We start from the raw sequence: 110,308 nt of genomic DNA on the forward strand, positions 1-110,308 counted from the left end.
AGTCAGTGAGAAGCAGCCCGAGTGAGAGCGCTGGAGGTCCTGCGCCACAGCTCAGGCACTGGGCATGGCTGGTTGATACCCAGCACTGGCCGAGACCTGGGACAGCTATAAGCTTGGAGACAGGCAACAACCATCCCCAACAAGACGTTTATAAACATCTGTAAAATGCTTTTTGTTGTTCTGTCAGTAGAGACGCACAGAAGAAGGATAACACAACCAAAGCAATAGGTACCACTACCAAGCGCTACCAAAGGTATCAGAGAAATGTAACTGAACTTTTCATACCTTTGCTCAAGGGCAGCAAGTCAGGCTTTTATATCTATGAATTACTTTAGGTAAACAAGTAGTGCTGTTAACAAGAGCAGGAGCTTTGGACAACACTGTTAGTAAGGCTTTACCTTTTCAAAAGGTTGAACTTTTTTCTCCTGACAACCAGGCAATACTGGAGCATGAATTTGCCAGATTCTAATTCTTAACCATAATTTTCCCACACAACACTTATCTGCTACCAACAATTCCTGGTTCTCTCTGAGATTCTTCTTCCTGACAGATTGTAGGGGGAAGTATATGCAGTATTGCAAGGATGAGTCTTCTGTAAGAACAGCTGTCAGTAAGTCAGGATCTTGTACAAGTTTTACCAGCATCATTTCCTTTTTACCCCAAACTAAGCTGCCACCCACCTTACTCATACAAGGACAGGATTTCAAATTGCCTGTAAAAGAAAAAAAATAAAGTCTTTTCATCATTCCTTACATTATGCTTGCCATGGAAGTTTCCAACTACGCAAAAAACGTGTTTATCTATAGGTAAAGCAATAAGTTTAATTTGGACAGAATATATACATCAAATACTGTGAGCATGATAGAGAAGACTCACAACCAAAAAAGGATAACAAATCGCTTTTGTTTTTAGTAAAGCTGTCAAACTGAAAAATGATCTAAAAATGGCTTATGTTAAAACTGATATACAAGGAGAACGGTAATTATTTTGCACTTTTTTGCAGCTCTGTAGTTTTACATAAGTTTATTCTAAGGAAACGAATTTTGCCAAGTAGAAGTTAGTCTCAATGCTAAATGCATCACTTGAAGTGAAATGAAAGCCTCCTCCCTTTTCCTTGCCAACAGTTGTAATACTCTGCTTTTTATTTATTTTTGTGTACATGTGTTTTTGTTTTTACTGTGGAATTATTTTTAAATGTCATTCATGTATTTCTTATTAAGAACTGCTGGTTCAGCATCACTTTTCTTCTTCCTGGAGGTGATTAGCAAACAGAGCTCCCATAGACAGTTCTCAAGGATCAGCCTTCTGTAACGTGACAAAACCTGGGGCAAGAACACAGTTCTTCACAGCTCTTCTCCAGACCAAGCTAGGCTCTCTTCCTGGTCAGCCAGCTGAGGTCACATTAGCAGCTTTTCTTCCCCAACACCTTAATTAGGTACAATTAGTCTGTTCACAACGAAGCAGGTCCAGATAGTGGGTTTTGTTGCAATTTGGAGAATTATTATTCTCCATACAACTATGCTTTCTTTGCATACATTAGTGGTGAATTTCAATGCAGAATCATCAGTTAATGAGTATTAAGTTGTCATCACTCTGTCGCCTGCAAAAGAAAATTTACAATTTTTCATTCAGCAAGGAATAGGAAGCAATACAAAACTACAATGAATTTTTATCATTCTGCCCTGTGCTCTCCCATTTCAGGATAGAGCTTTCAACACCTGCACTGGGACAATCAAGCAGAAACTGTTTTAGTAATAAGACCTACAGATTTGCATTCCAGCTACTAAGCTTCTGTCCTCACCACACTCCACAGCATATTACAGTAAAGTATATCTATTATGCTCAAGCAGACAAGAATCTCTTAGCTTGCATGGAAAGTCAGACGTGAAACCTGCAGCTGTATCTGGCTGGCTTTCTCATGAACTAGTCAACCCTCAAGTGCCCACAGCAACTGCTGGGATACCTGCCATCATCATCTCACTTGCTCCTTTTTGGCAAAGGGGTTTCTTTCTGCCAGAGTACATCAAAAGTATAAGGTTGCATTTCACAAAAGCCTCAGTATATAACAAGGATTCATTACACCAGTTGGGACTAAAAAGGAATTCACAGTCAGCACTATTCCTTCTCCCATAGCCTTGGCTTCCCTACCATGTGCCCACAATCATTCCGTGCACAAGCACAAATTCTCCTGGACTGCCTAGTGACAGTGACAAGAAGCTGCCTATCTTCAGTGACTCACTCAGAGGTTTATTAGGTTTCCTCAGAAACAGAATTCTGTTCTTAGAATTCCAAACCAGATCAACACCAGATGAGATCTTCATACCTCACCAAGACCAGCTTAAGAAGGACCACAGCTTGGATCTCCAAAGCTTTGAATTTAGTGGCAACCACCCATTTAGAAGCATTTCTGGTATTGTGACAGATTAGATTGGACTGGTTTGCCTCACAGATACAACATGGCTGTGGAATTAAGCACAGGTCCCTTGCTGAATCACATCCTCTTGCTGTCTACTACTTCCCACAGCCTAGTGGAAAAGCTATTTAGAAACAGAAGACTTAAACCCTAAGCAGCAGAGATGTAATCTTCTCCTGACTTTTTGGCAGCTCCACATTATACTTTGCCATCCTTCTGTCAACTTCCACCAGTTTTTGCATGGTAGCTTTTACATGAGCAAAACACTTAAGGTGTGTTTAAACTTAGAAAAGTTCCCCTTCAACTCAAGCAGACTGAAGATCTAACACCAAGTAAAACATGAGAGGGATAACAGAGCCCAAGTACTCCATGGGCGGAATTCTGGGTGCTCCAACATCTGTGAAGCTCCACTTCATAGTGAGAAGCTAGCTGGTGTATTTCTGAGAATAACATTCACCAGAAACACCCTACTAACCTTCTACAGCAACAAATGGATGGCATGGAAGCCTGTTCTTTTCTGTAAGAAACATTGCCACAGTCTTTCAGAAATTCATGTAGATCTGTTACTGGAAACCCACTTTGCTGGTATTTCTGAAAAATAAAGCATGTTATTACAACACATCAGAAATTACTAGGCATTAAGTTTTTTCAAGTCTCCTCTAGAGTACAAAAGTCAAAAAAATGATTTAATGATTTCTTTCATTCATTCAATATATCTATAAGAAAAAAAAATACAATCCCATCCCAGACACACCATACACGCAGTGGGACCAGAGCAAACTAAAAGTGACATAAAATTCATATTGTCCAGATTCTTTTACATCTAGTTGACTGACTGTGAGAACAAGCAAGCAGTCTTGAATCATGCTTGCATCAATCCTCCCTTGTTCCAGTTAGCTACTGTGCTCACTGTGATTGCCCTAGGTTCATTTTCATTAGGAACAACAATTCTGGATTCCAAAGGCCCCAGCCAGGCAGAGGAAATGCTCTCCAGAACACCAGTTCAGTATACGATATTTTAATATTCTAATCAGTCATCATAATTAGTACCAGATATTATGGTGTTGAGCGATGAACATGAGTAAATATAAAACTGGTCAGAAGTGCAACGGAAGACTAATGTTTTACCTTTATAGTGTCATAGGAGTCAGTGATGAGTGCAATAAAAAGGCTGAGGATCATGTATATAAACAGACTAATGAAGGAATAGAGATATAACCGACTGAACACCCACACCAACGTGCTTTTCTGCTGGATTTGAGCAAATGTTGCGAACATATCATCACCGTTGACCAAAGAAAACAAACACTCAGCCACCGTGTTCAGATCTTCAAACTAGAAAATAATGAGTACAAATACTATTAGAATTTCAATCACTCATCCATATTAAAGGGAACATAAAAATCATAACTACAAGACAAGTATTTCCTCCCCTTACAGTTTAACTCAGCAGAAAAAAAAAAAAGCCAACTGAAGCGCTACCATCCTTCTTATTTTCTGCACATTCAAACTGAAACATACATATCAGTAGTAGCCATGCTTATATTTCTACACATTTCTGAGCATTTTACATTGGTTCTTTTGCCTGTTGAGCATCACAGGTCTATTTTGTGATCATAAATCTTCTTACATTTGTGTTGTTAATAAGTGACCACCATATAAAATTTAAGTTCTTAAATTTTAACTTATTCTAAACCTGCAGGAAAATAAAAAATAAGGAAAAAAACAGCATAGTTATGATTTCCAACTAAGGTTTTTCAAAATATCTGAGAATAAGGACTTCTCTCCTCTGTACCTGCCCAGCAGGGAAGGCTCTTCCCTTTCCCAGCGCAGGGGGCAGGCTGCCAGCCCAGCACTGGGCTCCGAGTGCTCTGCACAGCGACACACTGCCTTCCAGTGGGGCACAGGGGAAGTGTTCAGAAACAGTAACAATGACAAAAACCCCTACAGAACTACAGTTGTTTTCCCTGATATCAATCTGTAATATTAGCATGAATTAATATGGAAATAGATAAGCACGTTGTTGACTACATTTCCTTCTGCTCAGCTCATCAGTGCACTTGCTACAAGGATTTCAGGGAAGATTTCAGGGAACGCTATTCATGTTGTGATTCTTAAAAGAATTTAGCTTCTATTATGGCAGAGGATCTCACAGCATACAGCATCTCAGAGAAATTAACTACCCTCAATTTAAAACATATGTAGTAGACTGAGCACCTACATTTCAGAGAGAGTTACGAGTTTGAGTCCAAACCCTAGGGGTAACAAAAGCTAAAACAAGCACTTCAGCATGCATCTTTGTTACTGTATATAGGGTGTGTAATCAGAAATCAAGCACAAGAAGCCATGTTTGTCATAAATTCTGAATGTCCATTCATGCATAACGTCAGGAACCTGCTTGCTTCCCCCCTCCCCCCCCAAAAGTCAGATACAGCATCCATTATGAAAAGAAAGCAAAATTTAGAGTTGTTTTCGTGTGCATTTTGCAATATATAAAGCTTTACTTCTGTACACAGGTTTCTGAGAAGAGGAACACACCAGGCAAACATTTTGATATCAAGCTTCCACAAACAAAACATAATAAAAGAAGCCACAACATACCCAGACAAAGCAAAGTAAACAGAGAAGACAACCACTCATCCACCCATCTGAGTCAAGGTTTAGTGGTTGAAGTTACATGGCACGGAAAAGATTCGGAAAACAAAGTCAGTGGATGTGATACCCACAAATGCTAAGTGAACTTCATTCCAGTTTCACCGGGATTGCCAGAAGAGGGCAACAGAGAACAGAGCAAAGCAACTCTAACCTCATCCAAACAATACAGACACTCAGATTACAGGTCAGTACAGTTCAGACAGCGAAAGCAAGAATAGTTATTTTGTTAGAAGAAGCAGGCGACAAGAAGTGTATGTGGAAGGAGAAACGCTCCCATGTTATTTTGTGTTGGAGCTTTTAAATAAACAAAAAAATAAATACCAGAAACAAGCCCTAAATTTATAATTGGGAGCTACATACAGACATTACACAGTTGACCAGAAAAGGAGTAACACTGCTGACATACCTTTTCATGGTAAGGTCCCAATACAATCCAGCCACAGAAAGTATACCCAAGATAAATCATCCCAGCACAACAACAAAACCTTAGCACTTTGGGCAATGAAGCTTGCATAGTTAAAATGAGCACCTACAAAAAGCATGGAGGAAAGGAAAAGAGGTCACAAATTAAAAAAAGACCTGAAAAGGAGTGACAGATGTAAACATATAATTGTTGAATATTTGACTCCAGCCTTACATTGTAGGTTTGAAAATATCCCAGGTATCTGATGACTCCGACCCACACAAATAAAGTTGATGTTCCAAGTAAAATGCTGCAGACATCGTAACTTGTAAGATTCTGAGGGATCCAAAGAGAGCAAGTGGTCAGGTTACCAAGCAAGAAGTATGTCAGCTTGAGAGCTGATCAAGTTTCAGCAGGTCAAACAAAGCAGGACAGTCTGATATCCAAAGGATATTGCTACATCACAAAAATCAGACCATGCTGTGCTGCACTTATTTAGCAGATGACACAAATGCACTAGTGCTGCAAATGGAAGCATATCTACATGGACATTCCTGAAGTTTTTCACACAGCCTGGAAGAACTAAGGCCCCTACTTTAGTTACTATATAGTTGTAAGATCAAATTGAATATATCTTCAAGTTGTTTTTTTTTTTTTTTTTTTTTTTTTTTTTTTTTTTTTTAAATGAGAAAGTTAACATATGCTGTTGTTAGGCCAACAAGCTTTCATTCCCTATTTAGTATAATGTGAGCCATCATTTAAATGACAAGTTAGCCTCAGGACCACAGCCTTGTCTGTACTACAAGCATTAACAGCTTTGAAGAGGTTGCCAGTTGTTTGAAGTAGAACACAATTTTCACTACCAGGACATTTGTAACCAATTCTACTTGCATTCTGCTTGAGCAGATGGCTAAAACTGGTGACAGTAAGTGTGAGATACTCATTTAGTTCACAATTTCCCACCCTCATCTCCCCCCAGCCTCACCATACAACTGGACATTGGTAAGTGCTTCCTCTGAAAGCCACCCTGGGCATTTGCTCTTTGAGCATTAGTACACATGAAACAGCAGCAGCACACCACCTATTCTGCTTTTCCCAGAATACAAAGTTTTGTGAACATACAAATTGTTGACACACAGCTCTATTGAAATTTAAAAAAAAAAAAAAAAAAAAAAAAACACAAAACACCACTAAGAGCTGCCAGCTGGACAAGACACATTGATTTCAGCAAGCCCAGACGAGGAGGTCAAGGACTAGCAGCTGACACTGATTGTGCCTGCAGTTTGGGCAGGCTGGGACAGCAATAGCTATTTAATAGCTATTTTTCCAGCCCCTGGAGCCAGAGGCCCCTGTTTTATCCAAGGGGATGACTCCTGACTTTCCTGTGCAACACGCACTACCACTGCTTACAGGAATAACCCAGGGATTTTAGTTAGGAACCATCTACCCACAGGTTCTAAACCAGGGATTAGGGGATTTAGCACTGTGGAAACTAGATGTTTAAACAGCTTGCAAGGTTTTATTGAACGACACTGGAGAAAGGGAACTGAAAGCAATTAGTAAGAACAGTCCAGCACAGCCTTCATTTTAATAGATGATGCATGCATGTCCTTTTTGATGGATGCAAGAATCCCACCACCACCTTTCTGAGCACTGCTCATATGGAAGAGCAAGCCCAAGAGTTTGATGTGATATACAAAATAAGCCTCAATGATGAACAAATGCACAATTTCTCAGGCAACTGCCTGTGTTCCAGTACAGAGGACAATGACATAAGAGAAATAAGAACTAGCAAGAAGCAAACAAGATAACTTAACTATTGTAGCTCACTTTCATTTGTCTCCAAGTTAAAAACACATTACACCTGATTGTAATCAAGACACGTATTTAACCTGAAAAAAATAAACTCTCACCTTGGCTTTTATTTCCATTTTTAGGATTGACCCAATGATTGTCATCACATCACTGATAATTACTAGGACATACCATCCATTTATGAACTCCAGGCGATCAGCATGACAGACATGACGTTTATATTTCTCCAAGAAGAAGTTCACAAATCTCTATTGACAAGCATTTAGATGTTTAGTTACAGGTCACCTTAGATGAAAAATATGTATGGATGCCCCAGTACTGTAGTAACGCTCAAGATTCACATACCCACTTTTCCCATTGTATTTGCTGGAATAATAGCCTAAAAGTCATTGGCAATAGCAAGAGAAATAAATTGAAAGAAAAAAAGTTTAGACCAGTGAAAACCAACTTTCCATAGAACAGCTGACTTCCTAACTGATCCCCACTAACCTATCCCCTTGTCAACCGCCTTCACAGGAGGTTCCTATCCACCCCCAACAGGAATGAGTCAAGAATAATTGATAACTACAACTCAAACATGGCTGTAAGGCAAGAGCTCTCACTTCTGACAGAGCCAACGTGGCCTATCTGCTCTCACTTGTTCTTTTTGCTCATAAACAAATGACAGTGTCCATACTCCTGGCAGCAGTTTCATAACACCTTTGCTGAATTTTGTAAACCACACAAGAGTGAGGACAACAAACTACAAAAAGGATATACTGAATAAGATAAACAAGTATCTGTGCTTTCATATCATACATATCCTGCATTTATTTTCCAGCTCCCGTAAGCCATATGCTTACGGAGTCTGTGCCAATTAATTGTTACAGACTGTTACACCTCAGGGCCCAGCTTGTGTCTCTGTATCTGCCTTTGGCCCAGAAGAGCCAAGTCTGCTTACACAAGGCTCTACAAGCAGCTCAAGATGAAGTCAGTCTCAGAGTCTGCAAAGGAGGGTAAGCAAGAGCAATCTGACAGTGGGCTGACCAGGGATAATAGAGGGAGAAGGAGGAGCTGAAAAGATCTGTTCCAGTCTCAGAAAGACCAACAAACAGCTAGAATTAAAATATATGCTATGCTTTCTGTTCTCCAGCTACTGTTGGCTTCAAGGGATGTTCATTAAAGTATTAATTTACAATATGACCTGTATGGGACTTCTGCTCTGAAGTCAGTGAAAGAGAGTTCATACTTTTAAGGTGTAAGATGTGTTGGCTGTTAGCAGCTCAAAGACTCAGAAGTATTATTTTGTTTGTGGAGGTTTTGATGGTTTTGTTTGTTTTTATTTTGTATAAGAACCTGAACAACATTAAGTCCTGGACGCGCACCCAAAAATGTGCCCTCTTAGCACCCTCAAGAGATAAAATGAAATATTTCATGTTACAGTACAACACAACGAGAACTAGAACCCATTTCTGCCAGCAACTGTTCATCACAGACACTTACACTGTATCTCTTGCTAGAAAGGATGTAAGAGAAAAGCAACATCCTTGCAAGTGATTTGCCAGCCAATATTTCAAGACATCCCATGTCACAAAACCAGCATAAAACATGATAGAGACAAAATAAACATTGAGATTATGAGTACTGTGCTTACTTTTTGTAGCCTCAAGGCAAGAACAATGGATCGTGTGCAGAGGATGAGAGATGCTAAGCAACTTAAGATGACAAATCCATCAAAAACTAGAATATACTGACTGTTTTTCTGGAGAACTGTAAAAAGCCAAGGAAAAGAAAGAGTTAGTCTTCACATCTCTTTGAGCACATATTGTTACAAAATGGTCAGACATATTGCATTTAAACTCTTACCCCATGAAGAAAGAAGGTATGAAACTACTCATTTTTGAGTAAGTATGTCTTAAGTACAATTGACCAGAGAATTATATGGGTATCAAGAGTTCTAAGCATGCTTGAGTTTTTCAAAATTAAAACAAGAGTGGGAATATTAATACAGGTGTCCCCTTTTTCCCCACTAAGTTCATCTCTCCATCTACATCTGTGCTCCAACAGTGCTAGAACTACATAGCGTAAAAGAAGTGATGTTGATATGAGTCAACATCTCTATCAACTTTAAAACCAACCAACCAACAAAAATCACACCTCATTTCTCATTCCCTGACCTGCAATCAGAAACTTGTCTGACTTTTGCATTGTACTCTTTTCATGCACAGATTTAGAAGCATTTCTGTAAACCTAAAACAGATGTTTTATCAGTTGTCCCTATCACAACACATAGTTTCACAACATGTATTTAACTATATGAAATATAGTAAAACACTCTTTACCATTGTAAACAGCACTTCAGTTTTATTGCAAAATTACATGTGGTCCCTCAGTTGGTCATTACATGTAAATAAACTACTCAAGAACAGCTAGCTGAAAGACAGCCACCAAGAAATTATTGTAAATAGATGCAAGCCAGAACACACTGTAATACCTCCTTAATAACAGTACCACATGCTATTATCAGAGAAAAGTTGGCTTTGGCCAAAGACAGGCTATTTAACATAATCATTAATTGAGATCCTATGTAGGACACAAAACTATTATTACTCTGACACAGTCCTTTACAGTAAGTCGACATACAGAGGTAGTCACATACTGTTCAGTACAGTGACTATTCCTGCGAAGAAGTCTTTAGTACACAATCCTCAACCATTAGATTAAGCCTTAACAATAGGAAAAAAAAAAAGTAAATACCATCCCTTGTTCATGCACATCGTGAAATTTATCAGTGGGAGAAAAAAATTAAAGGAAAAAACAACTCTAAACTCTTCCAGAAATAACATGCTTCAGCTGCTCATAAACACTTTTGAAAGCTGTAAAAAGGATTGAGTCAGGAATATCCCATTGTTAGTACATGAACTGGAATTGTTTGAGAAATCTCAGATCAATAGAACAATTAAAATCTCTAAGAGAAAAATCCACTCTCCTTTCAGATAGAGCCTACTGCTAACACACACCACTGTACAGAGATGCCCGTGTTATCTCAATCTCTTCTGAGAAAGGGGATTATTTCCCAAACACCTAATTACAAAGAGGTAATGAGTTTCATCAGGCAAAGCTTTTTGTTGTCAGAGCAGGGAGTGGGTAGGATGAACAGGACAGGGAAAGTCTTGTTAGACAGACTCTTACAGAGCAGGTGAAATGACAGGAGGAGACGTGTAATACTGCCATTGTGCTATAGAAGTGTGTGCTATACTCACCAGAACCAAGTATGTGCCAGTCCTTGCATTCTTGAATATCAGTATCACTATCAAAATAGATTTTGATTTTTCCACTGTGGGCTCTGTTATTGAAAGTGATCTGGAAACACAAAAGTATATCAGAAGCAAGACCAGCAAAAATTTATTTCTAAAACAAATTTTGGTAACTGCTTTGACATAATATGAGTCAGTATTTGTTATTTAGGTAAGTTTTAAGAAAGCTGTTACCATAAACAGTGGTACAGAAATAGTTTGAGAACACATATCTTATAGCATTAAAGGCAGTATTCCAAGAAGCCAAACTTCAAGTTTAACCTTTAGTAGACTAACGATTACTTACCTCCTTCTCAGGCTATGAAGTTAACAGCTGGAAACAACATTGGCCCATGGAAAGAGTTTCAGGAACCTTTGGCAAGAAGGGGTAAGGGACAGGACTCAACGGCTTTTCCCTTCCAGTCTAGATACAAGGATGATGACTGTGGGCCCTTAAGCTCTTATTATATGTACAGTGTTGGAAGTGCCATACCCCATAGTCACTTACAGTATTTTGAAATGCATAGCAGTCGGGCAATTCACGGGCATGGATTGTTTGTAGGGCAATGCCTTTCAGCTTGAAGGAGATTTCAACCTGTATAAGCCTGAATGTTTTAAAAAGTGTATAAATATACACAAATACATGCATATAAAAAGCATAGAAACTGTACAAATCCAAATCCATCATAACCATATGAAAGTGAAAAAAAATGCAAAACCAAATCCCACACTACTTTACCTATAAAACTCAAGATTGAAGAATGAAGAGTTCAACTTCAGTTCAGCCTTTTTACTGGCCAGCTCCTGTGGCTTTAAAACGATACATTCTGCAAAGAGAAGAGGAAAAGATGTAATGCTAAAAATTTCACATAGAAAGCAGCATAAAATTCAGATAATTGGGTTCAATCATAAGTCCTAATCAAGCAAATATTCATACAGAGCCCCAGCTAGGGTATTATGTAAGCAGCTGAGGAGAAGCTGCAGCCAGCTCTCTGCTCTGAGAGGTGGTAAGGACACCCACCTACTGAAGTTCCAGCCTTATCAGCATTTAGAAATCTGCATGGAATGGAGAAAAAAAAAAAAAAAAACACACACACAAAACCACAACTCACTAATGACAACAGCTGAATAGTTTCCTATAGTCTACACAGTTGTCATTTTTAGGTAGGTAAGCAAGAGGGAAAGAGGCAAAGAACATGAGCACCACAGAAAAAAAGCCCTTAGTTTTAAACTTTACTGATTCAGCATTAGAATTTAAATACTCCACAGTTCAAGATACTTTTTAGTGCAACAGTACCATACCTGTTTCAGTAGAAATGTCTATGTTCAGTGTGTCATTGGAAGGAAGCATTGCACCTTTCTTGTATTGTTGTTTACAAATTTTTAAACCTGATCCATCATGTTCATAACCAAGTGTCCCCAAGGAGATGTTCTTTAATTGTTTGTACTAGTTTAAAAGCAAAACAGAACTAGAAGTTAACAGACACTCCTCTTTCTGCAAGAGACAGTAACTTGCTGTCTCAGAATTACTTGCGTCAATACAACTTTTGCATTAAAAAAAAAAAAAAAAAAAAAAAAACACTCTCAACTTGCAGACTATGTGAAAGTAAAGATTTTGGGGCATCTCACGGAAAGCTAAGCAGGGTAAGCAGGGTGCTGGCCACTAATGAGCAGTGCTTGACATCCTGGTTACACAGTGACTAGGTGCCCCATACCTACTGGGCTGCCAGCAAATGATTACCCATGTGCTGTTCAGCAAGCCAGCAGACAAGTTTTAATGAGATGCATGTCAGGGACGTCAATGCAGTCCTGCTACTAACCACACACACTCTGGGGACATCTTATGTATTTAGCTCATGAAGGTGTTCATTTTCAAACCACTTGAAACTTTAAGATCTTTGGTTTAAAATTCAGCACAATTTTAAAAAATCCTGGGCTGTATAAATTAAACTCTTCTGTCTTGAACCGAGATGTTGGTTGAAACGGTTAAAAGCACAATACTAGGAAAGCTTAGGACTTGCATGAGCTGTTTTGGGTTTAGTGTTAGGCCTGGAAACATTAGTAAGTGATTCGCAAAGTTCCACTAGTTTTCTACAGCAATCCCTCCCCTAAAGTAGTCATCTCACAGCAGGCAGAAGATAAGTGTACCCAGATTATTACTGCCTCCATGAAGAGGTTTAGGTTGGAAGTACAAACAGTCCAAGTCACAGGTTTTATGTTTGTCTGTAAAGCCTACCCCAAAATCAATGCTGCTCCCTGTGACTACAGAAGAGTGAAGCCACATATCTACAGCTAGCAACCAAGGAGCACACACACAGCTTGGGCAGCATCCAAAAGTAATTTAACCTGTCTGCTTTACACAAGCACAGAGGCAACTCAGAGTGTGCCTGTGAAGAAGGCACTTTAGTTTCCACTTACATTAAATACACTGCAAGTCACCTGGAAAGCATCACTGTGCTAGCCTCTTCATATGTGCTTAAAAACAAGGGCTAGAAATGCAAGCTGATAATGAAAGTCAAGTCAAGCATTCTCCACACATGGATCCACCGAAAAGCTCAGTTTCAAGGCTGATCCTATCCTGACCTGCCGCCCACACAGCCCCAGGGCTGGAAGCCAGGTACATGCTCTGACCGTGGAGTCACACCTTGCAGATGTGCACTGGTGATGCTGGCACCTGGGGCACAGCTCCTGCTATGCCTCTCGGCTGCCCAGCAGCAGAGCAGCTCAGTGACAAGCCTGTGTGCCAGCCCAGCTCAGCACCAGCACCCAGATTACACAAATTTATCCTTCTTAAACAATATGTCTACATTTATACAACACAGACATTTTATGAAGAGACCTTTTCCTGATGCCTGTATCACACATTGGCTCATTCTTGAGGATATGAGCTACTATTTCTCTACTGTCTTCTATCTGGACTTCACCTCAGCATTAGTGCCTACAAAAGAAGGAAAGAGAGAAAGCAAGCAAGGAAGAAAAAAGGACGTTTTGGAGCAGAAATAGTAGCAATATTGAGAACTCAGCAGGAAGACAGAGAAAACTATCTCAGCACTTATTTTAACAGCCAGACTCTTGACCTTGCCCTGCACAGTAGAAGTGTGTTTGATCTGCAGAGGGCTCTGCTGTAGTGTAGAGGAGATGTCTGAGAAGCAGCAAGCCCTAGAACAAACACACGTTTAAAGAGGAGGCATGGCCTCACACCACAGCATCCCCAGATGCTGCCGGGCACAGCTGGCAGTGGGCAGCACTGCTCTGACTGTGTCAGAGCTAACGTCCTGAGGTCCAGGAAGGGAGGTGGTTTAAAGCCACTTGCTGTTCATCCCACCTGAACTGTTCCCGGGCCTATTGCCATTCTTGAACACAGACAACACGTCCCACTTTACACACACACATCCTCTTTCATCTCATGACTTCTGAATGTATTAAAATTAAACATAAAAATACGTACTGAATTTTCATTCTAGATTTATTCACCCTCCTCCCTCAGTTATAAAGGGGAGGTTCCATAAAATGCCATCCTTAGCCAGGGCCAGTGCCCCTACATTCCTGGGAGTACCGTATTCCCCATTTTGAGGCCTCTGGCACTCACTACAAAGCTGCAATTCAGTATAGCTGTAAGCACAAAATTTTTTGAATACCACACATAGGTATACTCAGGCCCATGGCTCTTCAAAGCAAGACCTAAACAAAGGTTCCAGTTCATGCAAGATGACTGATTTTTCAGGTTTTCTGGATTTCAGTACTATCCATTAACAGAATAAAATTTGTCTTAGATTTATCTCCAGGAGACAAAAATGCAGAAATCTACACACAAGCTTCAGAACATCCCACCTAAGTGGATTCACTAAAACAAAGTTGAAATTCAAATAGAGACAGAAAAATAGAGGCTTAGCAGAAGTCTACTAGCTCTATATTCAGCTTCAACACTCTTCATTATGAAGAAATGCACTTACCTGATTAATAACATAAAAAATACTATCGTAAGCATCCTGCTGTGTGTATATGCTGCAGCTGTAGTCATCTTCATCCACACCAGAATAGCCTTTCAGGAAGAGGTGTTTAAAAGCGACAGTGTTTTCCTCTTTGAATGAAACCACCAATTGGTTACTCAAACCAAAGAAGATAAGCTGACAAGAGAAACAGAGTTTTGAGTACTGTTCAAGCAGCAACATTTTGGGAACAGCCCTGAAGTACAATAAATACAAAATAGAAAGGTGCCTGTTACTGTGATCCTGCTACAATAGGAGCAGAGTATCTGCCTCTTTACAATGCTAATGAACACCACAAGAGTACTAAAGTCAAGGTTACCACATGCATGGCAAAAGAAACAGCAAATCAAAGTTTGCTACTGATTCCAAAACTTACAGTGCAACAACTACACTGAGAGCTAGGTCACTGCTGCCTTTTACACACCCAAAACCAGCAGCTCTAACTGAAGTTTGCCAAAAATTTTGTAGAGGGTGCAAGGGGCAGAAGAGCTCACCTAACAGCACAGATTACTACCCCAGAAACATCCTGCTTTGCTATGGGACAAATTCCAGCAGGTCCTTGCCATGGCACAGAGCTACAGCAAAGCTATGTGGGACCCCAGGGCAACAAAAAGCATCACCTGGGGCCACAGGTGCTGCTTAAGGAGGCTATAACAAGCAGCAGCAGAAGACAGAGTTATTTCCCAGGATTTGTGCTAACCACCTGTATGGATGCCCCTAGATGCTGAAATCAAGCAGCAGGAGTTTCTTCATGAACATTGTAGCTGAAGCATATCCCAGGCCCCAAATGGCTAACCCTTCATCCCAGGCTTCCATTGTTTACTAATAGTAAATGTGAAACTGTCTCATTACTGCATCAAGTTTCCAAGCCCTGCAAGAAACTGGTAGAAGCAGGGAACTAGATGGAGGGAGAAACTGCAGGGGAACCACAGACTTAGAAGTCCCCCAAAGCAAGCAGGCAGGCTCCCCAACATTCAGGTGTCTTCACTGAAAACAATGGAAGCTGAAAAGCACACCTACTTTTTCCCCTTCACTGGGGCACTTTGTTTGTCCTAGGCAGTAATTGCTTCGATCTGGGCTAGGCTAAAAGGATGCATGCAGCAGTACTATTTAGAGAAAGACGTTTTGGTTGCACAGCAGAACTGCAGCCAGAACAAAGAAAAAGGAGATGCCAGCTGTGCCTGTTATGCACTATCTTTTGATTAAAGATATTCATGCTTCTAGCCAAGTTCTAAATCAATTACATCTTCAGTTGGCTACAAAATTGTTCACTGTGCTACAAATGAATCTGCGGCACTCTAGTTAGGAACTCCAGAAGAATAAAAACAAAAACAAACAACAAAAACAAATCCACAGGGGTCTTACAACTGCAATACAGAGAAATCAAAGAGCAGGATTTCCTCAGGGAACTGTCTAGGGGATTTCTGCACAGAGTTGGAGTAAAACTTACTCCCCACGCTGGGACAGATGCCTCTTCTGCTTTTCAGTAAGGCATAGATGTCCAGCTGCTATGCCACACCTAAGGAGCTGCAACAGGAGCCTTGGTGATAGGCTGACATGAGGCAGAAGCAGCTACAAGAAGGCTTAACAACTTCCAGAACATCATTTGGGATCTGTGAAACATACAGACACCTACGAGAATCTGTCTACCTGATATTATCTCCTATTCAAGACTGTCCTGATCCTTCACAGTTTGTTTTCCTTCCCTTGCTGACTACCTGGCAGGTGTCAGAGCAAGGCCGAAGGTCAACCTGAAAGAAGTCTTAGGAATTGATCCAGGAAATCCTGTGGCCTTAGAAAGCAAAGCAGCAGAGCACCCTTCTGCTCACAGAGGGCTGTGGAGGGACTTGCCAGTCAGCATTTGTCAGTGGATAGTAAGGTAACCAACCACACAATGCAGCAGTGTGTTTAACAGCCTCCTCTTCTCTGCCCCTACCTGTCCAGCTCTCCACAGCTGGTTTGAAATGCATCACTCAGTGACAAAAGCGAGGGGCACGCCTGATTCCCACAGCCCGATCATCCCCAGACAGACTGCCTAGTGTTTTCACACTGAACACATACATTTGAAGTTACTGACTGGATTTTGAGGACCACTTTTGACATGACCTAGTGAAGCAGTGATATTTGAATGCAGCAGGAAGCAGAACATGCAGCAACACTGTGACACAAGCACTTCTTAAGATGGTGTTGGATTTAGAGGAAGGGATGAGTAATTTGCTATCTTAGAAACAGCAAGTTATTAGGTCAAACACTGCTGCAAAACCTCTAGGAGGCTTTTGTAATTTAGTTTGTTATTCTTCCCCTTCAACATACAGCTTTCATAGTATCTTTTTTTTCTTTCTGGACTGAAGCAAGAAGTCAAAGCCAAAGAAGAATACTCAGAGATTGCAGAGAGCAAGACCACATACCTCCTTCTCCTGCATATCATTGCTTTTCTAGGAGTAAAAACAGAAGAAAGGTTACCTGTGTAGTCACCATAAGGATCTTCAAAATCTGCAAAGCCAGTTTCCATGGTATCTGATGTCTTGCTCTGTATTTTTCACATGGGTTCATGAAGTAAAATTTCAAATCCTCTTTTAGAGCCGTCTCTTTTAGGTCTAAATCTGACTGAGCCATCATATTTCTGCCATGCAAATAATGTTAATTAGAACCCAACAGAACACTTCAGCAAATGATTCCCTCATATTGCAGTTTCACCTCAGATCTTAAAAGGTCTGCAGTTCCTTTTTAAACTGTAAGATTTAAGAAATATTAACATACAATCACATAATTAAAATCATTCAACCATAACATAATTGAACAGCTATTTCTCAGGAAGCATTTGTTAAATAGGACCTGTAATAGCAATTAGGAGTCTAGTTTTATCTCTCTCTTAAAACTGAAGCTCTGAAACAAGAAGAGGCCACTGTTCACGCTTCACTGAACAACCCACATTCCACCACCAGAAAAAGGTGTTTTTAAGACTAAACTACCCAAGCAGGCTTCAGAGCGCACTGCCGTCATGAGCACACCTCTTTAAGGGCTAAAGTCATACATATTTAAATACTTGAGGAAAAAAGAAATAAAATACATTAAAAAAATAGAAGAACAAGCACAGAGGACTGCTGTTGTAGATGTCTTAAACCACTGGAAGTTTCTTCCTCTCAGCTGAACATGGTATTGAAAGCTTTCCCCTTCTCTCAGTCTTTCTAACCTCGTTCTCTGGTTCTGCAGTTGTCAGAGTTTCCCTGCCTCAGACAAAGGTCAGAACCAAGCATGTAATTTTTTCCCCCCCCTCCAGTTGTTAAGGCAGAGCAAGCACATCTGAAAGGGCTACATCAGCTGATTATCTGTCCCGTTAACCATCCACAAAACTGCTCCCACCTTCTGAATTTTATAAAGGAAATTTTCTATCAAGGTCAAACCCAAAACCACCAATTCCAAGTTCTCAGATACAGTCTTAGTTCTTCTGTCCCCACCTGTCTGAGGAGTACAGGTATTCCTGCCCAAACTGTAGACCATGAGGTGCATTTGGCTTGCTAGAGCAGGCAAACATGAGAAGCGAGAGCTAAACGCAAAGGCAGCGCGGTGCCATTCCTCCATAAGAGGAAGTGAAAATCTATTTCAGCATCAGAATCTCAAAGGTTATCTTTATTACACATTAAATCAATCATTCACAAAGTGGGGGGGCGGGGGGGATTTTGGTTTTGAGATAAGGAAAACACAGGAATGGCTTTAAAATGAAAACTTGTAAAATACATTTCTATTTGGATTTTTAAGAAAAAACAAGTGCCATTAAAATTAGCCCAGTATGAAATACAAACTTGAAAGAAAAAAAAAAAAAAAAAAGGAAGAAAAACATATAATAATTATAACTGTGAGTAGTCTCTAAGGAAGGAGATATGTGTGCATTTCAACCCAGCACTGACACCTCAGGAAAGAGCTTCTCCTGTCCCAGCTGCCCATGAACAGGCAGAAGCACCTGTGTGGTACACAATGAACAAGACCTGCCCCAGACTGAATCGAACAGGAGCAGGGAAAGAAAGAGGAAACTGAGCAGGTTTAAGCTGGATCTGATTGATATGTAAAGCATAGAAGCATGACAAAAAGAACCCCAAGATATAAGCAAAATCCTCCCTTAAATTACAAGTAAATCACACCTGAAAGGGCAGATGTTAAACCGAAGAGCAAGCTTTCTGAGAAAGACTATTTCCTCAGATATTCGAGTACATACCATGGAAATCACGGTGGTTTTTTTCGTTTTTGTTTTGTTTTTCCCCCCGAAGCTGCCTCTCAAGCCTGTACAGCTACTCTAGCAGCTCAGAGCTGACTAATAGCAGTACTTTCACTTCTACCTAGCCCTCGCTTATCTGAGCTGCGAGGGATCATCTTCAATGACGCCTTCGGCTTCCTTCGCTAACCAGCTGCAGAAACTCTCGGAAGAAAACTCGGCCACGGAAAGCAGCGCACGTTCTGACTTACAGAAGAAGAGGTGAGACTCAAGCCTGCATCACTGCTAGACTTCTGCTTCCAGCAGCCAACAGGCAGGAGTGCTCTGGTGTGATATTTCAGAAATAATGCCCTCAGCAACAGGTAATACGCAGCAACTGCTTGCTAACCCGTTAATTTCTAGAACAGATGCAAAGTACCATTCAAATAAGCGGCGTTAAACTGCAGAACTGCAACTTCCAACTAAAATATTAGGAAATAAACGTGAAAAGCGGTGGTTAGAGCACTCTGAGAGACCAGCGGGGGACCGCACGTTGTGATCATCGCGCGGCTCCGAGCCCCCAGCTCGGGGCACGGCTCCATCCCGGCACGGTCCCGGCCCCGGGGGCACCGACACGAGCGGGCTGCGCCCAGGGGAGCCGGCACCGCGGCGTTACCCGCCCCGCGGCGGGGACCGGCCTCCCACAGCCCAGCTCGGGGGAACACCGGGGGCTGCCGCCCCAGCCCCAGCCCCAGCCCCAGCCCCAGCCCCAGCCCCAGCCCCAGCCCCAGCCCCAGCCCCAGCCCCAGCCCCAGCCCCAGCCCCGCCGCCTCCCCTCCCCTCCCCTCCCCGCCCCGCTCACCCGCTGGCGGCGGCCCGGCCGCCGGGCAGGTACTTGAGGGAGATCTCCATGGGCAGCCCGCGGCGGGGAGGGAGCCGGCGCCGCCTCCCGAGCGGCCGGGGCTGCGCAGCGCCGTCCCGCCGGGCCGCGGCCCCGCTGGCTTTAAGGGGCGCGGGCGGAGGAGGGCGGGCACGTGCCCGAGGCCCGGCGGGACGGGACGGCACCGGACGGGGCCCCAGGCCCAGCGGTGCCAGCCCGGCCCCGGTACCCCCAAGCAGAGGCCGGCCCGGCGGCACCTCAGTGCTGGAGAAGCGGCGTTTTGTGCCCCTCCAAACGGGGAGGGCTGGCGGGGACTTCACCAGTGCAGCCGCGAGCCCCTCAGCCGCCTGCACGGCTTATGCACCGGTTTTTAATTGGGAAGGTGTGAGCCTAACGGGGAGTGATTTCCTCCTCTTTGCATGCACACCTACCCCTTCCCTCAGGGATGTATGGCATGGGCAGCAGTGTCCAGAAGCCCCTATTCCCCTCAGTCTAACTTCATTTTGTGAATACCCAGGAGCTCTGCTAAAAACAAGAAGTTTTTGCTGCCCAGCCATATGCAAAACCACGGTACTGAGACGAGCTTCAGGGTCAGCACTGCTGTTACCACGTTTGGCACCCTGCTGCTTGTTTTCATGAGGGAATACCAACTGCAAAAACCTCCGCTAAGCAACTCTTACCCCTCCAAACCTTCGTGGACAGTGCTTAGAGCCCCGTTTTCTTTCAGAGGGCGTTTCTGAGCACAATGATTTCGTCTGGTGCTTAATTTGCTTATTTGCTCTCACCACCTACACTTCACAGTGCTATCTGTGCCTGCCTGGTGGCTGTATCGGCATGAAGATAGCGATGTCTCCAGGATGCAGCTTTACATGTGTCACTAGTGTTGCTGATGTTGAGGTCACTGATACTGAGGTCAAGACTTTTTTTTTTTTAACTGAGATCGTTGTCTCTACAAGGCTATAGTCAGCACATCATATGTTGACAAGAAATAAGAGTAAAAAGCCTCATCACATGCAACGGCAGCAGCTGTGGGGCTCCTGGCAGAGCTGCCCTTTGTCTTGGTTGCAGCCAGCAGACCAGAAAGCATGGAACCGCCTGGCTGCTTCTCAGGTGAGCCAAGTGCTCTGGCACAGGAGGGTCCTGAACACCAGCAACTGATCAGGTCATAAATCTGGACAGCAAAGACTTGGATTGGCAGCACCACCACCACAGAGAAAAATAAACATTTGAGCATCTTTCTCTTAATAAATAAATAGATATGTAATACAAAGAGCATTTGTTTGTAGCCACAACTGGACAATTTGAGCAGGTGTCAGCCAGTAACCCTTCAAAGTACTGCTCTTTCTCTCATATGCTAGCCTGTACCCCTAGCCAGAAATATGCAAGTGTTGCTCTGCTAACCTTCTGAGCAGTTTGTCCCTCCTTTTCCTCCCACCCCAGCCTACCCACTGCTTCACATAGCTGTCTCCTAATTTCAGATAACCCTTCTTTTCTGGCTTCACACTGTGGCCCTTCCCATCATTGTCTAAATGGAAGTTGCATTGCGTCTTGCCTCCCCCAACCCACACAGCTATCAGCAGTGCTAGATTAGAAGCAGCACTAACACAGCCTGGTGTTGCAGCGGTGCTCTGTGTCTCAAATGATTGCCATTTAGCTGCAGCACAAGTACAGGGCTGTACTTAAAGGCTGTAACTGGAATCTTGCTGTGGAACAAACTTCACCATGAGGTTTTCTCTTTAGACAACAGAAACTAATTGAGTAGAAGATTTCTCCTCCTAGGAATTAAAATAATCTGTATACAGTATCTTGTCCTGCTTTTGTGTCATTCACTATAGTTTTCTATGCCTTATTCTCATGCTGCAGGGTTCTATTAACGTGATCTCTCCCTACTTCTATGAAACTTTGCAAGAATTTGATACTTCAAAGCTGTCAAATTCTGCTGAAATCTGTTGCCAACTTTGTAAATTAACAGAGATGAGGCATACACTCTGCCTTGCTTCTAAATGAAATTAGACTACTACTTCCCTTATAAATGTAATGGAAAACAAAGTATTCCATATTGGTTTACAAAATGCATCTGCATTTTGAGCAAGTTATTAATTCAGGGAGAAAAAACAAACAAACAAACAAACAACTATTGGGACAGCTTTGTTTTGGGTACAAACTTTGAATGAGTGTTGTTCTCAATGCAAGCCTCACATTTTCTATTAAAATTTAGCTTTCTCTTAACTTGGTATGAAAAAGCCTTGCTAAGAAGCCAGCCTTCCGCATTTCAGTGGTTTTAAAATGTAGAATTCCTTACATAAACTGCTTTACACAATAGTGATGTGCACATTATTATGTTGTGTGTTTTCAAAGATCCATAAGGAGTTTAATGTGTCACCAGAACACACAGTTGCTTAATATTTGCTTTTCAAGGCAAGGATGCCTTTAACTTCCTTAAACTGCTTCAAGAGTCTGCAGTCTTAGGTGGCTGTTAGAGGGCAAGTATCTCAGTACAGGAATCTTTTAGATACCTTGAATAATCTGTTCTGCCTCCGCATGGCATTTGGTTTGCCTTTGCTGAATTTGAACTTCATGTAATACACAAAAGCATTCTTAGTATAAGGTTTAACAGTTGCTTATTTGTTTTTATGACAAACAGGCAAAGCTGTTATCAGGATCAAACTGAGACCAGCTGCTCACCCTGATCCACAAGAACTAGCCTGACTGCAGGAAATACAAGTTTGCACACACTATGTATTGCTGCATGCCAGAAGTTACATATTGTTACTAAAAAAAAAAAAAAAAAAATAAGCAAAAAAGCTCCTATGCTAACCCAGCAAAACATTAAATTTTTACTCTTGAAATGAATAGTAATACAACCAATACTTACTGCAACCACAAGTGTTTATTGTAGCACATTTACAATATGTAAACATTGAGACAAAATATGTTTAGTATCCTTCATATTGGTGCACAGCATACAGAACTTCATTACATATTTGCGCACACACCTACTAAATTGTTGCTTACAAATGTAAATTATCTAAAATATGCTTCCCTTTGTTTTTCTCCTGTGCTCCCAGAGTGAATAGACTATAGAAAATAAGGCATCCATTAAGTGATATCACAATGAGCAAAGTACATCATCCAAGTTGCCAGAATTGAAATTCTATAAGATCTAATGTTTTAGACAGCCACAGACAGTACCAGGTTATTAGGTTGATAGGAAACATCAGTTTGTATAGTGTGGTGAGATGACTCTCAGAGTCTGTGTGTTCACTTTAGTTTATACTCCAGGTTTGCAGACCAGTGTACCAAGGAAAGTTCTCATCTTAAGAAAATAGATGCTTTGAAAGTGCTTCTGTCAGAATTTTCCTTTAAAAACGTAAGGTAAGCAGACTGCTAAGCTGAAGACCGCAACTGACCCTTACTGGAGCTGGATGTAGATGGTCTACATCCCTCCTCTCCCCTTGTCCTCTGACTTCAGTCGTATCCTCCCTGAGAAGAGGCTGCCACTGACATTGTGTGGCGCTTCTCTGTAGACAAGTATTTGGTTTGTGCTCACAGCCGTATTTGAATGGCTTATGCACCAATTCACTATAACGTCTCCAGAAACAAGTTCCACCAAATTTCATAGGTGGAGTTTATTTTCACTATGACTGCAGATAAACAAAAATGCTGAGGGCACTAGTCTGCCTTAGTTCATTCAGTGAGTGAGAGAGAATGCCTGCAGTACTGAGGGCCAGCTCGGTGTTCAAAGTTGCAGTTGTCCAGCACCATTTCTTGCAGTTTAAAGTTCCTGCCTTCCTAGACCCTTGTACAATCTAGCCAAGTGTCTGACCATAGACAGCTTGATAATGCCCTTTGCAGTCCAGCACTATTTACTGAGGAAACAAACAGAACAAAGCTAAAAAACAAACAAACAAACCTGAACTAGAAGTGAGAGTGCCTAATCAGAAAGACTGTTAAGTTTACCACAAGCTTCTGCCACAGGCTTATGCTGTTTATGGAGAAAAGCACTCAGACTTAAGGTGTAACATTTTCTGCTGATTCCACTATTCAGTTCTTGCAACATGTGCTGCTTCAAAGCCTCCAAGATAAGCTCCCACAAACCATCAGATACATTCCCTGGGACCTATACAGGAGAGGGGAATAAAATGTTGTCAGCTGCAGGCATCAAAATTATAATTTCACTGTACAAGGAGCCTTAAAATGGCATCTGAACTAGCTAATTAGTTATTTGACATATACTGATAAGAAACTACCATGAACCACAACAAAAACATTTTGAACACGTGAAAGAATTAAGAGGAGCTTCGTACGTTGTGTAGGACCATGTGACTATTTAAGGAACATAAGCTATATAACCTTTACCACCTGAGATACTTGTTTATTCCTACGGACTGTTTGTTTCCAATTAAAACCAGAAGGCCACAGTACTGAGCTGAAGGAGCAATGTCCATTTGGAGCAATGACATTTGTCTTCCCAAGATACCATTACACGTGATGAGCCCTGCTTTCCTGGGAGTGGCTGACACCTGCCTGCCGACGGGAAGTAGTGAAGGAATTCCTGGGTTTGCTTGGCTTGCGTGCAAAGCTTTTGTTTTGTCTAGTAAACTGTCTTTATCTCAACCCATCAGTTCTCACACTTTCACATTTACTGATTCTCTCCCATATACCAGCTGGGCAGAGTGAGCAAGTGGCTGGGCGGTGCTGAGCTGCCCGCCAGGGTTAAACCACAACACCTCCAGATAAAAAATGGTTTGGAACACTAACATGCATGGCATGAGGAGCACATGTGGATCACAACATTTGCCACCATGAAAAATAATTAAAGAATCAGTTTAGGAAACAGGGCTGCAAAACCAGGCACTTCAGTGGCCACAACTCCGTTCACATTCAGGGCTCTGTGGACTGCTCAATACTCCTGAAGAATAAGTTGCTTGAGAGCAACAAGGTTTTTATTTGCAAATGCTTTTCTAGAGTCCTCCAACTCAGTGGGAAAAGTACCATGTCCCCACCGTGTCCTGCCTCATATTGGGTTTCTTACTTGATTAAACTGAGAGGTGTGTTCAGGAAAGGAAACATTAACACCAGCACCCTTTCCCCAGGAGCAAGATGGCCTGCTCTGCTCCATCCCACACTTTCATCTCAAGTCAGGCAATCAGTTGGAACAAGGGCTCTCAGCTCTAGACAGCCTCACTGCGGGCTCTGTTCTGTCCTGGCTCCAAAATATGCTCCCATCTCCTCTCCTTCATAAATAAGTGACAATTAACAATATATTGCACCAGAAAAGCCCATATCAAGGAGCTTTAAATTTCTTTGATCTTTTTAGCGAGCTGCAAGTATTTACGGCTCCTGCACCAAGGGACCCTTCAGCAAGCAAGATGCAGAGCTGCCGCCAGCCAGGTTAAATATAAACCACATACCCTGCAGTCTGTACTCCTAAAGAAACAAAACTTTAACTGAAGCATTACGCTCTCCATAGAAGTTAGGCAATCCTTTTCCTAGTGCTATGATAGTACCTCAAAGTGCATGCTATCTTAAACCCTTTGCAAGCTCATTTTTTCAAAAAGTTTCAGAACTGCTAACATTTAAATTAAGACACCTTGCTGCATAAGGTATCATTTGTTAAATGATACCTTAAAAACATTAAAAAGTGGATAAGAAGACCAGGAATGATTTCAGTAAGTCCCAACTATTGCACCAGGTACAGGAAGAGTTAATGCTTGCACATGATACATACACACAGTGACTTGGGAACCCTGTTTTATCTAACTTTTTGTACCATTTTTTGTATGTTAAGAGATTCTTAATTTAAAATTTTCCTCACCTCTCCTAAGAAAGTTTAGTGGATGCAGACATTTCATTCAAATGTTCCATACAGCGTAACAAATAGTTTCTGATTTTTGTGTTTGTTTTTTTCCCCTTGCTCCCCAGAAATTAATTACACTTCATGAACATTATATCAGGGATCTTTTGTGGTGTGTTGCTTTTGCACATACATTAATGTATAATTTTAAGTTAGGTACTTACTGTTGCAACAACAAAATAGAGACGCAGAACTCTCCTCTTCTAACCTGTACCTGCCAGAGTTTGGTAAGTCTTTGCACTGCGATATAAAACGCTGAAGTTCTGTCTCTGGAAAGCCATCTTGTTGGTAGTGCTAAAAATTGATATTTAGTTAATACTTTAACAGGCTAAAACATACAATAGCCTAAAGCAGAACAACAAAAACATACAATAAAACATGCAATAGCTTGTAGGTAAGAAAACCAGAGTACAGAAAAATAAGTCTCTTGTAATCACCCTATGCCCTCAAAATTAGCCATTATATTAATTCCTAAAAATGTCATGCACTGCAAGTCAAAATATCAAGGGAAATGAGAGCCTACATAACACCAATCTTGCCTTTTTATTCCAAACAAAGAGTAGGAGTTCGTGCTTACCTTTATAGTTTCATACGTATCTGTAATGAGCGCAATGAAAAGACTTAAAACCATGTAGATGAACAGACTGATGAAGGAATAGAGGTAGATCCTACTGAATAACCAAACCAAGTAGCTTTTCTGCTGCATTTTTGCAAAGGTGGCAAACATGTCATCTCCATTTATCAATGAAAAAAGGCATTCAGAAACTGTGTTCAGAGAACGGAACTAGAGAGGAGGGAAAAAGACAAGGACATCCATTGCCACTTTGTTTGGGGCCAAAGCCTGTACATACCATGAAGGAGATATATAACTGTTGACTGGCTCCTCTGATCTCTTTGTATGCCCACAGTATGACAACACGCAGTGCTAACAGTAAAACATCACAGGAATGAGCAAAGTTTGTCACCTCCTATACCCATGCAGACTCGATTCATTCTCCTGTGAACACTTTCTAGAGTTGATAAGGCAATTTCACTTTTAAAAGGGATAAGGATAACATCTCCAAAGCTTTAGTCTGACATCAGAGTTCTGCAAGATGAAAACTGTTTCTCAGAACACCAGGCAGGACTCCCAGCATATGACTGGGAGTCAGAGCAGCTTCCACTCCTGACTCAGAGCTTTCACAACCAGAGGAAAGTCTGACTGTGTCATGACAGCCAGGCTCCTCAAGCAGAGCAGTATCATGTTGACTATTGACACATGCACTATTCTTATATTAGAAAAGCCTTGACATGGAAACTTAGAACAGTAGTAAACTCTCATTTATATGGAATCCATTCTATTACTCAAGTTGTCTTTTTCACATGGAGTATGTTACCTTCACATGGTATGGCCCCAGTACAATCCATCCACAGAAACAATAGCCCAGATAGATCATAGCAGCACAACAGCAGAACCTCATTACGTTGGGTAATGCTGCTCGCAGTGTTAGAATGAGAATCTGCAGAAAGCAATACAAACAGTAAGAATTCAACCAGCTATTTCTCCCAGTTGTCTTATAGCAACAAACAGAATAAATACCAACAGCATGAAGATCTCAGGAGATCCTTACATTATACTTCTGAAAGAAACCTAGGTAGCGAATGACTCCAAGCCACACAAGCATAGTGGATGTTCCTAGGAGTATGCTACACACATCGTAACTTGTCAGACTCTAAAGGAAAAAAACAACATCAACAAAAATAAAACAAAACAGAATAAAATATTATAACAACTGACAGGCTCTAAATTGTGACTCTCATTACTACAAAGATCTGATAAGGAGCATTGTTTTCCTTGGAAATCTCTCCCATTAGAAGTTTGTTTGGGGCAATATACAGCAGAGAGCAGAAGTGCCACCAAAGATCAAGGGAACTTTCAAGTGTTATTCATTTCACATGCCTTTACATATGACTGTTTACAAAACAAATTCTGACAATGAGCTAAGTTTCTTTTGCAAGGCCAACCGCACAGCTGGACTGCAGATGCAGAGACCCCCTTACCAATGCCCGGCTCTCCAATGCCAACTGCATTGGCAGATTCCCTGCACCAGCTTGGGAATCTCTCAGCCACATCCCAACATACAGTATAGACCTGATTTTAGAACTGCAGAGCAAAAACAGTTCTTCCAGCACGCTGGCAAAGCATTTAAAAAAAAAAAAAAAAAAAAAATATCATGACTTGTCAGCAGAATTTAGATAAATAATAAGGAGGATTTTGATATATAGCAAGGACCTGCAAGGTGCAGAAAGTTACAGTGAGAAGAATAATTAGCTTTACATTAATTCTAACCAGAGCTTCATTTATATTTTATTGGCACTTGGCTGTTTTTCTTTCCACCTATACATACTGGCTCATTTTCATCCAAGTGAGCTGATACTCTGTTCCCTGAACTGCAGCTCTTCTCTGGAATGCTCACATCTGGACAGTTTACTTGAATAAGAAGCTTCCACTATTTTCTGTTTTTATTCCTCTTACAGCTGACTAATCTTGCATATTTGCATAACTCACAGCTTGATAAAAAGCAAATATGGACTACTTTAATGTAAACTTGTTACTTATTCAGCCATTAACTTTCACGCAGTAACATGGAAAAAGATCTTGTTATCGTGACCCACACAGCTTGTAAAAGAAAGTGAAATGTACCTGTAGATAACAGTTTAAGTAAAATACTGCCTTAGAAAATATACATATATAAATATATGTATTTATACTTATGAGATACAAGAATGCTAAACACAGGATCTTACTTCAGTCTTGTTCCTGTCTTTGCTTTTCCCCAAGTGGGATAGACCTCTCTTTTATCGTAACTAACTCCCCTTAGCTTCTTTCTACTTCTAAAAAAGAAGTATACGTCTCCAAAGGTAAGACAAAGCAATTTGTGCAGGGTGTTTATGACAGTGAAGCTGTCACCAGATGGATTTCAGCACTGTTCTTTTATCACTACTGTCCAAAGTCTGTTGTGTTGCAATGATGTTTCAAAAGTCTGCTACCGATTCAGTGAAGAACAACATTATCTGAATATTAATGTGTTTCAGGACAGCATATTGCAATTTTTGTTCCCCGATGTTAAAAAAAATGTATTATCAAATATATATTTTTTCTACAGCAAGGTTATTTTAGAAATTGAAGGCCTAAAACCAGGCTGTGACTGTTATGTACATGCTGGAAAGCAGAAGATGGGAAAGCAGCAATGTGATGCTTAAGGAGAGTCCCTACGCCACTTAAGCACTTGTTAAATGGGGAACAGAAAGTTAAATGCTAAATCTAAAACAAAATAAAAACAAAACAAAGCAAAAAAAAAAAAAGTGTAACTGGTCCTAAATGGTAAAGAGAGGAAGACAACAGTCTTAAGCTTTCAGAGGTGAAATTAACTTTATTCCTTGCAGATATCCAAAAGGAGCAAAGAGAAATAGAATTATAATATCTAGTGATATTTGGAAACAACACACCTCAGTTATAAATGTGGAAGAGATGACAAAGTTTTAAAATTCCATACCAGTCAGAACTGATAGCCAGCCTAGAGCCCTCAGAGATTGAAACCTAGTTGGGATAGAAATAAAAAGCATTGCTTCCACCTAACAGCGCAAATATCTTACCTTGGCTTGTATTTCCATCTTGAGAGTTGATCCAACAATAGTTAGGACATCACTAACTATAATCAGGATGTACCACCCATTGACAAATTCCATCTGAGCATTGAAAGATACTTCTTTCTTATAATAATATAGGAAAAAGCTTACAAATTCCTAGTGGAACAGAAAAAGATAATTAGATGTACACAAGACGTGAATATTTTCCAAAGGAAGAGTTATACCCACCCTTTGGAGTCGAATTCCTTTAACCACTGATCGTGTGCAAAGGATCAATGAGGTGAGACAAGTCAATATGACAAAAGCATCGAAGATCATCATGTAATGAGTATTCTTTTGTACTGCAGGAACAAAAATGCATGTGTTTATAATCATATGCATTTCATCTTGAATATTGAAGTAAGGATCAAGTTTCGATGTTTACATTTACATGACAATTACAAAAAAACTCAGTATTTTCCCCACAAAAGCTTGCCTAACATTTTCAAGAGAGACACAAGTATATCTGCACTGCTGATAGCACCAATTAATTTAAGAAAGTTGATGCCATATCAAAAATATCGTATCAGAGTGTGAATGCATCTTACAATGCTGCAAAAGTGGGGGTTGTCCATTTTACAAGCACTGGAGCCACAACATTTGACTAAAAAAATATCTTATTTAAATATTTACAAAATATTTACAAAATATTTAACTTCTCTTCCAGAACAGTATTTGACTGTTAGATGGGTTTTCTGTCCTAGAGCCATGTAGATAATTTGCACTGCTGCTCACATAGCTAAGACCAACATTGAGCTGGACGTGAGATCTCCATCTCTTTTATTACTAAAAATCTCATTCTTTATCAGTTCAAATAAGGTCAAATTTTGTACCAGAACTACCATTAGGCATCTTTTTCCTTTCTATCCTTATCATACAGAAGAAAATAGATCAAGTTAGTATAAGGATTAGATTTTTAATGCTGAAACTATTACTGTTTGAGGAAGAAAAAAAAGCAGCAAATTAATGCTAATGCTTTGAGAATAGGCAGCAAGTCTCCAAAATGGAATGCTGAAGTTCTAGTTGGCTTTACAAAGATAACTGCAGAACTACCCAGAAAAAGCTTACCTACCTCTTACTTATACAAAAGCCACTAACACAGGTACTGGTGCCATTTAAGTTGGTTTTACAGTCTAGTCCAGAACAGCAGCAGCTTATTATCCATTTGCCATTGCTGCCTTTGTATTTTTCCTTGACTATCAAAAATTAATATAGGGTATTTCTGGAGATGGTTTTGAAAACTGTAACATAGGCAATCTACATAAATGTGAAATTTGGATTATTGTAGAAGCCTGGTATCAGAACCTTCTACTGCTGCACAGGCAATCTGTTTGCAGTAGTATGCCATCTGGTGTGCATTTATAACACGGCATCTAGTGAAGCCAGTTGATAAAGACTGTTTAGCAGAATGTGTGTTTGCTTAAGTGGTATGTCTTGTCCTCTGTGATGCATTTCAATAAATTTGCAAAATTAATTCCAGTCTGGATCTTAAAAAGCAAACAAAACACTCATTTCTTACTATTAGCTGTTCATAATGGAATTTCCTAATGTAGGCACAGCATAAGAGAAAATGCCAAATATAAAAATGGACTTCTTTCATCATATTGCTTACATCAGCAAAAAAAATGAAAACCAAGTGGAATTTGGAGTCCTGGAAAGCTTCTGGCATTCAAAGAGATTACTTCCTCTAATCTTAAAAGATCTCAGGCAAAATTTGGACTGGAGACAGTAGGTGACAACGAAGGGTGTTCTTGTCAGTAACTATCTAAAACAGATATTTAACCATACCATGCATCTCAGTTACACTCAAATACACACCAAAGATCATTTAAACAGCAATCAGAAGCATTTCTAGCCCTCGCACTCTAGCAGCCCTTAGCAGCAATGCTTCCTTATCTGCCTGGTGTTAAGTCCTGAAATAAGAGTGAATCAGTTTCAACTTTCCACCACTATCACATGTCCTTCTGTTGCCCAGTGCTACAGCAATACTGCAAAACCCTGCCTTAACCAGCGAGTGGCTTAAGCTCAGTAGCCAAAACAAGAAGGATGGAAAAAGTTTGCATCAGTGGTACAAGGTTTGAGAGCTGTTAAGAAAAGTAATGATGTGGCTAGGTTCCAAGACTTCACTTCAAGAGTTTAAGAAGAACAATTCTTTAGGAAAAAAATCAGAATTTCAAGTGTATCCCCTAGATAATGTATGTCCATAGTGCATCATCTTTAAATACGTTAAAAGATTAATGAACATTACGTTAGTATGATGAAAGTTTAGCATGAAAATTAGATCACATTTATGTCACTTACTTGATCCAGAAACATGCCAGTCTTTACATTCCCTGATCTCTATGTCGTTGTCTAGACTTATTTTAATTCTTCCACTATGTGCTTTATTATCGAACAGTATCTGTATTAACAAAATAAATTAATTAAAAGCACATGTCTTCTTAAAGTAAAACCATAAATATACAGCATACTGTACTGCTAAGATTGCACAATGATGCAGAATAATTCTGCTAGGGCAGAAGTTATGAAACTTGTTTAATCTTACAGTAATTTTTGTTTATTCAAATAAACATGGTCAAAATGAAAGAAGCAAATATCTGCCACAAATTGGTTGATCAACTAGATACTGAAATATAGGTGAAATTCTTTTAAACTACAGCCCCCTGTTTCCAAAATAGGAAAAAAAAAAACACATTGCTAGAAGCACCTCTCTAAAGAGGAGAGATTTGTGCTTTCCCCATACTTCAGATGGATTAGAGTACAAAAAGCAGAAAACTGAACAAGTGTGTGAGGACTGCATCAGGAGTACTCAAAGCTTAACCTTCTACAATCACACCTGATGGTGGTTTACAGGGTACCAACTCAAGGCAGAGTAATCCAGACACTGGTGGGGACCACTGAATGGTGCCCAACACAGCTCAGAAATATCTGTGCTGACTGTGTATAGTAAATCAGCAAGAATGGATTCTCATTTCAAACTGAAAGATGCATGGCAGGCTCCCACGTACCATCAGAGTGAAATCATAACAGTCAGGGAGCTCGTGGTGACGAACAGTCTGGAGGTTGATTGCCTTCAGATTGAACATGAGCTGCACTGCCACTAGCCTGGAACAGAGTCTCACATTAGCTTTTTGCAGGGGAAACACACAAATACACCAATGTGGGAAGTACTTACTCCTCCTCACCTGTGGAAATCCAGAGTGAAATTCAAATTGTGCTTTCCCACTGTTCTGTTGTCTAAAGGCATCATCGGCTCAATGTACAAGCAGTCTGCAATGGATAAGTACTCACAAAAAAATCTCATGGGTTATCATGCTCTTTAGCTGTAATCTGCCTTTCCCATTCCGAAGGCTGTAAAGAGCAGCTGGCTACAGTAGCCAAGATAGCATGCTTAAGTGATGAGTTGTTTTGGAGGCTAGGATACAAATACGTTGGCTTGCTGAACACCAGCCAAGACATTGAGCATGAATTCATTGGGAAGGCTCCTGAAATTAGCCTCAAATAATTGTATTAGATGGTCATCATAACAGCACCCCTTTTTTTGTGTCAATAGTTATAAAGGACAGTTTTTCTGGAAGTGAGATTAGTTACACAGTATTTTTCTTGTGGGTTTTGGCTGGTACTAACTTCAGTACACATCATTTGAATAGACAACATAGTACTGGATGTTCATTAAGAATTTACCATGTAAATATAGGGTCCCTCCTCCCAGAGAAACAATACAATAGATGAGATCCATTACCAGTCACAATCTCTGGGTCTATATCAAAGGTGTCATTTCCAGGACAGATGGTTCCTCGCTTGTAGAACTGCTGACATACAGCTAGGGCTGTCTCTTCTGCTCCCCTCTTCTCATAAGCGTGGTTTCCAACAGAGATATTGGGCAGCTGTAAGTACTAAAGTTCAGAACAGACAAAACAAGTCAGATTGCACCAAAACTATTGGTCTCTTAAACAAACAAAGAAAAAGAAACAACAACAAAAGAAACAAAAAAGAAACAAACAAAAAAAGAAACAAACAAAAAAACAAACAAAAAAAAACACAATGAAACAAGCAAAAATCACAAACAAATGTTTGGATCTGTGCCATAACCCATCTTCGTATTTAAAAGGTTACCTAAAGAACTTGGCAATGTACACCACACTACAGCTCAGTCCTCAAATACCTGAAGGAATCTGACAAAAGCAAGAAGTGTAGAATTTGGGTCTAAATGCCTTTTTGCTTCGTATTGTTTTCTCCTTACAGTCCTTATTAGAAAATTTAATTCACTGTTTGCAAGGCATTCTGGCTCAAACCCAAGGAGTGCATTGAGTGCAGAATTAGTATACTGATGAGCTCTTTTTACAGTCTGTTTCTCTTCTTGACAAATCAATGGATTTCTCCACCAGTTCATTCCAGAAATGGCTTACTCACAGTGTTAACTATATTCAACTAATATTGTACCAGTTGATTTCTTAAAGACGTCTAATATAGGAAGAGCAGTGAGATCAAAGTTTCTTCAGTTTTTTCCTAGTCTTCCATTAATCCGGTTTCATTTAACTCCTTGTTAGCTTAATCCCAATCTGGAGGCTTCAGTCCCCCATGCAGCAATCATGCCCACAGGGCAGGGAAAGCAGAAAAGCAATCATCCCATCCCAACTGCTTTGCAGGTTTCCAGACTGAAACCAGTCTTTTGAGTTTGCCTCACATTCAGTGATAGCTGGAAAGCAGATATTTCTCCAAACAATAAAAAAATGTGTGCCTACAATATATTTTTTTCTTCAAAAAGCAGTTATTGAATCCATTAGGAAAGAAGTGGCAGATTTAAGGCAAAGTATTTAGGGAAATCTAGCAGGGGAGTCTGCCACCCAATAAAAAACCTTTGATATTCAGCAATTAAAATTTGTTACCTCATCATAAAGCGCCTGTAAACAGAGGAAGAGCAGTGTTTGGGTCCTCATCTTTCCGTGAAAAGTAGGTTTCCAGGGCAACATTAACTCAAAACACTTTACCATGTGTATGTCACATCTTAATTTGCATTTGAGAGATGAGACACAAACCTTCCCCTCTTTCAAAAAAACCCTGAACAAGTCAATATTTGAGTGCTAAGTAACAGGTGCACACATGAAATCTCAGACAAGGGAAGGAGGAGGGAGAAAAGGCAGACAGGTAAAAAGCATGTATATTGTATACATTGCAGTAACAACCCTTACCTGGTTAATTGCAAAGAATATCTGGTCATAGACATCTGTCTGTGTGTAAACAGCATAGGTGTCATCTGTTCTGTCCATGTACCCTTTCAAGAAGAGATGTTTGAATGCAACAGTGTTCTCTTCTTTGAAGGCAACCACCATTTGATTGCTCAGTCCAAAAAGCACAAGCTGAAAAGACATTCGTATTTCCTGTTTAAAGGCAAATTTGGCTTCTGGACTAGTAGATAAATCCTGTCCTACAAACAGCTACTCTCATCATGCTGGTAAACACAGCACTTACATGCAGGCTACTCCATTTTCCAGCTGGTCAAGTCTGACTATAAGGAAATAATGGCTTTCAAGAGTGTTCTTTTAACATGGTTACCAGTGTCTTGGCTAAGGACTCACATTTTCACAAAGAACAGTACAGCAACCCAAATTCAAGCTACCCCTATACTATTACGTGTGATTTCTGAGTTCAGTCTGACATTAATATAACTTGCCTTGAGGAATATCAGTGTTCCTCAGCCAAAAGGCAGGACTGGACGTAACCAGACCCACCTTGGAAGTCCTGACTCCAGGGCAGAAAAGGCAAACTGAGGACAAGTCAAAAGAAAGCAAACATCTCTCCCTCAGGTTTGGGTAGAAGGTGCTTTGACAGTAATTGATGAAAACTGTGCTTGTAATAGGATAACCTTCAAAGCCGTCAAAAAATGATACTGCATCAGTTCATGAAGAGTTAGCATAAAACCCTGCTAGCTAACATCCAGGCTGGGAAAGGTTTCCGAAAAAACATGCTCTATTGTTTGCAGGATCTCACAATTCTCTTCAGTGACTATTGTTTCATATCTAGTGTTGGGACTATTGTGAAGAAACTCATCAGAGATAAGTCTGAATCAACAGTCTATAGATTAGCTTTATGGCCATGATGCAAACTGTATGTATACTTTTTGATAAGGATAACTCAGTTACAGAGATACTAAAATAGTCTGTGAGCAAGCTTGGTATTCAAGGCACAGACAAATACATTGGCTAATCAACAGCACTAAGATTTAATTAACTATTGGCAGATTTTCTCTGAAAAGTCTAGGGTAAATTACCATTAGTTTCTTTCTTATTTAGGTTCTTGAACCATCAAATTTTATTTCTAATTGCAAAATAGGACAAATGACCATCAGAGGATGAGGATATATTTGAAACTAAAGCACGAAGTGGGGAATACAAACATACTTCTAGATGAGTAGTAAAAAAACTACTGTTCCTATACTTTTTCCCATCTTTCAGGTAACTGTGGAAAGCATTCTTCTCCATACTTGTATTTTCATACTAACACCACCATGAGTGTAAATCACGTGGGCAACCCTGAAGGATGATCACCCAAGGCATTAGAAATGTTACATGGAAAACTTCCTAACTCTCTACCCACGTTGCTCTGAGAAAACCATTGCATCTCAGGAACAGATAACTTTGTTACAAGAAATCTGCTGTGCAAGGCTGGGTGAGAAGAAGAATGGGGCAGAATTTTTGCTTTATTGGATACAAGTGTTTGTATACCACATGCAAGGCACAAGCTATGGACACAAAACAGGTATCAATTACAGTTCCTATCACTATTGTAATGCACGCCACTGTTCCTTCTCCTAGCCACACACACACACAGAGTGAAAATAGTACTGGGGGTAATAGACACGTAAGGATGCCATCCTTCAAAAAAGGAGAGGAAGTGGAAAAGGGGAAAAAGAAAGCCCTTGAAGATGGTTCCTTTCATATCCACTCTCAGTAAAGCTTTTTCAGTCAACAGTCTGAGAAAAAACTATGCCTAATGAGATCCTGAGACGTAAACTACATGTATGTAACTAAGACAGTTTTGCAGTTTATCCTCTCCCAGTCTCCACACCAGACCAAGAAAAGCATCTGTCATCTACACCCCCCTTTTGAATTCCCCTGGACTAAGAAGAGTCCCTGCTTCCATACTTACTCACCTGAATAGTAACCATTGCTATTTTGAGTAGCTGAATCCCAAATTTCCAAGGCTTCCTGCCCCGAGCCCAGAATTTTTCACACGGGTTCATAAAGAAGAACTTCAACTTCCTTCTGAGCTGGTCTTCCACCAGCAGCTCCTGTGATGCTGATGGGTGTTGTTTGTAACTGCAGAGCCCTTCATCATCATAAGCAATGCAGCTGCTTATGGCCACTTCAGGATTTTCCATTTCTGAAATGACAAAGGTGCACAGCAGTTGGAAAAGGTGCAAGCAGGAATACAGCAGCATCAGGCTGGTCTGCACTGAGCACCTGGGTTCCGAGGTGTTTGTCTTCTGTGAAGGTACCTGCACGTCACCCTGAACGGGGGACCCAACCCGTCACGGTGCAGTGTTCTACAGAGCCCATATCGGCAGCCTCACAGCCCGGAGCTCAGAGCACCTATTTAGCAATGGAATTTCTGCCCCGGGGAATTATAAAGTCACTTGTGGAAAACCTCTTCCCCTCTCGCTGCCCAGCACCAACACCACGCACGCAGGGCGCCCTGACTCACTTCCTTCTGCCCGGCAGAGCACCGAGGCCTCCGGCAGCACTCCCTGGAGACCGATCTGCCCCGGCGGTGCCTCCTCCCCGGCCCCGAGCCCGCCGCTGTCGGGCACGGGCACCACGGCACCTTGGGGCGGCGAGCACCGGCGGGGCAGAGGCAGGGCAGGACGAGCTCTGAGGCAGCGGTGTGCAGAGCCCCTCAGGAGCACGGTTCCCTGCGTCCCAAGCGTTTGACAGATGCTGCCGGCTCTGTCAGTAGGCAGCCGGGGCCGCTTCGCGGAGAGGAAGGCTGCTGGCAGTAGGCACAGAGCAGGCAGCCCAGGTCACGAATGGACTTACAGACGTGCCAGATTAGGCTTGTTTCTTCAATTTGCTTAATAAAAGTTTCCTACGTAACTCAAACAGAAATCACCACCCGGTAAATCCCCCAAGGCACGGCTGCCCCCGCTGCCCCCGAGCACTGTCACAGCACACGCGTCCCCCCGGCACGCCCCGAGAGCCTCCCGCCGCTCGGCACCCCCGAGGGGCACGCACCGGCTCCGAGCGCAGCCACCCCCGCTCCCGCCTCCGTCCCCCCGCCCAGGGATGCGGCCCGGGGGCTGCCGTCACCTCACTGCACGCAGCCGGTCCCAGCGCTGCAGCGCCCTAATGGCGGCGGGCGGCCGGGCGCCCCGCTACGGCCGCGCCTCGGCGGCACGGGCAGCGGGGACCGGCACGGCAGCGCCCTGTCCGCGGAGCCCGCAGCGCGGAGCGGTCGCCTACTACAGCCCCCATGATGCTCTGCCCCCCCGCTCGCCCCGCCGGCAGCAAGCCGTTGCGCGCACGGCATGGTGGGACGCGTAGTTTTTCTAGCCGGCCGCGCGGAATAACCAATAGCGCCTTCCTCCCGCGGAGGCGGAGCACTGATTGGCCGCTGGGTGCGTCAATCCTGACCCGCCCCGTTGCCGTGACAACCGCGGGACGCCAGGGACGCGGCGGGGCCGGGCCGCGCAGGTAGCGGCGAGCGGGGCGGGCGAGGGGCTGAGGCGCCCTGTGAGGGGGCGCGGGGCGGTGCGGGGCCCCGCTGTGCGCGTGTACAGGACGTAACTAAACCAGAGGCCCAAACGCCGGCTCTGCTCCCCTCAACACCCACACAGAAGTCGTGTCCAAATATGTACGAGCGCTGCGTAACGCAAGCTTCAGGCGTTCAGTCAATGTAGCCTTAGCGCCGTAGGGCAGAGCAGAACGCGGTGTGCCTCCCGACAACTGGCGCAGCGCCGTGTGCTGCGCTGCGTGTACTGAACGTGAACTGCTGTAGAGACCAGGCTGCGTATGTATTCTGTACAAGAACCTACGTGGAGACTGGATCGTAAGATGGTATTTTTAACGGGTTCCCAAATGTTGACAGACAGAAGCGTGGTTTTTAGCTTGACAGTCCCACAACCTGAAGAACCCCCCATAAAGCCACAAAAATAGAGCATGTTTTTAATAATTTCCTCGCAGTGCTTTTGTCAAATGGACTCACGTTTTGTCATTTCCAAACCGTAGCAAATTACAGGCCTAAATTAGTAATGCACACAAGCTGGATCTTAAATCATCCAATTAGGCAAGCAATGAATCACTCCAACCTCAATTCTGACAGCAGCTTCTGTGTTACCGGTAGCTAATTAACTTTCCCCTTTTGCCGTACCTAGCAACTTTGTGGACCTGTTTTGTAACTGTGACTGTCTCAGCCCATTACCCACCAGAGAACATTCTGAGCCGGCTGTTTCTCTTGACCCTGCAGATCAGGATATGAAATCCAACGAAAAATAAATGAGGCTACAAAACGTCAAAGGATGTTGTCAAACATTCGCAGCTTTAATTGGGCATTACCAATTAAAGTGTGACACCGTGTTCCACTGAAAATTTACTGAAAAATTAGTTTGAACATATTTAATGAAGCATTTTAATAATATGTTACCTTAAAAAAATAAAATATAGGGTAGTGTACATGACAACTGATTTTCAAGGTTTATTTTTAGTAGTTTTTGCACTTTTAAATTTTTCAAAATTTGTTAATGTAAACGCTGTTTCTAACCTCACTTTCAATCACAGCATCATAGATTTATATAAGCATTAATCGAAAGTATAATGTTTTCTTGCCTGTTTGTGGATAAATATTTGTATTATAGAGTTCTTTCTAAAGAAGCAACACAGCAATATCCCTAACAGGATAGGAGCTAACCACAGATTTAAAAAATTCTCTTCACATTTAAGACCTTATATTGTATGAAATCAATATAGATTGTAAGATTTCCACCAGCCAAACAACTGATTTTCTCGTGTCTCACAGTCTAAACACTTAACAAGAGGTAAATCAGCACATTGTATGCAAGTGCTTTTTTTCCAAACACTTTTTTTTTTTCCCATGAAGTAAAACACAACATTGAATAGGAGCAACGGTGCCAGTGCCTGGTGTGCTGATGCAAGAAATTACCGAGGCCCAGCCCTGCCTGGCAGCATGGTCTGCTGTAGCTCCTGGACACGGGTTCCCCATGTGCTCACTCTTTTTGGAAGAGCTGGGGAGTAGAAGATTGCTGGTCAGCTCATATTTTACAGTTCTCTGCTGGTGCCAGTTTCCCACAGGGAGCACCTATTGATTAGTAGCATAATTCTTGGTTTTGTCTGTTTGCTTTTTAACTTAAAAAAAAAAAAAAAAGTTTAAAAAATGTGCATGTACAGTTTGTAAATGGATATAGCCTAGATAATCTTCCAGAGAAATTTTCAGAAGTTCTGCTTTGGCTTTCATTGGAGACTGTAAATGTTTCCTAACCATAATCATATGCCCACAAGATGACAAACAGGCAGATGCAATGTGTTATTAGGGATATTGTAAAAAGAGATAATTACTTTGTATTTTACTTACTTGTATTTTTCTAACTGTTTTGGATATATCTGCTTTCCAGTTGGTGAGGTTCTGTCACCACAGATGGAACCATAAGCAGTCCTTATTGATTGCTGTATTCGTTTGCAGCCGTTAACATATAGGATAGATACACGGTCACCCTCCCTGCCTTCACCAACGGTCCCCATATCTCCATAATACAGCTGATTCTTTCAGTTAAAGGAAGAAGAACTGCATTACTTGGAGACAACTTCCAAAAATTTTAACTGTTTTTCTAGGTATAATATTCTTGAAGTAATTCAAAGGAAAAGGGTTGTTTTTACTTGCAAGTTATTCTACTAAAAATAGCCACGTGATTTATCTCGGCCCTTTCAATGTTTCCTCCATACATGTGACTTAGGGTTTAGGTTACTCAGAAGAACTCAAATTTTCCAAAGTGGCTTTGTTTCAGAGTATAATCAGGAAACAGGAAAGTAAGACGCTGTGACTGTAATGCATATGAGATGGTTCGTAGTGCCCTTCAAATAATTTCTAAAACAACTGTCCTCTCCTTCTATCCTGGAGGCCACTGTCTCTTTTATTCAGAAGTATCAAGGTTGGTTTCAAGTTAGAATAGACACAAAATCCCTCTGTAAAACGTGTAACAGATTTTACTTAAAATATACAAAGAAATTGATAGAAAATACCCTTTTTTTCATTAAATGAGAAAATTAGCCTCTCTTAACCATCTGAAGTAGCATGCCCTCTAAGTTAGGCAGCCCCAAGTGTTTCAGAACTGTAAACTAAGCAGTGTCCAGTGTAGAGGCATCTTTAAAAGTTTATAACTAAGAAAATATATTGAATGTTGAACATAACAAATATACTGTCAATGTTTGTAATCCTGTATTTGACAAAAAGACTGTAAGAATGAGGGCAGAAAAAACCTCCTAAGTTTCTCCTTACAGTACATACTTTTTTTTTTTTAAACTTCCAAAACCATCAGCTACTGCAAGTCAAAAGTTTCAGAATTCTGAAGCAATAACTTGTTGTGTTGTTATTATCTTGCTTTTTTGGCAAAAACAGAAGATTAAATTGCTACAGGTCTTCAGATGGAGTAAGCAAGGAGATTGTATTTGTGTTAATAAATAGACAACAGAGAAATGCCTGCAGCTTATCACCTGTGATCTGCAAGATCCAGAGGAAGGAGCAGAGGGATTTAGAAAGTGTTTTTCTATTTTAATTGGAGCAGGATAAAAATGCATAACTGTAATAAGAGTTTAAATCTTGCTGCCATTAAAGTCAATAGCAAAACTCATCCTGAATTCATGTGACATTAACATAGGTCCCAAATACAGGCTATACCACCAGGCTATAATCTGTGACCTCCATCTTGCCCTCAGTGGTTATTTTCAAACTAAAAAAAAATAATTTGGAAGCTAAAATTATATTGCTAGCTTCTCAAGGATTTGAGAACTGTGTTATAAAACAGATAAACACCATGTTTCACAGTCTGGGAGTGAATGACCAACCCACAATGATAGTAGCACCCAAATACTGTATTTGCTCTGTATATATTAAGAAACAGTTCCTCTGCCTGTCAGTTTACAGTACTAAGAAAAAGTGGGGACATGGAAGTGGGGAGAGGGTTCAAATTTCTTTCCTGTCACCAGGGATAGTTAGAGCACAAAAACTGGGAGTCCCATTGTCCTTATCCCAGGTGAATACCTCCAGCTGTTCAGTAACAGTATTAATTTTCAATACTTTTCATAACAAATTCTGGAGCATTCTGGTGTAGCTTTACCAGATGCTACAAGTACATCTTCCACATGATGGTGCTGGAGCTCTATTTTTTGGTGGTGTGTTGTCCAGTCTGTAGGGTGTGGGCAGGCTATGTTTTGTTTTCTTCTTTGCAATGGAATGGAGTCTTTTCCGCACTGTTGTTCTTATGCTTATTCTAGATACTTGGAAGAAGGGGAGTAAATGAAATAAAAGTAGCTTTCTATGCAGTATAGTCTCCAGCTGTGTGATTGCTGCATGTACTCATGCATACAATTTCTTTCTAAGTTTGTCTTCCACAGACTTACACTGAAAAATGAAATGGAAATGCAGAAGCACAAAAATAGTTTGTGCAGCTGTGCAATGATTTTATACTTGAGGACACCGGGACAAATATGTGCAGCTGTAGAATTTTCACCTATATTTTTCACACTGTGGCTCAGGTTCTTTAGCTTTCTTTAAGGGCAATGCCTATTCTATTTTAACTGCCTACTGTTTTGGAAAATCAGTTTCCATCCTTAATGACCCTGGACAGAAGGAGTATTTCCAACTATCACATATCATATAAAAATAAAGATTACGATTTAAAATTCTGGAGCATACCTTTGGCTGTGGCTAAAATTTCAATTATAATAATAAACTACATAAAGGGCCAAATTCTCACTCATACACAGTGCATGCCACTGCCTGTCTACTGTTTATTGATGATACATATTTTTCTCTAGAAAATCTGAAAACATGTCAGGAAATCTCAGATCCAGCAAGACCACCTCGAAAAGTCCAAAAACTTCACCAAAGAAACAGAAAGGTGACAAAGCTAAGCGATCCTCAAAAGGAAAACGAAAACAGCTTGGTATGTAAGGTACTGCAGATATAAAGAAAGCAGTTATCTGATTTTGCGTAACAGCTACCTTAATTATTTTGGGCCCAGGCATTTAAGTAAACATGAGATAAATTAGAATATACTATTTTTATAAACAATTGAGTGATCTATGATTACAGATAATGTCTTTGTAACCAAAATATGGAACATAAAGCCACATTACAATATTTGCACTTTGTCTTTGTGTCTATTACACTTTGTACACTTTGTGTCTATTTACACTTCGTAGTTTAGACGTAATAGCTTGTTGCATCATAAAACCAGTATTGAATGGGAAATGGGGAGACTTCATACATTTAAGGGTGGAAATTTACAAGAGCTAACTTAGTCCAGGTACAGAACACATGGCGGAGAAAGGTGCCCCCACAGCTGGAGTTTAGATGCTCAGAATCACACGCTAAAGTGATCAACAACACCACTTTGAAAATAAACCAAAGACTCGCAATTTAATTGCAGTGCATTTTATTGTATTTTTCTGAGATGCGATGAGAGACTACACCACTTGTGTCATTTACAGTGCAGTTAAGGAAGCATAAGGCTAGAAAAAGGCCTTGCTAAATACAAATCTCTTGTTGGTAGTTCATTGTTTTTTTTGGCCACAACAGCCAACTTCCATAAGTTGGTTTTCCCTTCTAATCACCTTTTTGCCACCATTTGATTAATAGCTGTTGTGCTGCAGAGAATATTCTGCTCATCAGTGGTAATCTCCTCCTATCCTACCCCTCCATGGAGTTTGTAGGTTCTCTCTCAGGAGCTGATGAATGTCCAACTCCTGCAGTACCCTGCCACTCAGAGCAAGCCTGACTTCTCCACTGTTAGGAGGAGGAACATCTACTCCTACCCGCACACCTGCCAGTTCTGCTACTGTACCACATTAGTCAGCCTTGTCTGTTTATCACCTCCTCACATGACACGATTTGCATGATGATTGCCCCACAATTTTAAGATTATAAACATTGCCCAAACAAGGAAAAGACTGTTATTCATGTTTTTTTTTTTTGTTGTTTGTTTGTTTGTTTGTTTTTTTAAGGAAGAAAAATTACTGATAACATCATGTCATTGTATTTCAGATAAAAAAGATGAAGTTGATCTTTCTATGGAAGGAATAGGTAAGTGCTATGATGACTGGGCTTTAAAGTAATAGTTTTGGAATATTTTCAGCATTTTGAAGTTTCAGTGTTACTAATGCCACGGAATGAAAAGGAAAAAAATAATATATGAATGGGAAAAAATAGAAACTATGAAGAAGCATGTCTATTACAATAGTGATTACAAACAGTACCATTCTCTGAGTAGCACTAGCGCAGTGAGAAAAGAAGCAGATAAGGGTTTGTAGATGTTTTTATCTTGGATTGAGAGGAGCTGTGATCAGGGGAAATAAAGAGCATTGCAACAGAATTATGGGATACAAAATGTTTGCATTTAATAATAGGTAGTAATTGTAAGAAAAAAAGGCATTTTAATCATTTTTTAATCTTTGATTTTGTCAAATCATTATTAAGTCTGATTATTTAATATTACATGACAAGCTAGGAATATACAAACCTGGTAATTATTAAAGACTTCGTATATCACTTGCCTTCGTACACAATCCTATATGTAGGTGAAATCCAAATGTAGGTGAAAGTGAAAAGTGCATTCTGACTAACTTCACCAAAATGGGTAATCTGCAATTAAAGAAAACGGACAAGTGATTGCTCAGATCATGAAAGTGGTACTTTTAAAATTAAAATCATGGTGTTCCTGGAGATTCTTTGTTTTGTCACTGAGAGAATGTTAGCTCCACCTAGTGGCAAATAAGGTTAGATCTGTAATACCTAATCTGACAGTAGAAATGAAAAAATGATGCTCTTTAGTCACTGTCTGTGCAGGATTTAAACTGTATCCACTGTATCTCCTTAGTGCAAGACCTCCAAATGTTCTTTACTTCTTGTAGAGTTTTTGGCCCTTTGTGAAGTGCTGACACCACAAAGAGCTATGGTCTTTTCAAAGTACATGAATACAATTTACTATTGGAATAAAATATGAAGTATATATGCTACATACTTTTTACTGGAAAACAGCATTCAATAAAAATGTTCATACTGGTAAGAATTCCAATAACAGCTCCTTATGAATCTACAATATAGATCTACATATAGATCCCAAGAATCTGTAACATGTGACCTATAACATAGAATGTTGTACAGTACAATTCTATAATACAGAATATTAGTACTTTTGACTAAAAGATATTCACATTTTAAATCTGATGCCTGCTTTGTTTTTAACTTGAACCTACAGCAGTTGAACAGTGAAAAAACACCACTTAGACTATCTGTCCTACTCTGCTCTCTCTCATAATGATGTCTATTGTATTTTGCTTAACTTTAACTTTTAACTTTAATGCATGCTTGTATTGTTTCTCTTGACATTGAAACCTCCATCTCTTTGAGAAGATTTTAACTTTAGTGTTTGTGGACAAGACTGTTTGCATCTGATTCAGTATTAAAAAAAAAGTCATCATACAAGCTTCCTGAAAAAAAGTTATGTCTACTTAACTTTTTTTTATGTATCAAAAATGTAATTGTTCGATTTTACTTTAATATACTTCGAGCCATGGGAATAATCTTCTACTAGAAATTCACAAAACAATCAACAAATTATGCTTCTAAATTTTTAATTTCTACTCCTCTAAATTGCACTAGCCACATAACCAACTCTGAAGACTGTGATACATACAAATCTGCTCTTCCATAGCCTTTCCTGTCCATTCCGTCCTGTGAGCCAGTTGTGTATGGCAGAGATGGAAATTGCATTCTTTTTTGCAGGCAACTCTAGGTTTCTATCCTCCTGGCTTATGTCAAGAGCACAGCAAAGGGATAGTCATACCTTCTTAGTCATACTTTCAGATGGAAGGTTTCCCACTGTAAGCAAGAGGGGACTGTTTCACCTCCCAGTACTGTTTTTGTGTTTTGTCTTTGTATTATTTTTTTTCTGCACCCCTTTTTACTAATTTATAGATATGCTTTAAGAAACGCAGTTTGCAAAATGAGATTTAATTTATGGCTCCAATATATCAAAATGTAAAGTCTATCTGTTCTGTTGTAATTTGTACTTCGGTTTCAGTCCATTTCCTTATGAGGCCTCATGTCTTTGGTTAGGATGACCTGGGAGTCCTCTAGATCAACTTTTGCAGTTTCTTAAAAAGATGAAATTTTTTAAATCAACACAGACTATGCACTTTTTCTGAGTCCGGTCTCATTGCCAAAATTGATAAGCAAAAGTAGAATCCAGATCTTGGCCTCATTACAGAATCACAGAACTGTCTAGGTTGGAAGAGACCTCAAGATCATTGAGTCCAACCTCTGACCTAACACTAATAAGTCCTCCACTAAACCATATCGCTAAGTTCAACATCTAAACATCTTTTAAAGACCTCCAGAGATGGTGACTCCACCACTTCCCTGGGCAGCCCATTCCAATGCCTCACAACCCTCTCAGTAAAGAAGTTCTTCCTAATATCCAACCTAAAACACCCCTGGTGCAACTTCAGCCCGTTTCCCCTCGTCCTGTCACCAGGCACGTGGGAGAACAGACCAACCCCCACCTCGTTACAGCCTCCTTTAATGTACTTATACAGAGAGATAAGATCTCCCCTGAGCCTCATTCTATATATTCTGTACTATACTATATATTCTCCAGCCAAGCTTAAAAAAAAAAACCTCTTGTACCTGGTTTGAATCTTAGTGACTGCACTTCAGTCTCACCTACTAGCTCAAAAATAGACTCAATGACAGTCAGAACTGAATGAGAGGAAGGCCTAAATCCAAAATCAGAGAGGCGTCCTTATTTGGGGTGGTATTGAAGCTGTATTTAGATTGAACAGTGGCTTAACATGGCGTTGCTCTACAGGGAAGGACTAAAGTATATAATCAAACGCTCTTGTGTCCTTAATATATATTCATAAAATTCATAACCACCTGTTGATCAAAAGAAAAACACTCATACTAGGACTAACACATATTCATTAAGTAGAAAATGTTAGGTACAGTCATTTCCGAGATCAGCAAAATGTAATATAATTTGTATCCCACACCTTCAAAAATACCAAAAACTAAGCTGCAAGATTCAAAGGCATTCTGCTAGGAAACAGTAAAGACCTGGAGTTATTAAGGGATACGTTTACATTTAAAGAACACTCTAAATTTGTTTATCATGCAATTTTGCTTTCCTTCATAGGCCACCCAGAAATTTTTCCCTTAGTCTTCACTACAAAAACCCAAGAAATCTTTAATTGCCGAGTTGATGAGGATGTCACAGAAGAAAATTGTTTCAAACTTATTAAAAAAGAAGACATAATTCAGGACCTGAAAACGAGAGCTGCTATTTCCGATTTCCACCCTGTCAAAAGAGTTATTCTAGTATGTAGCTTATTTCATTCCCACTTCAAACTCTCAGAGCATATATTCTTTTAATGATAAGTTCTGTCCTTGTTTGACTCTGTAAAAACATTAACACTTATATCCAAAGGTCATGGACCACTGTCAACTCTAGAAGTTTGTCATGGCCCACCATGCACTAAATAATAACAACAACAACAACAACAATTTTAGATTGAAAATAGGCTAAAAGTAAAGTAAGTCATACTAGTTTTGATTCTGTGAATAGAGCTGAACATATTTTGGCTTTCTCTGATTCATAGCCTACTTACTGAAAACTATTGAAACAGTTTATTGTTTAATTTGACACGTGAAATTCTCTGTTAAAATCACAAGATTAACCAAAGATTCTGAGTTTACATAATCTCATTAATGGTAGTTTTAGCAGTCATAGTCTTATGTCTTTTTGCATGCTATTTGTTTTCACTTCTCCAATGTTTGTTTTAATTAAAATAGGAATATCCAGGGGAGGAACTTCTGGTAGTTTTTGATGCAAATTTCCAGTATGGACAAAACTTTTACCTTGTTGCTTCTGAGGAAGCCAAGGAAAACTTTCTGAAGGTAAGGAAATATACCACAGCATTGCTCTATCTATCAGTAATTCAGAATCTTGTCTGAAATATATACTTCAGGATTGATGTTGTATTCATAAACATCTGATATGCTTGGTAATCCATAATGTTTCTCCGAAGGTTAATCTGATCATGAAAAATAGATGTATCACTGTGAATATACCTTCTGCAGACTTTGTATTTGACTTCAGATGGCTAGCATAACTGAGTGCTGAATTTTTATCATGTGTTAATTTCCTCTGCCAAGACCCAGGTTTACAAGACATACAATTAAAAGATTATAATAATATATTTGGTACCTTCAAGTAAGTATTGTATTTATTTTTCACAACATACATATATAGTCTTCAAATAATACTTCGAATGTTCTGTAGCTCTAAATCACAGAGTAACAGATCATAGAATCACAGAATTGTCTAGGTTGGAAGAGACCTCAAGATCATCAAGTCCAACCTCTGACCTAACACTAAACCATATCGCTAAAGTTCAACATCTAAATGTCTTTTAAAGACCTCCAGGGATGGTGACTCCACCACTTCCCTGGGCAGCCCATTCCAATGCCTCACAACCCTCTCAGTAAAGAAGTTCTTCCTAATATCCAACCTAAAACACCCCTGGTGCAACTTTAGCCCATTCCCCCTCATCCTGTCACCAGGCACGTGGGAGAATAGACCAACCCCCACCTCGCTACAGCCTCCTTTAAGGTACTTATACAGAGCGATAAGGTCGCCCCTGAGCCTCCTTTTCTCCAGGCTGAACAAACCCAGCTCCCTCAGCCGCTCCTCGTAGGACTTGTTCTCCAGACCCCTCACCAGCTTCGTCGCCCTTCTCTGGACTCGCTCAAGCACCTCCATGTCCTTCTTGTAGCAAGGGGCCTAAAACTGAACACAGTACTTGAGGTACAGCCTCACCAGAGCTGAGTACAGGGGGATGATCACTTCCCTAGACCTGCTGGCCACACTGCTTCTTATGCAAGCCAGGATGCTGTTGGCCTTCTTGGCCACCTGAGCACACTGCTGGCTCATATTCAGCTGACTATCCACCAATACTCCCAGGTCCTTCTCTGCCTGGCAGCTTTCCAACCACTCATTTCCCAGCCTGTAGCTCTGCTTGGGGTTATTGCGCCCCAGGTGCAGGACCCGGCACTTGGCCTTGTTGAACTTCATACAGTTGACCTCAGCCCATCGGTGCAGCCTATCCAGATCCTCCTGCAGAGCCTTCCTACCCTCAAGCAGATCGACACACGCACCTAACTTGGTGTCATCTGTGAACTTACTGAGGGGGCACTCGATCCCCACATCCAGATCATCGATGAAGATATTAAAGAGGACCGGCCCCAGTACCGAGCCCTGGGGAACGCCACTGCTGACCGGCCTCCAACTGGATTTGACTCCATTCACCACGACTCTTTGGGCCTGGCTATCCAGCCAGTTTTTAACCCAACGAAGCGTACGCCAGTCCAGGCCACGAGCAGACAGTTTCTTGAGGAGAATGCTGTGGGAAACGGTGTCAAAAGCCTTGCTGAAGTCAAGGTAGACCACATCCATTGCCTTTCCCTCATCCACCAAGTGCATCACTTTGTCATAGAAGGAGATCAGCTTCGTCAAGCAGGACCTGCCTTTCATAAACCCATGCTGACTGAGCCTGATCATCTGGTTGCCCTTTAAGTGCTGCGTGATGACACTCAAGATAATCTGCTCCATGAGTTTCCCTGGCACTGAGGTCAAACTGACAGGCCTATAGTTTCCCGAGTCTGCCCTCCCGCCCTTCTTGTAGATGGGCGTCATGTTTGCTAGCCGCCAGTTGACTGGGACCTCCCCAGATAGCCAGGACTGTTGATAAATGATAGAAAGTGGCTTGGCCAGCTCCTCTGCCAGTTCTCTCAGTATCCTCAGGTGGATCCCATCCGGCCCCATCAACTTGCGTACATCCAAGTGCTGTAGCAGGTTGCCAACCATTTCCTCATGGATAGTGAGGGTCACATCCTGCTCCGCATCCCCTTCCACCAGTTCAAGGTACTAGGTATCCAGAGAGCAACTGGTTTTGCCGCTAAAGACTGAGGCAAAGAAGGCATTAAGCACCTCCGCCTTTTCCTCATCTCTTGTAACTAAGTTCCTGCGGCATCTAGTAAAGGCTGGAGGTTCTCCTTAGTCCTCCATTTTGCTTTAATGTATTTGTAGAAACATTTTTTGTTGTCTTTGACAGCAGTCACCAGATTGAGCTCCAGATGAGCTTCGGCCTTTCTAATTTTGTCCCTGCACTGCCTCGCAACATCCTTATAGTCCTCCTGAGTGGCCCACCCTCTTTTCCAAAGATTGTAAACCCTCTTTTTCCTGCTAAGCTCAAGCCACAACTCTCTGTTGAGCCAGGCTGGTCTTCTTCCCTGCCAGCTCGTCTTTGGGCACGTGGGGACAGACCACTCCTGCACCATTAAGATTTCTTTCTTGAAGAGCGCCCAGCCTTCCTGGACTCCTCTGCCCTTCAGAACCGCCTCCCAAGGGACTCTACCAACCAGTGTCCTGAACAGTTCAAAGTCAGCCCTCCAGAAGTCCAGTACAGCGGTTTTACTGGTCCCCTTCCTGACTTCTCCAAGAATGGACAACTCTACCATTTCATGCTCACTCTGCCCAAGACAGTTTCCAACCACCGCATCTCCCACCAGTCCTTCTCTGTTTGTGAAGAGAAGGTCTAGTGAGGCACCTCCCCTGGTAGGCTCACTAACCTGCTGCATCAGGAAGCTATCTTCCACGCTCTCCAGAAACCTCCTAGACTGCTTTCTCTGGGCTGTGTTGTGCTTCCAGGATGTCTGGGAAGTTGAAGTCCCCCACGAGAACAAGCGCTGACAATTTCGCAACTTTTGTCAGCTGCCTGTAGAACTCCTCATCCGCCTCCTCATTCTGATCCGGCGGTCTGTAACAGACTCCCACCAGGATGCTTGCCTTGTTGGCCTTCCCGCTGATCCTAACCCATAAGGACTCAACCTTATCATTCCCAGCCTCAAGTTCTGCAACATCAAAACTCTCTCTGATACAGAGAGCCACACCACCACCCCTTCCATGCTGCCTGTCCCTTCTGAAGAGCCTATAGCCAGACATTGCAGCACTCCAGTCATGAGAGTGGTCCCACCACGTTTCCGTGATGGCAACCAAGTCAAACCCTGCCTGCCCCACGATGGCTTCCAGCGCCTCCTGTTTGTTACCCATGCTGTGCCTGGTGTACACCATTGCGGCTGAGCTAGCGGTAGATCGCCGTTAGAGGAGGTTTTCGTATAGGCGGGGGGAATTGCTCTGCTCTGCCTGTGCGAACTGCCGCGCCACGCCCTAACTGCCCATCCTGTTTGCTGCACTCCTGGTCGCTCGCGCTCCCTCGTGAGGGCTGCCAGGTCCTGGCAGCTCCCTCAAGTGGGCTCGGTGCTGGAAAAAATTCGCCCTGCCTGTCCGATTCCCCGCTCCGCTGCAGAACACATCTGCCCGGAGCCGATCGCCCGGGCAAGTCAAATAATAGCAGCAGATATATAGATTTCCCCTTGTGCTTTACATCACAGGAGAAGGTTTATGGTCAGATTATATAATTTTTCAACATGGGTTTCTCACCCAGCATTAGAAGTAACAATTAACAGAAAAGCAAATTGCAATTCCAGACAGGAAGGCCTAATGTAGAAAATCACTATAAATTCTTTTTATGTAACAGTGATTTGCTTTCAAGACAACTCTTGAATATAACATAACACTCCTTAGTATTTAAATATTAAATATGTAACATTTATTGGAAAATTCTAATGCACAAATGGATAAATGGGACCTAACCCAATTGAATGCAGGGGCACAGCATAGCCAGATTTATTGCACTGAGACAAAAGAATGTGCGAATGAAAACTGAATTTCAGGTATCTAGATCATACTTATCTTTCAGAAACACACTTTCAAAAAAACGTTATTTTTCACTGCTTGATGTCACAGCCTCCAGACACTGCAGAAGAAAAAGAAGAAAAAAGTGAAGAAGAAAAAGAAAGGACTCTGGAAGTCCATGCCTATAAGCGTTCTGTCCACAAACCATGGGTTTCCCTTGGCAGCGAAAAGGAAGTTGAAGAAGAATCTGTTAAAGGCTGTGTTACAAAGGTCAGAAATAACAAATGTAACAATCAAATATCACAAAAACAAATTTATAAGTTCCTTAAAAAGAAAAAGTTGGAAATTGAAGCTTGCAATCCTAGTTTTTGCTTGGAGTCTTTCAAAAACAAAAAACACAAAACACACAAAAAAGAGAACCATCAACTGTCACCAAAAACAAAGTGCTGCAGAAACTATTTTTTATGACTCTTTTCCTTTTAAGGGTCTCATCTAACCTGGTGTTGAACACCTCCAGGTACGGAGGCACTTGTACATAGCTGATTTATATAAACACTTGGAAATTTCACAATGCAGAAATATAAGTAAATTCAACCATCAACAGAACTAGTTCTACTATTATAAGAGTACTGCCATTTTACAGAATGGACCTTCCAAGAACTCTCTCCTTTGCTAACTTCAGAAATATTTTTTGCAGATTAAGTACATGTTTTCTCAAGCACGTGGGAAGTTTGGTGCACCAATTAGATTTACTGATAGGAATGCTTCACATGTGAAAGACAGTTATGTTGAATGCACTTCCTACCAAGACAAAACTTTCAGCATTAAACTGCTTGAAAGAGATGTGGGTGTACAAATGGTTCCAAATGTAAAAGAAGCTAGTACTCAGACAAAATGGTAAGTGTGAGATATATTTTTCAGCTTGTTTACTAAGCTATGAACCGTTTCTGATCTCCCCTAATGTTATGCAGGTTAACTCAACTCTTCTGGACATGCTCTGTTACAAATTAAGAGAAGAGAATTGGATGCTCTGTCTGTATCTTCTTGCACTCCTTTCCAAAGAGATTCTAGAAAAAAAAGAAGCTTTTAGTTTTACATATTTATTTTTTAGCTTTTAGTTTTACATATTACATATTACATGGGTTTCTGCCTTTGAAGTTGTTTATATGCATACTCATTTTCAAATTTATTTCAATTGGTTAGGACCTATCCAAAAAATGCAGCCATGCAGTATTCTCCTAGACAGTTGTCAAATGAAGAGCTGGAAGAGAGTCTGTCATCTGAAAAACTGAAAGAATTTGTCACATCAGTACATTTAAGGTAAAGTTACTGCAGTGATATACTTTAAAGGCTGCATGAAATGATATACATGTAAAATCAAAGTGAGTGGAGTCAGAACTCTTGGCTGAGTGGACCATCAATCTAGTCAAACACTGAAGTGTTTTTTTTTCTCTTGCTTGTTCTTTCTTATCATCTTGCTTTTATTCTTTCTCTTGCTTATTATTTTAATATTAACAAATACTAACTTGATATTTGTGCCTAATTAAAATGAACATGAAATCTATACCACATTAATTTGAATTATAGCTTAAATTGGAATTACACCTGTTACAGTTGATAGCAATACATCTTTTCAAACAAGCTGCAAAGCTTATCTTTCAAACACTGCTCACTCAAGCAGAGAGTTATGCAGAAGAGACAAGGTGCTGTTCTACAGGCCCAAGTCATGGGACAAGTCCCACTTACTAACGCTTTTTGCACAAGAATTGGACAACTGCACAGTACTTGATGCGCACACAACTGGAGTCAAATTCTTGGTATAATTATTTTTTAAACGGGGAATAGTCTCCTTACAGTTGAGATGTATCACTGAGGAATTTTTCTTCTTAATAATATGGTCATAATTTTGTGTAAAACAAAAGCTGTCTCTTTACAGACATATTTGTGATTCTACTACTGAGTAGTCCTATCTGGATTCTTCAAAGTATTAACTGTTCTTTTTACAAAACAGAATGGAAATTGCATTGCAGCAGAATGAAATTATGAATGCCTTTTTTGATGACTGGAAGGCCCTAGCAGAAGATGAAAGCAGTTCTGGTGACAAGTCAGATGTCTACCTTCAAGCATACCAATCATTCACAGATCCACACTATCTCAAGGACAGAAGTATTAGCTGCGTCCGTTGGCATCCGACCATCCATGGTAATGATCTGAATCTCGAATGACATGTATTGCATGACTGCTATAAAATGTAAAATGTGCATCTTTCGTAGCCATTGACCTTTAAATTAAAAAATAATAATAAACACAATTTTGTATGTCTAAATTGCCATTTAAGATAAAGTGAAAAATAATACAGACATTGTTTATGTAGGTCAGATAGGTCATGCAAAGCCTATCACACTAGCATAGAACTGGACTTTATAGGAGGGGGAAATTTCTCCCTTATGAGGCTCATTTAAGCAGGGCTGCAACTGTGCCAGGTACTTGTGGTTCTGTATTCACTGTTCTCCCCATGGCTGGGTCTCGTAGCATGCCTAATATTTTTGAGGAATGTTACAGCTACCCTAGCATGTGGCTCTACCGAGTGCCAGGGAGCATCACGAGCCATATTAAATGTCTCCTCCTGCTCCCTACTTGGTATTACTACTCTAAAAAGCCATGTTTGAAAGCACTATTAATTTTCATATGAATGTCTTATTTGCACAGCATACTAACAGCCAACATTGCTGCCTGCATAGGAAATTAATTAAACTATGAAAGATTTGATTTCATGATGGGTAGCCAGGTCTACATGCCTGTCTTATCATTTCAGGTTCAGTATTACATGATCACAGATTAGTAGCAGAAAAGTTGAGTTTTATCCTGATCCTGAGCTTCCACAACGCATTGATAGATAATTCTAACAGAAGTAATTTCTTCAAAGTCAATCTATAAAAAGAAAAATATAAATATATGCACTTTTTTTTTTTTACCACTGTATTGGCAAGGGATAAATATAAGTCACTTAGCATAATTAATAGAATGTTGAAATTTGATTTTTGATTTGTCTCTTCTGAGAAAATTTGTTTTCTCTCAATCAGGGATAATAGCAGAGTCAGCAACACAGAGGTATTCTGATGAAGAAAGAATTAACCCTTCTGACAAATTATTGTTACAGGATTCAGTCATTATTTTTTGGAGCTTTTCTGACCCTACCCGCCCTCAGGTATTTAATCAGGACTTTCAAAAATTCCAAGTGTTCAAATAACAAGAGAACAATAAATGCTGTATTTCTCAACTACTGTTTTCTTCTGCTTTTTAGTTAATATTAGAATGTCCTCATGACATTTACTGCTTTCAGTTCAGTCCAAGTGATCCAAATATCATTGCTGGTGGCTGCTTCAATGGACAGGTATTAATTCTCTGTATAAGAATAAAGTTAGATATCTCTGTATTTTCTTACAGAATGAAAATACTGTAAGCCAAAATTCCATCACATAGACTATGTATTTCTTATTATTTTCACTGTGAAATGAATTAAAGAAATTATCTAATCCTGTACTGAATTCTGCTAAGTTGTCTGATTATTCCAAAGTTCAGCCATTACTTCAAAATGGTTCTTTGCAGTTCATCAGTAAAAAAGGATAAAAATCAGGTATAGGTCAAACTGTGAAGACTTTTTTTTTGATGTAAGTGTGGCCTTTCAACTGATTGCATCACACTGAAGAGGCAATACTTCAGAAGACTTAAATTCTAGTACACAGTAAATTTCTCATTCCACTCCCCTCCCCCCCCCCCAAAAAAAAATGTATTTGGAAAATGCATATTAATACAAAGAATGAAAAAAATCATAATACACTCATTTCTCATTATAGCTTGTACTGTGGGATACTTCTAAAAATGAAGAAAGGCTGCAAAATGCAAAAAGCATTACTGTTGGAGTCAAAAAGTCAGTTGTTAATATGGACAGTGCTTCCGTTGTAAATCCATCGGAGAACAACGATACATCTGAGGTGAAGACAATGAAACTTAGAATACAAGTTCGTAGGAAAAATGGGTGACGGTGTCCTGGCTCAAAATAAGGGAGTAGATAATCTTTGCAATGGGATACTAAGCAGGATAAGAAACCTGATGGGTTCACGAAATAAACCCAATATCACAATATCATTTCCACCTGATTAGTGCAGCTTAATAGCTTCACTATGTTTTGTGCAGCCTTTGGCTTCACTAAGACTGCTCTTTATCGCGCATCAACATATACTCAACCCTTACCATATGAAGTCCATCAAATATGTATAGCATTTGTTGCTTTATATAATACTGAAAATGACTCAGTATTTCACTGAAAATGAAAATGTATGGACAGAAAACAAAAGGTAGCTTGGAAGATGACAAACACATTTCAGTGGAATAAAACTATAAAGGGGAAAGACCTAAAAGCAGAGGAAAATCTAATACCTTACTGGATATGTGCCTGTAGAGCCACACTGGAATTCTCTTCAGAGCTTCATATTCAAATGCCTGTTTCAAGGCTTTCCATTTTCAGATGGTTCTACATTAGACCCCAAGAAAATTTTAGACAGTTTTGAAATGTGTGAAGAACCATTAATCTGTATGTAAAGTAAGTTTTTTCTCTGACAGGTTTACAATTTTATTTTGGAAATACACTAAGATAACTCTTTTTAAAACATTTCTAGCCATCATATATGGAAGACGATGAGAATGATACAGAGCCACCTTTAGTAAGATACTGCGCATGCTCTTCCATAGAGTGTAGCCATAAAACAGTGATTACAGATATACATTGGCTGCCAGATCATTTTGAGGTGAGTTTAAATACTTATTTTTCCACTTTTTACTGTTTTCCTACTTACTTCAGATCTTCATAGTGTAAGCTCAAGATGAAATATTAAAGGTTCAATTATTTGTAACAACTCTCATTACTTCTGGCTGCATTTTAAAATGCTAAATAATCTGTTGCTGCTTGTCCTGATCATTGTGTTTTACAACTGTGCTGTGTTTTCACGCTGATATGATTCTGTCAGTACTGGAAAAAAAAACCTGTAGTTTTACACAAAATACAATTCAGAATTACAAGGCTAACTGTAAGCTTTCTGTACCTAAAACGTGCTGAATTTCTACTATGGGTAATCCCAGTCTGCCACCAAGAATTCAGAAAAGTAATTTCAATTACCTAAGTACTTAGGCACCTAAAAAGATTGCTATAGTAGTTAACTTAGTTTCTCTAGCTGCTGTGTACTCAACTCTTGTATTTTCTGTGATTTTTTAAAGCTCCATGGTACACAGGCTCAATGTAGTTAAAGGGTCCAAGTCTATTACAGGAGTATCAGATGTTCACTTGCTATCAGAGTTCTGCAATTTGTTGTACAAATTAACTTGAAAAGCAAAAGTAATCAAATGCAAAATGGCAGTGGAAAAGCAGGTCAAGAGGAAGAAAACTGACATCTTTGAAGGGTTTATGCAAATTAATCTATCAACATTTTTTGTGACCAAATATTTAAGACTTAGTAGATACTACAGTCCTTCACAACATGTCCAGAGAGGAAAACAGTGCACATATATCACAAAAAGAAAGCTGATACAATTAAATTATGATACAGCAGTACCCATGGGTTCTAAACGGTACCGGATATAAAACATGAAGAAAGGGATTGAATATAAGAATGCTAGTTTTATTTTACTTTTGTTTGTTTGTTTTGCCAAAGTTTAGACTCAGAAAGCTGTTTTCCAGTTCATCTGGGATAACAGATGCAGGAAAACTGGGCTTTATAAATAATAGTTATAAAGAAATCCCTTTCTTTGTCATTATGTAGGCGTATACAGTGGACCATACTTCTTATTACATAAACAAATTTGAGATGTATGTCAGCCTTTCCACAGCACTGCAGTTCCTAAAATCTGCAGTTTGTTAGTACATATAAAAAAAAAAAAAATCAAGATTATATGCAGAACATAATCCATCTTTGCATGGTTATAAGACTACCACTTAAACTCCAGGTTGGCCCTCATGAATGAAAACAACAGTAGAAATAGGCCTAAAAACCAACCAACCAACCAAAAAAACATAGCTGAAACTTTGCTGCACAGTTGATAAGTAGAGTTTAAGCCAGAAATAAATGTTTTTTTTGCCTACACTGAAGATCGTGTTTGATTAGGGCCTATCATCAGTTGTTCCCTCTCCAACCCTTCTTCTGTATAAAACAATGACTACTCAGTACATAATTACTACAAAACCTGCAGTATCCCGCATATGTAGTGATAACTTAAGAGAGATGACCATGGTGTGAACGGGGTTCCCAACACTTGAGATAAATTTGCTCTTTGGTTAAGCTGGACGAAAAGTTACAAACATGGTAATATAAGGAGGGCCTGACTCTCAATGGTTGCAGCAAGTTTTTATCCTGTTGATTTCTTCGAAATTTAGGCGTCTAGGAGGCAAAGCTGACATCATTTCACCTGAAGTACATTTGTAAAAATACCTTGACTATTATTTTAAAACTACAGGTTACTGAGCCCTGATTTCCAAACTTCAACCAAGCTGAAACAGTGACTTAATTCCTAGAAGACCATTTTATGTATTGAACTATATCCTTCGCAGAGTATGACTTTCATAGCTCACTTTCTTCTCCCCTGTAATCATTATTATTGCTTTTAGGTCAACCGAATGGGCATCACTTTTGAAAACAGAGCTGAAATTTGCGTCCAGCTTGTGACCTGCTCCCCTGATTGGTATATGCAATGCCTACTTTCTTTACCAGATGTCTTCCAAATTCCTTTGGAAAGCTTTATGGAACATACTCCATGATACTAGCACAATTCTGGATTCCTGTCAGCCTGTCCTAAATAGTTAAAACATAGTGGTACACAAACACACCAAGTTTAAGCCCTTTTCAGTGATGGTATTAAGGGTTCATTAACTGAACAACCTCACATGTACACCTCTATATTCTGTGCTTACCAGGTGCTGGCTGCACATGCCCGGAGAGCCAAATCACCACATTTATATATTTTGTACGTATGAGTCACATAAGATTGGGAATCTTGCACAAAAAACTGTCAAAGATTTTGAGGCCACATAAATAGCGTAAACTATATTTAAAGATGGAGACTCAACTGGCAAAATTATTTGGAATGAAACTCCTCTTTTGTCAACGACATAATCATGAAGGTTATGAGCAAATATTACCTTATGTGAAAGGCAGGGGGACAGAAAGCAAGAAGTGGAAATACGTGTATAGCTTTCATGATGGTGAAAGGCTTACAGCTAGGCTCAATCAAGTATTTGCTAGTTATATCAAAAGGAGGATCTGTAAAAAGACAGCAAAATTTTCTAATAATAGGAGTTATTTTTCCTAATCAAAATCAGAAAAGGCTTCAAATAATTAAGTTGGAAGAATGATTGCAAATACAACTGTCCATAAGCTTGCACTGTAATGCAATGCTGGTAGTGCATGTGGAAGAAATAATTGTAAACTACTCACGTAACAGGTCTCCACATTAATAGTATGCACCTAAAGAGCAGGGGAGTCACTGTAATATGGTCCTTGAAGAGCATGGGTCCCTGGGCAACTTCTGTAAGCAAAGCAAACGTATCAGTGATGAGGCAAATTATCATCTATGCCAATTCAGTGAGTCAATGCCCAGAGGAGAACAGAAGGAACAATTACAGGGCTGAAAACTCCAGTGGTATGGTACATTCAAGCAAGTAGGGCCATTTGTCTTAAATATCAGCAAATAAACTGGCACATACAAGAATTGGTGATGAGGTTTGATCTGCATTACTGTATTATCTGATAGAGGGTTCTGCCCATTCCTCTGAGCCTCCAGTACTGGCCCAGTCAGAGACAGAATATTGATTTTGATCAGCAAATATGATATCTGTATTTTTAGGCTATATTAGCATGTGCCTGCTATTACAGCAAACTAGGCCCATCACAGTTGTGTAACAGCCTCATGATCTCGACCAGGAATGGATTTCAGCTTCCTAACCATTCTTTTAACTAACTGTGGAGAGCCCAAGTAATCACACTGGTCAACAGATAAGAATTTCACCTAGGTAATGCCATTAACTTCACCCAGGAACTTTTCATAAGCAAACTGTATGAATGCCATTTGGCTGCCTTGGTAGAGTTACAACTGATAAAATGTTGAATAAATGAATAATTACCTCTTTTTATAAACGATGGCTTAAGTATTTAGCATTTGCCAGCATTTCAGGGTCTCTATTGCTAAGTTTGAAGATGAAAGGGTAAAAAAAACATTTTAAAAATGCATTGAAAGTTACCCCTGACTTTAAAACAGAAACAGAATATAATACTATACAGTCATTTTGCAGCTTAATATTGTTTTGGGATATTCGAGTCACCAAAATTCCCGGCAAGCCTTTGTTTGAAAAAGCAAAAGAGAAGAAAATTTTTGATATGCCTCCTGGAGTTCCAGATACCTTTAAGCACCTAGCTCTCAGCTGGAAACCTCTCCTAAAGGTACTGTACACTAATATAGAACAGTAGGACCAAATCAAACTGTAGATATAGCCAGTACTCCATAGAAATGTATTATTTTGCTTCCCAACCCTTTATGTTTTCCACAACATTGCAAGGTTCCTCTGGATTTCCTTCTAATGATGAAAGGCTTCAAAGTTCCTCTGAAACTTCAATACAATGTGTTCTGTAACGTTAGCATGATGATGTCTTAAAAACTGTGTTAATGCAAAAGCAGTTGTAGTAACATCGCATGTTGTTGTCAGCCCTTTCAACCACTATCCCGGGGGTCACAAACTGTGAAACATGTCATGATCAACAGGATCTTAATTACTGGTAACCCAACAATCAAAGTCTGATGAAAGTGGTCATAGCAGTTTGTGCGGGAAAGTAAGTGAAGGATGAAAATAATAACATTTAAAAACAAAAAGGAAAAAAAGAGAAACTGATGACCTGTTCTGCTCCGAATAGCTGCAGCTAGTACAGTCACTGAAAAAGCAGGACCACTAGAACCATTTTTTGTTTGTTTCTTAGAAACATAACAGAAGTCTTATAAGGAAAAGCTAACACAAGAGAAACTGCAAATTTGCAGTTGTATGCACTTGCAAGTGAGGCAACAAACGCTGTTTGTGCAGTATTACAAACATACCACAGACTGAAAAGACCTCTTTCATTATGGCAGAAAGTAATTTAGTCCTGTAGGTACAAACCATCTGACAAAACAAATTATCAAATACTTTTTTTCTGAACAGATAAACCTGTGCAAGAGTGATACCAGAATGGAATACAGTCCCATCAAAATTTGTCTACTGGAACAGCATCATCATTACAAAATCTTAGGTAATATTTTTATTACACCTTATTGGAAAAAATGATTTTAATAAACTTGTATTTCAGTATGTATATAATGAAAGCAAAGCAACAAAATCTTCTACAGCATCTGGAGAAAAAGGTTTCTTAAATATACTGGTATTCAAAGTGGAATATACATATATTGACTATGAAAACATATCCACATATTGAATACATAAGAGCAGTTCTGTATCCACAGTAACTGCTGCATTTTGCTCAATAGCCCATGCAAGTCTTCCAGTCTCTTAACTCTTGAAATAGTACGTCCTTTTCAGTCCATGCAGAAAAGTACCTTTAGGAAACAAATTCCTGAAGTAACAGCATATATTGTATGCATTTGGATAGAGGTATCCTAGCACTTCACATTCTGTAATAGATCAGTTCTCACTGTGTTACTTTGCAGTAAGGACACACTCCTGATCCCACTGTAAAGCTGGCTTGCTGACACACAGCATGAGAGGCTGCCCAGCTAAAACACAGACTGCAAACCATGCCAGAGGTTTTAACAAACCTTCCTGGAGGTTCAGTGCTCAGTGCGTGCTGCTACCCACGGAGTGCTGGAGGCAGCTGGCACCAGTCAGAGATGGCTGCTGCAAACAGGAGCTGACAAGGGAAGGTGCAGGGGTATCAGAGAAGCTGATTAACACTGATGATGAAGAACAGAAGTACTACCCTAAGTACTTGTCTCACTACTGGAAGTACAGACCTCCTGTTTCCCTGTGCAAAGGAATCGAGAGACCATCTGCTCCTGCCCAATGGGTGTCTAACCTCCTGCTGGAAATTGTCACTGCAGAAAGGGTCACGCTTAAAGTACCGGCATGGCAGGATTAGACCACAAGTCCTGCTCTGACAGAGAGAACTGAGCTATTCTAGCATTCCCATCAGCTGCAGCCCCAGTATCAGGGAAAGATTTTCCAGGGAAGCAGCTAGCCTGCAGGACTGCTGCTTTACTTGGCAGTTGTTCTTTCTCTCTGCTCCTGGAACTCCCCTTATCTATAAACTACCTTTATAAGACAAAGGAATTGTTTGATCTGGTAACTTTTCCGGTATAATAAATAAATGTATCTATATTGTTTCCCAGATAAGGCACAATCTACGAACAAACAAAAGGCACTTGCCAAAGAGAAACCATATGCAAAGATGAGTGTTCCTTCAAAGAAACCTCTGAAAGCACTAGAGAGTATCTCCAACAACTTTTTTGTTGGAACTAAAGTAAGTGAAAGTAGTAAGTTACTAAGAAAATGTTAATAAAAGATCTCTGTTGTTTAGTTTTTCAGTCTTTCAGGGCTTACAGAAATGTACATACCTACATGTTTTCTTCAGGTGTTAACTAAAAAGATCGTACTGGACATGCCATATTTTACTCTCACTTTAATACATTCAGGGACATGATTAAAACAATAATAAAAGCCCGTGTTTGCTAGACTGTGAACCCTTACTTCAAGGGCAGAGTTAGAAGACATTTCCAGAGTGCATTGAATTTAACTACCTGACATCAAGAACCAAACAGTACTTCCTTATTCCAAAACCCAGATTAGTAATACTTTTTCTAGTGTTTCCTCAAATATCTGATAGAAACAATACTACAATTTCCTCCAGAACTTAAATTTTATTCTAGGAAGCCCTAGCTACTCATAGCTCTGTACCTACCCTATCTATCTAAAATTCCAAAAATTTATCCCACTTTTAAGTTCATGTGGAAACAAACATTAATCTTTCACCTACCCTTCTTGTTTCCACCACCATTTCCCCAAATACTTGGGTGCCCAGTTCTGCAGGAAGGACTGCCTACATACATCATAAGTAAAGCTGTTTTGGTAACACAAAAGTGAGAAATGGTGATCCAAAAGTTTAGTGTTTTTTCACTCATTGGCTGCAACTTTTTGTTTTAACTTACCAAGAACATATTTAATAATGGCTATAATTAAGTCACAGCTTAAAAACAAACCATTTTGCTCTATGACATCAAGCTCTAAAGTTAGTATTTACTTGATTTTTCTGGCATTACAGGATGGAGAAATGATCTATTCTGACTGGAAAATAAAAATCGATAGCAACTCAGGAAAACCAGTTAGTAAGTTCATGTTTCTCAACACCTGTTTAAACCTTAATATACTGCTAAATTTAAAGTCTTTGCCCATATACTCTGTCTTCTTAAGGTTCTTGCTCATTCTTCCGTTCTACTGAGGCGGTCTCAGTGACGACACCAGGGTTCAGCAGGACATGCTCAAGACTGCATGCAGTTTAGTTGTCGCAACAGAATAGCGAAAACTCTCTCCAGTGTCATAGGTGTGTTGCTATGTACCTACTGGCACAAATCAGGGAAGTCTTACTTCACAGTAACTAGATTTGCTGCAATTCCAATTTCTATACCATGTAAGCAAAAGAAACAAGGCTAGTATCTTTGAGGCCTGTGCTGAATGCTACATCTCCATATCCCCCCCACTTAACTCTCATTGTGTTGACAATCATGGAAAGCACTAGTTATAAGCAACTATCTTTTTCATTCTGTTAGGTAAGAAGCCCTCTCATAAATACTTCATCCATGACGAAGCTGTGAACACCGTCCAGATATCTCCCTTTTTTAAAGACATTGTTCTAAGTGTTGGAGGCTGGAATTTTGCCATTTGGAAAGAAGGTGTTACAGTAAGTTACTTTAAAATGTCTGTAACGTAATTGATAGAGGTACAAAAGATACCTATAATAATAGCTTCACAGACCACTTTCAGAACTGTTTGTATATCACAAAGCTTGATAGCTTAGAAATAAATTAGGTATAAGAAAAGCTTTTCCCTTTTCTTCACATCAGAAAAGCTGTTTTAGAAATAGCTTTGTAATCTTGACATTTACAGACAGAATGGAGTGACCTTTAATACTAACTTCGTAAAAGCCATAGCTTCTCGACAAATTATTTCTGCTGCTAGAAAATCAAAGAATATAGGCAAGGTATGCTAAGCAAGTCTGAAGAGCACTTATTTAGGATGCAGTCTTTTCGTCAGCTGAAAACATAAAAACATGGGCTTTTTTGTTTGTTTTTGTTGTGTAGGGGATCCAGGTTATCTGCACTTGGCAAAATCTCAAGACCACAGACTTTAACAGCAGATAGACAAATTATCTTAATAGACAAAGTGAGATACCAGGTGTTTTTTTTAATCCCCCATATTTCTCCTAATCACAGGTGATACAGATTTTGCCACCTGTATTATTTTGTAATAGGATCATTTAAATTATGAATGTTCTCAAATTATAGGAAATTTAAGGTAGTGAATGGACAGTATTGTTTGATTGCTGGGTCTCATCTTTGTTTTGAAAAAAATTAAGGATGGACCTATTCTCGAGTCAAGCTGCATGACACAAAGATACACTACAGGACACTGGTCCTTAACAAGACCAGGAGTTTTCTTCATTGGCAGAGATGATGGAAATATAGATATCTGGGACTTACTGAAGAAAACTCATGAGCCATCTCATTTCCAGAACATCTCTGAATCAACAATCACCTGCATCAGCCCCTGGATTGCCTCACGTATGTTGGTGTTGATCACACTTTATTGTGCTTTGTTTTATGTATGTAAAATGGCCCATTACTCCAAAGCACATTACTCTTGCTACATCCTATACAGCAGATAAGTACATACTTCCACTAGTTGTATGCTGCACTGTACACAGAAGTGCATACACCACATTTTAAGCATATTAAGTGTATTAGGAAGGCATAAAGCAACTAAAAATTTTAATTAAAAAAAATCAACAACAACAAAATAATTTGAAAAAGTATAAGCTTTAAAGGGAATTTAATTTGTTAACAAATTAAGAGCAATAAAGCTGTGCTTTTGCCTCAGTGACCAATAAACCAAGAAGACCACAAAATAATTCTTTGTAGTTCTTTGCACTATCCATATTAGGAGACATCAGTTCTCATATTAAAAACTAGACATTTCATGGTTAGGTGGAGGTATGTATTACTGTTGGAATTCAGATTATGTTTTTGTTAAATATCTTTCAGCAAAGCAGCAATTTCTTGCTGTTTCTGATGATTCTGGAGTACTGCATGTTTTAGAAATCTGTCCGATATTAAGCCAGTCTTCCAGCAATGAGGTTGGTAATGATTTTAATTTATCTCTGTGACAACTTAACCTGAAAATTCCAAAACAGTAACAGGCCTGGCTGAAAAATCTTGCCTTCAAACGTGTCGTGATTAGTTTGAGATAAGTAGGCCATATTCTCCAAGGATCATTCATAGCAAAGCTGACTGCATAGGTCCCTGAAGAGACACCTAAAGGAAACCCAGGTGACAGCTGGCAGAATTCCACAGCTCCAACCTGCCTACATGAAAACACGGTGACAAATGCTTTGTGCATAAAATGACACCTGCTTTCATACATTAAAGTAATGTTATGTGGTGCATAGTAATACAAATATACTGAGTTTCTCTTTCTTTAATCTTCCCAGCCCTAGAGCAAGCTAGGGTCTTTGTATTACCTAGTCTATCAGTCTTACCTGCTACCAAGTCTGTTATTTTTATACACAAAACTTTCAGCTCATCTTATCCCAGTTCTAAATCTTCCATATAGATGTTGAAGTAGTTTATAAGCAGCCCACAACAGTTTGCTGTGTACAGAGCTACAGTATGTTGCAATGTAAAACCAGGTGAGCCACCAAATTTTAGTAGAACCTTTCCAAAGTAAAGTAGGAGTGGGCTACATGCTATAACTACTGAAAAACATTGCTTCTGCCCAAATTATGAGTGTTTTGGATCTACACAACTTAGGCCACAGAATTATGAATTCTGTGTAATAAAATTCAGTGTAAATAAAGTTAATTCGGTGTAATAAAAATCACTTGACCCTATGCCTATTTGTATCCAAAATTAACTGGTTTCTATCCATATCTTCGCATTATTTTGCAACAAATCATTTGGATGAATAGAGATCTATATTCCTAAAATAGATAATTTGTTAATGCCATGCAGATCATCAGCAGTAATTCCAAGTCTTTAGGTTTGTAACAAGACTTGTTTGTCATTGTGTTAATAGCAGGCCAACGTACTTGATTATTTTGAGAGAGAAGTCAAATACCTGAAGAATTACGAAAAATACCAAGAGTTTCAAGCCAAAGAAAGAACAGAAAAGGAACAGACACAGATGGAGAAAACAGTATGTTATATTTGGAATTAAGAAAACTTCCTTTGTTTCCTTAGATCTTTAAAATGCACCTCTTTTGCCTAGGCTATTTCCCACAGTATTTTCAAAAATCAGGATGTATATATTCAGAATGATTTAGCAGCTCCTTATTTCTTATTTGTCATGGTTAGGATTAGAATAGACAGTCCTGGTTCACTTTTTTTTTCTCTTCCAATAAGGATTTTGTCTATGCATTCTTTGGTAGATGGTTTAATAGTACCAGCTAACAAACCAAGAAAACGACAATTCAGTTAACATAGCCCTGTCCAGTAATTTGTGATTGCACTTAATACTATCCACTGGAAGGCAACGGAGTGTTTGCTTTTGTATTTCAAAGCTGAACAGTGAATTATTGCCTTGTTTCTGTTCTTCCTTCAGAGTGTGGCTACTAAACAGAAAACTAAAATAGACGGAGGAGCAAGAAAATGCAGATAAGGTGTTTCTGGAGCTGGAGAAGCAGATACTAATGGATTTAGGAAGAGTAAATGAACCAGAAATACCTTACTCACAAGATGCTTAATGCTCATTATCAATTTGAAAAATAGTAACCTTTTTATTTCAAGGCCTCTTTGTTTCAGTAGAACATTTTTAGCTTCAGAAATAAAGCATCTCACACTTGGAGGTTATTGTTTCATTAATTTTTTACTCACAAAGTGGTTAGAGAGCAACTGCTCTGGGCATAATTCTTCCACTATCTTCATTAAAATAGTTATTATGAATATTCCATCTGTTTAAGTAGTAGGGTTTTTGTTTGTTTAAGTTCTGTGTCCATCAGGACTCAATAAACTATAGTAATCTTAAACAAGTTAACGGATCAAATCAACATGCCAGTATTCACCCCTGCAATCCAATATCCACTTGCTCCCGTCAGAAGGGAATTGATTCTGTTTCAGTAGTTACACACACATAGGCCATCCAAATTCTGCTACTCTCCTCCCCCAAGGATCTCCCTCATCCCCAAAGTACTCCTCTTGAATAATTACATACAAGCAGTAGTTTTCTGAGGTGTCCAGGACATCACCTGCTCTGGAGATACAGTGACAGATACTCAAAACCCACCTGGATGCCATCCTGCGCAATGTGCTCTAGGTGATGCTGCTCAGCAGGGGAGTTGGACTGGATGATCTCCAGAGGTCCCTGCCAGGTCACGTCAGCCATTCTGTGATTCTGTGATCTGAACATGTTGTCATAAGCATGACAAATTTTGCAGCCTGAACCACCTTTACTCACTATCATTGAATTAGAAAATGAATGCTATTTAAGCCTGGGTAATACTTCAAAAACAGAAAACCAAAACTATAAAATACATTGTTATGTGACTGGAATCAGTACAGTTTAGAACAGCTTTTACTAAGCACGCTGCAGCTGTTGTGTGCTTGTACTTCCGTCAAAAGAATTATTCTTGAGGGAGACTGAACTGTGTTATAGAGCAGTTTTGTTACTTACCAGTGTAAATGAGTAACTGCTCATTAATATTGATGTTCGTCCACCATCCACAGAGCTGACTCTTTCCACACACAGTGCTCTGGTTACTGTTTGGTATCCAATAGCCAGGTCAGACAGCACGTAACTTAGTACAGCCTGTCAAGTGGAAATTAAATCCATCAGAGGAGGACAGATTAAACTCTATACGGGCAAATTCACTCTTTCCATGACTCACCCAACTGTTTGAGGGTCAAAGACTCCTGTCAAACAAACATCCATATGGTCAAAGCAGAAACCAAAGCACAAAAGAAAACTGACACACAAGGGATTTGCAGAGAGGAACAGCAGCTGACAAGCAATCACCAGATCCAGTGCTGTGCTTCATCAGAGCAAAACGTGGCCAGTCACAGAACAGGAGCACTGTGAGCCTCTTGTGTCCCAAAATAAACTCTGCAGATTGGTTTTAGGTAGTGTTAAAAACGTCCCCCCTGAATTTCCTAAGGGCCAGGCTTTCTCTCCCACAATACTTTTCTCACTTGGAACTTCAGTCAGATTTAAGGTAGATTTGGAGCCAATGGATTGGATTTGGTTTGAAAAATAGTCTTTTGTTAATTTGACGTTTAAATATCATAATAATATATCTTGCCCCTCATATTAAACTACCTGTAAATTAAAACCAAAGAAAACTCAACAAGCCTGTCCCTAACACCTGCAACAGTGTTTGTAGTCGGAGTTCAAACAGGAAGAGAACACAGTTCCCCTGCTAAACCAATATTTAACTAACAATCTGATTCATACGGACATGTAAATATCCCACAGCTGACTAATCACAAAGCTCTGCTCTTGGTTATCAGATCGGGATTTCTCTAGAACACCTCCGCGGATCATCTTTCACAGGTTTTTGATTAACAGGGCTGCCAACTGCATATACATTAAAGTCAGCCATATGGCCTTGACTTGCCTGGAAAGCCCCAGTTGTCTCCACTCCTTCACAGCTCTGTAACTGCCACTTACAGACAGCAGCCTCAGCGCGTCCCTATTCCTCCCATGCAAGAAGAGCAAAACCTGTCTTCCTTGTCACCTGAGCTGCCCTCCACCACCCTGTTACCAGCACAGGCCAGCCAGGGCCAGCATGTTGCATCCAGCCCTCCCAGATTTCAGGAGAGGCTGCTGTAAGTGCATTTATTTTCCCATGTTTCCAGACAAGAGATATCCCAAACCTGCTCACACCAGCTGAGAGTGCAATCCCAATTAGCCTCTGTGGGAGCTGGGCAGGAACAACCAAGTCTCACTGCCCTTCACACATTTTACATTAAAAAAAAAAAAAAAAAAAAAAAAAGGTGCAGAAAGAGGTACTTTGTTAAACAGCACCACAGCATTAACCTGGCACAGGTGCCCTCTTTACAGTTTTGATTATCAGGTACTCCTGAATGTTAAGAGTCTTGCAGTTATTCTAAAAGAACCCAAGACCCTCAGGCCTTGTTCTGGGCATGCAACCCTGAGGTCGTCAAGCGAGGCTCAGGCTTATTCCCTCCAGGACTACATCCAGGCACTGGCTGGCAGCCCAGGTGGCTCCCTCGCTCCCAGCATTAACTACAGTCTGTGGACAACCTGAAGCACTACCACGGCCAGCCAGACTTCAGTGCAAAACCCAGCAAAAGTTAAATGAACACAGCAAAATAAAGCCTTGTTTTGCAAGTTGGAAGACAGCCACATTTCAGCTGAGTTTTCCTAACAATGAGATAAAGGAGGCAGCAAAAAGGAGGTAGCAGATCAACCCCACAACGGAAATCGAGCAGCTTCCCGGAGAGGCATTTTCCTCCTAATCTATGCTAGCAAATAATACCAGAGACATGAGATTAAACATCCCATCGTGATCTTTGAACATCCAGGATTACATTAGAGAGGATAAAAGGATAAAAATATCTGTAGGGTTTGCTTTGCATTATCTTGTGGAGGCTGTTACACAGAAAATTCTGCCTAGCCAATGCTGTTGTTGTGACAATATACAAGATTTCCTGCATGGCTCTGAAAAAGCCAAAAAAGTGAAAACAAGTTTAAATGTCATTCTGCACAATGCAGTGAAACCAATACATTCTAGTTACAATTAAAAGTAAGATGTCCCACACACCAAATAACCACCTTTCAACTGTTTCTAGCTCCATGGACCTAGATAAAGACTTCTTATTCCAAAAGACGGTCTCATTGTTAAGAAAACCCTGTACCTTCAAACTGGGAAGAGGGTGAGGGGGTTAAGACCTGGCAACAGAAATAGCAGATGTGTCTCTGGCTTATCAGATTTATAGATTTATTCTGTAAAATCCCTGAATACCTACTTCTGCTAGGGATGTTCCCCTTTATTTTTAGAACATGTCTGAATAACTGCAGCTATGTTTCTTGCCTGTGCATTAATAAAAACCCATATGCATTATGCATCTGGGAAAAACAGATTGAAGACCTGAACCCCTGATTGAAGCCAACCCCAGGCTACACTGCCACCCCCTTGACATCCCATACAACCTGTACCCATCCCTTGCCCACTCCCGTAAGAAGCCAGTTTGGGAAGCTGGAAAAGGTTGGAGAAGCGATTCGGTGCCAGCTGGAGCAGCCACACAGCCCTGCACACCCTTTACAGCACCGGCACACGGGACTCGGCTGTACCACAGGGCCAGGGTTGCTGCAGCACAGCACTGCAGAAATTGGCATGTTAGAGACCTAGCAGGGAGGCTAAACCACGTAATCAATTATAAACCGTTTTCTGGGCATTACAACAAGTACTGACGACCACACACAGTCACAAAGATCCATCTAGCTTACCAACAACTCCCCAAGAGCAGCCAGTAACTGTGGTTGGAGGGAAATAGTAGAAGAGCAGTTAAGTCCAGCAAGTCCTTTTCCTGTTACAGCCTCACAGCCTTCTCCAGTCACAGATGTGAAGTCTTCCCTAACTGTCAAGCAGCATTTGGACAATCCTGTTTAAACAAACAGCAATGGATTAAAATACTATGGGTTACCCTAGTATATCTGAACCTGTGTTAAGTGTATTATATCTTTAACATTTGGCAACAGAGTTGCACAGACCTACAGACCCATTTCCTCTTTTCCCTGGGGAAACCTTACAAACTTACTATCTTAGCCAAATCCTACAAACTAAGATTCTTGGCTGCCACCCAGGCCAGCACATGTACATCACTGGCCAGACCCAAAAACACCAGAAAAAACACTACCTGTGTATAACAATTTGTCTCTGTGATTTAGGTGCAAATCTTGGAACTGTTTCTGTGAGAACACCTGCATTCATTCTCTTCACCTGGGAGCTTGCACCTGAAGGAAGTCCACGTGCCCCAAGGACATCAGCTCTGAACTCAGCTGCAGGCTCTGCCCACTGCACTTAACCTCTTCCAGTCGCAGTAGGAACCCCTGCAGAACAGAAGCTGCTCTTTGATGTCAAACCAAGTTACACCAAGGAGTCAACAACAACCATTAGTAGTGAAAAATTTCTGCCCATGCCCACAGGGTTCAGTAGAAGCTCTGCCCTGCAAAGCCCAACAGCCCAAGGCTGTCCTCTTCTATACACAATGCTTGTTACTATCTTGGTAGAAGCAAATTATTTTAATTTCCTCGCTTGGTGTTTCTAGATTAGGGTAATTCCCACACCAATCTTGTTCCTTAAGAATCTGCAACAATCCTAAAAAGGATGCAACCTGACTTATATAATATTATATAAGCAACTATATAAATATAATAGTATCTAAGAGTGCATATACCTCATATAAAGTACAACATAAAACAAAAATACCACTCAGGAAATCTCATTAAAAGAGGGGTTTCTAGGATACAAAGTGTGTTGTACAAGTTGCTATAACTAGAACAAATAACAAATCAAATGTTTCATTTCAATAATACCAATACTAAATTGTCTTTGCTTGACTATATTTTAATTATCTCATTAGATTAATGGTAATACAGTTTTATCAGGTCATTATTTCCCATTGCAAGATTACCGTATTAAAAGTTGACAGAACAGCACAGTGCTGTACCGAGTGACGTCTTCCTGCAGGAAAAGCTCTGATATATTCAAAGGCACTCATTTGCATCATCTTGATTACTAAAAACAACTAAAAATGAATGTACCATTTATCAAATAGCTTTAAAAAACACAAACACCTTTTAACTAGTGCTAATAAATTCACATACCCAGTGCAAGACAGGGTACAATCAAAAGCTGCAGCATCCTGCAATAAAACATATAAAGACAGAACTGCTGCTAAAATACTAGTTTGGTGACTTCTTCGGAATATTATTCCTTCTGGATTTAAGAACATTTTCTTTCTCTCTCTCTCTCTTTTTTTTCTTTTTTTTTTTAAATTGTGTAACTGAAATGCTGATCAACCTAGAGAAGACAAAAAATACTTCCACAAAGTTAAATGTCTTTATGGAAGTAATTCATATCTGCAGCTAGCACAAATGTATGGTATCACCTTAGGCAGATTCAAATAATCAGTAACCACGCATAGTCAAATTTTGTTCTTAATTCAAATTTTATTTGGAATTAAAATTTGTAGTTTAAAATGTATGCACATTCTGTAGGTATAAAAGTTTAAAAAAATACATTGATTTATTGATAAATGCTTCAGGTTAAATTTACATTTTCATACATTATCATCATATTGCAATAATTGTTTTGCATCTTTTAACACTTACAAAAAATAAATTAATGAGATTGAATAAACCATTTGAAACCATTTTAAAATAACTCCTTAGAAAAGAGGGATAAAGTTTGTCATAACAATCCTTAATTCCTTGCTATTGTAAATAAATAACTCTTCAGCTAAGCAATATAAGGAAGTATGGGTTGGCAGAAAAGCACTTACCCACACGGAGATTAGAAAGCCATGGCGGAATGCCAACATTGTACCGAAAACATGAAAATAATTCTAACCTGCCAGTTGACAAAGACTTGACATCTCAGAACAAATAACCACCTCACACCTCTTCCCCAAATCCCCCACTCCTCACCAAGGGTGACCTGTAAAGGACAAGGATTGACACCATGTCTCCTGTTTGTTAGAGGGGCTATCACAGTAACTGTATGTAATTTGGTAATTATTCTTAATTAAACAAAGATTGTGTTTGGTTACCATCAAATATTTAATTACTCACCACACACCAATGACTAAGGATAAAAGTTGCTCTGACAGCACGCTGACAGCTGAATCTAACGCAGCGAACTGCGATCCCTCTGCAGTTCCCCGGGAGTAACACCACTCGGCCCTGTAGGACAGCCCAGGTTTCCATCTGGGGGAGATTAACTAAAGGCTCCGAAAAAATAACTGCTGCTGTGCTTGCATCTCCAAAGGGCTTAAACACTGCTACCAGCAGACAGACAGTGGTAGCTCAACACAGACACAGGAAACTCTGGAGCAAAAAGAAGTGTCAAAGCATCAAGAATATGGGAAGAGGTTACAGGGACAAACCAAAAGTCTTTCTATTTTAAAGTCAGCACCTTTCAGACCTTCTTTACATGAAAAAAAATACAGAAAAATCTGAAGAACAAAAAATAAATAATCATGCCTTAATCTCCTTGCTGTGCATGCTGGTCACCCTTAAAGACAGTAGAAAAGTTCACTGCCAGAAATCCTAAAAAATCCTTAAAATTAATCTGAAAGGGTTGTAGGGTTTTGGTTTGGAGATTTGGGGGGAGGAGAGGTTAACAGTCAACACCTGCAAATCAATGCCCTGCAACACAAAGTCATTGATATTAATCATTCACCGTGCCTTCTCTCTGAACACGTTTCTGTGCATAAATCAAATGCTGTGCTACTCCAGGGGTAGTTTCATCATGCTGTGCTACTCCAGGGGTAGCTTCATCTCGGCTTCACTGAACAAGTCATCTCAGAAACAGGGCTGTTTCAAAATTCGGAGACCTTTCCTTTCAAAAGGCTGCTACAGAGACATGCATGTTTATACACAGATGTATACAAGGTTAGAAAAATATTTAATTATAGCTTGTTTAAATAATTATTGAAAAGTGTTAATACATGAATACATTAATATTTGTACAATTAAAACTTTATATATAAATATTATATATATATATATATATATATATAAAGCATTTTTCATAGCAGCCATTGCATATATAGTAAAATGAGTCTATCTAAAGTTCATGCTGCAAAACTCAGGCGAAGCAGCATAAATCCTCTTCCAAGAGGAACTTCTGTACCAGAGCTAAAGTTTCAGGAACAAGATTCCTGCTGTTACAGACAGCAGAAATGTTGATTTCTCCTCTGTCAGACATTGCCCAAACCGCCTAAGTGCATAGCATTTTCAGGGAGAAATGCCACTACGTGGAATCACTTGATGGTTTCCAAGCCTTAAACACCAGGATCAGGCCAACACATTCTACTGAGAAGGCAGAAATATAACGGAATGCCTTGAAACAGACTCATTAACACAAGGTGGGCCACGGTCTCGTGGCAGCTCGTCCAAGGGCACCGGCACCCCTCTCAGCACTGCAGGGAGATCCCAGCAAGGGGCAGAGGCACTGTGAGGCGGCATCGTGCAGGCCAGGGCTTAGAAACTCATGTTTAGTTTGTTTTTGTTGAGTTCCCTTTCCAGGTTTCCTATCAGGGTATCAATACTTTCCTGTAGGTCTTTGAGGTTTGCTCTTTGGTCCACTGCCGAATCTATCGCTTGCATTGTCAGGTAGCTCTGAAACGCATGCTCCCCAGGGACAGGCTGTGAGCACGTCGTGAGCCCGTCCAAGTCATCCACCCTGCCACTGTCATCCCCGCTTTCTGCATCTTCCGAGGGGACGTAATCATAGTCTGCTTCACCCAGACAGTCTTTTGGGTCTGAGAAGTAGCTCTCCCCACAACTGCTCCAGTCGCCGGCGTAGCGGTTGCTCGATGGGCTGTCCAGGCCGGCTGGCCTCAGCCTGAGCACCCCAGCCATGTCAGCACCGCTCAGATTCAGCATTTGAGGCCGGGGCCTCCTGAGCCTCAGGTAGTTCAGGGATGAGGGGTGCTCTGGAAGCATGTTCGGATGTGCCGGTTCTTGGGCAGCTGAGTGATGTACTGGAAAAAAGGATAAATTAAACCAGATGTGGCTGAATTCACGCTGCAACACAGAGTGCATCGCAGAGTGCCCAGGCTCCCCTTTGCAGTGCAGGCTGACAGCATGCAGGGACATGTGCTCACTCACAGCCAGCACTGTCACGTCTTCTGCCACCCTTTGATACAAAATACTATAGGAAAACTACTGTAAAAGCTGTTTTGAAGGGTCATGCCAGAATCAAACTGCAACAGAGAAACCCTCTTTAGGAGAAACTCCCAGAGAAGCACTAATTAAATTCACTGCATTAGTCAAACACCATTCAGCTACGGGTCAAAGAAAAGCAAACAGCTCAGCTCACACGCTTCATCCAGGCTAAAAGAAGTAACAGAAAGCAGGCACAGCAGAAGAGGTTAAAACACAACAAAAATACCAACACTGAGAAACACCTAGAGAAGCTAGAGATGCACTAGAGCTGAACTCTGGTGTTTCTCTCTTGCCCTAATGTTCTGCACTATTAATAGAAGCTCATTTGCATTAATTTTTCTAAGCAGCCACAACCAGAGGCACACTCAGGCAGGTTTGCTGGCAGCATTACCTGAGCTCATAATTACACAGCACAAGTTACTAACAGTCTCCTCCACTGTTACCGGCCTCCTACAGTAAACAGCACAAATATTTTTACTGGCCTGTGCCTATTAAATGTCTGAGCTGCAAAACTTCTTTTTTTTTTTTTTTTTTTTTTTTTTTGGTTTTAAACAGACCACTGCCTCCTGTCATTAAATGCAGAGACTCCCTACGTGTGCTCACTGCTGAACACACAGCGTGCACAAACACACCTCGTTCAGCATCTGACCCATTTTCCCTCAGACTCCTCACAGGCACAGCCTCAGCCCCGAGACCTGCCAAATGTTTCTCTCTGGGCCACACTACAGGTTTCTTAGGGAGACTTTAGCCTTGCTTTACGTCTTGCATGGTAACGTGCAATAACTATCACTGCTTTTTTTTTTTTTTTTTTTCCTGCCTCTCCCGTAACAAAAGCCCTTCTGTTTAGGCTATGCTCCATTAAGACGAAGGGGCATGGGTTAACAATAACTTGCCAGTATTGCATGTTCTAACCAAACAAGGACTTACTTGTTTTCGGTTGGAAAAATACGGAAATTGAAGTATTGCACAACATGTTGGTTATCAAGCTGTCCCAAGCTCCTGGAGATTAAATGGAAGAGACCAGACTGCGATCTCTCCCTCAGGTCCAGGTGCTCTGTTCACATCACACCAGGTGTTTGCTCACTCACATCTCTGCAGTCGTATTTACCTCAATTTTAGCACAGTGTCCTGCACACCTTTTTCTTTCAAGCCATAGGATTCAGCCTTTTCTTCAAGGTGAAGAGCTCTACTACTTACCTTACTCTCACCTCCTCGACAGTAGTGCGTACTCCTACAGACAAAGCTGCATCTATGTGCCTTTGTTCCCCACAGCAGCCATGCCATGAACTATCCCCAAAGTGTCACGATGAGTTTCTGTGCAGTATTTGCTGCCTAAGCAGCTCTTTATCCCTTTTTCCAGCCACATTTCCCACCTCTCTTGCACTGCCTCATGGATGTGACTGAAAACTGGTGCCCGGTGGCTCTGGGGCTGCCAGCCACTGCTGACAAGGGCACATACATAGAGCCAGCTTCCTCTGGCTCTTTTTTCAGCCAGAGGCAGGTTTCTGTGGGGCTGCACTGAGAAGACCAGACACCAGGCAGCTCCCCAGAGGTTTTGACCCAGAACATGGTTGGTGCATGCTTGGCACAGCTGCCCGGTGAGCTTTCACCCAAGGCAACTCCAGGACACAGTCACTGTCAGGTCAGCAGAGTGTGAAGAAAGAAGTACAAAAGCACTGCCATTTACTTTGTCTCCAAGCTGCTTTCTAATGGAAGCAGTCCATTAGGAAATCAGACTTCCAGGGGGAGGAAGAAAAAAAAAAAACAACACACAATGGAGACAGTATTTGTTCTTCCCTCAGGGCATTTACTATCCACACTGACTTTTTTGCCAAACTCATCTCTCCCATTGCTAAGAAATGGAGGCAGAAGCAGGTGCTTCCAGCCAGCCAACTGCTGCTGGCACTCTTGGCAAGAGGTTTTCGGCAGGGGATGGAGCCCTGTGATGCACCCAGCATGCAGACTGTTCGTAATAGGAACAAAGATCATGATAGCTGCAGTTATCGTCTCACCCAGAAGGTACTGAAAAGCAGACCTCCTCCTCCTCATGTAAAAATAAGTTTAAGAACATATAGCATCAGACACATTATTCCTTTAGATTAACTGTAATTGTTTCATTGGTGCAGAAAATCAGCAGTTTCCTAAGAGCAGTTACTACGTTCTAAAAGGGAACAATTAAGAAGCTGCTAAGACGAGATGCATCTTCTCTTAGTCTCAAGCATTTAAGGGTTTACACTGTTCATGTTTGAGAAACAAATGTTACAATACTCAGAGTACAAAAAAAAAAAACCACACACACACACAAAACAAAAAACAAACAAACAAACAAAAAAAACAAGCCACCAGTTCTCCACACCATCAGTGAAACCACTGTGAAAAAGGAAGCTACTACAGCACAGATCAACAGATCCATCATCTGTATAGAAAGGAAACTTTCAACAACTATTTGGCCAATGAGTATCTGAAAACAAAATTAAGCCCATTGGATCTAATGTTGAGTTGTTTCACAGCGTTACCCTCAAACTTAACTGAGAAGCTCCAATACCTTCATCTGCTCTTGCCTTGGAGCAGTGTTTAGTGCGATTCAACAATAGAAGAAATGCTAAGGAATTCACTGTGGGCTGAAATACAAGGCTCACTGATGCCACTGCATTTCCACTTATGTCTCCCCTAATCGTCAGGGAAATTTGAACACTGAATAGTCATTGCCCATTTGAAAGGAAGATCTTCGCAGAAATAATTGCCTTCACTGGAACTTCAGTAGTTAATTAAGACTGGAATTTCATTTCCTTTCTTATTGGGAACTGACCCCAAATTGGGCAAAACCATACGACCTCTTAAGTTTGAAGGGGGAGATAAAAGGTACTTACCTTTTTATAAACAAAACAAAAAGACAAAAAAAGCAAACAAAACAAACAACAGAAATCACCACACGCAACATTCTTCCTTATGCAAAGCTCTGGAGAAACTACCAGAACCTGCATAGCTCCTACTGTAAGGAGCAACTCTGCCAAATTACAAATGCAGAAATAAAGCAAACCATTGAAAAAACTAATGAATCCCATACACTCAGAATCCTGAATAGTAGAAGCATAAAAGCAACGGAAAGAAAGAAAAACACTGTAATTCAGATGCGGAGACATTATTATTACTGGGTCTGCTTTCTCTGGTGCCTTGACTTACATAAAGCACTTTTCACTGCTTCTTATGTTACACTCAAACACTCCCATTTGGTGAGAAAGTAATTAAAACAACAAACTTCCCATTAAGCGAAGTGACTGAGCACAAAGAGTAGATTATATACTTGTCATGATTTCTTTACGTTTATAGGTGATGCCACAGTACCTTATATTTTAAGAATCCTGATGCCGCTTAATTATCCCGCGACTTAATCTACATTGACACACAGTAAAAACATACAGCAGTGACTTGACATTTTCCTCTGATCAGGCTCATGAAACAGTACCTGGCCATAGCTGGAGTAAATAGTGAAGAACTTCTATGTGTTTTTTGAAGTCCAGGGCACTAGCAAGCTCCTCTGAGTCTGTGAAGACTCTGTTGTTATGGTTGGTGGTCTCCTGCTTCTGGCTCAGTAAAACTGGCCCAAAACACACAGCTAAGTTCTGGCACGTCATCTTATTCACTTCGTGGTAAGAAGCCACCAGTTTCAGGTGATCCAACAGCATCCTCAGGGTAGCCTGAAAGAACAAAATATTAGATGAGGCAGTGCTGACATCCTAACATCATTGCTCTAGAGGGATAAGACCAAGACTCAAAGCTGAGGATTTGCTACCAACACCCCTCAGTGGCACACCTAAGTGCTGAATTAAAAAATTGTATTAAGTCTCCTTGTTAAGAGCAAATTTCAGGTAAAATTCATCTCGCTTTTTACCTGATCTCAGTTTTATGTGGATGAGTTTTCTCACAGTGGAGAGAGGGTGTGACGGCAGGGAGAGACTGCAGAAGCATTACAGGCAATCCAGATACATTAGAAAATAAAAAAACCCTCAATAAGACTTCAGCATCAGAACAAGCTTCCAGAAGTCTACTTGCTTTAATAAAAAATGACCTGCTGCTAACTGTCTGGCAACCCCCTCCTGCTGTAAATGGGAATGACTTACGTGAAATCCATAAAGCAGTGTAATTTTAACTGCTTAGCTTGCAGAGACAATTCACGAAGGTACATTTTAATTAAAGTTACGTCCAGGTACCTTCACTTTCAGCTGTAAAGCTCTCATGTATCTTTACCAAAGGAAGCATTTTCAAAGACTTGGAGCATCAAAAGTCGATGTGGACTGTTAAGTCAGAAAACTGATGCACACTTTTTGACATGTTCTAAATACAGAGTGAAAATGCTACTTTATTTTCTGGAGCAAGTCATTTACCATCACTTGACCTTGTTAATACCACTCACCTTCTCAACATCTGGCAGGCAATCTAGAAGGGCCACTGTGTGCTCAGAGTCACTTGGGTCATTTTCACAACCATTCGCTGCCATTTTCAGGGGATTTTTTACCATGCCATCCACCACTGCTTCATAGAGCTGCTTAGTTATGAGGGGCGAGGGTAGCTCTCGCAGGTAATCCTTTAGGACGCCTTCAGAAAAGACACAATGATAGCTGCTGTTAGCAAGCTGCATGTTCACCGATCAGAATTGGTTGGGAGCACTAAGGCATACAAAATTCACCCATCTCATGAGAAAATCCTCCATGCTCATGACAAATCTGGGAGAAAGGGACAGGGGAACAGCTGTGAGGGACTAGCACAGGCACTGGCCACAGCTAGGGGGATGCTGAGAACTGAACATTTGCACTTCTGTAAGTTGGTTTTAAAGGCTGGGCAGTACTTCAGTGTCTGTGGGGTTTCAGCAACTGTACGAAGAAAACCCAACACAAGACTCCAACCAGCAGCAGGCCCTGGAACACACATGAACATGATGCCATCAGAGGCAGCAAATACTACCACATTCTGATATTTAACAAAGCACAAGTTTGGATGAGCTCAGTCTTCATAACTTAGCTGCAAACTGAACTGTATCGCAGCGGGCTTTCTCATGAGCCTGTTTCTAAAAAAGAAATACAGGGAAGGAGTTAACACCTTCCCCTTCACAGCCACGTTTACATGCAGAATACAAGTAAAAGTTGGCTTCTCTCTGTATAAATGTTTTTACTCCCAAAATGAAGAAAGGCTGCATCTCTATCAATGCAGACATCCACGTCGCACTGCATGAGCAGTGGCTAACTGGGCTGCACTGGAGCAGTCAGACCATCCTTCCCTGCAGTTTGAGGAGTGGGGCAGCCAAACAAAACTTGCATCTCTGCAGAGCAACACCCAGCACACAGCAGCCCGCCCCAAGCTTAAAACAGGAACATTCCAGCAGGAACATAAAAACCCAGAACAACCATCTGTATTTTCCTGAAAACATATTCTTCTGGGCCTTTGTTTGCTTTTTTTTTTTTTTTGATGATGGCTTTGTTTTAATGGATAGCAGTTACAGAAGTGGCAGATTCTTAAGTTTCTGTTTAGTAACTCACATTCCTCCACCAAATTTTATTTCTTCCTCTCATTTTAGAGGCCCATGTCCCACATGCGGGTTAACTGGTCAAAATATGTCTGAGACAAATGTGGCAGGAGCTGGAGCAGCGTGTCATAGGTTGGGGTGCTTTTCCCCTTTCCGTAGGCAGAACACTAGCAAGAGGTGCTGACTTTATCAGGATTTGGCAGGGGAGGCTGAGGAGGCTGACATCAGAATCAGCTTACAGCAGGAAATGAGTAAAAAGGTATGGCTTAATCACATCAGCTTACACTGATGCAACATTTGTAGCCGTCTCTTACCAATAACCTAGGAGGAATTCCTGCAAACGCATCCACAACCACAGGACTTCTACCTGCTGGAAGAGTTTTTCCCGTTTAACCACGGATAGGAGGCTCATTTGGGAGCCACAAATGCCCCCTGACCTTTCAAAATCTTTCTGCTATTCACTCTGCCAAATTAGCCCTGTAGGAGGCTGCTGTTATTTTCCAGGAACCTACGCTTCCCACTGCTGGCTGCCAACCCCCTAGCACATTCTCCTTGACACAACCCCTCACCCCACAGAACAAATTTAGATGGCAAGCTGAAATTGCCATCCACTTCATTAATTCCTCATTTTTCTGACCCACTGAGCTGTTAACAGTAATACACGCTTTACTCAGAGCTATGAATTCACACGGATGAGAACAGACATGATGCAACAACACTGCTACCGGTCAGTTCCTAAAATTGGCAGCCTGCTTCATTTTGGGCCATGAGCACACTTAATTGTGTGTAAGCCTCTGCCAATCCCAGAAGCAGTTTTCAGTCGAGATTTAATCATTAAATGTTCATTCTTTGGTCTCTGGATAGCTGTCAAAAAAATATCTTTATAATCTTATAGAAAAACAGTGCTACTCAAATTTCAAACAGGACACAAGAAAGCACGCCTCTTCAAACCTGCCAGGAGTTACTCTGAGAATCTGCACTGCACGGAGCACATGTTTTGGCTTAGAGAAGCATGAATCACGTGCACCAGCCTCGGCACTGCAAGTGCAGCTGCAAAGCACCAGGGCAAACACCCCCATCAGCCAGACTCTGCAGGCATACGTGAGATTTTGTACTGTGGGCATTTTCATTCCTAGTGCTAAGCACAGCAGGTACCTCAGGTCTGTCAGCAGAAGTCGCATGCTCACCTTTATGTCCAGCCCCCAGTGCTCGCAGCTAACCAGAGGACAGCTCATATTTTGGCCCTGCCCTGCCTGCTCCCTGCAACATGCACAGCATCACCGCGTCGAGGCTTCTCAATACAACACCAACACGGGCACTACAGGCCATTACATGGCACAGATGCAGGGCTTCCAGGGGGAATCGTTTTTAAGAAGTCATTTCTTAAAACAATTTTCCTCATAGGTAAAGCATCAGGTAGGTACATTCTTGCAATGTAGCATACAAAAAGCATAGCCAGTAGGCTTTCTGTAAGAAAGACATCAAGGCTTTTCACTCATATGACCCTAACTCTGGATATAAAAAAATTACACTACAGCAGGATGTAGCAAAAGGAGGACTCATTGTCCAGGATGTCCTGCACGGTCACCACAAGCTCACCAGCATCAACGAGGCTTTCAGCAATGGCACTGTGACCCTAAAGCGCACTTTGCAATTTAACCATCACATCCTAGGATCATGACAAAACAACAGTCAGACCAGTGCTGCTGCCCTTCCAGGGCTCTGTATCTGTACTGAGCACTCCTGCAGTACAAACTTCAGTTTCAACCAATTATGGTGGTTTTTGAGTGCACAATGTGCTCACAATGTTCACAAAATATTACAAGTTCTTTTGTATACAGATAGGAGGAAACTCCTATAACCTTTCCCAGAAAAATTCTGAATCACTTCTGCAAACAGTTTTATTGCAGATCATTTCTTGGACCATGGGAGTGCAATGACGTTTTTATTATTGCAAAATTAAATGCGTCAAATTTTACATCAGCCAAAAATCTGCATCAACCAAATATCTGCCTGACATTGGCAAATACATGACATCTGCTTACAAGTCAACACCAGACAGCTTCTTCTGTTTGGCAAAGATTGTTTCTCCCCCTTCTGAGTTGATTTACTAAAATGGGGAAGAAAGAGGTTTTCAATAATAACAACATGATTTTAGAAACCATTGCTGCCCTTTTTCATGAACTTATATGTAAAGAGAAGAAAACATTAAGTCATAAGATTGTCTGTATTATTTACTTTTACCATACACCTTCTCTTAAAAAAGGATGTCTCATACCAGAGTGAAGCATAAACACAAGATTCCGCTGCTGCAAATGCTTGTGCTCGAGAGCAACATCAAATCCAACAGCAAAGCCAGCCAAGGTGAGTCAGGTGAACTGACTAGCTGGATGTTCTTTACCAAAAGGTCTATTAAACAAAGTAAATGTCACAAAGTAATATCTCCTGACACTACTTCGCATAATTATGAAACGTACTGAACACAAAATGAATTCCCAACATGCTGGAATGAAATCAGAAGTCAACAGGACAGAACCTTCCAATACGTCTGAATGTCCCAAAGTGCTCTGGCACAGAAAATTTATATCCACTGCTGTTACGTGATGCTTTTCCATCACTGGATGCATAGGAAATGAATGTTATTGCCTGACTGCCTGGAGCAGTTAGTTTACTCTGTGATCCCTTAAATTAGATCAACTTTTGTTTACATAACAAATATCATCAACAGTTTTAGAATTGTTCCACCTTTCAACAATGACAAAAAAACACCTCAACAACTTCAATTGTACTGTGCAGCTCCTGTGAAAAGGCTCACTTAAAAAACTGGTGCAAACGAAGATAAGCTTTGTAAGACCTTCTGTTCCTCCACTCCCAGTCCTTCCTACGCTTGCCAGGATCTTGCTGTGAAAGCCCCCAGCCTTGCGCACCGTTACCTTCCTGCACCAAATGCTGTGTTAGCTGAATTCCACGTCCTCCTCCCTCCCAAGCCCAGCTACCCGGTATTTGTACATCTCCTAGGTTTGTACATCTCCAACACACATTTTCACTTGACTTTTAGCAATACAGGGAAGTAATTAATAGCTTGTTAAATGACAACAGAAAACTAGTTCAGAGCCCAATTGCACCTTTTTGAAAACGCATTATGCACATGTCCAGATTATATATTACAAGTAAAGTAAACGTCTTACCTGTTATCACATTAATGTCTGGGTACTGGCTTTCAGAAAGGGTAACTGCCTTGCTGTCCCTCTCAAATGCCTCTCGAAGCTCTTTCTTAACTGCTGCTGAGCCACACAACCGATACAGACCTACAACCTAGAGGCAAAAACAACAGCCCCACATCAGTTAGCACTCATCACACAAGGCACTGTTGATCCGTAAGGGAATAACGTTAGTTTTCCGTAACAGCAGACATCCTGAGCAGTACTTCACTGACAGAAGCGAAGTTTTAAGTCAGAAGCACGCCATCAAGTAATTCAAGATCATTTAGTACTTTTACACAAAACTTAGTAAATAGAAATACAGATGAAACATTGATTCTCCCTTTATCCTATTCATTCAGGTCACCACTGTTTTTCCTGGTGTAACTGTTTAGTTATACAACGTAAAACTGGACCTTCAGCAGAAATAAATGAGGACAGAGAGCATTTTGAACTTTAAATACACCAAAGTACACTATACCAAAATAGTTATTCATCATTAGCAGAAAAAAAGTAGCCACACTACTGACTACCTACTAACACCAAGAAATGCTATAAATCCTCTTTTAAAAATCCTTAACATTTTTCCGCATGAATAAGCTAGACATAACTAAAACTAAACTATATTTGATGCCAGTAAAAAGAATTTCAAGAGAACTATGAATGCTCCGTTATGACATCCACAAGATGCTTTTTGAAAGATGACAAGATGTTGACTTGCATGTTTCAAATTACATGGTAAGTTTTATGCAAAGCAGGGGTTACTTCAGATGTTCAAGGTGACAGGACTGAAGTCCACAACACACCTGGACTGAGTTACTAATTTAACATGCTTTCACACAAATTTTGCATTTTATCATTACTGTACTTTTCATCAACATCATTTGTACAAAGCACTTCCATGAGTGAAAGGAAATAAATCTTAAATACATTATTTTTATGGACTCTGCAGGCAGGTGTACTGAGCTGTAAATGGCTAGACCAGAACTGCTGTGGACTTTGGCAAACAAAAAGCCCCAAAACCTAATGCAGACCGCACAGACTTAGAACACACATATCCAGGTTTGCAAAGAAGAGTATTTGTCTGGCCATATATTAATTCCTGTTTAAATAAGTGGAAAGTTACTCATGGAATTTGTACTCCCTCTTTCCCAAGACTGAATGACCTAGTATTTGCCGAAGAGAATTTCTTTTAACTCTGAAGTTTCCTAATGCCATGTCTGAAATTCAGGTGGAAATGACATACCATGACAGCAGTCTGCAGCCTATAAGAAAATGAAAAACGTCAGACGGGCACACGGTTAAAACAAGAAGTTAACAGTATATTTTGCATTTTTGGTACTCCCTGTGCAAATGCACAAATCAGATTTCATGCTCAAAAGCACCAGGTGCATGCAGACAGCTCAGATCCCAGTCGCCTCATTACCAGTGATGCCTTGATTACCCAATATCATTTGCATGACTAGGTTCTAATAAGCCCAGAATAAAATGCTGAAACCATGGGACACATATACTGTAAAGAATACAACTTCTTTCTTTCACTGATTTGCATGTTAGGAGAAGCACTCAGAATGAAAATCACAGTTGTTATCAGCAATTACTTTCAATAAGTAATTACATAGAAATACTATTACTGTCTGTATTGCATGACCTAAGTAGCCATGTTACCTGGCTACACCTGGACTTACAGCCAAACTGCCAGCAATTTAGAATAGCAACAGTGGTAGGTGTGATCACTTCTCAATTTCACCTGAGCAGGAACATGTGTAAAAGAAACCAAGGGCTCACACATGCTACGGAGCAGTGTGCTGAAGTCCTCTCACCAATTTCAGGTGAGTTGCCAAGGGGAATCATCCATCCTTAGGACTGTGCATCTTCCTGTCTAACAGATTTGTCTGTCTTGACTTACGTCTTCATTGAATGATCTGTGCCTCTAGAACAAGACATTGCCAAATCCCAATCTCTTATTTAATAAGACATTCATTTATTAGTAGTGCTGTGACTTATTAATAAAGGCTTATTAATAAGGCCGTGCCTTATTTTGACAGTGACCCTACATGCTAGGCTGCAGGTTCATTTAACTACGCCCAGTCCTAGAACACTACTGCAAGCGAGTGTATTTCTTTACAAAGGCCAAGTTGGAAGCATTGATATCACAGTCCTGTTATTGTTCCCACAATACAATGACAAGTGTTCAACAAACAATAGGAGCAGCAAAAAAAATTAAAATTTAAACACGGAAAGTTTTTTTTTAATTACCCCTTTTCCACTCACTGCTTATGCTCCAGAAGTAACAATGCAAAGATCTGTAACAGCAGAGATCCTGGCACAGCAATATTAACAGCACAAAACAGATGTAAATATGCACAGTACCTGACAGCCTCTCTTTTCAATCTCCATAATGCATTTCTGAATTAGAAGTGGTACCATCAAGCCCGTGTTTTCCTTCTCCACAACTTTTCGAGCATCTACGCCGAACATCACTGGCTCCCGATCTGCATCCAGACCATCGAGGGAGTTCTCCCACTGTTCCATAAGCGACAGCTTGACGTAAATAAGTCCCCTTGGCTCCAGTCTGACAGCCAGCTGATGTGTCTTTGTCACTCGAAAGAGAGTGGGAAGAGCCACAGTGCCGTGACAACACACACGGTTTTTCCGCGGGGTGGGTTCCCAGCTGAACACCACTAGCTTTAAGTGCTGAGCATTTTCAATTTCTATGTTGAATGTGTGGTCCATATCTAGAAACGCTGTCCTGCAGGTAAGCAGGGCTGTTCTTGCTTTGTTTACCGAATCAACCTGTATTGCACAAAAGACATCTTTAGAGTCTATTCTTGGTGGTTTCAAGTCTTCGGCACCATAAAAGTGAATGCTCATGAGTCCGGAGATGTACTGAGAACACTTGGGTTGATCAGAAAAGTTGTAGTGCCTGAAAGCATCAATATCTATCTCAGTTTTACCACTGTTACTCGGAAGGCTCTCCTTTCCTTTCCCACACTTAGTTTCAGGTCCGTGTTTACCTGATTTCGTTATGAGTTCAGGAGAGTCACCATCACTGAGGTAACCACCTTTGCTGGAGGACTTGGAACTCCTTGAGCTTTTCTTTTTGTAGGTGTGCTGCGACGACACGCTGCTGTCAAGATGGTAACGACTTATCACGTTCCTGCTGGCAGCTGCAGTCGAGTTTCCAGAAGATGGCAAAGAGGTTGTATGGCTTGTATCCCGACAGTTCCCTTTCAACAGGGAAGAAGGATTATCTGAACTATTATGGCTTGAAGTTCCCTTGACACTCAGCTTCCTGCTGAGCTCTGGCAGCTTTTTCATTTTCATGGAAAGTTTCCTCACAGTTCTGGGAGATTTAATTCTATCAGGGAAGGGCCAGTTGATGGATCCGCTTTTTTTCAAGGGACTGGGACTTGGAGGAGAAATTTCTGTTGATGGTATATCAGCCTTGTGTGCAGGTATAACTCCAGACCCTTTAGGAAAAAAAGAACATATATATAGTTTTGAACCATTTGGTAATCGCAGTTTACAGCTATGGAAATAAAATATAGAACTAGGGGAAAATAAGTTGATTTGTCCTAACTTTATAAATGCAATTCAGACAATCATCAGTCATCAGTCAGATGATCAAATGTTCACAAGCATACAGAAAGCTGTATTCTGCTGACTTGTTCAGCCAAATTTGGCAGTTCATAGTCAGAGCCCTGATCTGTTCTGCTTTATGGAGATGAAAGGGCCAGAAACTACAGATAAACAAATGAGCTATTTCACCACTGCATTCAGCTCGGCCCATTTGTGTTATATCCCCCTTCATCCAAGCAGACAACTGCATTCCTGGGGCACAGGTGCAACGAGGCCAGTATCAAAGGGGAAAACACTGGATTATGACATGCACTCCTGTCTGCAAAGAAGTTAGTTATGAAGACAACACATTAGCATTGCCCTCTCAAGTCTAAAGGAAGCAGGCTCATCCCTGGTAAAAAACACTGCTTCTTTTGCACAGCCCTAAAAAAAAGTGCACTAAATCCCTCCCCCTGTAGATGCAGGCAGTGTCTCACACCTCTTCTGCCATTGCTTTCAGCTACCCTTTTCTGCTGCAGGAAGGAGGAAGAGGAACACAAGGATTTCTTTCTTCTGAAAGCTGCATCGTGCAGTGCCGCATGCCAGCAATTTTCCCTTTCCTGGCACAACCATCCCACAACAGGGCTTAGTTATACAGTTCCCAAGTGACATCTTTGTGGCAAATCACTCATTTTTTCAAGGAAATACAAAAACTAAGTTACAATTCAAGCCTTTCTCACTGTCACCAGCATGAGGCAGTGATGACTGCAGGAAAGGCAATGGTATTTACATGAATTGCTGGAGCATGCAAGAGGAGAATTGAGGCCAGAATGATAGATACAAATAAAATTTCTGAAGTGCATTCATTTAGAGCCACTTTTCTATCCATCAAGAAACTGATAGTGGTTCCTGATAGCAATATTCACCCCATCCACTCATCCCTTGGCAAGCTCTAGTAGCTCCAGCCAGACTTGTGTAGCTGTGGGCAAAAGGCTGAAGCACAAGGGAGCCCCCAGGCAGGCTAATCCCTGCTTGTGCAGCTGGAGACCACATGGCTGTACCTACCAGCTATCCATCCCCCCTGCTAACCAGGGGAAGGCAGAATCTATTCACGGCATGTAGAAGGAAAGAAAGAAGAGACTTCTTTGAGATACTCAGGAAATGATACTTTACAGCAGTTGCTTCTACAGTTTTTCCTAACACTTACTGTATAAAGCCTAATAACTAAGTCCAAATCACCATACTACTAGTGATATTTACAATTCTCCTGCTCATCCAAATTATGTTTTCACCATTTAACTACAACTTTTTAATACTTCACTTAGCTTAAATAGCGTAATAGGCAATCTAGCCTTTGATCAAACTGATGCGATGCCTTTTCTTTTTCCCCTCAAAAAACACCTACAAAGACTAGTTTCCCACCAGAAGTTTGGCTTTAATAACTTTTGCAGGTAATTGCTTAAAAGAGCACCTCTGTAACAGAAAGTTTCATTTAAGAAGAATAACACCTTAGAATGGGTTCTCCAGCGCAACAGAGTAAGAGGCACCTAGCCCTGCGTCTCACGAAGGTGTGCCCTCGGAGGGCACGGGCCATTTCCAGCACGTCTGCTGTGCTTTTCTGGCAAGCAGCTAGTTAGGAACGTGCTGTTTGATAAAGCTGGACAAAGCCCTGCTTGTGCTGCGACTCGCATCCTGGCCGCGCTGGTGGGCTGGCCTGAGGCACCCCGTAGCAGGTGGTGGCACACTCCAGCCCGCTGGCATTCACCTTCCCTTTCTGCCACATCTCTAGCACAGGCTTAGAAAAGCAGGCCAGCAAGTTGAACTTCCCTCCATCTCATTATAGCTGAAAAGCCAATTGACATTGTGACTTCTTTGGGTCCAACTTCTGCTGCCTGCAGCGCCAGACAGTTAACATGAAATACAGGGCTGTGTGGGTCAGTATTCCCAGCAGGGTCACACCACACACTGGCCCACTAAGGCCAGCAATGCGCTGAGGTACACACCAAGGCGCTCTTTTAACCTGCAAAAAAAAAAATTTTTTTTTAAATTCTATGAAAACTACTGTTTTGACAAATTCAGTCCTGTGTGCAAACCCACATAATGCTTCAAGGCTTCAAGGTCAAACAATGGCGAAATTATTAGAAGTATTAAAAAAAATCTCTAAGAACTCTGTAATGGTATCTTATTTTCTTCCTGTCAAATGTATACTGATGTTAACTAGGCTGTGACAAACCCAGCTCTGGGATCACGTTTTCTGGAACAGAAATGCTGAACTACTTTAAACAGGCCACTGATGGCAGCAGGACGTGACCACAAAGCAGCAGAGGCCAACAGGCCAACCGCCGCCTGCTCTGCACCACAGTGGGCCTCAGAGCATCCTCTGCGAGGCCACCCCATCCCAGGGGAGAACAAACACGTTTAACAGCACTCTGCATCACTGACCAGGCTTAAGAGTTCAGCATCTGCAAACAAGAATGAATTCCTTGCAAATATTCTAAATGCTAATGCTTCTCCACGTCACACAGAGCACAGCAGGCTTCATTCGAATGCTGGCATTGGACCAAACTCCACTGGCCTCAGTACCAGGCACGACTCATTTGGGCCACTTGCACCAAGTTCTCCTCCCTTCAAGGTTTCTTTCATGGCACAAAAAGCAGCTTTGGCTCTATTTCCCCTGTAAGAGGATAAAATCAGTTATTCAGTACAAATCTGGAGCTGAGAAGGGCTATAACAACTTTAAATTAAGTGCTTTTAGTCCTTGGTGGCTACATCCCCTTGCCTCTTTGCCTCTTTCACCAGCAGGTCCTTAAGGTACAGTTGCTGGATGGATCAGAGACATGCCCGTGAAGAGGTCTCAGCCCGAGACGTGCGTGTGGTGCCCTACTGGCCCACTGCTGCGGCCCCACACAGGCAGGAGCCCCCTCGGCCTGCAGCAGTCAGCATAGCGCAGCCCTCACCCACCCTGCCCGAGGCTCCAGCACCAGCCCAGCCGGAGCTCAGGATGCGCTGCCCCGTGACCTCGCACGGCAGCTTCGTTGCACGTGGTGACATTTTGTCACTGACCTCTCCTCTGTATACCACATCCTTTTGGTACCACAGACATGACACAAATGTTCCACGTGAATGTTTTTTTGCCTTATGTAACCACAGCTCCTTGCACTTGAAAGATAGTAAAATCACAAAATGTCTTCATCTGAAAAAATTTAAGCAAAGAGGATTTGCAACATATGGAAGTCAGCAAACGTGATCTGCTGCCCAGAATGATCTATGTATACTGCTGGAAGCTCATTTGCAACATGCAAGCATGAGAAATATTTGCCCTCACTGGCCCCAAAAGATGCATTTGTAAGGCAGGATAGCGGTCATGGCATAAGTGAAAAAAAGAGCACTGTAGTTTTAATTTGATTTAAATCAACCCCAACACACACCAACTGGAGCTGTAATGCACAGTACCAACCTTTGGTTCCTGCCAAGGTCCTCACAAGCTACACTGAGCAAGTCCTACCAGAACGCCTCTGAGATACAGACACACATGAAATGATTCCCGATTAGCTGGACACTAATCCCAACAATAAACCTTCCCAAAAACTAAAACATTACAAATTCTCCAAAAAGTCCTATTTGGAGCTCCACAATGTAAACCTTTCACAAGAGCAGACACTACAAAGGGGTGCTATTGTTCAACATTTTGCAAGTGATACACACATCTAGCAAAACATACCGAGTACAATCTTAAACAGTTGTAAAGAAAATTTACCTTGAAATTTTGCATATATGAAAAACTAACTGCAATATGAGAAGTTCACTGAGTAAGAAAATGTCCTTTACTTCCAACCACGACCATTTTGCCTGTGCAAGTACACATTGAACTAAAAACGAGCTCCACAGTCCGCTTACATTTCCAGCTAAATTCTCCCAGGGACCTAAAAGCATGAGATGATGCCATGTTTCTACACTACTGACTCAGAACCAAATTAGTTTCTTACTGCTGCCCTTTGTGTTTGTCATAAACAAAATACATTAAGTGTTTTCTCAAGCTCTGCTACAGGGTCAATTTATTTTTAGTCAGTTTCCTTTCTAAAAACCAGCATGGCTAAAATTATTAAATGAGGAATTACCTGACAAATCCTATTAACATAAATGGCATTTACTGAAGAAAGTAACCTGAACAACACCAGGAACTCATGATGTAAGTTATGACTATGGTCAAATTAGCACCCCTACAATTATGTCCCATTTAAAAATAACATTTACAGGACATATGTTTGCTATTTTTTTGGGGAAGACTTCAAATAAATTAATTCTTTTAGATTTTTTCCTTATATTTCAATATAAACTTTTCCAAAAAATAATAAAAAGAAAATACATGACCACATTCTCTGTACAAAAGTTTGAAATCCAAACAAGGCAGCATTGTTTGAAGCTGTAAAGGTTAAACTGTCCAAAGAAGAAAACAACAAATTATAAACAAAATAAAGATTTTGTTGGCTTTAAGAGTATACCACTTTTTTCTTCCTTTGCTTCTCAAAATGGTTCTAGCACTAACCTAATGGTTTTGGTTCTAGCACTAACCAAAACTGACATATATGAAATTATATTCATAAGAAAGTTAAGCAGACTCTTCCCCAAAGCAGTAACTGTGTATTTCTCAGGAGTTACTGCTTGATGATGTACGCAGCTCTCTCAGAATATAGACATCTATTTCGTAGCAACTGTGAGTGCAATTCAAACAAGGTTCCAACACAAATAAAGTTAAATTGGCCATGTTGCCCTTCATGCAGTAATTGTGTATGGATGAGCTGTCATTTTAAATTTGACTGAAAATAACTGTAGACACCTTAACTGGACTGAAAAGGAGAACGAAACCACTTCTCCATGATAAAGCCAATTACTGAGCAGCAGGGATTCTCTTCATCACCAACTAATCTATTCAGCCTGATCACTATTCAAAGCATGCAAAAGCATAGCTGCATTTAAAATAGCTTAATTAACTCAGTGCACACCAAACCAATCAGGACAAATTCGTAACACTTTTTTCCTGGTTTAATGAAGGACTCTTTAAATGGGCAATTGTGCTCTCATGAATAATTGTTTCTTCTGCATGGAAAAAAAAGTTTTCCTTCTTTCATAAAGAGTTTTATTTTTTTAAAAAGTCGTACATCAAGAGATTAATCACCAAATTAATCAAAGGGGGTCAAACAGCCTGTAGGATGTGCTCATGCCCTTCCTCAATAACCATGCTTAATAATGACCACTCCAAAGTGCCTTAAACTTTCACCATGAAAAAATATCCTATTTCCCCTATCTTGCAAGCAAATATAATTGGTCTAAGTATTCAATGCAGGCTATAAAGTGAACTATTTCTAAATAAATGTTCTCAGTATACTTTGTGACTAAAGTACATTCAGATCTCAGTATTTCCACAAAAAGAACAAAATGTGAGCTCCCAAAAGAGAGGACAGAGTGCTTTTTCTTCCGCTGTTTACAGAAGTTGCTTTGGTGCCTCTGAAAACATCTCCCATTCCCAGAAGCCATCTCTGCGCTGGAAATCCAGGCAAAATAACTTCTGGCATTTACAGATTTTGGGCAAATTTTCCAGGAGTGAGCACCACAGGGACAGGGCTCCTCCAGAGGATAATGCAGAACAGGAGCTTGGTACCCAAGATTCAGGTCCTCTGCTGGCCCAGGAAGAGACGCCAGTGACCTGCCTCTCAGTGCAAGTAGGCATTTAAACCAACCCCAAAATACACAAAGCAGATCATCTCACATCTCTCCACTGCCTGCAAAGCAAGCCAAGGGGAACAATCTTCAAAATTCAGGCATCCAGATGTCTACATGGTGTAACATGAACCCTCTCAGCTTTTGATTATAAAAATATTGTATATCCACATGAAGCAGATGATTACTAATGCATCTGCTTCGTACATGAAATACGGAGAGTGCTGGCAGATGAGCTGCTCTGTCAAGACACCAAATCGGTGCCAGGAGTGGAGCCTGGAATTGCCTGTCTCCTGATTTTTATGCTAAGACTGTAACTCTCTCAACAGGATACTGGAGTTAAGATCAAAATATAAGAAATGTCCGTCATTGAAATAAAATACCTTTTTGGATTTTTTTTTTTTGCTTCCTTTTGTTCAGTTATTTCTGTTTGGGTTTTGTTTTTCTTTTTTCTTTTTTTTAAATAGACTGGGAAAAAGTCTTTAATAAGACGCTGAACTCATATACCAATGGAATTATTAAAACGAGACTATCAAACCCTCAGCCAAAAGTAACAAGCCAGTTAAAACCATTCCTCTCCAGTCTATTAGATTAACCTGAGAGATTCAACAAGAAAGCAATTACAGAAAGTGACATGATGAATGGCATTTATAGTCTTCCAAAAAGTTTTTATTAAAAATCCTAGCAACTTCTGAAGATATTAAGCAGTTTCAAGGCTGGAACCCAAGACCTGAATCAGACACTAGCTAACAGAAAGGAAACCAAGTGTGTCTTCTCATTAACAGGCTTAAGTAAGCTCTCTTTATAAAACCTTTGTTTTCAGCCAGGTGGGAGCCAAAACGAACAAGGACTGTTTTGAGTTCAGAGCTGGTTGCAGAGGGCTGGCAAGCAGGGCAGAGGAAAACCACATCCAGGCATACCAGGTGAGCAAACTGACTGAAAAATCACTGTGCAGCTCTACATTTAGTAGGTATCAATATCACCACTTGAGTCTTTTTTTTTCCTTCAAATGAACTTAACATGCACTTCCACTGGAAATTTGCTCAATACATGCAAAAGAAAGAGAAAGAGAAAAGAGACATAAGAAAGCCTCATTATTCCTTTAGAAGAGAAGAGAAGATACAACACTTTTGTCTTCCTGAACCCTCTTACCTGTTGAAAGGCACCTGAACACAGGATTGTCTTCTGCTGCCGGCACGCCCTGGGTCTTGCTGGCAAACCTCTGCCGCTGCTGCTGCAGCTGCTCCCCAGGGTGCACAGCATCGGCTGGACCCAGCTCGCCAGGCTGAGCGTCTCCTGCACGCTCTGGGGAGCCTGGGGGGCCAGCGCGGGGCCCCAGCTCCCGCCCCAAGTCCCTGCTGGGCACGCTTTTGCAGCAGCCCGAGGGGCAGTCCGTGGTGACAGGGTGATTCGCAGCAGGACGGAGGACCCGCACGATGTCTGGCTCGTCATCTTCAGGGATGGGATTGTACCATATTTCTCCTTCATCGTCTGCATCGTTATCCTCACCGAAGTCAAAGGGACAGCGTCTCAGCGCAGTGGAGCCCGTGGTGCTTGGAAGGGCGCTCACAGCACTGCAGCCAGGTACAGGGTGCTCCTGCCCTCCCGGGGACTTGGCAGGAGCCTTCTGAGTTTTAGGTGTAGGCTGCGGGCTGGGAGACTTGGGTACCTGGGTGACAGCTCCCTGCATTTTCTTACATGTGCTTTCTCCCTCCGGGCAAGGGGCTCTGTGGGTGCTCTGGTGCAGCCAGTTGCGTTTCTTGGAAACAGTAATGCTGTTCATCTGTGGCCGGTGCTCAGGGACCTCGCTTGCCTTCGGAGACTTGGGTTCTTTTCTGCTCCGTGGAGCTATGTAAACATTTTCAATTAAATCTGCTGTCAGAAAGAAAGGCAGAAAGAATGGAAGACTTAGAATATCGTTTTGTTTTTAACAGGACAAAGACATAAGCCGTCATGCTACATTTGCCGTAGACCCCATCCAAGAGGGCAAAAGACAAGTTGATACCATCATAAAATTATACCTCAGCCTGCCAAAACAGAATGCTCGTATAATTAATAAAAAGTCAGACTAGTCGGGCTGTATTTTTAACACCATGTAATTTAGATAAATGGCAGAGAGACAGCTCTGTGGAAAGGTCACGCATACTTAGACAGAAACGGCTGCCTTTTGCTCTGGTAAGTTCAGGTACAGGGGGTTTGACAAGCTGCTACCTACTAGTTCTACAGTCCGTTTCTGCCACTGAAGAGCAGCCCATGCTTTTGGTATAACGTACTGCTCAACTAGCTACCAAAACCATGTAGATTCACTGCTACATATAAGTACAAAACGAAGGTGAAGACCTCTGCTGTGCAGAACCCTCCAGAAAGGACTGTCCTTACCAGCTGCATGCTACACAGAAGACAGGAGCATCCTCTGATTTGTGGGGAACATGAAACACACAATCGCAAAAGAATCAAAGGTGAAAAGAGAAATCTAGAAAAGTTTTTAAATAAGCCATTTTACAAGTAAATTTTCATCTAATAACTGATCAAAGTCCATTCACAACTCCCAACTTGACACAGCTGCATTAAAACAGTGGGTAAGCTTTTAATAGTGCACCACTGGGCAGGCTCCTCCCTGCCCCTGATGACTACTTCAAGGCCCTCACCTTCCCCAAAAAGCCCAAGGAACTCTGCAGGCAATACAAATAGGCGCAGCATGCAAGAACTGCGTTCCCACAAACAAAAATATCTGCCACTTCCTGCTCTTCCAGGGAAATGCAGGCCCTTCTGCACGGGCTAAGCAAGCCTGCAATTCTCTAAACCAGAAAGCCTGCGCTTCTTACGGCACCCTTAAAAAGAGCACGCGTGCCCAAGTACGCACCGACGGCACAGCTGGAGCCACGTGCTGTCCCCTGTGCTAGGAGCAGCAGGCACGCAGAGCGAGCTCGGCAGCGCGCTCCATCGCAGCTGTTCTCGATGCGAACCTGGGCATTTCGGGAAGAAGCTACCTGCACAACTCACTGCAGACTTGTTAATAAGCCGGCAGCTTCGGAGCACTCACGTAACCCTCCTGCTTGCAGAGGCACGCTGCGTATCGCGCCTGCACACAGCTACCCACTCGCATCTCCCAACCAGCCCGCGCGCTGCCAAGAGACATCGATTGCAAATGTTCACTGAATCCCATCCAAATGATACACTTGCATTTAAGTCTTCCAAGAGCAGCTCTCGCAACCAATAGCTGTGTTTGCAAGTACTGCTTTCCCTTTATTCAAGCTTGGCCCTGATCCTGAAAGCCCTTATGCCCGTTTATTTTAGTAACAAACCGTTTCGCATGCAAGTATCTGCACAACCAGCGGTTCCATGGAACAGAGTGAGCTCTAAACATCACGAGCTGTTGTAGTAACGAGACAAATTCACATAAATAGAAAGCTTTCGGAGCTATGCAAGCGAGGAATACACTTTTTGCTCCAGAGCAAACCTTCATTTGGAGGGACACCACCTGCCCTGTGATAGAGCTCTGCTCCCAGGCTGTAGGGCATCCCAAAAGCTGAGCAGGCCAACCCAGTACAAATACAGAACAAAACAACAGCTCCTCCCCAAAGGCTTTGACATGGCGCTGAAAATACATAAATAAGTAGGAGTTGGAGGTTCAATTCACCTTCCACAATTTCTGCAGAAGATTAAATAAGTCACTAGTTAAAGCTCAAGCATTATGGTAACTCCACCACACTTTCAGAACTAGAGCCACGGCGTTTCAGCTCAGCTGAGGTCAGGATAAATGCTCTGCCTATTACGTGCACACATGAAACATTTCGGCACGATGCTGGGCTTTTTGGGCTGCTTTTTAGGCTGTAACGCGCTGGGAGCGGCTGGTCCCAGCCTCCCCATACACAGGTCAGGACAACCCGCAGCCCCTCGGCTTGGAGCAACAGCCACAGGAACGTGCTCTCCTCCCCGAACCTCTCAGTAAAACCACAGCACAAAGTTATTACGGATTTAAATGGTACAGCAGTGAGACTAAAGTTTTATTTGTTAGCTTTCAAACGCATTGTGTAATATAAAAAAAATGGAGACAACAAAAGCCAAAGAATGACAAACAGCCACAAGCCAGAGAACAGCAAACAGTCATATGATAAGAAAGTGTGTGGGGACCCACACAGAACGGCAGGCTGCACTCAAGAACCAATTATTACAAAGAAATTTTACTCCTGAGATGAAGAACGCCTGACGTGAAGATGCTATTGCGTCTTCATTGACTGGTTCAAGACCTGAACTTGGACGTGCCGAAGTGGATTACCTCTGCTCTGGACAGAGCTGGAGCTTTCCCAAGGTCTGCAAGCACGACAGACGCTTCCAAGCTGCAGTAAATAACTCACTTCTCCATCCCCCCGGGTGCTGCCAACTCCAGTTTAACCCCCCTCGGCTTCAGGGCTGTTTTGGTTTGCCTGCGGTTACAGGAGCCGACACGGCGCGGTGCCGATCAGGCAGCTTTGGGGCCGGGCGAGCCGGCGGCGGCCGGAGCTCCCCGTGCTGCGGCTGCTGCCAGCTGCGAGCCGCGGGCAGTACCCCCAGCAGGCGGCACGGAGCGGCTGCGGGAGCCGGAGCCCGCCCCCCCGGTTTCTCGCTTACCCTGCGGGGCGCAGGTCCCGCCGTGGCGGTGCCCGCCGCCCGCCGCCCCGCGCTGGGACCTCCTGCCGCGGAGCTTGGAGAGGGTCCTGCGGAGCGGCTCGGCCATGCCTGCCCGCCCTCAGCGCCCGCTGCCCGGCGGCGTGCGGCTGCCGGCGGCCCCCGGGAGGAGCGGCAGCGGCGCCGACGGCCCCCGGCCGCGCTGCCCCATGGCGGCGTGTCTCCGGCTCCGCGCCCCCGGCTGCCGCGGCGCTGCCGCCGCGCACATACTTGGCATAGCTGAGCGGGGTGAGAGGCCGCCCGCACTGCGCATGCCCCCGCCCCGCGCCCTCCTGCCCGCCCGCCCCGGGGCCGCTCCCCGCCGCGGCGCGCGGCCCCCTGAGGTGAGGGGGGCCCGGGCCGCCCCCGGCCCCGAGCCTCCCCGTGCGCGGCTGGGCGCTCGCTGCGCGTTTTAAATGCCTCTTCTCCCTCGATGCTAAGCATGTCCCTCACCCCAAAGAAACAAAGCCGTGGGCTGCAAATGAGTGCTGCCCACGGGCTCAGGCTGTGCGCGCGGTGGTGCTTGCTCCCCAGAAAGTCTTCAGGTGGTTGCCTGGGCCCTGGCCGCAGCTCCTCGGCACAGTGATGCCAGTGAGCCTTCGGTATTCCAGCCAAATGCCATAGAGGTAAAAGACAAATGACATTTGGACAGCGAAAATAACATACTGAGGCTGCTTCACTGGGCACATCTTTGGTTTGGTGTGTATGTTGCTCACACACCTCACACCAGTTCCATTAGTGAGTGTGCATCCCTTCCCCACCAACCTTGGGAAAAGGTACACCTCCGATTTGCTACCGAGATAAAATCCTCAGATGGCTTTTGTTAATTAACATCCACACAGGCTTACACCTCGTGCCCTTCATTGCATTACAGATAACTCCAGGACAGTATCCATGTGCCGTACCCTGCAAACGGCCAAATACTGGGCTGCAGAAACTGCTCCCTAGTTTCTGGAGAAAACCACCACAGCTCGTGAGCGTAGTGTGCATTCGCAGATTTTCTTGCTTACTAAGTTCTGAGGGGAATTTAATAACCTTTAAAGCTGAATCTTTCTGAAGAACAACATTAGATTCAAATTTTAAGTCTTAATATGTAAAACACCAATCGCAATAGGCCAGTAAGACCTGTACACACACGATGTGGAAGAGCTGCAGAGGCCTCAGCCAACCTCAGTCACTCCCTTGACCCCAAATTTCCCCTCACATCTGTGCTGCTGCCCTCCCTGGCCAAGGCATGGCTCGGATACAAGGAGCTCCAGCCAAGCAGAACACCAGTGATTTCCTGGGTAAAACCCTGCACAGGCACCACAGCACTGACCTTGCTGATGCTATCAGGTCAGCTGTGCCACCAGCAGATGTGTGCCTAACACAAAGGGCAGGCATTTGATGGCTGGAGGAGAACGCTGAAAGGATTCAAAATATCTTGTAGGTTAACTATGCTTTTTCTGAGAGAAAAAGTGAATGCAGCCACTTCAAGTGGAGCAAACATACTAAGTCCTAACCTCCCTCCACTGTGACCTTCATACCTGCAGATTCCCCACCTGCTCTCACAGCAAATCAGCTTCCTGCCTGCCTACCCGTGCGTTAGGCTGTCTAAATCAGCTCCCTAATGAGTAACAACTTACTGCATGGCAACTAGCTGTACGCTGCTAGTTCCTCTAAAAGTCCCTCTTCAGATGCCATTTTTGGGAAGTTTTTGTAACTTGGATACTTTCCTTTAGCAATTAGAATAATATTAGAAAGTACCTACTAGCCAGAGTAAGGACCAAATCCCATAAAGAAGTGGACTACCCATGTTTGATTTGCAGCATTGCATTCTCCCATAAGTATTACCTATGGAAACAAAAGAAAATTCAATATTGTGTTTTCTGTGCTGCTTCACACAGAGTTTTCCTCGTGTTCTCTATGGTCTTAAATGTTAGTTTAAGCATTTAAATGATTCCTCTCTGCAGTAGGCACACAGGAAATGGCTCGGTGAAAAGCTGCCAATAGTTGAGTCTATAAACACAGTTTGATCCGTATCTTAGAAAACTGTTTCCATTCCAAACTGTGGTTACAAAGCACTTTTTCTTGTTGGCAGATGGATTTTTTTTTTTTTAAATCCCTATGCATCCTGTATTTGCCCAACAGAGTTGGCATTGATCACAGAAAAAAAAAAAAAAAAAAAACAAAAAAACCTGCAGATAAAATAACATTAAGGATCTGGCTGGAACTAACTTGAGCCAGTGGAGTAAGAATCAAAGCTGAGCTTTTGTTTTCAGCTCAGCCTGTTTTGTTCAGGAGCTGCAAAGCACACAGTGCAGAATGTGATTTGCGTTACCAGGCCTTCCACAAAATGCAGAAGTGACTTCAACAGAACGGGAATAGAAGAGACTTACTAGGAGACTGACAAATATTTAGGACTGGTTAAATACAGTATGACTTTAAACAAATAGCAAGCAGTATTTGCCTGTACATAAGAAATGTTTTTACAAGCTTTTTTTTTTTTTTTCTCCACCACCAGACCAAGATTTTGCCAATTAATTACTTAATCTTTTGTGAGTTGAGGACATAAGAATTGTAAATGATTGCACAAGCAAAAAGGTCGATTTCAAGTTGGAAAGAAACCACACTGGTGAGTAGGATGTCCCTGGTGAAGAAGCTGACACGTAGGTGGCAATATTTGGGCACTGATATGTCCGAAAGATGACATAATACAAATAAATAGCTCCTAATAAAAGACTGAGAACTTCTACAACATCCCTGGCAGCTTCAGAGATCAGCTTTGCCTCAGCAAACACCTTTAAGTGTCTGTGCTTTCCTAATTACACAGGCTTCCATTTCTACATGGGCTCAGTGGCTGGTTTTGAACTGCTCTAGTGTGATTTTGGAAAATTCCATCTCTCCTAGCATGTAAGCTGTCCTCAGGTGTACCTGAACTGAAAGTTAATCTTTAACTTAGGATGTAACTGTGCAAAGATGCACTTAACTTTACTTCAGTGGGATTCATTCATGTGAATAAAAGTGTCTGGAAACAGGTGTGAGTCCTCTTTCCATTAAAGCCTAGCAAATCAGTATCTTTCTTCTCTCAAGATCTGTCACAGGCAGGGGGATAAAGCGAAAATCATACGAGTAAAGTGGAGCTGATGACAGCTGGGAACCGGACGCAGCTGAATGACCCAATAAAATCTTTGAGCACTCTTGTTATTGAAAGCGTCTGCCTTGCTGACATCCAAATGGACTGAAACAGGAGTCTCATGAAATTCTATCGGCCACACCTGCCAGCTAATGGCAGCGTGCATTATCTCCAGCCCGCCGAGCGACTGATCTCTTGCGTATGCAGACACTACTCCAGCCACCCACATCTTTGTTACCCCCAGACCCTATTTTGAGTGGGCCAGACGAGGCACCCCAGTGGCTCCAACAGTTTGTAATACAGCTGTTTATCTGCTTGCAAAGACAAACCAATGGGAGAATAAGCCATTTGTATTCTAGACCTAAGGAGGCTGCTAGACAAGAGGCCGGACAAAACCCAAGGTGTTCATTACCGAAGTGGCTCCACCATCAACTCCCTGGTCTCTGGCCCCACTTGCAGTTGAGGTCACGCCATTTAAAAGCAATTCTTAAAGACTTTTAGAGCAGTCAAGTGTTTGGCTCAGACCAGTGACTACTTTCTCCAGCACATCCTTGCCAAAAGCCCCCTTAATCCAAAACTGCTCTAAGAAGCACCGCTGCTGAAACTTATGCCCAGTGCAGGTTTTGGACAGCAGCCACGAACTTCTGGGCACTCCCAAGAGGTGTGGCACGTGGTGTGACAGCCCACCCTGGGATGTTCATACAGCTGCCAATGGTCTACTTGCTCTGTTAAGCTGAATTTAAAATTAAACAGGAGAGAGTTTAAAAAACTATCTACGGTAAGTATAGATTCAAATGAGCAGTGTGATGGAAATACTTCTGTTCATAACTAAGTTAGGCAGCAAGTGTACTCATGGCTCTGCCTTCTGTGCTTTGTTTAAGCAGAAATAAGTAGCTCGTGCTCTTTTTGGTATCTTGTACTTAGCTTTTTAAGCTGGTGATTGTCTTTTTAAGGAATGCAAGCTAACATCCCAATGAGCTTTTCAAATCATGCTGCTGAACTTCAGTGCTGTCATTACCACCTCTGATTGCAATCTTGCAGCATGAGAGTGCTATTGTAGGATGCCAGTCTCCCTAAAGATATGCTAAAAATACCAAAGTATTTTGGCTACCAAGAAGCCAAAGCATTACCCACACAGTAAAAATAGTTGGTGTAATGACCATCATTACCATTACCTCCTCCTAACACGGAGACAAAAACAACAGATCAGTGACACTCCACCTTGGCTGAAATGAACGTAAACACCACAAACAAGAATGTAATATGTTTAGACAGAAGAATAACAGATTCAAATCTATGCTTAAAACATCAGAAGATACTCTTCAAAGGAACTGAAAATACCAAGTAACCTTTCTGTCTGCTCTGTCCTACCTGCTTCTGGCCAGAACCATATTTACAAGTCACGAGAAAGCATTTTCCTGCTATTTCTGCCCAAGGAGGACAAGAAAGAGCAGGATTCTCACCAGTGTGTCTGTGGTCTTTCTCCTCAGCCTTATGACTTTCCAAAGTCATTGCCTTCATCCAGTTCCTCACTGCATTTGCCTATTAGCCCAAATTTAGAAACTCATCTTGTAACTAGCTGGAGCCATGGCGTTTTTGAGCTGTGTCCTGCAGCAGTGCCTGTCAGCGTTCTCGGAACATGAGACCGGCTGGCAGACCCTCAGCACAGCCACTGTTCTTCCTGCCAGCCTACACAGTGATGTCCATGAGATGTTGCCAGGTGCACCTACCATAAATCCTCTTATGCATAGGGTCCTAAAAACTCTCCCATATGCAATATGCATTTAATTTAAAATCCTGCAGAACTTAAACACTGTAAGAAAAATATTTTGAATGGTTTCCAATTAATTATCTATTAATAACCAACAGTGCATCAGATTGGGAAAACATTTAATGAACGTGCTCTGAGGAGACTCCACTTCCTTAAAGTTCCTTTCCTTCATTTCTACCATTTAGGAATTGGAATTTTTCTTTAATCATCAGCCTCAGAACTCTGAGTTTCAAGACTGAGCAAAGCGTAAAGGACCCAAATGCCGTAGAAGGATAGGCAATACTTAAAAAGAAAAATGGAAAGGTCCTTAAATTGGAACACTGATTGTTTTTAGGAACTAAATATACCGTGCTGTGCTCAAAGTACTTTACTTAAGATAATCACAAGACGCTTCAAAGACGCATTTCAGTCTTTCATTTTAAGCAACTGATGCTGTTCCTGTAGGCAAATTCTGCCAATGGCTTTCACATATTGAAAGCACCTACTTTATTTTTCTCTTAAGTTAAATACTTTTATTATTCAAATAGCTTTATATATTTGCATGTGATCATTTCACAATAGCTACTTTGATGTTGCAAAGCCAAAAAATGAATTAAAAAAAGTTAGAGAAACCCAGCATACCACCTCAAGCTGCTACAAGACCTGCACAGTTTTAAATGTGAACCATCCTCTTCTGTCTCTTCACTGTGTGTGCAGCAAAGGGAGCAGTCAGAGAAGCTGTTAGTAAGAAACTATTGCAATGAAGTCTGTGCATGCATTAACGTGCTTACACCTATTTGTTTGCAGAATGTGAACAGCACTGCTTCAGTACGGTGACTGAAAACTAGAAAAGCATTCTTGTCTACCTATGCAGATGAACCCTGGGTCTGGGTGGTGGGCTTGTTTTTTTTTTTAGTTTGTTTTTTTTAATCTCCTGGAGTGTACCTACCAAGTGGAACAGAGAAAAATTAGTATTTCACACGAGAAAAAAATCTTTCCTGTTTAGGCCAGCCATGGTGAAGCACATGTTTTGACCTGATGAGCTTTCTTGACTTGTAAAGAACAATCCAGCAAAGAAGACTAGTACTTGATCCTACCGGCTGACGCAGGGAAATTCCCTCATTTGCAAACTTGCCAGGGTTGCTGCTTACCATCTGCTGACAGCTCGCTCCCAGCTCTTCTTCATTCCTGTGATAACATGGAATGGCAAAAGCACAGCAGCTGATGGGGAGGCACCATGGTCAAGTTTCTTTTGTTTGTGGCCATTATAATGTTTACTCACCACAGGAAGAGACAACAGAATCCAAGAAAAGAAAGGTGAAAAAATACATTTGTGTTCCCTTAATCATAAAGCTCCTTGTTTGCTCATATTCATACCAATCGAGTTACAAGTATCTCAAGATTCATGGTTCTACCAGCATCTCAACGGCCTAACCAGTCACGTGGTTAGGAAACACTTCCAAAAATGTAAACCAAATGTTAGTCTGCTGTTGTGTCCAGTCACATCTCGTGATACATCAGTGTAACGGCCTACTAGTGGTCTGTTCTTCCTCACTGGTCTCACTTGTACAAGACTGTCCCACCCTTTTCTGTGTGCTGCCAGGGTTTGTTTGGCTATTTTTAGACTCAAATTCTATTTTGGATTAAACTCAGTGAAATTTCACTGACTCAAAGTGAGCTGCAAGACCCGATTCAGAACAACACCTCAGTGTGGCCCCTTCTCTAGACCACAGGCTCTTGCCTCCTGCCACTAACATCATCGCCAAATGCGGACATTGCACTTTGTCCAAATTGAGCTTGGTGCTTGACTTCTTTAGCTTCACCCACTGCCACTACTAAAAAAAGGCTCCTGGGATGAAGTGCTGACAGTCGCCCCTGCCCCTGATCCCAAGCAGTAGGCACCCTATGGCTCTACGCATATCTTAAATGCCACCTTATCTTTCCTGATGTGAAGTGTGCATTACGGCATGACATGTACAGTAAGTGCTGCCAGAATGAGGAGCAGGCTTTGAATAAACATGGAATTATCACTAGCAACAGCAAGAAAACAGCAACCAGGAGGGGAAACTAGATGTCAGTCATTAGTCTATTCATAGCATTTGAGGAAAAGACAGTACATAGTCACTGTTTAAAATTATGTAAGAATCAAACAACATATTAAATATACTAAGTAAGCTGTGTTAACAACTCATGCACTTGGCTGTGAGGTGCAGGCTCGCTGTTCAGTCTGCAGTTACGAGTCAGTGGTCACTGCCAGGCAGAAAGTACACAAGCAGTGACTGATGGGGTGGCCAGCCCAGGTGCTCTCCGGGCACTGCTAGGACGCAGGACAAACACCGAGCCAGCAGAGAAAACTCTTGACCCAGCTGCCTGCAGCCAGGAATACCTGCAGTAGAACTGTAATCACAAACCCCATGTCTCTTGAGGTGCACAGCAATATTATATATGGAAATGATAGGATAATATTCTTGTAAAATGTGTTGCACGGAGCGAGATGCATTTGGCTTTCATTTGCTGCTGCGCTGTGACACCTATGGCATGGCCCTGCATGGCGTCTCTTCCTACCCTGCACAGCCTGCACACTGTCAGTCAGTCCTGCACGGGTTCCTCTGAGATTCCAAGAATATTGCCTGGGCAATAAAATAGATATTTAAAAGCAATTTAATCTTTCAAATAATTTAAAAACAATTTGCTTTTGACTTTTAAATATTTTCTGAGTGGGAGTGGTCCATGCACCTCAGTTCATTTCAAGTGCACAGGGAAGGCTATGAAGGCTTCTGTGCTTTCTGTAGTGGGCCCTCACAGTGAGGGTGCTCTTCAGATGAGGTCTGTTACTGAGAAGCGTGAGCTGCTGAAAATATTCAAAATATTTACATTCTTTAGTGGATAGAAGTACTACTTTATCTTAATCTCCTCTCTAATTACTTTGAGTCTCCAGCCATGCCACAGCGTAATCTGGGTAACACCCGCCCAGACTCAGCGCTGCGGTACAGCAGAGCGCAGCACTGGTGATGCTCACAGACCCTGTGTGTCTGCTGCATCACATCCGTATTTCAAATTAGGTTATTCCTTGTTTAATCCCCTCCCAGCCTTTATTTTCATCACTAAAACTCATTTCCTAAATGCCACATTCTTCTGCAGAATAAAAAGACTTGAAATAAGCATTTAAAATTAAACTTTTTTTTTTTTTTACATTTATCTGTAAGATCTAAAAATGTCTTTTTTTTTTTTTTTTTTTTTTTTTAATCTATTCTTAGAAGGGTTTAACTTTGTTTCCAAACACTGGTTTCATGCTCTGAAACATCATATGCAAGGTCATTTTCAGTGTTCTTCCCGCTTTGTCTGGCAAATTCCCTTGTTTATATAGAAAAGAAACACAGCTAAACAGGATATGCCAAGTGTAAAAACAGAACTTGCATGGGAGGGAGGAGGGCAGAGGGAAGTCTGAAACTAAAATTACTCCAACTCATTTTTTGAAACGGTGTTTCCAAGGTGACCGAAAAGCCTTTATGGTGAGGTTGCTCATTTATCTTGAACAGTTGCCAGCTTTTTGATCTAACTTTTACTTCTGAAGACCTAAAATTACTTCCCTCCTCCTCAAAATAAAAATCACCAAACAAACACAACAGAAGAGATTTTAACCACACAGAGGCTTCTATCTTTATGAACAACAACACAGAAAACGCAGGTCCCATTGTAAAGCCTCCAGTTTTAGCATCCTTTGGAATAGGTCTCTCTACCCAGCACATTCTGATCGTGGGATCATGCGTGTGGTTCTTCAGAGCTTCATACATGTTTGAAATATCATATATTTATATCAATAAATTATTAATAAATATTAATAATATTTATATATAATATATATATATATATATTTATAATAATATATATATATAATATTAATAAATTATTAATAAATATTAATATTTATATCAAATATTTAAGGGAAAAACAATAACTCTAAAAAAGGACCAAATAATCCCTCTATAGAATCTCCCCAAGCTGATGACACATTTAAGCACTACTGCTGGAGGAGTACAGCTGGCACCTCACCAACTAGAGCATCAAGTCTCAGAGCTGCAATCCCTCAGAACTGTTAGTGCCTTGTCTTAGGATTCAAAGTGCCCTTTCCTACAGCACATGTTCCTTCTTTAGCGACAGAAACTGCGAGGTTCAACTGCTTTCGCAGTCCTGCCCTTCTTCCTACTGCTCTCCTGCTCTCACAGCAAACACTCTAAAAACCTATTAGTAGGCATCTTCCCCCTCTACTTTGCCTGCTTCTGAAACACGCCAAATGAAGCTTTGTTCTAAGCCACTTTTTTTTTTTTTTTTAATTTCTAAACAATAAATGGGCTTAATGAAGAACCTTATGCATATACCTACTTTACCTATACAACCCCAGAGAACTTTACCCCCAGCTTTTCTCCCTCTTTACTTCATTCTCCTCAGTTACTACACCATAGCTGAGTTTGCTGCTCAGTTTTGGGATGAGTACCAGGACAGAGCTCCACCAATTTGTTTGCCTGAAGTGGGACTTCACCAGCTCTAGATGGCTTTCCCTCTGCAGACCTCATGTATCAGTTTCTCTGACCATAAAAGGGTTCTTCAGTGATGCTGCCAGGGCCCTGCGTTTTGCCACTGCAGAGGAGCTGAGCCCTGTCTTGCTGCCTACTCTTGGGTAGACGAGGTACAAGCTGCGGTGCTGCTGCTCCTGGCACTCCCTCTCCCCCATACTGGACAGGGTCTTCTGGCCCTGCCTCAGGGCACGTGCTAAAATGCTGTAGGTAGGCCTACAGCAGCTGCCCATTCGACTGGGTGCGCACAAGCAGGCAGCACGTCCCATTGCCCGCTGAGTCAGCAACCAGCCCATGGCTCATGAAGGCACTCGGTCTGCACCGGCTCTCCTGGTCCCACACACCCTTTGAGGAGGACAACAGAGGTTATGGGGGGACGTGAAGGACTGCTCACTAAGGAGGCACTTCCTTCACTTCTGACAGACGTGAGCCTCACCACTCCCACTGCTCAGAGCCACGGCTGCTGTTACCTCAGAGACAGGCACAGATGGGAGGAGAACCTCATTTCCAGCTATCAGTGTCTCTTTCAGACCTGGTTGATTCTCAGTTTTCACCATTTAGACATCAGCATACTGTAGCTGTTAGAGACAGGACACTGCTGCCCGGGAAGAGTCAGCAACAAAGGAAATATCGACTTCTTGTGCACAGGCAAAAGCAGCAGCGATGCAGCTGCTGCTGTGCGAGGCCTGCTTGTGCTCTGCAGGGAAGTGAAACGGAGCGTACGAAGAAGAGGATGCAAATGCAGTCACTCAGTCACTCTCCTTGTCTCCCATCTCTGATGACACGGAAGACATGCGCTCTCCCTGCCTCTGTATCTCAGGGAACTCCCCAGAAGCCCCTTGGCAAATTCCTTGTCATTCGCTGCACCAAGTCCTGTGGGCATGCAGTACTCAGGAAGCCTACCAGGAAAGGTACCCAGAGCATCAAAGAAAAGGTGAATGATGTATCCTCATCTGACCTTTTCCACTTTTGAGCAAGCAGTGCGGGGTCACTCGTCTAACAAAAAGCATACTGAATGTGACCTCTGTATTTCTCTATGAAAGATACATCCATCCTCTGCCCAGAAATAGGAGACAGGGAGGGAAGCTCCAAAGACTTTTAGCCCAGTCAGCAGGGGTGAGCCCCATCATACCAACACAGCCATGGCAATGCAAATGTGTGCATCTCAGGCACTGTTGGGATGCCCATTGTACTGGCCTGCACTCTCCCTGCCAGGTTTGCATACAACACGGATATTTTTGAAATACATTCACAAATGTTACCTGAAGCAGAGTTTTTGTTTGCCTGCCAGCAAAGAGCATCTGGAAATGATCAATCTCTCTCTCCACCTTGCCCAAACATCCTCAGGGAGAAATTTATCTTTTAAGACAACTCTATTGCAATAAAAAAAATGTTTTTGCAAGCTTGCAAAATTCAGATGCTAGTAAGTTTTCTAGAGAAGAAAGCATAGGGAGGAGAAAGGGATCCATTCTTTCAAGGAGGAATAAAAACACAAATTGCTTTCCTTACCCTACTGCAAGATATATAACAAGGCTTCAGTCCCTATCAAGGATTAGATGATCAGTGCTATGACCCCTGGCAGCATAAATTCACATGTGATTTATTTCATATACAAAGATTTTCCATTGCCTGTGGTGGGATTCATGCATAGCTGAGCTCCAGAGACACGTCAAGTGCTGCAGCAACAAATGCTGCATCTCTGAGGAGAAGTGTTACCAGTCTGGGTACAATGAAGCAAGGATAAGTGCTTAAACTTACTCTAGTTCTCTTTCTCCAGCATTCCCTGTGCTTAATTAATATCAGAACCATTAATAGGAAAAGAACAAAACCAACAACGACAACAACAAAAAAGCACCATAATCTAAAGCATGGAAAAAGCTAAGTTTAGAAGGCAGTATTGGCATGCATAAAAGCATAAGCCTTGAATCCAATCTGCATACAGTTGTGTTTGCCCCAGCAAGGCTTATTTTGGGCAAGGAGGCGTGTCCCAGAGACAGGGCTGCTCGCAGGGGCTGGCTGTGGCAGCAGAAGCATTCTGGTTTGGGTCAGGAGCATGCTTCTGATGTGACTCTCCCCATCGTCCTCACAGATCATGCTTTGGTTTCAGAGTGCACCAGCTGGATTCCTTTCGGGTGAAACCCAAACCAGAAGATGCAGTGCAGGAGTGCAGTTAATGCCCTCCAGCTGCGGCTGGGTGGTGAGGCTATGGGAGCAGAGCAGAGCTAGCCTGCAGCACAGTTTCACATTATAGATACTCTCCTTTTGTGCCAAATGATTTACTGAAAGAAATGTAGCCACAGACTGAAAAGCATCATTGTAGCATGATATCAGAAATAGAATTAAAGTGGTTATACCACATATAGCTTCCCAGCAACCCTATAGTATTAACAAGGAGGGTCAGTAAACCTGCTGATTTTGCAATAAAAACAGAAGAGCTACTTATTCAACAAGCAAAACTCATATGCAATATAACTGAGGAAAACAAACAGCTTTGCAAGATGGAACTGACTTTCTGAAACAGATTAGCAAGTACCAGGAGAGACAATTTCCCAACAACTTTTCCCTCTGGTCCTAAATGTTCAAGTGCTATGTCCCAGTCTGGCATATAAACACAGCACTGATGGAAAATTGTAGAGAGCTTCCTGGGAATTAGTGTTACTGTTACTAAATGTGAGAGCTCTTCAGGATAATTTCTGTGGAACACTGTTTAAATGTGGGACTTCTGCAGAATGAGAAGGAAAAACAAAAAACAAGGTCTGCAAAACATTCCCATCATAAATATGACTGTTTCATTTATGCCCCTCCATGTTACCTACTGAAGGCTGAATTTCAGAGCTGTCAATGAAAACACCTGTGTTGCACCCAGCAGAAAATAGCAAAGGCACGCGTGGAGCTGTAGTGCAAGAGGAACTTCCACCTACCAGGGGACACATTCAGCTCATGGTAACCTGTGCCTTTTAAGCCCATCATATTAGGTATTTTCACAGCAAACAAGATCATTAACTTCCAGTATAGAACCAAAATCCAGTTAAATATTAAATGAGGTCTTTAAATTAAAAAACTAAATACATAAAGTAGATTAGTTCCAACCTCTAGAAGCTCCATTTCATCAGCAACACAGTCAGCAGAAGCCTGCTCCAAGGGAACTTGGTAGCAGTGCATTACCAGGTTGTTTTGACCAGACAAAATGCTATCAGAAATTGTGTACTTTGCTAAAATTCTGTCATTGAGCTTAGAATTGGTTCATTGACATAAAAAATGTTTTTCTCATGGCTGTGCCACCAGAGAACCAAGCGTAACCTGAGGTAAATCACATTTGGTAGCTCTGAATGTGTCATCCTGAGCCACGTACACCTGTGCTCACAAAGGAGGCCTTGCTCTGAGCAAACACAAGACTAACCCCGGAGCTGCGTGAGAGGGTTATACGATTCCCCAAAATGGAGAAGGGTGTCAATTCCGTTACTCAACTGCATGTTTTTGCTGATTCCTACAGATTCATGAAAGTACTGACTTGCCGAAACTGAGAGCCGTGCTGGTGGTGCTCACTGCACTGCTGCCTTCCATGGAAGCATTGTTTTCCAATGGAGACGTCTGCCAGGAATGGCGTGGGTACGGCTGGCCTGGCCTGGGGCAGGCGGATGGGCTGGATGGCCTTTGCGAAGGCACATGACAGCTTTATTTTTGTAAGTTCTATGAAAGAAGGGAAAAAAGATCTGTAAAACAGCTGCCTAATACTGAGGTTACAAGCATGCCTGTTTTCCTAATAAAACAAGCAGCTTATGATTGCATGGGAAATTACGTAACTAAAACTTTTAAAAGGCAATTCCTC

General features: G+C 41.5%; 4 protein-coding genes across 8 annotated transcripts; 1 reads left to right on the top strand and 3 right to left on the bottom strand.

The window, feature by feature from the left end:
• Nucleotides 1-1,186: 1,186 nt before the first annotated feature.
• MCOLN2 (mucolipin TRP cation channel 2) lies at nt 1,187-19,651 on the bottom strand (the record flags this gene model as incomplete). Its single annotated transcript, XM_084290957.1, has 14 exons — nt 1,187-1,600; nt 2,889-3,004; nt 3,542-3,748; nt 5,475-5,597; nt 5,706-5,807; nt 7,385-7,534; nt 8,920-9,035; nt 10,529-10,628; nt 11,070-11,166; nt 11,301-11,388; nt 11,864-12,008; nt 14,515-14,688; nt 17,014-17,173; nt 19,602-19,651. 14 exons carry the CDS (start codon nt 19,649-19,651, stop codon nt 1,564-1,566), a joined length of 1,665 nt encoding a protein of 554 aa, XP_084147083.1. The 3' UTR covers nt 1,187-1,563.
• Nucleotides 19,652-24,803: 5,152 nt separating this feature from the next.
• On the bottom strand, nt 24,804-36,692 carry MCOLN3 (mucolipin TRP cation channel 3; the record flags this gene model as incomplete). 2 transcript variants are annotated; one of them, XM_084290949.1, is made up of 14 exons in its annotated part: nt 36,644-36,692; nt 36,299-36,528; nt 34,338-34,505; nt 32,888-33,041; nt 32,331-32,415; nt 32,154-32,250; nt 31,447-31,546; nt 29,335-29,447; nt 29,113-29,262; nt 27,087-27,188; nt 26,853-26,975; nt 26,054-26,260; nt 25,641-25,770; nt 24,804-24,856 (listed from the first exon to the last, which is right to left on the bottom strand). In XM_084290949.1, the coding sequence occupies exons 2-14, from the start codon at nt 36,524-36,526 to the stop codon at nt 24,804-24,806; spliced, it is 1,710 nt and encodes a 569-aa protein (XP_084147075.1). In that variant the 5' UTR covers nt 36,527-36,528; nt 36,644-36,692. The 2 variants fall into 2 exon arrangements, with proteins under 2 accessions (XP_084147075.1, XP_084147074.1); XM_084290948.1 differs by lacking the exon at nt 36,644-36,692 and having other exon boundaries at nt 36,299-36,641.
• A 5,509-nt stretch (nt 36,693-42,201) lies between these two features.
• DNAI3 (dynein axonemal intermediate chain 3) lies at nt 42,202-66,140 on the top strand (the record flags this gene model as incomplete). Its single annotated transcript, XM_084291162.1, has 22 exons — nt 42,202-42,316; nt 43,417-43,455; nt 46,568-46,749; nt 47,224-47,328; nt 51,299-51,457; nt 51,885-52,084; nt 52,391-52,507; nt 53,199-53,389; nt 54,271-54,395; nt 54,492-54,581; nt 55,045-55,182; nt 55,867-55,995; nt 57,846-57,919; nt 59,526-59,673; nt 60,423-60,510; nt 61,604-61,734; nt 62,533-62,596; nt 63,038-63,168; nt 63,844-64,048; nt 64,529-64,620; nt 65,559-65,678; nt 66,084-66,140. The coding sequence occupies 22 exons, from the start codon at nt 42,202-42,204 to the stop codon at nt 66,138-66,140; spliced, it is 2,700 nt and encodes an 899-aa protein (XP_084147288.1).
• A 5,577-nt stretch (nt 66,141-71,717) lies between these two features.
• Nucleotides 71,718-110,082, bottom strand: SYDE2 (synapse defective Rho GTPase homolog 2). Of its 4 annotated transcripts, XM_084291446.1 has the most exons (8): nt 97,005-97,141; nt 93,546-94,268; nt 85,488-86,587; nt 83,103-83,229; nt 78,808-78,989; nt 77,860-78,091; nt 74,785-74,843; nt 74,182-74,209 (listed from the first exon to the last, which is right to left on the bottom strand). In XM_084291446.1, the coding sequence occupies exons 1-7, from the start codon at nt 97,108-97,110 to the stop codon at nt 74,833-74,835; spliced, it is 2,481 nt and encodes an 826-aa protein (XP_084147572.1). In that variant the 5' UTR covers nt 97,111-97,141; the 3' UTR covers nt 74,182-74,209; nt 74,785-74,832. The 4 variants fall into 4 exon arrangements, with proteins under 4 accessions (XP_084147571.1, XP_084147570.1, XP_084147569.1 ...); XM_084291445.1 differs by lacking the exons at nt 74,785-74,843; nt 97,005-97,141 and adding an exon at nt 109,991-110,082 and having other exon boundaries at nt 71,718-74,209; nt 93,546-94,265; XM_084291444.1 differs by lacking the exon at nt 74,785-74,843 and having other exon boundaries at nt 71,718-74,209; nt 93,546-94,265.
• Between the last annotated feature and the right edge of the window lie 226 nt (nt 110,083-110,308).

Source organism: Netta rufina (genome assembly GCF_964035555.1).
Source record: "Netta rufina genome assembly, chromosome: 8".
Taxonomy (NCBI): domain Eukaryota; kingdom Metazoa; phylum Chordata; class Aves; order Anseriformes; family Anatidae; genus Netta; species Netta rufina.

Excerpts from the sequence above, each read along its gene's own strand:
- SYDE2 (XM_084291443.1), bottom strand. The coding sequence starts at position 97,110 with ATGGCCGAGCCGCTCCGCAGGACCCTCTCCAAGCTCCGCGGCAGGAGG. Across the intron at positions 94,269-97,004 it reads CGGGACCTGCGCCCCGCAGG|CAGATTTAATTGAAAATGTT; the intron begins GTAAGCGAGAAA and ends TCTTTCTGACAG. Across the intron at positions 78,092-78,807 it reads GCCTGCCAGATGTTGAGAAG|GCTACCCTGAGGATGCTGTT; the intron begins GTGAGTGGTATT and ends TTGTTCTTTCAG.